General features: G+C 42.2%; 4 protein-coding genes across 12 annotated transcripts; 1 reads left to right on the top strand and 3 right to left on the bottom strand.

Annotated features, from left to right (window-relative positions):
- Nucleotides 1-10,003: 10,003 nt before the first annotated feature.
- REEP2 (receptor accessory protein 2) lies at nucleotides 10,004-34,206 on the bottom strand. 7 transcript variants are annotated; one of them, XM_054079951.1, is made up of 10 exons: nucleotides 34,094-34,157; nucleotides 33,945-34,017; nucleotides 31,734-31,791; nucleotides 29,780-29,856; nucleotides 28,569-28,637; nucleotides 28,236-28,356; nucleotides 27,563-27,676; nucleotides 27,046-27,193; nucleotides 26,582-26,739; nucleotides 10,004-24,620 (listed from the first exon to the last, which is right to left on the bottom strand). In XM_054079951.1, exons 3-10 carry the CDS (start codon nucleotides 31,782-31,784, stop codon nucleotides 24,546-24,548), a joined length of 813 nt encoding a protein of 270 aa, XP_053935926.1. In that variant the 5' UTR covers nucleotides 31,785-31,791; nucleotides 33,945-34,017; nucleotides 34,094-34,157; the 3' UTR covers nucleotides 10,004-24,545. The 7 variants fall into 7 exon arrangements, with proteins under 7 accessions (XP_053935926.1, XP_053935922.1, XP_053935928.1 ...); XM_054079947.1 differs by lacking the exon at nucleotides 31,734-31,791 and having other exon boundaries at nucleotides 34,094-34,206; XM_054079953.1 differs by lacking the exon at nucleotides 28,569-28,637.
- Nucleotides 34,207-37,973: 3,767 nt separating this feature from the next.
- Nucleotides 37,974-84,172, bottom strand: KDM3B (lysine demethylase 3B). 3 transcript variants are annotated; one of them, XM_054079348.1, is made up of 24 exons: nucleotides 83,920-84,169; nucleotides 73,579-73,746; nucleotides 73,043-73,156; nucleotides 72,486-72,591; nucleotides 71,399-71,523; nucleotides 69,887-69,955; nucleotides 68,496-69,074; nucleotides 64,836-66,081; nucleotides 64,271-64,472; nucleotides 62,716-62,930; nucleotides 61,188-61,340; nucleotides 60,474-60,581; nucleotides 58,349-58,476; nucleotides 57,422-57,701; nucleotides 56,154-56,410; nucleotides 54,951-55,217; nucleotides 48,871-49,042; nucleotides 45,690-45,780; nucleotides 45,470-45,600; nucleotides 42,329-42,448; nucleotides 41,688-41,827; nucleotides 41,184-41,360; nucleotides 40,528-40,662; nucleotides 37,974-39,324 (listed from the first exon to the last, which is right to left on the bottom strand). In XM_054079348.1, the coding sequence occupies exons 1-24, from the start codon at nucleotides 84,076-84,078 to the stop codon at nucleotides 39,244-39,246; spliced, it is 5,223 nt and encodes a 1,740-aa protein (XP_053935323.1). In that variant the 5' UTR covers nucleotides 84,079-84,169; the 3' UTR covers nucleotides 37,974-39,243. The 3 variants fall into 3 exon arrangements, 2 of the variants coding, with proteins under 2 accessions (XP_053935323.1, XP_053935324.1); XM_054079349.1 differs by lacking the exon at nucleotides 83,920-84,169 and adding an exon at nucleotides 81,341-81,364 and having other exon boundaries at nucleotides 37,975-39,324; XR_008452190.1 differs by lacking the exons at nucleotides 37,974-39,324; nucleotides 40,528-40,662; nucleotides 41,184-41,360; ... (1 more) ...; nucleotides 42,329-42,448; nucleotides 48,871-49,042 and having other exon boundaries at nucleotides 83,920-84,172.
- Nucleotides 84,173-85,501: 1,329 nt separating this feature from the next.
- LOC104060319 (C-terminal-binding protein 2) lies at nucleotides 85,502-94,230 on the bottom strand. Its single transcript, XM_054079826.1, has 9 exons — nucleotides 94,083-94,230; nucleotides 93,625-93,779; nucleotides 93,388-93,532; nucleotides 91,879-92,085; nucleotides 91,036-91,250; nucleotides 90,133-90,263; nucleotides 89,852-89,979; nucleotides 89,652-89,772; nucleotides 85,502-88,625 (listed from the first exon to the last, which is right to left on the bottom strand). Exons 1-9 carry the CDS (start codon nucleotides 94,129-94,131, stop codon nucleotides 88,454-88,456), a joined length of 1,323 nt encoding a protein of 440 aa, XP_053935801.1. The 5' UTR covers nucleotides 94,132-94,230; the 3' UTR covers nucleotides 85,502-88,453.
- Nucleotides 94,231-100,195: 5,965 nt separating this feature from the next.
- Nucleotides 100,196-111,773, top strand: GFRA3 (GDNF family receptor alpha 3). Its single transcript, XM_054079995.1, has 8 exons — nucleotides 100,196-100,351; nucleotides 103,424-103,699; nucleotides 104,421-104,513; nucleotides 104,951-105,296; nucleotides 105,375-105,484; nucleotides 105,767-105,901; nucleotides 106,867-106,997; nucleotides 107,307-111,773. The coding sequence occupies exons 1-8, from the start codon at nucleotides 100,309-100,311 to the stop codon at nucleotides 107,439-107,441; spliced, it is 1,269 nt and encodes a 422-aa protein (XP_053935970.1). The 5' UTR covers nucleotides 100,196-100,308; the 3' UTR covers nucleotides 107,442-111,773.
- Nucleotides 111,774-119,024: the final 7,251 nt, after the last annotated feature.

Below are 119,024 nucleotides of genomic sequence, written 5' to 3'. Positions count from 1 at the left end.
TCGGCGCGGCCACCTCCCCGCCCCTCCCGGGCGGCCCCGCAGACGCCGCGGGGCTCCCCTGGCGCGGCGCCAGGCGGCCCCGGCAGACGCAGTGCGGGCGTAGTGCGCCTGCGCGGCCCCGGGGGCTTCCCCGCAGTGCGCGGGGCTGCGTGGGCGGTGCCGGGATTTCCGCCGGGTTCCGCGCGGCTCCGTTGTTGCCGCGGCAGTCGCTGGTGGGGGCTCCAGCCCGGTGGCCACGGGCTCAGCCCCGCAGAACTTGAGGGAGAGATAAGGGGGAAGGAAAGGTCGTGGTAGGCGTTCCTTTTTTTTTTTTTTTTTTTTCCCTTCTTTTCCCGTGCTTTTCTTTTATTATTCTTAACAGTCATTTCATTTCTTAAGTGGGGGTTTTCAGCCATAGTGGTCCTTTTATGTAATTGATTACATTTTGGTATCTGGTAACTATTTTTTTAAATAATGTTTCATTTTCGTTCGTTTTTCTTTGTCTAAATTTTGCCTTCCCCTTAATCCTTACAAACTATTTTCTTCAGTGCCAGGAAATTATTCCTGGTTGGTTTTTTTTGAGGCTCCAGTTCATATTGCTGAATATATCCGATTTCTGCTTGTTCATACCAGCTGTGATTAAATCATGATCCTTAAGTAACCACAGAAGTGCAGCTCCTGCAGGGAAATTACGTCTCCTCCCTTTGAAGAGACAACAAGGCCATTCACCTATGCAGTACATAATCTTTTATCTTAAAAAAAACCAAAAAAACCAACTAACCACCCTGAAATCCCCCAGTTCTCAGTACTAGCTGCATGGGATCTCTTGAGCTGGGCTCAATTATAATACCAGATGCAGATTTAGCAGAGAGACCAAATGAGCTGTGACCTTTATAAAAAGTGCTACCTCAAGCAAAATGCCCATTGCAATGTGATGCACTGCACCTACATGACTGCACAGCCCTGTGTGCAGATCGGAGCTGTACCTGATTACACACATTTCCATTCACTACAGACATGAGATTAACTTCCTTTTTGTTTGTTTGACATAGTTGCTTGTAGTAGACCTTGCATACTGTTGTTACCTTTCCCTGGTCTTTACTACATGCCACACTGATCTGCAGGCGTTCAAGATCACACATCAGTTAGCAATCATGCTACAGCAAGTAACCAGTAGCACTTATTTTCTTTGATAGGCTGAACACTTTGGGATCCAGCTGTTTTATCTACATTGCTCTTCCTAAATGAATGGTACTTGTGAGCTTAGCATTTTTAAGATGTAGGAAGAACATTTCCACAGGAAATGCATGGGGCCATTGGATGATTTGAGTTTATCTGGCAGAAAGTTTGACAATCTTGAGCAAGTCAGTATTTGAGGTTCTCACTAATGTCAGTGGAGCAAGGCAGGATCTATACATGTACCTGTCCTGAGTGAGCTGGATCCCTCTGTAGACTTGTCTCACAGATGACTACAGAAAGATTCTGCATCTATATGTAATCTTTTTGACGGTTAAAAATTAGCTGAGATTAGCTGAACATCATGGTGCCTTTACAAAATACGTTTCCATACAATTACAGGTTTGTCTCTCAGCTATTTTCCATAACTACTGCTTTCAGGACTGCAGCTTACTTCCAGGTCTTTCCAACCTGCACTGTGACTAAAAGGAAAGTGGTTGCTGTTCCTGTTGGTATTGGAGATAACCGAGTTCAATACTAAATGCAAGAAAAGTTAACCGACTTTCCCATCTTTGTAATTTGTCTAGTGTTCTGATATAAATTTTGTTTTAATTAGATGCACTTTCCACTTACCCCACAAACTTAGTTTCCATGTGTCTGGAATGCCCATTGATTTTTGGCAAAATTTAGTCATTTTCTTTCAGAGATGTTGGGTTTGCCTGGATATGTAATAAAAACAGCAGCAATCATAATTTCTCTAGGTCTCTCAGCAGTTGTTCACATATACATGCTTTTGATTGTCTTTATCCCAAACCACCAATTACCTCATTCTCTTCCCTCCTCTATTTCCCTTGGGTACTGTTTTTAATATTGTAGACAGTAAAACAAGTTTACATAGATATCCCTTTTAAAAGTTTTACTGTTCTCCAATTCTGTCAGTCATTCTCTGTTTATTATGTTGTATTATTCTATAAGCCTGAAGTTAGAAACAAGAGGGGTGTATTCCAGCTTTTTAAAGAAATGCTGTAGAGTTGCTTCTTCCCTCTCACTCCTGCCTAGAACTAAAAGCCATTCGATTTAAAAAGCTGTGACGTTTTTGTGTGTTGTGCTGTAGGACATTCTACAGATATTTTAAACTTATTTATCATTAATTTTGCTCTCTGTGCCGTTAGATTCATCACAATAGAAGTCTGTCACTTTTAGATGGGGGCACAGAGGGAATGAATAAAATGCACTCATAATTTAAAATGGAAAAAAAACCCCAACGACTTAAATTTAAGCAGCCTTTTCAGTCCTATGAAGAGTGAGAAACAGATTTTTATCAGTACTTTTTGAATGCACAGCTTTGTTCTGACTGAGATAGTCGTTCCTGTATTTGCTGCAAAATTCTTAACGCATTCTGGTCCATTACTCTGTTCTGTAAACAGGCCTGAAATGCGTTCCTCATTCATAGCAGTATTATCTAACCACATGAGGGAACTCTTCCCTGTGATTACTTCAGGAGGTTGGCATGGTCTACAAAAATTAAATAGAGCATGGAGGGGGTGTATTTTTCCATTTTTGTTTTGTTTTTTCCTTGATGTCTGATCTTATAGATGAGCAGAAAGGTGATTTTCCACAGAAATATAAGGCAGCTGAGGGTTTTCCCATCAGGCTTTTGTTTTCTGATATAAACAAATCCTTCAAAAATTGCTCATTTGGGATGCATGACTTAGTAGACTTCAAAAGTCTGTAAAGGCTGTGTCATGGCAAAAAAAAGAGTTGCTATATTCAAGCATTTCCCCTAGTGCCTAAGAGTAGCCCTGCTCTGGTGAACTTGAATCTCTGGTTTAGGTAATTTGGCTGAGGTTACTAAGAGGTAGTGCTTACCTTAGTTCATTTTTGGCTCTGTGACAAAGGGTATTAGGTCTCCTATGGTATTAGGATGAGTAAGACAATTAATCACATATAAGGCTGTCTTCTATTGTCCCTGCAGAATTATTATGTGGGACCTATTTGAAAGGTAGAGATAAGTAGTGGGAGAAAGGCAAAGCAGGTAATAATTGTGAGCATTCAGTGATCAAAGATGACTGATGCCTCTGCCAGTGCTCACTGTTGCTGTGACAAAAGCACTCACTTTCCTCCTGCAGTAGTAATAATTTCATAATTTCATTCTTCTTCAGGACAAAAATAATTGATACCATCTACTGTATGTGAACGTGTCTTTAGAGATGAAGTGTTGTTTAAGCTGCCAGGCAGACTCAATATACTAAAGCTAAGGAAAGGTTTCTGACATTAGATTAGCATTTCATTTGTGTGTGTGTAAATATAAATTATAAGCAGATATTGTCTTGCCAAAGAAGACTCAGGCCTAGAAAGACCATCCATGGTCTTCAATACTCCAGCTGGCAAATTTAGTGATTTGACAATGCAGTTTTAAATGACATTTCCTACTTTCTGTAGCACAAACAGTGCTACAAGCTGTGCTTATTTACAAGATATCACAAGAACACAGAGGCAAAAGGCTTGGGAGTTAATCAGCAAAACATTAGCAATTCATCATGGAAATAACTGTGAGCTCTCAACTACAATTCTTTTCTACTTAACCTGGAATATCTGCTCAGACACCCCTCTTGCTATGATGGTTCACTAACAGAACAAAAGCAATCCTGCCTATCCAGGATGTTATAGCAAGGACAACAGCTTATTGTTCTGCCTATTTGTCTTGCAACTCTCAAACCCCATGGGTTTTTCTTTCCACTCTCATTGCAGTGCTGGATATGAAGTAGCTTGAAAAAAATGATTGTGTCATTACAGCAATCTATCTCATATTTTCTCCAGCCTGTAGAATTCAGGAGGTGAGTGTTTCTTCTTGGGTGACATTGGCTGATAATGAAATCATAGTACCAACAGGAGATTCTACCTCCTTCTGCAGAGGTAGTTAATTGGCTTCCACATCACAACAGCGATACCCTCCAAGCCACAGCCACAGTTCCCTCCCACATACGTTTGTGTTTGAAAATGTTCTTCTGCTTGTGCTTGTGCACAGGTAGCTTTTCTTTTCTATTAGTCAGCTTCCTATCTAGTGCTAGCAGATGCTCAAGTATGGTAGGTGTAATGATGCAAACACGTTACCTACACGACAGTATATCACACTATATATATATTATATATGTAATTGACTGAACATGGCCAAAGCACATGAACAAGTCAAAAGCAGCTCTCTAACCTGCCCAGCCTGTGGTGGCAAAGGGCAGCAGAGACTGCAACAGCCACAGTCACCCTGGCAAATAAAGTAGGCCAAGGCCCCTCCTCTCTCTCTGGGAAGAGGTGGCATGGCACCTGGTGCATGTACCTGCTTGTTCCACCATCACCCTCTATTCTGCCTCAAAAGGAAAGCAAGGGGGATTGGTACAGGCTGTTACGGAGACCAGTCCTTGGGCTGCTTGACTCACCTGAACCATGCCTGGGCCCACAGGAACACTCTGAGGAGCAAGCGAACAACTCAGTGTGGTCAGCCATGGAGCTGTGCCAGGCACATGACACATCTCATAATTGTCTTAATCATACTGGAATACTATGTCTTTTTTGTAATATTTGAAAAGTGAAGAAGAGGAATAATTTTTGTAATCCATTTAAAGTTCCTGGATGCATTTCCTAAGAGATAAATTTTGTCACTTAGAAAACAGTACCTTTAAATTCCTAAAATTAACACTTTCTTCTTCATTTTTGACTCTTCCCAAAACAAATATGTTTTTTATTTTGCTGTGTGGAGATGGTGAGGATGTATAAATACTATATTAAATAAATCAGTATGAGAGGTTAAAGTTTAAATTAAGATTGATAAGAATATGCATTTTACGTATTTCTTGATTAGAACAACAGGTCACAGATCAAGTATTGAGGACTATGTTGTTCAGAAACATTCCCAGGTATACTGCCTTTCTTTGTAGATGTTCAGAGAATCACAGAATGGTTTGGGTCAGAAGGGACCTCAAAGTCCATCCAGTTCCAACCTCCTACCATGGGCAGGGACACCTCCCACTGGATCAAGGGCTCCAAGCCCCATCCAACCTGGCCTGGAACCCCTCCAGGGATGGGGCAGCCACCACTGCTCTGGGCACCCTGGGCCAGGGCCTCCCCACCCTCACAGGAAAACATTTCTTCCTAAGATCTCATCTCAATCTCCCCTCCTTCAGCTGAAAACCGCTCCCCCTTGTCCCATCCCCACACTACCTGATAAAAAGCCCCTCCCCAGCTTTCCTGTAGCTCTCTTGCAGTACTGGAAGGCTGATACAAGGTCTTCCTCAGAGCCTTCTCCGGGCTCAACAAGCCCAAATCTCTCAGCCTGTCCTCTTACAGGACAGTGCGCCAGCCCTCAGATCATCTGGACTTGCTCCAACAGATCCGTGTCCCTCCTGTGCTAATGGCTCCAGGTGGGTCTCACAAGAGCGGAGTAAAGGGGCAGAATCACCTCCCTCGCCCTGCTGGTCCCACAGCTTTGGATGTGGCCCAGGATATGGTTGTCTTTCTGGGCCGCAAGCACACACTGCCAGCTCATGTTTAGTTTCTCTTCCACCAGCACCCCCAATGCAGTCCATGCTAATAATGTTATCACTGTTCATCTGCATTTGATAGACTGGTACATGAAGTAGATAAGGTGGTGAGTTTTCCCAAATTTCTATTTTATAGCCATTAAAAATACGGTGCTAGATACTACTTAAAATGCACATAATTGCCAAATATTTTTTTCCTATCACTTGTCTTGTATGTTTTAATACGAGTCTATGTCTAGGAGTTAACTTCTAAGTAAGGAGCCTTTTTTTAATATCAGCTTTTCTGTATTATATTTTTAATTGGCAGATATAACATTTTTCCATTTTCATTTAATGAGCACTAATAGACACATTGCTGCAATAAGCTGGATGAACAGCAGCTATGTTGAAACCACCTACAGCCTTGTACTAGAAAAGGTATTCTGCACTTGCTACATCCTCGGTTGTAAGCCTGTCCTTCCAGAAGCCATACTGTCACCCTCAGTGATTGTCAGAAACTCAATAGGCTACAGCCTATTTCTTCTCCTGGCTTTAATGCAATGTTTCATTCGTAATTGTAGCTTAAATGGTGCAAATCCCTTGCATTTCTTGTACACAATTTTTCAGATAAGAGGACAGCATTTGTTTTCTCCACTCATTCCTCAAATGTCTGTTTGCCTCTACGTTTAAAAATACAGAATAGAGGGTGTTGAGGTGTGAGGAGCGGGATGCTACTTAGGAAGCCAGCTGCAGTGAAACTAAGCCTCCATTTCCTGTGAATGCCAGTGCTGCTTCTGGCTCGGTATCCATGGAAACCTGATTTCCCATCCTGCTGCTGGAATTAATTGAAGATCCCAACTCACTTCCTGAGGGAATCACTATGACATTAATTCATATCAGGCTATCAGGCTCACTTTATTATCTCAGATACACTTTTCATTATTTTTTATCAGAACAAAAGGTTGAATTAGCTTTCACCAACTTGACAAAAAAAAGGCCATCTTAATCTATGCCTCCTCAAAACTAGGGCAAAGCACATAGAGGCTACATCTTGAAAAACGGTGATTTTAAATGGAGCTTGGCAAAAACGTCAGCAACAGGAGATGGCACGCAGTTGGGAGGGCTGTATGCAAATCTCCTTTCCTAAAGGAGTCATCCTAAACTCAGCTCTGTTTTTCACATATACTTCTAGCTGAATTATCCTGGGGGGGAAAGGTCACTGTCCACCCTTCAGTATCATAATATATCCTTGTCTTCCCCACTTCATTCTGTCCTAGGACTTGATGTGCAAAGCTTCAAAGAGAATAAGCCAAAAGGGACTTTTGCTATGGGTTATTTTTTCCAGAGTTCTCTTTGAATGCTTCTCATTAATTACAAACATAAGCATGTCAAATTCCCACGAGGTCTGCTCCTGGATCACCCATCTCTGGATATCTACCTTTGAACTTTTTTCCACTTGCTTTTATATTCTGCTGAATTCCCTAGTTGATCTTCCCATTTCCTTTATTTCTCCCTGACCTCTAAATCATCATATCTACTCTGTGTCTCTTCTGCTTTAACATTGATTTAACATCCATTTCCATCTTTCTCGCACTTTGTATTTAGCAGCTTGTCTTTTTGTAACCATGACAATTATATCATGATGCCAGCAAAGGATCTCACTACTATCTGAGGAACTGGATCTCATTAAATACTAGGGATGCTACTTCAGCCAACATTTAGTGTCCTGTATTGAGGGGGGGAAGTTTTGTTTGAGGTCCTCTATATTTCACCTGTGAGCCAGGAAAGGACAATTTCTTACATTAGCCAGTAACCTTCAGACAATTGCCCTTCTCCATCTCTAGTTTGTTCTACTGAGATACAGTCCCTCCCACGGATGTGAGCTGTTCAAGGAGCATTATTGCAGGAAAGATGGCAGGGATGTTATCATAGACCAGTCACACGGTCTTTGGTTTAGATCCAATAAGTTATGATGTGTTGCTCTGTTATATCTCAAACACTGACAGTTTACAAGAAGAAACTGATTGGTCTCAAGCTTTAATGCCAGGTGCTGCAAAGCTGTATTTGCTTGCTAAATAACTTTTGGATTCACGGACAAAGCTAAACATTAGTGTTCTCTCCCACTGCTAAATGCTCGCAGAGGAAAAGCGAAACTTACATTTTGAACTGATTTAGTAGCAACTCGAGACATGTTAGACAAATACTTAGGAGAATGAGGAAACATCATAGACCAGTGGAAGACTGCACTGGAGTACAAGAATATCAGTATTCTTAAGGGAAATAATTTACCCTTCTAGCTGAATTTACAAATTACCTTTTGTGTTACACTGTTGCTCACCATCAAGACTGCGAACCCCATCCCTGACTAACCACTCCTCAGTCTCAAGGTGTAACTTCCCAGCATCAGATTCTTTAGGCACCTAGGGATTCAAATGCTGTCAGAGATATGAGTTAGCCCAATGCAGACTCCCAAGGAGAAGAGAAATTTGTAGAGAAGCCCCTACTTCCCCCCAAAAGCAAAGATAGATGTTATCTGTGTTTCTCTTCTCCCATTGTAAAAACACCAATTCCCTTGTACTTCTTCCTTTCTCTTCACATTAATAAAAAACATCAAGTGCTGTGACTCTAAAGTCCTGGGATAAAGTAACCTATCAGTGAAAATAACTACTTTCTGTTCAGCTGCAGTAAGAATACCAGCGGTTTTACTCAAAGAAAGCACTGTCAGAAACCATAATTAAAGTAATACAAATTCATTATACAACCTCTTCTGTCTTTCTTCACTCAGTTCAGGCTTCTTAGACTCCAGAAAGAACGTTAAAAAAAAAAGGTGAAGCTAGCAAATACTATTTGATGTGGGCTTAGAATGAAAGGGTGAACACAACAAAGCAATGAGGGAGCAAGTCCACAACAAATAAGCAAAAGTACTTTCCTGTAGTAGTACACAATGGAACTCAGTGATGAGTGACACTGTCCAGGCCATATGTAACAACAACTACAAAATAGACTATATAAGCGAACAAAGGACAGATCTATCAGTGGCTATTAAACATAATGTTGAGATGTAGCCTTTGGCCTGGGAATCACCTAATGGTATGTCAGACAGTGGGGGCAGGAGAAATAAAAATCACTCTGTGCTTGCTTTGTTTGCTGTATATTATCAGCGCCCACTATTGGAACCTCACAGCCAAGAATTAGGTGCATTAAGGAGACCTGATCTGTCAGGTTTTCCAAAGGCAAACCTCAATAAAGTACAGAAAAATTCTTAAAAAGTTCAAAGCTCTTGCATTTACAAAAGGAACAATTACAATGCAAAAATGAGGGCTAAATATATAATCTTTCACAATATAAGAACAGGATTCTAGCATATTCCAAATTTTTTACAGATATTTTACTTCATAAAAAATTAATTTACTTAATATTCCCAAAAGCTGTTCCTTGCTAATCAGATATGTCTCACTTTACATTCAGTATGGTTGAATGAAATTAAGCCTAAGAGATTAACATATAAGCTTTCATATAAGTTTTCTTGTCTCTTCTGATAGCAACATACTACTCTTGGATAGCACATGACTTTTAGATTCGCTAACTGCTTTGGGGGGAGGGGATGAGAGACCATTAGTTGTTTTTCGCTAGGGTGGTTTTTTTATCAATCACCGTAATATGTTAACTTTGAATTATCATGTATGCTACAGAACAAATAAAATACTTCAATTGAAATGTGCTCAACCTCTTAATTTAAGATGTGTTGCAGCAATGAATTCCACAAGTTAGCAACTATAATGTTAAAAAAATCCATGTCTTAGAGACAAACCTTAGACTGTTGCAAAGAAAGGAACTAAATTCACTTTTTCTTATTCCCAGAGTAAGCCCAAGGAATGAATTTTCATATTATTTATGAGTTTAACAATACTTCCTCTTGTACTTTTTAAGTAGCAAAACAGGAGGAAATACAATGTAGCTGTATTGCACCCACTCTGGTAATCTTTCCATTTGCATTTCCTGACTTTTATTTTTAGTTGTTCAACTTCAATGGTACATGAACAGGAGGGGTTTTTGCATTGCATTCAAAAACATTTTTAAGTATTTTGACAAACAAATGTTAGACATTTTAGCTAGCTAATCTCCTGCACTACTTCTCAGCAGGTTATTGTTTCTGGATATATATTATTTACCTTTTGTTTGTTTCCCATGGTGGATCTGTGCCAAAAAATCCAAAATAAAATTCAAGTATTGCTTCAAAGAAAACTCAAAGGCAAAAGTGACTTTAGAATATCAGAAGGTAAACCAACACTTAAGTATGCAATAAGTTAAAAAAATCACTGCCTCCCGATAGGAAAAGTCTTATAGCAGTTTATTTAGTGGTAGACTTACAGGTTTTACTAAGTCCAGCTTGCAAACGCTAACGCAAGAAGTGTGACTGTAATAAAACTAAACCACAATACAAACATGGCAGTAGAGGCAAGGCTCCCCTCCACCTCAGGGCTGAAATATCCCATTTGGATTGTACTATTATCTTGATCTTAGGCTTGCCTGAACTGTTCCATCGCTGGATGCTATGAGTTTTTATCCCAAGCTATGCAAGAACTAGAAAATCAACCTGACTGAAGGTTCATTGCTGCTTCCCAATTAATATGCCAGAAGGTCTGTGTGACATTTCTATGGAATGTCTCCATGCTCTTGGGACTGATGATTCAGTGCAGAGCTGCCTGGAATTTCTACAAAACTTCAGCTCTCCTCACTTCTCAAATAGCTTCCTTTTACCAGCCTGTCAAACTAAACTAAAAATAATTGCTTTGTGTGCAGTAGCAAGGGAAAGGATGGAAATTTCACAGCACAATGTATTAGACAGATGACTAGAGAGAAGGAAGCTGCATTTTCAAGAGCAGCATGAAATATATCTCCCAATATATCTCCCATGTTTAATTTTCTTCTTTTCTGCAACTAGAAAAAAATAATGCCAAATTTTAAGGTGCATAGTGAGTAACACTGTAGCTAAAGGAGTATGCAATTAAGATCTCTGCAAGGTCAAGCTGATAAAATTTGTTCAGTGTTTGTCATAGTTTCACGAAAGAGATCAAGGAAAAAGCTGTATTTAGAACAGGGCTAGTAATAGGCAAAACAGACGTGAAAGTACTGGAAGTCTCAAACCAAATGTAAGACCACAGACTAATTTTGGTTTTCACAACACTGCAGAGTCTCAAGATTTGCCTCACCGTATTTAAGGGAAAAGACTCATGTAAAGAAAATGAATGCCTCATCACACCTCTCAAAATCCAGCAACTCTTCTCACAGGCCCACAGATAGGAAGGTACTCACCTATCTGCGTCCCGTGTGCAAGCAATTCTGCTACAAGTAATCCTCCACAGGGACAAAGACAAGTGAAATCCTGGTAAGAAGCAGTCAAGGACCTTGCAAACATTCTCCCCACGTGAGCTATTTCTTTGTAAACCTATTTTAAACATTTATTTATGACAGTAACTAGAAAGAGGGAGTCTGCATTCAATATAGGCAAACAGAACAAATGGACAGAATTTACTGCGTGAGAGAAGCCACTAGCACACTCAGACACTGAGGAAGACATGGTATTGACTTCTAAGCTCTATTCACGTTGTAAGAACCCACTGCATTAAAGAAAATTATTTTGGGGAATGCTGGGTAAATGCATTGTACACATATTATATGTGACATGAAATTATATACTTTAAGTTCCCTCACAGGCAATTTCAGGTGGAAAGAAACAGAACAATTTTATTAATAACTTGTACCACATTTAATTATATATCCAGATTTTTAACTTTCCAAGATAACAACTATGCTGAGAAGGACCTGCAAAGATAACAGAAGCGTTGTTGAAAAGGAACCGAGTGGAATACTTTACAACCTGATACACTTCAGAGTCATTAGTGAATGATACATTAAATCCACTAATAACACAAGATGCATTGTAAAGCTGCTGAACATAGATATAAAAACCAAAAGAATCTACAATATCTCACACCTAAATTCCTTTTAATTTCAGGTATACAGGATGATATAATCAGAGGGTCAAAAGAAAATTATGGCAATAAATGAATCTAAACAAAAAAAAAAAAAAAAAAGAGGGACAAGGGAAAGTAACAAAAAGCAACTCAAAAGGAGTATCTTCCAAGAAGAAATTATGTCTTTAATCATCTGGAAAGAACTATAGACAAGTTTCACTGAATAGTAAGAAATTCTTGGGTCAATATTTGATATATATTATGGCAGCAAGAAAAGATCAATGTATATGATTTTCATTTGCATAACCTCACGTGGGGAGAAGGTCATTCTACTTTTAAGGAGTCTGTGTTCATTACTGAACACAAAAAAGGATTCAGGAAAAACACACTAAATTTAGATCAGAGTGTATTTTAGAAGATGACATTTAAAGGTTTAGGTATGTAAAGTTTAGTAAAATACCATCTTGTCCACAAAACCATCCAAGATGCATAGTTGAGATGCACGCACTATAGGAATGTCAGTATCAAATTAGGATCAAATGAATAATTTAAAACTAAACAATGTTTTCAACTACATCTTTCTTCCTCTATTTTGAGGAGTTCTAAACAGGCCAGAATATTCCAAACTTCATAGTTCTAATTGTCTGTGTTTAACATCTTCCTTTGAGTTAGTTCTTCAGGGTGGGTGTTTCCTTCTACCACAGATGTGTAACCTCTGTGTACAGTGACTTCATTCACCCTCTTAGTCACTGGCTTTGCTGTCCCTACCTGTGGATTGATAAAGTCTTCTTTCTCTGCTTCTGTCTTATGCTTTCTTGTTGCATGGAAATTTACCATAAATCCTGGCACATTGAGTTAGCTTATTTTCTGAAAAGAATCCAAACTAATTTGGTGGTTTCTATTCCACTGCTAGAACATACAATATTAAATTCTGTAAAAATCAGTTAGGGTTATGACTGCTTTTTCTGCCAGCCAAGTATGGCAGCATTTGCACTCTTTTACTATGATGATGGCAGAAGTGCTATAGCACCAGCAAGTCTGCATTCCTACCGGAACTGCATTGCTCCTGTATTGTCTATCAAGAAAACTGGTACAATGCGTATAATCAGCTATTTAGTTTGTGTGCTAAAGAATTTTTTCTGATTATGTAAACAAAGTTTTAACTAAAAAGTCGTGTTTGTTCAGTCATTGTTAGCATATGTTTTACTGTTCCAGCTTTCTTGGCACTTAAGAGTGACAATATTTTTTGGTGCTAAGGAGCTGGAAGTTTTGGCTTCCTTCACCTGTACCTTGCTAATACACAAACATGTACAAAAGCTGTTTGGAGTGTATAAACAGACATTCCCTGAAATAACTCTTCATCTCTCATCCTTTTCTTTACATGTACCCATTTCAAAAGGGTCTTTTCAGCCACGTAGCATCGTCCAAGGAAAGTGTCTCATAAAGAACATATGAGCAAACCAAACCAGATTAGAAAAAAAACAGCCAATATCTGGGCACAATTACATGAAATATAACAATTAAAACACAATTTCAAGGCTAAAACCAGAACACCATGGATATGCTGTTGTAATCCAATACTACCACTTATAGTCACCAGAATAAGAGGCTCTAAAATGAAATAGTGTTTCGCTGTTCATTGTCTGTAGCATGGCCCATTAGAAAGAACATGAAGCCTGGTTTCACATGCCAAATCAAAGGCAGAAGCACAAATACAAATACATCATATGCTTGAGACACTTAATTGCTTTGTATCCTTGTTTTCATTTTGATCCCTGTCTTATGTAGCCAAATGGCATCTATGATTTAGAAACAATTCTAATGGTTCCTATATACCAGGAAGAACACAATCTTCTCTTCAGCTGGCAGAAAAAAAGCCCGCCAGCTCAAGACAGGTAATTGTACTCATTCCATGGGAAGTCATGCTGATGAGAACTGCATAGATCTCCTACTGAATGCATAGGATGGTTCCAAAACCTCATGGTTATCCACACAATTAAATAGTGACAGCTCTAGCAAGTCAACATCATAAAACAGGACAAATGCTCCTGACTAGATAATAATCTCTGCGATCCAAAAGGATTATTTCCATCGTCATACTAGCAGACTAAGCTGCTTCCCAGTCATCTCTAACCTATTACCTTACAACTCACAAATTCAGTGGTACTTTATACTCAAGCCTGCTAGCCTAAGAGAAGAGGTTGAAACTCAAGAGCTGCCAGTGCAAACTCCAAGTCCTAACCTGTGCAACTCATTAACTGCTCCTGTAATCATTCTGTATAGGTCAAGTGCTGTTGTACTGTATTTGAGTGTACAACAAACACATGAATATATACTTGTCCTCTGGTAAAAGTGGGAATATGAAATGTCACAGACACATACAGAGAGCAAAATAACCGCATAATATTTTTTGTATATGCCCAGAAATGTAGACAAACGCCTTCTATTTGCTACATAAACATTTCAGCTTCTGACTGCTGGGGATGGTAACGCCAACTGTGAGCTGGCTGAAACAGAAGCAGCAGCAAATCTGCCTCCTTCATCTTGGCATTCATGGAGGTGGAAGGCTGGCAGGTTTGCCATTCATAGCATTGGCAGGAAAACTTGACAGTAAGGAGCAGGAAAAGAGAAAGGCTCCACCTACATGAGAATCCCAAAGGACAACTACACTCAGGGAGAATAAAAAAAAAAACCCAAAAAAGCTATGCTGAATTTCATAGTTGACAAGGCTTTCACCTCAATAAAAATTAGAGACTTAGTGGATCACTGTTGTTACCAATTTCCATTTGGAGACCACAGTCCCTCAACTCAAGACTTCAGTACTATTCAAAACACCAAATAGAAAGATGCCAGTAGAACCCTGCTACCTTAATTCCTCTCTTACTCCAGTCACTACAACTACTAGCCCTGACTACCCACGTTACTCATCAGCAGAGCCTGTCAAGGACCTACTGTTGATTATAACTGCAGAAAATCCTTCTCATGGCTCATTTTTTTTTTTTGTAATTTCACACCCTCTCTGCATCTGTTGTCTACACCACAGGCTTTCCAGTAAACAAGCTGAGTTCTTGCTACCTGCCTAACAAGACTACAATGATTTCCTCACCTATCTAGTGTTCTGTGCCCATGTATAGCAGTTATGTACTATTTACTACTTCATGCCTCTACACATGCACCCAGAAACAGATATTCACGATTCTCTAACTTTGCACAAATAAATTCTTCCCCTCTCCCCATCTTCCCTATAATTAGTCTGCAGTTGTGAGTGTGGTAGGTCTCCTAGAGCTGTAACAGTAATAGTAACTGATTCTATGGTGACTCGTGTCTGCAGGAGCAAAACTGCCACTTAATAAATACACTTGTGATACGAATCCAAGTTCTCAGTTAACAGCCAGGAAGTGAACACAACCTAATTGTGAGGCAACACCTAAGTGAGGAAACAAAGCCAGGACAAATCAGGTTCGCAAAACTTGCCTTGATTTTGACCTGGCAGAAATAGCAGGACTCTGTATCAATTTTCATATCTTTATTCAACAGTGGAAAGGGGAAAGGCAGAAGACTAAACACATAAGACAGACATGGAGAAAAATTAGAACAATTTAGGAATACAGTTTGAGAAGATAAAACAGCGGCTTTTTAAAGAAAAATATTCACAGGCTTCAATAATTGCAAACGGGGGTACAGTGTGGGACGAAACTATGCAAACTCAATAGCAAAGAACCAAAACCTATAGCTGCAACTCATAAACCTATAAACCTATTCTAATGACACATGGATATTTCAACTCAATTTATCAGAGACACTTATCTCTCAAAATAAACTAGAAGTAAAAACTGAATAAATTACTTCCAGAACCTCTCTACCCCACCCACATCAATAACTAAGCCTCTATCAAAGCAACTTTTATCTAGAGGTGCCACCGTATACTTGCATTATGCTTGGAGCACCATTTAGAAGAGAGACACACATAAAAGAGTAGCAATATGCAACATTAAAAACCTCGTCCTTGAATGACTACAATCTCAGCAGGTTGATACAGCCTGAACAGACACAATACAGTAAGTTTTCCAAATACTCTTTAACCCCAACAGAAGGGCTGTATTTACAGGTTCATGACCCTTACGCCTCGAGGGAAGCTTGGCCAGGAAGGCTCCTTCTAGCAGAAATGTCAAAATAACCAAGAAAGGAAATAAGGATTAGCTGCCACTCTGTGGAATGAAAGCACATCTGCATTGACAAAACCTTTTGTATCATACTCTGGAGAGAAATGGAAGAAAAACAAGGGGTTCTTTGAAATACAAAAAAATAAACGAGAGCAAAAGAACAATATATCAAAGTGATAACACAGTTTTCTTTAGTGGTCTTCAGAAAAGAGAATGTAAAAAGATACCTAGAAAAAGTCTGGGTAACAAAGCAAGCACAACATGAGATCAGGATGCCTTAGGGTATCTACATTTAAGTCACTATGCTGAAGCAAGCAGCCAAACTTTTCAAGACTACAAAAAAACTAGTGAAAGAATTCAAACAACTTGCTCTCCCTCAAAGCCCCCAGCAACCCGCTCATTTAACATCACTGTGCTTCAGAGCATGGGTAAAAAGGTGACAGTGTCAGGCTGTTCCAATGCATGTGTTAATTCCAGATTGCACACTGGTCATCAAACAGACTGAGCAGCAGGGACAGGGGACTGGACTAGCTGAACCAGTTTTGGTTGGGCAGACCTTTTCCCTGTTTCTCTCTTCTGAGGTAATCACCTCTGAGCACCACAAGTGGTTCCACTATCAGTTACTATGTTCTTGTAGCAAATACAGAATGGTTACAACAGCTGGCTTTTACAAAAACTGGCTTTTCAGTGCAGTTATGATTCTGTTTAATTCAAACTATCCATTGCCTCAAATTAGCAAGCGATTGTGGCAACACTGTGATTTCCATTCAGTTGCTAGATTCCCCAACAGGGCCTAGGAAAAACTGAAAGTTTGGAAAACTCTGTGATTTGGCTTTGACTAAACTTATATCCAGCGCATTTCCTTAAAAACTGACACTGAATGTTGCTAGTAGAGGGCCTTTACATCAGCTCCATGGTGGTAGAGATGGCCATTCGCCAAATACAGGCTTAGTCATGAGAGCCCATTCCTACATCCCTTAATAATATATTATTTTCTTACAAATGAAACACCTTAAATCATTACTGCTTCCTATAATACAATAGATGCTCTTAGGGTCTCAACTATGCCAGGGCAATCCACAACTTGTAGCTGAGATTCAGCATGTGCCCGAAAGTATCACGTTCTTCAACTAACTCTGATCATATGATGGGAAAAGTAGAACAGAAACACAGCTTTCTTTTTTTTTTTTTTTTTTTTTTTTTTTTTTAAGAAAGCCTGACAATAAACTCTATTCTAAATTCTATTTCTCTTTCCTACAGTAACCTCCTGGTACATCCTGGACCCTTCTTTAGTCTGCAAGTCTCCACCTGTGATCTTGCATATAAAACCTCCATTCTCAACATCAGAAAGAATCTCGGACTGTCGCATTATGTTCCTATTAGGATTCTCAGGTATTTTTGAGAAGCAAGGTGAGATACTCTATATACCTCTTTCTGCTTCCTGCACAGCCTTCTGGCACATCAGCCACTCCTCCCAGTTTTGTGTTACCAGCAAACTTACTTGAGGGTATGCTCTGCCCCATCATCCAGCTCATTAATAAAGGTGTTAAACAGGACTAGACCCAGTGCTGAGCCCTGGGATATGCTGCTAGCTGCTGGCCTCCACTGCTAGTTGCTGGCCTCCAACTAGACATCCTGGGGCTGACCAATGTGCTCTGGGCCTGGCCATTCAACCACTTTTTAATGTGCCTCACTGTCTGCTTATATCCAGCCCATACTTCATCAGCTTTTCTATAAGAATCTTACGTAAGACAATGTCAAAATCACCATATGATCCTGTATGGTTAACAAAAAAAACCAAACCTCCAAACAGTCTGTTTTTCAGACTGCTAACTCTGTTGCCATGGTCACAAATTACCATAGTAACCATTAAATACATCTGTATTTTTACATTAAAATTGCTTCTATTTCCACAGAATACAGATCCAATTAAAAGAAACTACTAATTCTTACCAAGAAATACTATAAAAATCAGAATATAAATTAGGACAATCCTATGGAAGTACACAAACATGCAGAAACTGATTAATTGTTAAAGGGCCGTGGAGAAATAAATCACAAACATTGCCATTTAGACCTGCTTCCTGCAGCTAGAAAATGTTTTGAATGAATGATGGAAAGATTTGAGGACAATTATTCTCTAACTCTAATGTCTCAGCAAGCCATACTGGAAAGTGGCTTGACTAGAAAGCCCAGCAAATTTATATATCCTTTTAGTCAGGGGTTAACTGCAGTATTACTTCATATTTCTCCATTAGAGCTCCAGTTTGTTCCCTCCCTGCCTTTCAAAGCAGGACTTTCATACATAGGAAATATTGATGTTCAACCTGTCATAATCCAGCTGTTGTCAGAGAAGTCTCTGCTTACTCACTTTCATCAACTGTATGTTATGCTTATACCCTCTGGTGGACAAAAAGGAATTCACAACCCTCCCTATGCCTTACCGTGCTAACAGGAACTTTGTCATGAAAACCTTGAATCTAAACCAAACATTGCTATGCAGCCTCAAATTTCTGCACTTCAACGAAGGTCCCCAGTCTTCTTCACCTGGCTAGATCTGTCTCCAGCTTCTCCATTTTCTTAATGGGCTTTCACTGAACCAGCACCATCTCATACGTAGTTCAGCATGCCTGAATTTAGACATGAATTCATGGTCACACGTCAAAATGAAAATTTAATTCATCTCTATATGCCGTCCACAACATCTCAGAAATAACCTAACAGAGGAATCAAAAGTGAGGAGGCCATCAAATCAGTGCTTTCCCCAAAAAGGTGGCAGCATGAATACAAAAGGTTTGTATTCAATACTAGGTTTGACAATCAGGATAATTTACCTCCTAATTTTATAAAGTCTCAAAAAAATTCAACTTGCTTTCTCTTTGGTAAGTTACTAAGTATTAGTTACAATAAAAACTTAGTTCCCTTCCATGCAAAAAAATTAAAAGCTTGCTTTGCTGCCTGACTCTCCTCCCTGACCCGCTGCAAAGAACACGACTGAATCCTCTATCTTCGATAAGGCAGCATAGCAATGCATTTCTGCTGCTGCCACAAATATTTCAGGTAGCCTCAGGCAGTTTTATATTACAGAAGACTTAGAACTTCTGCTCCCTTAGAATTCACTCACTTTTGCAGTCTTCCCACAAACGTTACTTCTAACATCATTTGGCTAAAAGCAGACAGAACGCTCTTGTCCAAAGCATCTGCATAAAGAATATTCCCGATAGAATCCACGGCAACAAAAGGGAAATATGTCAAACTACATTATTGGCAATTATTGGCAAAGATTCAGCCTGGGACTCCAGTCTTAGGCCTTGTTATGTAAATCATTTTACGACTCTAGGTCATAGGATTAAATATTGGAAACAGGCTAAATTTCATCTCTAGAATACAGTAAAATTTTCATGCTACCAAAGTCAGCAAAACGGAAACAGTCCCTTGCTTTATAAGAGAAAAAATAAGAAACATAATTGGGTCAGGAAAAGATACGAACGGAGAAACACAGCACGAAAGTAACAGGTTTTTTGGCAAGGGGTTCATGGAAAGGTTATAAGCAAAAAAGCAGCAAAGACCTAAATCTACCTGCAAAACTGCAGGAAAAAACCCACCAATTTGCCACTGTTTCTTTTCACTTCATATTGTTTTGATTCCAGTTTTCACCAGAAATAGAACACTGGCAATTCTGACATAGAATTCTACAGATAGCTACACTCTTATACACAGCTAAGTCCAGCATTTGGTTCATCCAAAAATGTGGGCTTTGGGAGGATGGGCAATTTCACAGATGAAGGAATCCTCTGCAGCTTCCTGCTGGTGCTTCCCCAGCATAACACGTTTACTATAAGGTGATGTGAGATACTTGATATTCATCTAGTCCTCCCTGCAGATTAGCTGCCTGCTGAGGTAAAATTCAAATGTTATTGTTCTGAAGTGATGAAAGGTTCAAGAATCTCTAGGCATGTAGCTCAAGCCTGACTTAGAAAGATAAGACACAGAAAGCGGCGCTGTAAGAAAAAAATCAAGCTCTGATCTGTAGGGAGCAGAGTTTAAGTATTGCTTGAGGACCAGAAAGTCAGCAGTGTTTCCTGCACAACTCTGTATTGTACACAGCCCATTTTCCACTTAATTCTATCTCACAAGACAGGTTCTCAGCTGCTATAACAGTTCATATACTGTTCAAACAAACTGTTCTCACAAGTTACTACTCTGCACACCTCAAGATCTCTTCTGAAGTCTCTAGGCTTCTTAACACCACCTATAAATAACATAAGACTGAGTTATGTTTGCAGTGTCTTGTAATAGTGCCAAATTCCAGATTAAAGGTGACCAAGAATCCTTTCTTTTGCTAACACTAAAGCACACCCCCACACAACATATGCATTTCTGCCCATATAGGCTCTTAAACATCGAATTCAGCAGGCTCCAGACCACACACTGCACAGAGGAACTCTTGGGCAACTGGCTCTAGGTGGCCCTGCTTGAACAGGGAGGTTGAACCAGATCACCTCCAGAGGTCTCTTCCAACTCCAACAACTAAGATCCCACGGGCTTGTAAAGCTTTGCAATACTTTGCTGGTTTTCCACATATCTGACTTTACAGGTCAACTCACCAAACAGCACCACAAGATGCTTCAGCCAAGTGGCACATGACATTCTTAGAGGGTAAGGCCAGAAAAGCTGCAGTACTAACCAGTTACACAGAGAAATGTGATTCAGCATCTCCCCAGCAAGTAGCAGAGTAACGTGACAATACACTGTCCCCATCAGAAAGAAGGGTAAAGAATACTTATTTTTTTACCCCCCCTAGATTTCTCTCTTAGGCAATAAGCCACTTTCCAGCATTACATGCAAGTTTGGAAGACACATAGGAAAACTCTGCTCAATTCCACATCTGCCCTCAAGCAAACAGTGACACTTCACAGTTAATACATAAGCCTCCTCAATGCAATGCTATGTGCAGATCAGAGAACCAGCAGAGTATTCCACAGTTACTCCATGTTCCTCCTAAGGCACTATATTTCCTGCTGATTAAGATGGCAAAGAATAAACAATTTCTGGGAAGTCAAGGTTCTCTAGAAATCTTGCTCTTCAAGGCAGAAATGACCTGGCTGTATATTGTGAGGGAGTTGTACTTTCAAGAGGGACATAAAAAAAGAAAACCCATCACTGCAAAATGATAATGAATTGAAGTCGACTCACCAAACTGGGGAAGTCATAGCTTACCCAGAACAAGCTTTGCAATTTTAAGAACACCAGTATCTCTCTCTCTTAATGCAACCTCTACCTAAAAAGGAAGTTAACATAGTCTAAAAGAAATCAGTCCTGCAGACTCTGAAATGTAAGGCTGGAGAATCAGAAACTCAATAAAGAAAAGTAAGAAATTAAGATATTTAGTTGAAGTGTAGTGTTTAAAACCTAACAGTATATTTTCTATATTTTCCCATTTCTTATGCTCTATGGAGGATTCTGCCAAGCAAAAGAAATTTCTCCCTTATATGCAGCAAATCATTACGTTTCTCAGAAGGGAAACCTCATTTCACCATTTTCCTTTCTAACAGCAGAACACTGACTCTCAGTATTTTAAAACATGGAGGTACATTTCTTTCCAAAGGCAGTCATGGCTTCACTTTGTATCCTGTGGTACTAGTATTTTAGGACAATTTTTAGGCACAGGTCAACATATATGAACCACTCTACCCCATCAACTTCAGGTACCATTTTATCTTACTGTGTTTCTCTTTGTGCTCAGGCATATTAGGAAAGCGGTATGAACACATACTGAACACAATGAGTTCTACTGCTAGGTGAAGATTTAACAGTTTGCTTAATTGCACAATGAAGCCCACAGATGATACAGAGGAGAAACTACATCCCAGCATTTCCTGCCGAAAACACTAAACAACAGCTGATAAAAGCATTTTATCAAAACGGCACATTCAGCTTTCTCATTAACAAGAGAATTTCTATGCAAGACCATGCCACCCAATGCAGAGCTCGATCCAGAAACTCCGTAAGAGGTCAGGTGAGTGGCAGTAGATCTGCAGAGGCTCTGATCAAGCAAAGCACAAATCTAGCAGCCACATTTGTACTGGGAGAAGGAAATAGCATCCCTGCTAAGACATTGTTCTCGCTCTGGTTAAGTTCAGCTGCATAAAGTCATCATCTTCAAATCACACACTAGATGATAGCCCCTAACTCAGAATCTGTTACAACTAGAAGTCACTTAATCCCCCTGTACAAAAAAAGTCAGAGTAAGACTGATCCATACTTACTCATAGGCTAATGATACGGAGCATCAATGCTAAGTAAAAGATACTCAGCACAGGACCTAGCTCAGGAAGACAAAGTTAAATCCAAACGCCAAACCTGAGTCTTGAGAAATCCTTCCTCTGCTTCAAAGCAGGAAGAGTTACAACAAATGAACCAATTTTAGAAAACATTTGGGAAAGCCACTGTATGAAAACCCAAGTAATCCGAGACTGTCTAAATGCATGCACAAGGAAATGGCATGCAGATCAACATAAGAGGAGACTAACTAATCCTTGGTTTCCAAACCAAGTGCCTCACAATGTTTTACATAAATAATTCACTAGGAAATTTTTAGCTATAAAAGAAAAATAAAAATTCAAGAAATGTGGTCACGGAAATGACATACTTGATATTTTGAGAATAATGCTTGTATCTTGTTCAGTACAGTAAAAACTAGGATAGCAACTCCTCACAGCAGTACAGATTTTTATCCCTTGTATGGGGAGAGGAATTTCCTTTGGAAACAGAAAGAATTCCTGCTCCAGGACACACCTTTGCACATACTCATGAGACACATATACAATATTTGCTAACAAACTAAAAAGAACAGAATATTTTGGTGGGGTTTTTTTTTGTGAAACTAAAACCTGAATAAAAAAAATTCCACTGGCTTCTGGAAAAGGTCTTTTGGATAATTTAGGGCAAGTATTTCTGAGAAGATGTAAGTTTCTTTAGTTAATTCGTAACAATTTGCCATCAAGACAACAGGAAACAAGAAAAAAATCAGTCCTGATCTTCAGCTTTACAAACTTCTGAAGGACTATGCTTTACGACAGAAATACTTGTGGAATGTTATTTGCAGAAGTGCTTCTATACACTGCCAAGAGCAAATACTGGGCTCCCTGATGAATCCACTGTAATTTCCAAAATATGACAGCAACAGACACGAGCAAACACAAATGTCTGCACCTGGCGCTAAGAATGGTCTTGAGCAGGGAAAGAGGAGACAAGTTCCTTTGATGACCAGTTTCAGTAAAGAGTAGGACTATCAGGTATTCATTCAGACAACCATGTGCTCCTCCATCATAGATCTCAACAACGGGAAATCTACTTAAATTCCCACTGACTGTTGGTGTGTGTACAGGGATTCTCCCCTTAATGTTCAAACGATTAGAATCCACTATGGCTTGGCATGATGCAAATTTTCTCTGCAGAGCTGCAATTTCATTCCCACTATACATATTCTACATTCAGTGTAGTTTTGTCCCAAGTGTTCCATATTGCTCACGTCTCAGGACATTGACAAACATGTCATGTGGTCAGACAGAAAATTTGTGCAAGGACTGCAGCAGGATGAAGCAAGAGGACATTAATCACAGTATTGTGTCCTATTCCCTGCTTTTTATCCCATGTAAATGGAATCCTGGTATTTATGAAATTCACACATCAGCTATTTATCAGTTCTCATGCCCTGAGGACTGGATCTCCTAAAGATGAAAGGTAAGGGCTTCTGAAATTCTCAAGTATGCTCACAGACTATATTGAGCCAGATTCTCCCCAGTCATCTGCTAGAACGAAAGAATTTGTCTTAGTAACAAGCATCAGGATGACATGGGAGTCCAACCACTAAATGTCAAAGCAACAGTCTCCCTGCCAACTTCTCTCACTACATGGGATTTGCCTCACTCTGATGCTCTCACAGGAATCAAAGCGAACAACAGAACCTGAAATAAAATTCAAGCAGCTTCAAAAAGAGCAAAAGTCTTATGGATGCCCAACCTTCCTTCTCAATAACTCTTACACATCTGTACCTACTCCACCACATGTGCATATACATATTTTCTTCAATACTCAGCTTCTCAATTACCTCTCTTCACCTTCCACAAAGAAAATAAAATAAACCAAAACCCAATCTTCATCTTCTAGCACCAGTAACGTAAATCTAGCACACTCCTCCCACAAGCTGGTCCTCTATGTTCAAAAGCACTTGGCATACATCATCTCAGTCACCTTCTCAAAGGGGATGGACATGACAGGTATGGTCCATTCTTAAGGAGGATGAATCGCGGTGGGCACTTCTTAACAACACACAGCTGCAAAAGAATACCCAGAGCAAGACATGACATTTTAGGGTGCCATCCACCCCTGAGGTACCCCAGTGTCTAACAGTTTTCCAACTTCTGTGCAATGGATGTCTCTAACCCTAGTCAGTTCAAAGATTCTTCCCAACTAGGGCTATACAGTAGGAATTCCAAAGCAACAGGCTATGTACAGACATATCAGCATTCCCTCCAAAAGAGCGATGAAAAGGATGCATATCCTCTACTCCATTTTCTGAATCCCAGACTCCCCATTGCCTTGGAATGAGCTCTACAAAGCAGTATCTGTTATGTACATGAATCTCGGCTCCCTTCTATTGGGGAGCTTCCCCTCAAAAGTGACAGGCAAATCCCAGGACAGAGACAGGTGCTGGGGAGGGGGAGGTCTCCTTAGGATGACTCGCCAGAAGCAAGAGAGCCTACAGCTTTCTTCTTAGGGCGGGTTTTCACACTTCTTACTGGAAGCTGAGAAGAAAGAAGAGAATGCATCATAGGTTAGTTTAACACGTGAACATCTAACAAAGACAGACAAGAATGCAGAGTTGAAAATACGACAAAACAACTTCAACACAGTAACCCCATTCACATCACCTGTTGTTTCAAAAAGGCTATTTGACCATTCCATTTGGTTTTGGTTAGTAAACAAATCACTCTGAGTATATCCATCAAACAGCAACCAGGAAAGGGAGACATTCTAATACAGGACAAGTGTGATATTAAAATTGAAGTCGGCTGTCTTGACAAAAGATTAGAGGTAGCAATATTTCTAGCTGGCAACATTCACGTAACACTTCACTGCCATAACTGTTCTGCTTCTTGACTCCAATCCAAATGCTGTTCTTTGAAAGACAGAGAAACACCTTGAAATAGTTTGCATACTTTACCCCCCGCCCCGTGTCTTTCATTCCAAACAATGGCAAGAAGAATGCATCTATGATCTATGATGTATTCAGCCCTTCTGGGCAACCTCAGAGATCTCAAAGACCTCCTGCGTCAGAACCAAAGATCCAAACAGACTGAGCACAAAACCCAACACGCCTACAAAGGGCATTATCCAAATTTCTGTATTCACAGTAAACAGCTTAGAGGAGTCGTCACTGCCTTTTCACAATTTCGCTTTAAAAAATTCTAGCTAGGAAGCTTGGAATCAAATTTTGTTCCTCTTGTTTCCCTCCTACAGAAGAAAGCGGAAGGGTCAACTCGGAAGTAAGCCTTGGGAATTTAAAAAAGATCCAGGCTGATTTAAAATGCATCTCTGGACATACGTGTCCATTCTTGGAGATATTTAAAAGCCATCTGGATGTGGTGCTGGGAAACTGGCTCTAAATGGCCTTGCCTGGGCAGTGTAGTTGGACCAGATGATCTCCAGAAGTCCCCTCCAACCTCAACTATTCTGTGATTTTGTTACAAGGAGTACTTAATTACATGCAAATGTGTCCTGTTCACTGTAAAATCAGGTTAACAGTAAGACTTAAAATGATGCTCTAGACAACTGTTTTCCCCCAAATTATTTAATATTTAGCCTAAGAAGCTTGACAATGTAAACCAGTCATATAGCACTCTATCTTAAATAAAAACAAAAAATAAAATTAGGACACCAAGTGGAAGCACACTATTAGGACCCCAACTTCACAAAAAGGGAGAAGCATCTTATCACATATAAATCAAACCACAAGAAACATTCAATAAGAGTCAAAACCTGGAATGCAGCACCTGAAAAAGCATAATCTACAAAACACATCAACTGCTGAAAAAGAGACTGCTAAGCTAAAATGGCTCTTGGACACAATTGCATGTAATTTTGTGCATGGTTTTTGTTTTTATAATAAGAATATATGCAATTCGTGTCCCATCTGAACGGCTGTAAATATCCTGGATCATCAGTCATATGGAGGGGACATGACTAGTGACCCAAATCTGAAGGCAAAACGCTAAGGTGAGAGGCTGCAAGAGGGATGCAGAGTGGTGTGGAGGCGAAATTACATTTTCCCCGTATCTAATATGTAGAAGTTCAGGAAGGCTCTTAAGAGGGCACAGAACCATTGGATTTCAGATGAGAAGAAAGTGTCTGACAGGGATAAGTGTCACAGTAGTATTACATATTCAAACTGTAATGGACAGGAGAGAGAATTTAGTCAACAACACGTGTTAAACATGTCTAATGCCCCACCCTTCAACACAAAACTCGAATGCAAAACGGGGCCCTGGCTTATGACAGAGGTTTATAGGCATGATAAAAATACAAAAGCCTGAGACTAGTACAGCAAGTAGATGGCAAGATCTCTGATGCTCAGCTAGCAAAGACTTAGTCCAAAACATGTTTTATACAAACAGCTCCTAAATGTACTGAGACTATGAAGCCAGAGCTTTCCAACAAAGCTCACAAATCAATGTCCGTGCTTGAAATAACTTACACGCCAGCTCACCTCAGCTTTCGCTATCTTCTTAGGAGTTTTAAGACTCTGGCTACGTTTAGGAAGTTTATCTCCTACATCTTCATCTGATGGGTCTGTTCTAGTCTCTGATGGAGTTCCATTAGACCTCTGTGCCACACTGCTCTCCTCTCCTGAAGAGTAACAGGAAGCTAAGGAATAAGACAGCAAGTTTTAGCAAACACTTTCGAAAAAATCACATGAAGTCTAAAATGGCCCATCCTGAAGGACCACATGAAAGGGAGATGTCAGCAATGCTCAAGAAAGATAAAACAAAAAGTACAGAGATATGTTAGCAGGTAGGAAAGGACCTGGGAAGACACGGCACATTCTTCCAGATAATCTGGAATCTTGTAGTCCTCCTAAGACCTAACGCACGAAAATCCCAGGGAACTCCTCCTCCCCTCCTGGATCACCATATGAAGCCTCACACAATGGCCAGCAGCAGTGTTCCGTACCTGAATCCTCAATGGTTTCTAGAAGACACCCACCAGAGGGGTGCAGCTGCGGCTCATGGCTTCGCATATGCACAGCATCTTCATCCCGGATCAGAGTGAGATCCTGCATGCTGAAACTTCGCAGCTTCTCGGACAAAACTCCCTGGCCCTGAGAGGATATAAAAATTAAGGTCAAGGGCACTTCACCTTCACCAAAGTCATCTCACATGGGATGACTCAGAAGAAGAGGAAAGGTACCCTATTCCCCACTAGGCTACTCTGAAAAAATCATAAAAGGGCAAAAGAAAAGCATGCTCCCTAGACCAACGCGGAAGAGGTCACAGCAAAATCCATTCCATTCTCCCTACATTTTTCATGAGTCAAAGGATGGGATTAACTGCAAGGCAAACTGGGGGAAAGGAAACAGAGACTGTTGCCAACAAGCCTCAGGACCCCTAGCAGAGGAATAGCAGTAATCGCTGGCACACAAAACTAAAATGATGGAAATTCCCTGAATGTTAAAGAAGGTGTTGCTTACCTTTGCAGCTGCAGTAACTGCTGCATTGGCAGCAAGGTTTAACCCTCTCTTGCCAACTCGCATCATGGTTTCATAGCTCTTGTCACGAGCCTGAGTAATGTACTCATCAATTTCCTAGGAAGGCAATGTGGAACACGGCATTTATCTCCTCCTTACAAACATGACCAAAGTCTCCCTACTATAACCCTTAAAAACCCAAAGCTCATCTGGACGCTTTTTTCCATGCTACCTGCATCAGCTGTCGTTGATCACAGAACTGCAGTTTCTCTGTTACTTACAGAAAGCCTGTAAATGCAACTTTTTCCTAAATTACACTATCTCCAATTTGTAACAACTGAAACAAAGCAGTCATTTATATTGACCATGTGAAAAAAACCAACACTGCTACAGAACATGCTGCTCCCATCATGATTCAAAAAGCTTAACTACTGGCAGTGACAATAAGGGCTCAGGACAATGGGTTAGCCAAACACACTAAGCATTAGGCAAACTACTGGCTACATTACACTCTCCAATAAGCCACAATATGACGTTGTCAGAGACAGAACCATTCTACATCCACTAACATCAGCATAAGCATGATTCACATGTTTCAGCTTTTACTGTGGCATAACCAAACCAGAAGCCAGTCAGCTCCCAGACAGGTCAGTATTTGCTAAGAACAAGCAAGTACCTTCTCCTTATTGGAGAGCGTTGGGTGCACAAACTTCCTGTAGAGGACACTGGAGCCCTTGGTGTAAGGGGATAGCAGCCAAATCACAAATGCGATTTTCAGCTCAAAATAAAAGGGAAACCTAAGAGAAAAAGGGAAGAAAAAAAAAAAAGAGAGAGAGAGAGAGAGAGAGATATGGAGAACTAGAATCAAGATCAGCACAGAGACAGATGGAGATATATGGTAGAGAGCAGCATAGGCAAAAAGAGCAAAGGCAAGATAAAGGCTCAGAAACAAAAGAACTGATGTATCAGGTCAGAATAGCAAAACCCTCTTTGGAATCCTATGACATACCTTTTTCGAGTCTCATTTAGTCTTTCATCCATAGCCATGAAAACTCCATAAACAGGGCATCTCTCAGCCCTGCAAACACACCAAATTAAAATCTGATAGCTACTCTCATCATTCTGACGTTTTCTCAGAGTATCCACTAGATGTTAATATCACATTAGCTTCCCTCTTATTTTCCAAAGTCTTCAACTATATATCTCAATAAGCCTCAAGTTCCTGCTAAGGCTGATGGCTCACTTTCTGAAACTTCCAGTAAGGACTTCTCAGATGAGACACAAACGGAGAGTCAGTGCAAATGACAAAGAGGAGGCAGCAAGTCAAGTCTTTCACCCCCAAGCCTTACTCAATAAAGTCTCTGGGAAGATACAGAAGCAGAGATTGAAACGAATGAAAACTTTTCTACAGTCTCTATTAGCAGCACGACACTTCTGTTTTCAGTGTTCATTTCAAGTATGTGAACAAGCCAAAGCTCTCCTACTTTTTAGATCTTTGTCTGCTTTTCAAAGTTCACGGAGGAAAAGGCAAAACTTGTGAGTGCTTTTGTAAGGCATGTGTAGCCTTTTCATGCTCCTTTGAAAGACTGCAACTCTTTACTATTATTCCTACAGAAAACTATACAAAGGTCCAGCACTAAAACAATAAAGAAACTGAAGATATCCTGCTCCAAAGTCTGGATGTAACATTGTTACAATGATTTGTCATTTTTTGAGGCCTCCATATTGCCTAGCATGACACAGCACAGGAAGGATTAAAAACCCGCTTCCCTCGACTCCGTTCCACCACAGCCTCACCAGTAGAAGTCAATTTCAACCGGCGAACCACCACTCAGAGCACAACATACATCTGATCTGCTTTTCCAGACAAGAGGCTTGCAAAGCAAAAGAAGCCCCTTCCTGCTACCATGGGGTTTCCTGTGTGCCTTCTAGACCACCATTTCCCAGAAGTTTAGCAGTTCGCATTAACAGCTTCTCAAAAATATGTTATATTACAAATGGATGAAGATCCTCTTACAGATATGGTACATTTATCCTAACTGTCTGCAAGTGCAGGAGATGAAACAGCTAATATGGCAACTACTACCCACAATATCTACAAACCCGCAGACTCTTCATAGGGATTGAAAACTCCTAAAGGAGAGACAGTTTATTCTTAGCGTTCTAACACTCCTCCTCTCTTCTCTACATAAAAAAATAAAAACAAAAAAAGGAACTCACCAAGAAAGAATAATGTCTGTGAGTGTTTCTGCAGTGGTGAAAAAGGCAAACACAATCCAATACATCATCCACTTCACCTGAAAAAGAGCGGTCACTCAGAAGACATACATCAGAACCCAGAAAAAAGTGAAATGTCTTGTCAGTAAAAATGGCTCATCATCTCCACACATTAAGATGACAACAACAACAAGGGATTTATAATCAGTAATGGAGAGGATCACATACCAAATGGTTCATTACTAAATAGATAAATGCATACAGATACACTGCTACACTGCCCTGTAGCAATATCATGATAAAATAGCAAGAAGTTCAAAATAAGCTATCCAAAAAGAGTAAGCAGTTCACTTTACAGTCTTACACATTTTATAAGTTATAATCTTTCGCACATCATGATTACTGTAATAAAATATATATGTACACACTCATTAAGTTTAGTTTCAACTCTAACCCTATATTTTCTTGATTTAAAGTTTTTTTCTTGGGAATAAAAAACCCAAAAGCAATAAATATAGAATTTTGGTCTAACTCATTGATAAACATTCTTCACCTCGATCATTACTCCCAGAAATTACACGAGCATTTCCCTTTTCTTTTAAAATAAACACTCAGTAGGAGAGCTAAGAAAGCAAAGATCCACTTTATCTTCTCATTTAAGGCCCTGAGTAGTTTACAAATGGTACTTTGTGTTATTATGGCACATCTGTACACCTATCATCTATCTCCCTTCTGCCTCATGCCCTTCTCTGAAAAAAGAAATTTGTTCCAAAGCAAACATAAAATAATCCCCCCAAAGCACACACACTCATACTTTGCTGGTTTTGAAACAATTCTGTCAGCTACAGACAATTATTCCTAAAGAGGAATGAGCTGAATTACAAAAATTGCTACCCAAAAATTCCCAACAGGAAAAGAGTTGATAGGAGGGAAATTGCCAATTTTCTGTGCTGTCAAGAAGTAAAAATAAATATAAGCAGCAGGTAAATGGAAAGAAGAAGTCATCTCTGCTAAAGGCAACTTAACACTCCTAGAGTCATCAAGAATGAGAAAGCAGAACTAAACCGAATTAAGAAAATTCCACATTTAAAACCCACACATTAATCCATATATTAAAATTGCATTAACAGATTAGTGACAGTCTTTGTTACAGCAAATGGGGTTATAAAATCAGATGTCTCCCCAGACTTGCACGTGTTAGAAAATTTGATGATCTGTTCTTGTAAGACCCTCCAAAACTTCCTAAAAAAAACCCAACAAATTTATGCTGTCTCCAACCCCTCTAACGCAGTGGATGGTTCTGAAGATACTGGTTAGTAGCCTAGACTATTTCCACTTTGTGCAATCTTTTTCACAGCAGAAAGTAGTAAAACTTGTATTTTGTGTCTCTCTCTTGCCTTTCCCTCCCCTCCTGCCCTTTTATCACCAGTTTGGACAGGACCAGGTGTCATTCCTCCAACTTTTAAAGCAATTCTATTAAAAGAATGGTTAACTCTTCAATGCAGTAAGTCAGCTCTTGCATGAAAAAGTGTGAGAGTAATGACAAATCAAACATGGCCAACACGGATCTTAATGGGCAAGAGATTTCTAAGACGCTATATACTAGTAAATCTTCCTTCAGTGTTAGGCAAAATGAAGGCTATAGCAATAAAAGCAGCTAGCAGACACATGGAGATAGGTAGATATATATATATATATATAACATAATGAGGAATATGCTTTCTGCAAAAAAAAAAAATTAATCTCACAAATGCAGCAGAATTCTCAGAAGGCTTCCATCAGCTCTTGCTATCGCGCTTTCATTAGGGTGCATGGAGTTACTACAAGGCCTAAACACTCAAAGAAACTAAATTGTCAAGGATAAAAAGGAAGGAACTCTTGAGGATTAACAATTGGTTAAAAGAGAGGAAACAAAGGATAAAAATGAATGGCCATTTTTCACAATGAGGAAAGTTACCAGTGGCATCCCACAGGAATCGGTGTTGAGATCTGTGCTGCTCATCTTCATGGAAGATCTGGAAAAGGTTGTGAATAGTAAGATGACAAAATGTGTAGAAGATACTTTTCTATCCAGGGGATTAAGCATGAGTCAATTAAAGAATCCAAAAAGGATCTATACTGACTGATCTCCGGTTCACAATTTGTCACTACATGTCATTAAATACAAAGTGATGAACCTGCACTGCCTGTTTTTTCTTAGCAAAAATTTTCTGGTTGCATAAATTAGCTGTGCCACTCGGTAGTGGTCACTGCAGACTCCCTGATGAAACCATAAACTCTGTGCTCACTAGACATTTTCATTCTGCTAACAGAATGCTCAGGAGTATTAGAAGAGGAACTGAGAAGAACAGAAAACATTGTGTTGTTACTGTTTAAAGAAACTGTGTGTTCACACCTTTCATACTGGACACAGGCCTCTTCACCTCTCTCTCCTCTTGCCACCCTTCACCCTATGCTCTACAGCCAAAGATAAAAAGAAATACAGCTCTTAAATAAACTAGAGGGATCCAACATCTAAAAGTACCTTAAGTACAAATGACGGTAAACTAGAAGAGCAGAAAGTGGAGAGGAAGAATCACTAATTTTTTTTCTTATGATGTTTGCAATCCATAGATTACAAACGCCTTCAAAAATTGAGGGTCAAACTGGGCAGTATTTTTTCCTTCAGTCCTTTAAAAAGGAGTCAAAGTCTTTGCTGCTGAAGCTGATGATCACCAACAAAAGCTAACTGCACATATGCAGTCTCTCCAGCTTGCGCCAAGAACCTAAATAAACTAAGTAAACGCAAAAGCATAATTGGAATGTAGATGAAGATGACATGTAAAAAGAAAGAAATCACTTTTAAAACTGTCTGAGCTACTAGAAGCTGTTTGTCACAGCTGCTCAAGGACTTACTGTACATTTGTATCACAGTGGGGGAGAAGCGTAAGTTTGCACTGTACATTCATGCTGCTGACAGACTGCTGTGGTAGCTTGGTCTGTGTCAACTCAGTCTTCAATACACCACGTTCTCCAGCACAGACGCTATTGCATGATCTTTCTGCCCCACCAACGTTGGTTCTTAAGCACTATGACTGCAGTAACACAGACACCACTGGCTTTGAAAATGTGCGGTGCAGCATTCAAGTTTTCATGACTTTTTGCATGAAGAACAGTTTGAACAGACATTGACCTACTCTATGTTTAACAAAATTGAGTTTTCCCCATCTTTCCACTTATGGTGAGAGGGAAGAAGCCCTCCAAGACAAGTGAGTTAGACAGACAGCAGTCTGTTTTTTCTTTCCCCCTCAAGTTCTAAACAAAACAATTTATAACACTGAAATCTGAGTACGGTTTAGGGTGCAAAACACTGCATCGGTTATGAACACCTCCTGATTGTTCCCATTTTGACTTCTCTGATGAGACCAAAATTTAAAAAAAAAAAAAACAAAAAAAACCAAAACCAGAACGAAGGCGCTCAGCCAGACGTTGAGGTCTGCAGAGCTGCCCACTATGAGCTAGAGTCTCTCCTTGACTGGCATATCAAAAAAACAGTGGCCTGGATTTTAAGCCAATACACAGGAAAAGACTAGGCAGCTCTAGAGAAGGAAGCAGCATGACAGAAATAAAGGACTATATCCTGCAACATTTATCGTTGGCGTGTCATTTTGTAGAGAGCAAACAGAGCAAGCTAGGCGAAGAGTCTCTTGACTGCACCACAAAACAGCAGTGACAAACAATATCCTATTCACCCAGGTTACCACTCTTCTCCATCAGATAAACACGAACTCATCCCATCCATAAGCCAAAGAGCTCCATTGCTCGGCCCCTCTGTAAGATGACGACACACTACGTCACTAAGAAGCATTTTGCGTTTTAAATACAGTAATTGTAATGACGGCGTCAACAGAGATGGAGAAAACGATTCCAGAAAGAAAAGCAGATGAAGCCTTGACCAACGGGAAACGCTGATCACGAACGAGGTCGATAGGAAGACACAAACCAAGGAGAATTACTCAGCCTTTTGGAAGAAAACAAAAAAAAGTCCTGAAAAGCAGTAAAGGACAGGAAAAGCAAGGATAAAATCAGAGGACAGAACTCGTCCCGGACATTCAGAGGCTTCCAGACTGCACCGCTCCCCTCGCTCCCCCTCCCCTCGCAGCCCCAGCACAAGGCGACCCCCACTCACATATTCCTTCACGTTCTTCGTCTTCACGGCCTTGTAGGAGGAGTACGCGGGGTATAGGGTGCCGAAGAGCAGCCTGCGGGGAGACGAAACCGCTCAGCGTCCGCAGCACGCCCCGCACCGCCCCCAGCCCCGCCGCGCCCCGCACTCACACCACGAGCCGCGAGATGATCCAGGAGACCATGGCGGCTGCTCCGCGGCTCCTGCGGCGGCCGCGGCCCCGCCCGGGGGGAGGAGCCGCCGCCCCGGGCCGCAGCGCGCGCCCCGCCCGGGAGAGGCGCGGCCGCAGCGCGGGGCGGGGACTGCGGAGGCCGAGGGGGCTGCGGGGGGCGGAGCGCGGGGCCGTGGGTCCGCGGGGTCACGGCGATGCGACCTCCTCAAATTAGGAAAACCAGAAGAGCGAATTCGCTTGACAGTGGCTGCGGTCCTTGAGCCGAGTGGAAACCCCGGAGGGAGGCACCGGGGCAGCCCCGTTCCTCGCCGAGGAGCCGTCGTGAGAAGAGCGCAAAGAGCCGCTGGAGAGGGATTCTCTCGTGAACGCGTGAACCGAACCGGAATGAGCGACGGCGAAAACCGCCAAACGTTGCCAACTTGGCATCACGCGCTAAAGCTGGAAACGCAAATGCCTCCACAGACGATGACAAAGAAGCTTTTGTCATAGTCTGTCTTTGGATACGAATAGCCACAAAGCGATTACATAAGGGACTGCACAGTTCACACCGCTGATGGCGGAACTGCCGACAAACAGGGTAAAAGGAATCTGGGCTCACACATCCAAGTCATGCAACCACGTAAAACCACCGAAATAATTCTGTTGTAGAAAGCAGTTTTATATCAGGGAGCAGCACAGCAACAACTCTGGTACTTGAATAATGCGTTCATACAATAAAGTGAGTGGAAAGTACAAAGAGAAGAGAGAAAATCCAGAGACCTGGTGAGTGGAATGTACTCACCAGAGTACATTGTGTGTGGGAGTGCTAAGTAACTGCAGGATGGCACTTAAATAAAATGTGCCTTGGTGCACGTTGTGCCAAGGAGCAGTATGAAGACGTACAGCACATTAGAATTAAGCAGTGGTAAGACCAACAGAATATGAACACCAGCATCTGTAGAGCAGGTGGTCTTGTGAATGTCAAGTGGCACGTCAATGGTCATGTGAAAGGGGCAGCTCATTGTTCAACACCACACTGAGCTGTAGAGCAACTTCAGGAAAGGTATTTTAAGCTAGCAATGTACAGCTAGCAATAAGTAGCTTGGTTTTTTTCCATATCCTAAAGAAGAATGAGAAAATCGTTAACTTACCTTTCCACAAGGAGAAACTACTAGTACCGAAGGGCTATTTTTGTAACAAAAGCCAGCAGGTCAAATTAAAATAGATTTATTAGTAGTATTCTTTTTATTAAGTTATGAGCAATACTGTATAGCGCTGTGTAACTAAGATCTTAAGACCTACCCAGGAAAGCAGTTTGGTGAGTCTTGTCAAATTAAGGCTGTATATTTTTCTAGCAGATGAGCTACTGCTGAAATAGCTCATGAAAAATTTGTGTTCTACAAATGGTTAATACAGGTGACCCTATATCTATCAACATGTGATATGAACATACGTATACACACACCTATCAACACGCCTAAACAATAAGGCATGGGAATCAAATGAATGGCTCCTTGAGTAGAGCAGTTTAAGCAAAGCTACATTTAGAACAATGCTAGGTCAGATCCAGAGATCCTACAGAAGCTGAGATTCAGGCAAAAGCTGCTGTAATTCTGTGATTCTAATGAAGAGGAATAGCACTTGGTCAGGGCTTAAGAACACAAGAGTGCCTCTGGAAAAGTTTACCAGAATAAATAACGGTCTTAGGAAGAAAGGTGAAGTGGAAGAAATCTCAGAACCCTCTCTGAAGCTTAAAGGTGCAGATTTTAATGGAAGAGTATCAAACACTGAAAGGGATATGGAAAACAGAAACAATATGAGCTGGCAGCATAAACTGACACTGTGGAAGGTAGGGCCCTAGAACTGGAAATTACTCTGAGAACGTTTCCCTCCTTCATCCATTTTGCTTTGTGACTGAAAGCTGCAAAGTTAGCATCATCTTAGAGGAAAGTGGCTGTATTTTTTTATATCTAGCTCTTGAAAAACTCACTTAACCATTTTCATATTAGCCTACATAAAGGCAGCAAGAAAATAAAAAGCTCTTGTAAGTCAGGTGAACGATAGCAATAAGAGAGAAATGAGATAAGTTCTGCCTGGTTATTTTTTAAATGCCTCATGGGAGCATGCAGGTCTATTGAAAAAGATGGGAATAGGGATCTTAAAGACCCTGCCAATTAAGAGGAAAGGAAACTGTAGGCTTATTTCATATCCTGAGATGCACTGGGAGGGAGTGGCCACAAACACGTTTGTGCATCCCAGATACAAGGGGGATAAGTTTGGGGAGACAATGAGGTTGACAATCAGAAGATGATTCACCAGAAACCAGGACCTGCAAGATGCATTGTCCACAGGTGCTTCTCTGCTATGCTTCACTCACGTGCTGTGTAGTTTCACACTCCTTTTCCTCCCAAGGCAATACTTACAATATACGCTGGATGCACAAATAAGTCTGTAGTATGTGTCATACTGCCCAATGAATACCTCAGCTGCAGAAAGTCTGAGAGCTATCAAAGGGCTATGAGAATGGAGGAAGGAGAGGAAGTCACATTTACAGAGGAGCAGTGATTTTTAAAGAATACTCATGCCTGGTATTTGTATTGCAGGTAAATTCAAGTTACTGCTTAACTCCTCTGCTCTGATTCTGATTCCACATCCTCAGGTTCTACAGAAGGCTGTCTCAGAATCTTTCAAAGGAACAGCAGATGAACTACAACCTTTGATGTATTAAGTTCTTAATTTTTCCTGTATTTATATTGCCTCCTTCAGTTGCCTCAGAGTACAGTTTATAAACAGCAAAAAAGATTAAGTGTTACAAAATTAACCCCTGCAGACTGTTGGTGGAAAATAAGCAGGAATTGATAAGTGGGTTCTGAATCTACATAAATGCAAAGTCATGCCCCATATAAAAAAAATTACCTGCTTTCACATATGAGTTACTGGAACTGATTTCGCCAGATCAGTTTACAATTTTTTCCTGTCCTCATCTGGTCTAAAATTGGATTGATGCATATTTCTTAATGTTAGTCAACTAAAATTTTTGCGCAAATCACTCCTCTGATTTTGGTTCAATATTGCATTAGGTTGATAGTACTCTATGATTAATAAAATAGGAAATTCAAGAGACAGAAATAACATTTTCATAGACTCTACAGGAGATGCAGAACTCTTGGTGCAATTTCTTCATTGGAAATGACCAGAGCTGTTGTATTACCCATAGCCAAGTCTTTGTCTTTTTGATCTTGAATTGCTCATATAAACACACGCAAACGAGGGAGACATCTACAATTTCCCATTCAGAAGAATTTGTTTACACAGTGCAACAGAAATGCACAAGAAATTCTGCACAACAGCAATATGGTGGTGTTGAATGGGTCTGGATAATCCTTTTCATCCTTAGTGCACTACATTAGCCCACATCCACAGGACAGCTGCAAGGGTATAAAGGCAGCAAAAGCCCAGGAAGGAACCACATGCCCACAGTAACCAACCCAAGAAGCTGCCAGCACACAGCACACTGATGAACAGAACTGCTGCTGCTATCACAGCCTCCAAGGTCAGAAACTAGGGAACCTTCACCACTCCACCCACAACTCCAACGGAGAGGGCAGCACTGAATCCCAGCCTGTTAGGAAGAGGTGAGGAGCACAACACAAGAGATGATGTTTATGACAAGACAGATCCTCTACCCAAACTGCCTCCGGGAATCAAGACTCTGCAGATAGCTTGGTGTGCTCCCAGCATGCACTCAGAACACCAGGCAGAAACCACTCCAGCCTGCTGGTCTGACTCTGGACAAGACATTAATGGGTAGCCTGCACTGCCAGAAGCAAGGCCTGAGACACATCCAACGCAGGAAGACCATCATGCAGGTCAAAGAAACAGCCCAGGCTGTTACAGTAAATGACTTTTATTTTTTAAAAAATGAAATAACCGTGAACATATTAACAGGCCTGCAGGCGGCACTACAGTACAGCTGGATATAAGGTAGATACATTTCCCCATGTACCCAGACAATGAAATCCATTGCATCAATGCTGACATTAGTAAATCCTGAATACAGTTCTATCAAGCAGGAACATTTTACTTAAAATAGTTCTGGACAAAGTTGACACTGAAAATTAGTTTTTCCTTCACTTTGGAAAGGATAGATGTTTTCAGCTAGCACTGGCATTGGGTGAACTATTGCCTGCAGTCACCAGTGCAGGGAGAGATGTACAACATCTCCACCTGAGAACAGAGTTTACGCTCCTTTTTACTTCTCATTCTGAGGAAGTAGGGTGGTGTAGGGAGGGGGAGGAAGATGGGTAAAGAATATGGGCAAGGGAGGTGGGGTGTTGATTTCTATTCACTCTCCTTTGGCTGTTTTTGTGCTATTTTGGACTGCTTTCTAAAAATCACTTATTGATTTTATTGAAAGGAAGACTAAATGTAATGCGCCTTTCCTTGAAAATCCAGGAACAGTTGTGGTACTTCAAAAATACTAAAAATATCTACTTTCATGAAATAGTAACTGTTTCACTACAAACCTAGTTTTTCACTAAATACACAACTCTCCTATTTCTGGAGTCTCCCAGGGAAAAAAAGTGGGTTCTCCCTTTTTCTGCAACTCTACAGTGTATAGAGAAATGGCTACGAGAAGGGGAGTGCAGAGAATAGTTTTATTATTTTCCTTGGCCTGTATCTCACATGAGAAGTTTGCTTAAATTTCTGCAGTTGGGCTACTGTTTGTCCTGCTCCTTCAGCAGCCACCAACCAAGTCTGCAGCAGGACAACCCACCTCCAGCACATTCCTTCGACCTTCGTGGAGACTAACTAGGCGTGAGGAAAAAAAAAATCCACGCTCTTTATACCATTTCTAATCATAATATGCAGGAACACCACATGTTTTCCATGTTCTTCCAATTTTCAAAAGGCCACAGGAAAGGGACATGGCACCTTTTGTTAGAATCTGGAATTCTGCATGTAACAGTGCGACCTTCCATTAGACCTTCAGTGTTGAGGCAGCGTAGAAAACAGTGGCTGAAGAGTGTGTGTAATACTGACCACACCAGCTCTTAGTGAGAAGCCTCTGCTCCTGCAGAGGCAGTTGTGCAGTCCCTGTACGCTGTGAGCAAAAGGCTTACTTCACAGGGCATTTGGAATTAGCAGTTCCTACGATCTAGCTAGTTTGGATTCATGAGCTTTCAGTGTGCCAACAGCATCTTTCACTGCATGGTAGATAATGTTCTTCACCTGTAACAGGAAAAAAAAAGAATCAACCTCTACAGACTAAGCAGAAGAGTCTTGCATTTCTGTGCAATCGGCTGACAGCTGAACTTGTAACAGTTGGCAAGCATATACAAAGTCTATTCCATCACTGCTTCAGGGTATCAGCAGCACAAATTTTAACAGTTAGAAAACAAATATTGTAGACCTGCACTGATTTATTAACTCATTTTCTGGTCACCCAGCAACATATATTTAGTTACGTTATTTTAAGATAGTCTCTCTTTCATGAGAGCTAGGAGGAAGGACACTGTGAAATCACGCATATGCGTTTATGTGATCACAAAATTCTTTGTAATCCGAGTCTCAGATTTACATGAATCAGACACAAAAGGAGCAAGAAAATAGTATGGTTTTACCCTATGTAAATTAAGATGATGCAAAACCCTATCCTGTTGTCTTTGTATGGAGGCTAGAGATTCTTCTAAATTGTCCACCTTCCAGAAAGGCAAGTAAGATCAGAGTGGAAAAATCTCGTACTCACAGCAATCTGTGCCACGCTTTGACTTTCAACAATCAAAGCTCTACCTTGTTTCTGATTTTTCTGACCTAAGTTTGCAGTTTCTAGGTATTAAATGCAGCAGTTGAAACCCTTCCAATATTCTCATACACGATGTGCTACTTCAGTGTACAAAGTAATTATTAGTTTAAGCAGTAACATTTCTTCAAAGCAAAACACATTTAATTTTCCTGTTTGGGACTAATTTAGAATTATAGAATCACAGAAGCATTTAGGTTGGAAAAAACCTTTAAGATCACAGAGTCCAACCATAAACCTAACCCTGCCAAATCTGCCACTAAACCATGTTGCTGATTTAAATAAGCAAGCCTTCACTTTCAGAACAATTTTCCTTTAGGCAATGAACAAACAAATACAAATGTCCTTAGTCAAATAAACATCTCTCTTCAAAACAAAGCACTGCTCTTTCCTTTTTAATATTTTTTTTCCTGCTATACTTCACTGTCATTCAGGATTCAGCCATTTAGTAACTTAGCAATATCAACACATGCACTAGTCCAACACTGGGAAAGTTCTTTGGATATCCAAAACTTTATTACTAGTTTTTGTTTACATAATACTGTAGGCATAGGTGCCTTAATTATTCTAGTACTGAACAAAGCTGGAAAAACACAGGATATACTTAGTGACAATAGTCATACAATGGTTACCTGCAGTTTGTCCTCATGGTTTGTGTGAGTATTAGATAGGTGCCTGAACTCCTGGGTCAGACGGAAGCAGTGCTTCACATGTTCTGGAGATACAAAATCTTCTGCCACTTTAATGCAGCTGTACAGATTATGAACCTAAAAATCCACATGAAATGATAGATGCATCAGGATGGAGTGAACCCGACAAAACCCTAAACCCCAGACCCACCACCACGACGTATGTTTGGCCCTTCCCCATTTACTTATCAGAGACAGGAACTGAAGCCTATTTGATCTCACACAGAACAAAATACATACCTCACATGCTCCCTACTCTCCACATACAGCAGTGTCCCCGCTAAAGCAAGTTCTCTATTGTTCTTCATGCTTCTTAGGAATTCTGTTCCTTGGCTGAAGTTTCACTACACAGAATTGTTTTCCCATCATTCACCTTAATATTTTTTTCTTAATTCCATCACAGTACTGCACACATTGCTCAGGTCTTTACATAATTTTTACTAATATAACAACTAAGATCCAAGTCAATTCCTGTAAGAACTGCATACATAGAAAAACGAATCTAAGGCCGCAATACTAACTAACAGCTACTTTGAATCGCAGTTTTGTTGTGCCCCGAATTCCGTTCTATGTCAATAGGGCCTAGAGCTGGCACTTACCTGATGGGGAGCACCTGCAGGAATGAACACAGCATCTCCAAGGAACTGCACTATCGCCCAGCCTTGTACACCATATTCATCATAGAGGCGCTTACGTAAGGTCTGGTCCAAGTACCAGCTTTGGTCATGAATGGGGTCATGATCTGGGGGATTTTCTTGGCCTTGTTCTTCTCCAACCTACAGCCAAGATATGGGGTGGGAGTGAGGAGGAAACCGTTACACAGCACCTTGATGTTGTCGGCTCACAAAAAGCTCGAAACCAAGAAACCATAACAAACCGACCATTTCAAGGTAGGACATTATTTTCATTAAGCTCATTTAGGTCTTAATTAATGACATGCATTACTATGAATACTTTAGACCAGTATGAAAAACCGGGAACATAGTATCTATTAATGTCCTCAAAGACAGCATAAGAACACCTATGCACTTGATGTTGATAGCAATTTGCATCGTGCAGCCAAGGAATCCTGTAAGCTCCAGCCTCCTTTGTGACCAACATACCTTCCGGAGAAGTTCTCGTATCTTTTCAGCATCCTTGGCAGCATAGATGTGCCACAATGCTCCGGGTTTCTCTCGTCCTTCATGGATTCGCTGCTTTGTTACGTCATCAGCATCTCCCTCATCAATTGTTTTCAGAACCTCTGAAAGAGGAACCCACATAAAAGCGATGTGATCACAAAGCTTGTGGGTTTTGGCACATAGAAAAGGAAAGAGCACTTTGAGCCACTAAAGCCAGCTGCACTGCTTCTGCAAGTGCTGCATCACACAGTGCCCTTCTAAGCACATGAAGCTTCATCATAACAAAATTCAGGAAATGTGTCAACTGACAGCTAATCACAAAGCTCAGTCATTAATTCAAACTGAACTAACTACAATTATTCAAATACAAGAAGAAAGAGTAACTTATCACCCTTCTCCAGGGAGACATCTAGGTTTTAGCAAAACTCTGCTGCTTCTGCAGATGGGAACCAATGAAGTTTACTGCGCTTTTAAATATGTGCTGCAGACATAGCAAACTGCCATGCGTATTTGAGTTATATCTCATAGATATGAAAAGCTTCAAACAACAAAAGGTACGGTCTTCTTTCTCACACACACAACTGATTTTTAATGGACAGAAAACAGCTTTCCTCAAACATTACCATCATCATGGGTCCCTTCCCCAATGGGAATCCCAACATACACCATGACATTAACAGCATCAGACACATCCAAGTGCAGGTTTGTGGTACCAACTCGTCTGTCTTCTGCAGTAATTAAGCCTATAATAGAGAGGAAAATAAAATCAAATTCTCTTTAAGTTCGTATAGAAATAACCTGCCTAAAAGTTCTTTCTAGAATGCTAACTTTACTCAGCAATAAGGGCAGATACAAACGTCAAAGGGCAGCTGAAGTATTTATTTGCCTGTCACGTGTGGCATAACTAAAATTTTACTGATAACCAGAATTTTTATTTTACAGGAAATAGAAGTAGCAAATATAGTCGACGCAAGTCATGAGAACACAAACATTTTAAAAACAAAGCCTGAACTAGCATTTTACGATTTTGTCTTGTCTGTATTAGGGGACTTGGATTTGATAATACAAAGTTAGTATGCATTCTTTGGCACTGCTTTCCTTTGCTTGGAGGTACAAGAACGCCGATTGCTGTAAGCGGCAATAGCACCGTGCTGTGAGCAGCAAGTCACAGGACTGATACAAGTACAAGCCTCCAGTGGTTCGTTATTTTTTTTCTCATGCTCAGCTGTAAAATCCATGTGATCCACTGAATTCATAGCAGTTATTGCCCAGCTCATTCAGATTAGAATGGAGCACGGAAAAGCAGCTGTAGACTCTCAAGTGCTTATACCTTTATACTTTGGATGATCTTACCCCTCTCAAGTAGCTACGAGTAATGGAGAAAGATTTCAAGTGTTTGCTGCTTAATTCTTTCACCTTTTCACAGAACACATTCTTCTCTCTTCCTCTGACCCTTCAATAGCTCGCTCTCTCCCTCTCTCTCTACTTTTGCTTTACCATCTCCTCTAGCAAGTGACATGGGGAAAAAATTAAAAGATTAAAAAGTCTTTGTATCAGCAAACACTAACATAAGCATGATTGCAGGGCTACTGGTTATGTTTTAGGATCAGCATTGTATTTCTCTCTTTTCTATTTAAAACATAAGCTTCTGGGGACAGGAAGGCAACTCTCTGTACAGCACCTACCATAACAGACCAGAAACAGCAACTAAATTAAGACAGTCTGTAACATGAACTTTAAGAAAGCAAAACTGAAATACAAACAGGGGTAAACATAATATATAGATTCAAAAAACAGGCCAGACAACTTCACAAGAGATATGTTGATTATCAACCTCAAGTAAGGGCCTCTTCATCCTCCACCCCAAAACTGTGCTTTGCCAGATACAGCTGGATACAACTTAAGATGAGTCATTCTTTCCTTTATTATTATATTTGCTAGTGGTCCAAGTCACAAAGACTACGCTGGGAAATACAAATACAGCAACAATGGCAAGTCTTGGATGGTTCAGGTGTTTGTATATAAAAATTAGTCAATATTTAAGGGTTGGTGACACACAAAACCTGTTGAGGGAATAAAATTCCTTTACGGTTAACTTCTGTAAATAGTGCTTTTATTTAGGTAACACAGTATCATTTTTTATCAATTAGGTAACCCAGTACCTACATTTTTTCTTTTTAACTTGAAAGTAAACAAAGGATAATAGCTGCTCTCTTCGGAGCAAGGCCTTCAACATCTAAGGCAGATCAAAGAGTAGAGGGTTATACTGTATGCTAAAATAAATACTGTCAACACTCCCTCCACAACTCTAACACAACAGAAAAGAAAACTTTGACATTCAAGAACAACTCAACAAAATGGATCCACTCCTTCCATTGCAAGCAATTAGCAATGTACAAAGACAGGTCATGCATCACTGATTACCTTGCTTCTTGCTGCACTAGTATATCTCATTTGATTACGTTGTAAGCTGTTTGGCGTACAGCCTTCTTACTCAGCTTATATGTCAAGTAATACATAAACCAAAGCATTGAACGCTGTTAAAATACTGAAAAAGCTCAATCTGCCTAAGATCACAACCCCTTCCTTTTCTTTTAACTCTTTTTTGTGATGTCATACTGCTAAAAATGCCAAATAGCCCCACAAGCACTCTCTCAGAACAGCAATATATTGGTTTACAGCTTAAGTCTAATCCACATTTACTTGTTGAGTGAAAACATTTTTTAAAAAAGACTAAATAACCTTTCATGTCTTTCATGTCCTCCGGTGAGTTGTTACTGTAGGTTCATCAATAACTGGAATGCAAAACCTTAGAACGACCTGCACTCCTGTCTCATAAATATTCAAGGCGAACTACATAAGTTAATTAGGGTGAGGCTGGTTTCACACAATTTCTTTGCAAGATAGCTGCAACTTTCTGTTATCAGCATCACTTGACATTTTTCAGTACATATGAAGAACAACTACTTTAAATGATATTTATCCTACTCTACTGTTGCAAAAGTACGTACTTCTGAGTCATCCAGATATTTAAAAGTATCCTGAACATTAACAATCCTTTATTTTAAATCAAAAGTCTCCAAAACCTGCTTCTGGCCACCACCTCCAAGTTAGTACGTTCAGGAACTGAAATAATTCAAGTTGATATTACTTGAATTAAAGGTTCATGCATCCTCCACGCTCCACTGTATTGATAATCATGTGAAATTTAATGCTTCACAGACCCATGCAGGGTACATATTCAGACAAAGGTTTCCCTGATTTGTCTGCTATTTACCTACTATAGAACTACTGTCTTAAGATCATAAAGCAATCTGATTCCGCTAGCTGGATATGGTGCCATTTTTGTCTTGCATGTTGTCTGTGGTCTGTGTTGTTAGACATGAAGAAAGTTACAGCCCTGGCTAGAAACATGAATGCAGAGATCAAAGTGCCCAGAAGCTGGCTAATTTTCCTCTCAATGTATCAACTGGTCTCAAAAAGATACTAACTTCTCTTTGAACCCTGTATCAGTATTATGCTTATTAATATGTATTAAATAATGATTGTTAGCAAGCTTATCGTATGTACATCTCTTGGAAACCACACGACAAGAAGTGGCACAGCTGACAGGACCAGCACAGGAATAGACTGCAGAACCAATTTAAAAACATGACAGTAGGCTCTTGGGTAAGCACTGAGTTTTGATTTACACCAGAGACTTGCATATGCCCCAAGTATAATAAAGAGTATAATAGAGTCTCACGAGAACTATTCTCACATACCATAGGCATTGTACATTTTGGGACCCAAGTCAGGACGGACAAAGTAGCTTGGCAGCCTAGAAGCCAAATTCAGTCTGCCATCCCTCTTGGTATATTCAGGAAGAGGAAGATTTTCCATCAAGTCCTCAAATCTAGAGATCAAAAAGAGAATAAAGGCATGTTTTCCTCCTGTACTGCCTATGATACAGTCCTGTAGGCACTGATACTAAGGTTTACTTACCTTGTAGGCATCATGTCTCTGAAGTCCTCCCCTGGAGGCCAGTCCTTTAACTTTAGTACCATTGGCTGACCATCCTCTGACCTGAGCCGTTCTGCAAGAAACAAATTAAGATTTCTCCATGTAATCTCTTTTTACCACAGCCAATTACTGTGTTTAAGTTGTGAGTCTTTTGTACCAAGACCTCTTATGCTGCACAGCAAAATGGATTTTGGTTTTTCATTTGGCTTCCAAGCGTTATCATAATACAAGCAAATAGCAGTTTAACAATTATATATATATATATATATAAGATATATCTTTCATTACCTACAGCAGAACTCTGACAGGTCTTGCACAGCTGCTAAGTTTTAGAATAGTTTTCATTCAACTCTGAAAATAAGCCTCTCCAAAGCACTCTGCCTTACTATTTTTACCAAATTCTGAAGGAGTTTTTTTTATCTTTCATTTCAAGAGGAGTGGTGCTTCTATAAAATTAAAGCTATCGGCTCATGCCCTGAAATCAACCCTCAGTTTAAAGTAAGAAACATGGTACACCACACTCAAAAAAAGCTAAATGGCAGGTGGTAACTGAGGAAAACAGACTTTAGTTTTTCAAATTTCTCTTTCCTAGAGGCACTCAAATTAGCAGGGTGCCAAATTCAAACGTCTGTCCTTTACTTCAAGAGTATGGGAGTCCTGACTGGCAACAGAGAAAGCTTGTAGCACAAAAAGATGACACTGCGCATGTGACAGTGGATGTATGATATGACAGCACTGACCACATCTAGTGCTGTTTTGCCTCAGATGTGACAACGGTTAAGTGGTACAAGCAGCAGCTTAGAAGACTCAGTGTACGCATTTATAGAGAAACAAAGTTCACTCTCCTACCCTATTCTTCACAGTTCCACATGAAGCCATCAGCTGGAAAGCAGGATGTGCTGCAGCTTGACACCTTCACATCCCCTCTTCCCCAGAAAGTAACGTCCTTTACTATGTCCTACCTTACCAAGGATTGTCAGCCAAACAAAAAGCAACTGATCTTACCCAGAGCAGAGCTGGCAGCATCAAAAGAGAAAGGATACCTAAGAACTTAGGGCTTGAAGACCTGTGAATCACACCTGTGTTACGTATTAACAGGCTACAGAAAGCAGCCTTAGTTTGCAATATAAAAAGTGATTTAATTGAAATTAAAAGGAATTAAGAACTGCAGGTATGTAAACCAAAGCGACTGATTTGACAAATCAAATTTTGATATGCTATGGATTTTAGAGAGGCAAGTGAACTGAAAAGCTCAAGGACTTGAATATAAAGATGTTTTGGAACTTTCCATATTCAAGATTTTGAACTCAATGATCTTTGTTCCATACAAGAAGAAACTTTGTGGGAAGGCTAGTCAGAAAGGACAGTGGAAGAGCTATCTGGGGGAAAACACACAGATCTGACAAATTACACAAAACTGGACAAAATGCAGAAAAAATCTGATCAGCAAAGAAAAGCAGGGCTAAAAAGGATCAAACCAGAAAGTAAGACATCACAAAAGTCCACTTAGAACTCCAATATATTAAAAGTAAACAGTACAAGTTTAAAATTAACTAAAATAAAGTATTACATAGAACAATTAAGTGATTAAATACCACCTCAAAATTCAGTGGCTTTTCCACATCTCTTCCATAACTTAATGTGAGTCGGGGGCAGGGGGGGAGAGAACTAGCCACATATTTGAGGAATCTAAAATTTGTGTAATGCAGAATAGTCAAAGTCATCATATAATTTACAAGCAGTTTCCATATGAGTTAGTGTGTGACCTCTGGACTAGTAGCAAATAATACTCTTCTAACTTTTGAGATTGCACATGGCTGAAAAACATTAAATAAAATGTATTTAAAAGAAACTTGAAAAAGTGATCAGGTTTTCTAACCTACATGTGAAAATGTTAGTGATCTAAAGTGTGGTAACAGTATTCTCTAAAAGAAAGGCAGCAGCTGATTTTGCTGAAATGAACAGATCTGTCTGAAGACAACTGCAAATCGTATTTCTCTAAGATAATTTGACTCACACAAAATAACTAATTTCATAAATTACCCTAGCACAAAAGTGAAGAGTTATTGTTAATCACTGTTAAGACACAGAAAGACCACACTGTTCTATCCTTCTGGGCCATTTATTTCTGAGTAATAACAGATATGGTACGAAGTTTAATAGTAAAAAGCACGAGGCTCTGTACTTAGAACCATATAAAAACCAGTCAAAACTTGGGAACTGTTTGACTGGAAGATGACTAGGGAAGAGAATATTCCTGGCCTACAAATCTATCACTTTGTTCACTGCAGAACAAACATTCCATCAAGCCATCCAATTCGTCACCATTTCTGCTATGTGCACACAGCTATAAATACAGAAAATGTTTTACACACCCCACTAAAATCAGCAACATTGCAATGAACCATTACAACTCTAACATCTCTAAATATAAGACCTCTCTGATTGAGATACGTACAACCTAAAAAAGCGCACTTTGATTTGTAGAAGCTCTTTAACCTGACCAGTTGTATCTCCAGGTATTTTAACTGGGTAGCTTCCACGGTTGGCAGTTTTCTCAAAGAATAACTCGAGCATTAAGCTATGTGCTATCATGGGAGGTATGCATACAGCACTGCTATTCGTAATACACATACACACATATTTGTACTTGCAGATGATCAACTATAAAAATAATTTGCAATGTCAAGTTTAGTTGGTTCATATATTCCACCAAATCTGAGTTTTAGCATCAAAAGCCTCAGTCTGGTTTAGTTCTGCAGATTCCCTTCAGTTTTACACTAAACATTGAGGTTGGAAAGAGTAAGGGTGGTCAAATCACTTACTGGTTTAGTAAGGCTAACGGATGATTAATTTCACTGAGAAAAGTTCAAGAAAAGGTAGTTTCTCATGAAACAGAACATCTTTCAACACATGAAAGTAACACACATGAATAGGCTGTAGTACAGATAAAGTTTTCTTGTGCTGCCCTGCCCTAATCTTCACCGATAATGTATTTTCTAGGGTGTGCTACATCTAAGGAGCAATGGCTTCTTTGTGTGAGACTGGTGGCTATTGGGTTTTTTTTTAATTTTTTTTTTTGAGAAAATAGGTGGAAAAGGAGAAGTTGAAGGTAGCAAGACAGACTGCTCAATTAAACTAGTCAGCCATAGATATTACTTACTAGATATTATCTCAAAGCCATCCCAGAAGTCACGCACTTTCACGTCTGAAATTATGGCACAGTTCCTGCAGTTCACCAAATCTACATCTTGATCTCCAAATTCCAGGCTGAAAGCTTCTGGTTTCCAAAGCTCTGACTTCAACTTCTTATGGACACCAGATACCAGCACGGGCTGAGAATACAAAGATGAATGCTTACTCCACCATAACCAAATTTCTTACACATGCAGCCAAACTTCCTCAAGAGCTGAGACTCCTGGCTACTACCATACAACAAACACCACAGCTCTATTTTCATCTGTGTCTGGTTTTTGTGCATCAAACAAATAACCAGAATCAAGGCAAACCTCAATTCCAGGGACGTGCAGTTGCCTTAGAAGTGGTATGGTATTAGACTTACTAAGGCAAGTATATTAGGTCTACATGGCGATGGGTTGGCAGCAGGGGTGGGCTCTGTGAGAGGAGGCTGAGAGCTTTCCCATGCTGGACACAGATGGTTTCACCTGGCTCCAAAAGACCCATCACTGCCCAAAGCTGAGCCCATAACAGATGCTGGTGGCGCCTCTGTGATAATAAGAAAGGGTAAAAAGTGCTCTGCAGCTGCTGACAAGTTGTGGGGAGGGAGGAAGGGGAGAAGGAAGAGAAAGAAACAGGTCTGCAGACACCAAGGTCAGTGAAGGAGTGGGAGAAGATGTTCCAGCAATCCCCCTGCAGCTGGTGAAAGAATCCACGGTGGAAGCAGGTTGCCTCCCTGCAGCCTGTAGAGGACCACAGTGGAGCAGATATCCACACTGCAGCCCATGGACAGCCCACGCTGGAAGAGGCTCTTGGCAGAAGCTGCGGCCCTTGGAGAGCAGACTTTCTGTCAGGAGCAAGTTTTCTTGCAGAAACTGTTGTCTGCTGGGCACCCATGCTGGAGCAGTTCAGGAAGGATGGCATCCTGTGTGAAGGACTCCACAGTGGAGCACAGAAAAGTGTGAGGAAGATGGAGCAGCAGAGATGAAGTGTTATGAATCGACAGCAATCCTCATTATTCTCCACCCCCCCGTGCTGCTTCAGGAAGTGAAGAGGTGGAAGAGTCAGGGATGAAGGAATAAAGTTGAGCCTTTAGGGAGAAGGAGGTGTAGGTGGGGGTAAGGTGTTTTTGGCTTTGTCTTTGTTCCCCACTATTCCACTCTATTTGTAATTGACAATACATTAAATTACTTTTTCACAAGTTGAATCTGTTTTGCCCCTTACAGCAATTGCTAAGTGATCTCTGTTACTACCGTGACCCACAAACTTTTTCACCTTCTTTTCTCTGTCTGTCCTGTTGAGAAGGGGGAAAGAGCATAGCTGGGTATGGGTCTGGCAGCCAGCCAAGGTCAATCCACCTGTGGAAGCACAGTGGGTGCCAAGTCCCATCATCTCTCCTTTTTCTAAGCACAAAACGCAACTACCACTAGAAACAGCATTTGTAGTAAGGCCTTCTCATTGGAAATTTTCATACACTGACATGAATTTTTTAACTATATTTCACTCCTTCTCTATATGTAATCATGGATCATCATTAACTCCTCAGCATAAAACCAAGCAGTGGAAAAGGGGCTGTTCACTTACAAAAAGGGTTTTAGGATGTTTAGGTTAACACATTCCACACCGAGATTTGAGTACCCTCTCCCCATAAATGCTCAAGGCATTTGCTAAACTAACAATACAATGAAAAGGTACACCAGGCCTCCAACACTGGCCAAGACCTTGTCAGCTCCTCTCACCTTGCAATCTCTATAGTTACAAGACTTGAGAAAAAAGCAACAGGTCATGAATCATGGAATCATAGCATAGTTCGGGTTAAAGATCATCTAGTTCCAAACTCCCTGCAATAGGCAGGGACACGTCCCACTAGATCAGGCTGCCCAAGTGAAGTGAACCTGCACAGGGACTATCCACCTGAAGAACTCTAGGTTTATTAACTGCTGCGTACATTCAAATGACAGTTCATGTCTGTGCAAGTTTGAATCAATTCCAAGCTGTGCCCTGTACATTAACAATGATCTGAAGGTGGATCTTGGGTTTATTCACACGAATTGCTGAGGAGCACTGATGCCTCATGATGTTCCAGTGGTATAAGTGCACTATGCAGATACCCACAGACAAGCAACTCCAATGCTAAATTCCTTAAAACCACTCCCGTAATGAGCCACTGTTCCACCTGGATTACCCCATGGACTCTCACAGGACTAGTATCCATTTCAGCTTCTAAGCAAGTACAACTGTTCATTCGGAAATGCAGAAAAAACCGCTGGAGATAACAGAAATGTCCTTGGTTTTAAAATATAACGCAATATAGCCCTAAATTCTAGAAGGCAGCAATGAAACCCCAGCTGCAGAAGAGTGAGGTTTAAGAAGAAAACAAGAAGGGGTAACTTTACTCCTGTCAACTGCAGGGAAAAAAAAGCAAAGAACCCCCACAGAATCACAGAAATATTTAAGCTGGAAGGGACCACCCTCACAGTAAAAAAAGTGTTTTCTTGTGTTCAGGTGAAACCTGCTGTTTTTTAATTTGTGCCCGTTGTCTCTTGTCCTTTCCATGGGCACTGCTGAGAAAAGCCTGGCTTTCTCTTCTTCATTCCCCCTCATCAGGTATTTATACACATTGATCAGATTTCCTTCCCATGCTCTCCCGAGCCTTCTCTTCTCCAGGCTGAATGGTCCCAGCTCTCTCAGCCTCTGTCACACAAAAGATGGTGCAGTCCCTTAATCATCTTTGCAACCCTTTGCTAGGCTTGCTCCAGTAAGTGCAAGTCTATCTTGTACTGGGGAGCCCAGAACTGGACACTGTTACCCAAGTGTGGCCTCTACCAGTGACAAGTAGAGGGAACGTATCACTTCCCTTCACCTGCTGACAAGGCTCATTCTAATGCAGCCCAAGATACCACTGACTTCTTTGTCATGAGAATGCATTCTTGGCTCACAGTCACCTCCTTGTCCACTGGGACACCAGGGTCTCTCCAGGCAAAACTACTTTCCAGATGATCAGCCTCCAGCATGTACTGCGGCAGGGTGTTATTCCTCCTGAGCTGTAGGAAATCACACTTTCCCTTGCTGAACATCATGAGGCTCCTCTCAGTCCAACTCTCCAGTGCAGGTGCCCCCTGAGTAGCAGCACAATCACCTTATGTATCAGCCACTCCTCCCAGCTTCTTAATTAATTTGTCTGCAAACTTGCAAAAGGTTTATTAACTCTGTCCCGTCCAGGTCATTAATTAGGATGCTAAATAGTTCTCAATGCAAAACTGATCCCCTAGTGGACACTGCTAGCAACTGGCCTTCTGCTGGACTTTGTGCTAGTGATCACAACCCTCTGAGGATGGCATTTCAGCCAGTGCTATTAAAGCAGATAATTTCTCAAGGAAGAACACAGCTAGGGTTGCAAGATAAAAAGATAGCAGACTTGGTAGACATTTCCTGCCGGATTTGCTCTCAGACTACAAGGAGAAAACAAAAAAAACCCAAACACTCAAAATCTTCAGTAACTAAAAAAAAGGAAGTCTAGCACAAAAAAATCAGAAAAACAACAGGTTGCTGCAGAATGAGAATCCTGACAGTATCCCTAGATGAGCAACAGCCATGTTCAGGAGAATAAAACTGCTCTAGAACAGCAGCTCCAGAAAGAAATAATCCTATGGTCTCCCAGTGAATTTCTGTCAACTCCCAAAACAAAGGAGTTGAAAAATGTTGCTCTTTCTGCATGACACTAAAAGAGTGCCATTTGTTATCCATTCTTTAAATGGAAAAGAATTCCTTCTTTTAACAATCCAGCATGTTATCACAGCTAAAATCTCCATGTGGCTCAGATCTAGTGTCCCGTACGCATCTGTTGTGCTGGTGAGGGTAACTGAGACTTTTTTCCAACTAACTTTTCCAGCCCACAAAATGGGAAGGGGGAGACGATCTGGGAGATGGTGATGGAATTAATGTTCTTTGACTTCATTTTTAGAGGTACATCAAGATGTACAGAAGGACGTTGGCCAAGAGAGAGCTGTGTCAGAGCAGGGTTGTTTGAAAGAATCTCTGCTTGAAGAAATTCTGTTTAGAATAGCTTTGCAAGACAGCAATGCCTGCCTGGGTCACTTGCTCTCTCTTGTGTAGGAATGAGAAAGGTTCAGTCAGATTGTTTTGCACATTTCAGCAGGAAACTCAAGTGAGTCCAATACCACTGGAGAACCCTTGAACGAGCAAGGGGCTCGCCTAGTCTGTTGGTACACAAGGAGTCCTCTGAATAATAAAGCCATCCAAAAGCACCAATAGCTCATCTTGAGGCAAAGCCTAAACCAGAGGGTCACAAACAGTACACGATCACAACAGTTGTGGCCAGAGCCTTGGAGAGTGCACCACCTTGGAAGGTGATGTGCATTGCAAGCTATGCAACTGACAGAAGACCAGCAACCACATCTCTGCACTCCATAAGGATTCTCTCAGGATTCATTAACAGTCAAGAACCCCAGGGCCAAGTGCAGCATTTTGTACTTGGTGATTAGCCAGTCACATTTGCAGAGACACTGACAAGCACATCTTTCATAAGAAGCTGCCATAGTATTTAGGATCCTCCTCAGAGAGACAGTATTATTTGCTGACAGAGAGGTGTGAGAAAATTATCAGAGGATACTGACTACAAACCAAGCTCTTGGCCAAGTCAGGCAGATGACTGAACACAAAACTGCAAAAAGAATGATCTGAAATGCTTCATGAATCAGAAAGTTGCAACAGGCTAAAAAAAAAAAAGCAAACCAAAGCAATATCAGCAGCAAACTAAGAGTCTTGTCAGACAAGTGAAGGTGTGCTGCACAGCAGCCTCAACCACCTGTTAGGAGCTGGCTAGGGGAGTAAGAATCAGAAAGCGGTAACTCCATGGCTGGTGGTGCCACACTCCCCTCTGCAGTTCCCATGGCTACGTGCTAGTTAAGCTTGTGCCCAGGGGACCATGAGAATGTGCAGTCCCACAGGACACACTAAACATAACTGAAAAGTACTTTACATCCATCAGGAATGGACCCTGAATACCAGAAGAGGAACATGAAGCCTGATCTGTTCCTCTGCCACAGCTCAGTGGTTAACAGGTCCTGTAAACAACCACAAATAAGTACAAAATGTGAGTGCCAAGAGCACCAGCACAATAAGAACAGAACAGCTGACAACAAGGACTTCTCCAGAATAGATCATGAGGGCTCTGACTGTCTAGCACCAATGGTCTCAATTCTGAGTAGTCAGTGAAGTTAATGGAGTCAGAGGTAGCTGCAGAACCAAGTGCCAAGAACACTGATGGACATCATATTCTGTAAGAGCTATGTGTGCACTTCCTCTGCAGCACCTACTCATCCATTTTTTAAGATTCAGCTTGTCTGTCTAGGTCAATCTTTATGACTCTCTGAAAAGCCTAAGCTGTAGTGCTACAGACTGAGATCTGAAAAAGCGGCTACGCTGGCAGAAGGCCTAAGGTCCTGTCTCTTGATTGAAGGCCTCACTGGCTGATGACCCCATAGACCATCCCAGGAGAGTGTTCAATACAGGAGATGTTGAGTTCAGAACAACGCTTGGGGTCACACAGGCTGTAGGCTCAGGATGAGTAGCTGCATCAAGGACACCCAACATTTCAGCAGAAATTCCGGAAAGATTACTGCATGCAGCACCTTTACTCTTGTACGTGCTGCAGCTGGAAGGAATGGAGCTTTCCCTGAGGTTAGAAGCATCGAGTATGGGGTAGATGTTAAGATGTATGCAGGAAATGACAGTGGATTCACTACCAGGCTGTAGTAGAACATGTTCAGCACAAACCACACCACAACTAAAAAGACTGTCACAACAAACACTCTCATACTGGTAAGCTGAGAAAAGCTCAGTGTGCAAGGGCACATGGGCTTCAGCATGGAGCAGAGGGCAGATGTATTCCCTGTTTATAACTCTACAGCTGAAACCTTCATTCATACTATTCACCCAGGAGCAACTGGCCAAGGGTTGAACGGACTTGTCAGTAACCAAGGTATAGGTTAAAATTTCAGGATACTTATAAGCAGTAAGGGTTGGCTATTTGTCATCACCCACCTGGCCTTGTTTCCAGCACTCCCTGAAGATCTTCCAGTTGTTTTTGTTGCTAGGATCATGAAGGCAAAGAAGTCTACCATCACACAGCCAAGAGTGGGAAGTGTGTGGATCCAGCACATTTAAACCCATTACCATTTCCTTCACCTCTCTCTGTGCATCAGCTAAATTACTAGCTCGTTTTGCAGTATCAGATGTCTTCTTGTTTTCCACCACAGAAGCAATGATATGGTCTAAAAAGTTAGGCAGGCTGGCTTTACCTTTGGCTCCCTAGAAGATACAAATCCAGAGGTAAGTTGTCTTGCAGCAGCAAGCGTATTAACATGTATCTGTTCTCATGATTGTAGTGATGGATATCTTGTTACTAAAAAAACATGCAACAATAAACAAATCAGCTCAGATTCAGTATCCAGTGCAAACAGAAAGGGTCACATTCCTGTTTTATAACAGAAAAACTTAAAATAATCTGCTACAGGCTACCTAGAAAAATATTGCAGACTGACATGGAAAAAAAAATAATCTGCCATGAGATGAGCCACTTCATCATCTCCCTCATTCCACCTGCATACGCTTTTGGAGAAAGTACTCTCCAAGAAGAGCTAAGCCTTGATAAATTCCACAGAATGCATCCTTCCCTTAAACCAAATGCTTTTAACCATTTCAAATATCATTGACTTGTTCAGGTTTTTTTTTTTTTTATTTCCTCCAAAAGGGATGAAAGAGAAACAAACTATCATCACCCAGAATCACTATCCAGAAACAGCAACTACCCCTTAAACCCTTAAATTCATTGTAAGTTCATTTTCCATTTCAAATGCCTTTTGAGTATACATAAGTTTTTTTAAGGAACTGTTTTGCCCATAGGTTGTTGTCTTTTTCTGTGGTACTGCTCTTGCAATATTTATAAAGATATGTGCTTTTATAGGGGTGCCAATCATCAATTAAACAATTTAAAGATTATAATTTCCTCACTTTCTAGATCTTTTGTAAGGAACAGTTTCTCTATAGCAGTAGTAAACCAGACCACAAACTAAAATTTAGCATCAAAATTCTCTAAAACTTTTTGGGGTGTTAAGCTTCAGGGAGATACTACATTTGTTTTAAGATCTAAAAATAAGATACTAGAGAAGATTTAGATGAAAACTGCACATACTAATGAAATTCTTCCCTAGAATAGATATTGTTGAAGGAATAAAAATTATTTACCGTAGAAGCTGCAGAAAAGACTGGAGGAAAGGGGACTCCTGTGTCCAATGGGACCTGAGGAAGCTTTCCTGGTCCCGTGTGCAGCAGATCTCTGAGGCTAGAGCCTTCAGCTTTGTTGCTAGAGGTCACTGGGCCCAACAAGAGGCTATTAAACAGCTTTGGGGTTAGTGGGGAAACCTTTGTACTGAAGTTGAAGGAATCCAATCCAAAGGGTGAATGGGATTCCTTATTAAGCACCGACCTCAGTGATCCTGATTCTGCAAGACAAATATCAACATTGGAAAAAAGGGGAAAAAAAAGAAAAAACGCAAAATGTAAATGATGACAAAGTTCTCTGCAATTATTTGTTCTTGAATTAAATATGATATTGACAGAATCTTGTGATAAACGTAAATTATCACTGCAACAGTGAGTGAGGCACCTCAAAGAGAATCAAAGAAACCATGTACTTCAGATAGCTTTTACGCTTAGTATGCTGTTCATTAAGGTTTTGAGTAGCACAGTAGATCTGATCTGAAAGTGTCTCATGCACAAGAAACTACAATTTTATAATAGGCTCGATTAAAAAAAACATTCCCTTGGCTTTCTGAATGATTAATTCAATATGAAATATTTCCAGTTTTAACTGTAGTCAAAACATTACAGCAGCAAAGGCCTGCAAAACTAGTGAGAGTCATGAACATTTCACACTGACAAATACAGTAGCTCCTGCTAGACACATGGACAGGAATAAATCCTGCATTAGTAATGCTACCTTTGGCAACTGCGAGGTCTATTCTGTAAACAGTTATTTCATATTGAGCATCGCACTCAGACTGTTGAGTATTAAAGGAGAACAAAGACTTCATACGATCTTCCAAGTAGACTACTCTCTCAATTCTGTGGAAATGCGCTTTCCATAGCACACAAAACAGTTTTATTTACTTCATAGTTACAGTGACAAAACTTCCTATGAAGTTAATTACTATCACTTTATGTCAGGATATCAGTTGCTTATTATTTAGAAAATAAATACAAGAACTGGCACTGAAATTAACTGGGAGTGATAAGGCAGCATTTTCATCTTCAGCTCTATGATCTTTCCAGCTTTGTGTATTACTAAGCTTGTAAAAGAACACTGTTTCTAAGAGGCAAAGGAAGAAAAATGACCTTGTTCTTTTCTATTCAGGACCAGGCACAAAGAATTCACACACACAAAGAATAAAAACCAAGAAGTATGTTATCATTAACTTTTAATTCCAATCCCAGAGGGCATGTCTTCCACTCACCTTTTGTTTCTTCTTTTGCTTTCTGCGTTGCTAAATCTGCAAGCCAGTGTAATGCTGATGATGGAGCTGTTTCTGGACAAAGTGGTCTGTTAGTCTTTATTTCACCAGTGTTATTGGTTGACAACGTCTCTGGTTTTGCAGATTCTTCTATCCTACTATCAGTTGCTTCAGATTTTGGAACAGTGTCCATTTCAAGTTGCCCCACTCCTGCTGTCCCTCCTCCAGTGGAAAAGGTGCTCTCATTTCCAGAGACCGATGCACTAGGATTTACACTCGGAAGCTAAACCAAAAATATAAACAACTGCTAAATGTTGGATAAAGAGAGGAGTTCAACTCAAAAGACATTTTAGTTATTCAGTGCATTGGGGTTTGTTTGTTGTTTCTGTTCGTTTGCTTTAAGTGTGCAGCTGAGGTCCTCTATGCTTATGCAGCTGCAGAGTGCATGAGCTGCTTCTCTGTGTGCAGCAGACCTTGCATTGTGTTGTGAATTCTTACATCTTTCAGTCATTTTGTAAGACAAGGCCGAGCTTTCTGATGTCTTTGTTTGTTTGGGGGTTTTTTTGTTGTTTTTTTGTTGAGTTTTTTTTCAGAAGGACTTCAACAAAATATTCAGGAACCACAATAAAATAAACGCACATGTTACAAGGTGCTCACAGTGGTTTGTTTTAAGATAAAGCATCATTATGAACAGCTTCCTACTCAACTTCTACACAGAGTATTAGCCCAAATATCCACGTGGTAAATAACAGTTGCAGCACACATCCCCGAAAAATGTCCCAGAAGATTTCTGCTAAGCTAAAACACTTGAAACACATATAGAGAAAATAAAGTTTGTGTTTCACAATAGATCAGTTTAGAAGATCTAATTTTTTAACAGATCTTAAAAATGTCATGTCAAACAAGCAGTTTCAGCCTAAAATTACATACCTGTGATATTCCATTAGTTACAGCTGGTCTCAACACAGATTTGTTCTGCCGGCTAATACATGGACAATTGGCTTTAATACCCCATTTGCCTCGAGCTGCATGGACCATATCTCCAATATTGTAAAGCGCTGGAAATGAGAGTTAAAATCACATGTGAAGAAATCTAAAAACCAAGGCCATTAGCTATCGTGTATATTCAGAGGGGTAGAGTTTTTTTAGTATAACTGCCAATCACCTTTAAGATCACATACTCTAACAAGACACTTCTCTCTGAACAGTGTGGAGATCTGAGTGCACAGTAGCTTTGCGACATCACCGAAAGGCTGTCAAGCCTGGCAATCCTACATATTGCCACCTGCTCCTACTATTCCATATAGGATCCCATGCTACTCTAATGAGGCAACTTCAAACCATCAAAAGAGATGACGGAGAGAGAGAGCAAAAAGACTGCTCCCTTGGAGCAATGTTAAAAGGATTCAGGCCACAGGCAGTGTTCTGCATCCTCCCAGTAAGAGAAAGGAGGTGACAAAACAAACGCATGCTGATGGCCCTACTGAAGGTTTTGGCTTCCATTATCACAAACCTATCTGAGAAGCTGGGTCTCTTGGAAGCTGATGGAATTCACCTGCCCAAGCAAGACAAGAGAGTCTTTGCCACCAACCTGGCCAGATGCATGGAGAACTTTAATAGACTTAGTGAGGGAAGGAAATTTGGGCAACATAAAAGAGGCAGGGACTGCTTATGTTTAGGAACCAACAGGGAAACACCTGTGAAATGAATCTGGGCATGTTTCTCTCAAGAAGCGACAAGGCTGACAGCTCAGCTGAAGTACCCCTACGCACCAATGCATGCAGCATGGGTAACAAGTGGGAGGAGCTGGAAGTCGCTGTGCAACCAGAAAGCTAAGATCTGACTGCTATCATTGAAACATGATGGGATGAATCACATGTGTGGAACACTGCAGGGGAGTTGCTCTCTATGTGTAACAAAAGAACGGATTGGCTGCACAGAACTGTCTTTGAAAAACAGTGATGAACAGGTTGAGACACTGGGTGTTTTCTGCACACCACCCAACCAAGGAGTACTTGCTGACAAACTGCTCTTACTTCAACTACAGGAAGCATAATGCTCTCAGGCTCTGACCCTGGTGGTAAAATTTAATCACCATGACACCTGCTGGAAGGGCAGCCAAGGAGACTTTTGGAGTGCATTGAGAGTAATTTCTTAATTGAGCAAACAGACTGCCTGACCAGAGGAGAAACATTAGTGGAGCTGTTGCTCACTAGCATGGAAGAACTAGAGATGCCAAGGATGTGGCAACCTGTGCTGCAATGATCATGCCATGGGGGAATCCACAACCTTGAGGAACAGAGGCCAGATGAAGAGTAGAGTCAGGATGCTGAAGTTTATGAGAGCAAAATTCCAGTTGCTTAAGGAATTAGTGTGTGGGATCCCCTGGGAAACTGCCCTCGGGACAAAGGAATTGAAAAGAGCTTGCTCTTTAAGAACGTTTTTCGTAGAGTGCATGACATCTCAATTCCCACATGTACAAAATCAGGCAAGGAAGGCAGGAGAACGGCATGGGTCAGTAAGGGCCTCCTGGTCAAACTAAAATGTAAGAAGGAAATGTACAGGCAGTGGAACCAGGGACACCAATCTGGGAAGAGTACAAGGACACTGCCTGGATGTGTAGGGATGGAGTCAGGAAAGGCAAGGCACAGCTGGAAATGAATTTGGCAAAGGATGCAGAGAATATAAAGGGATTTGACAGGTATGCTGGCCAGAAAAGGACAATTAAAGAAAACGTACATGCACATCCCCCAACACCACCTAAATAAAACAGAAGAGCAGGTTACAGCTGCCATGGAGAAAGCTAAGGTGCTTAACTACTTTTTTCCTCAGTTTTCAATGGTATTCTCTTTTCCCACCTCTCAAGGGTGTTCGCTTCAAACCCACAGCTTGATTTTACTTGGGTTACCTCCCCTTCAACTCTTCCACTGTAGCAAGCAGAAGTCACTAGAAAAGGTAACAGCTAGAACACCAACCATGTTAGTATTATTTCCACTTTCTTGCTCAAAATTGAGAAAATAAAATGGCATTTTCCCTTTCAGTTTTCAAGCATTACCTGTGCCAGGAATGATCTGTGTCGGCATAAGATTCTCTGGTTCATGAGACTGACCCTTTGCACACTTCAGCCATGAGAAAACTTCCTCATCACCAATCTCCTCTGTCTCTGGAACAAAGACACAAAAAAAGTAAGGTTTTGTACAAAAGTTACTATAACTTTACAATACAGAATGTTTCTGCATCAATATTTCTTCAGAATCTTTACTATGCAGGAAATTAACATGGTGATCTCAGAAATAAACTATAAATAGAGATCATTAGAACAGGTTCTACAGCAACTTCTTTGCCTTTTCAGATTATAAAACTACCAGTCATTTCCCCTTCATTTTAGTAGCTTGTTATTTTTAATCACCTAAAAATCTTGACTTTGAGCCTTCATTTTTTAATACCTTCCTCTTGTCCTCACTATGCATCCCTAAGTTAGGGTAATTCTATCTTTTCTTGTCATCCTCCTCCAAGCTTTTCCAACAAAAAGTATCTTCAGATCAGTTCCAGAAAGAGGAAACTAAGCTTTCCTGTCCACATATCTGCTTACAAAGCTAACAAGTAGCATATTAATAGTTTGAAAAGTAGTCTGACAAATTAATAATTCTTCAGAATTTGAAGATCCAATAGAACTCTCCCACAAAACCTGCAGCAGCCCCCCAGAAATCATCCCCAGTGAGAGCCAGCCAGTTCAAAGATTACAGTGGGGGAAAAATGCAGTACTCACCGCTACGTGGACGATTCTTTCTCAGCCGGTAACAGTCCAGACAGACCCCAAAACCACACTTGCGACAAACCCAATGAATATTGAAGAGTGTTGTCTCACATACATCACACATTTCCCTCACACCACGCACTGCTCGCTTCCATGCCACTTTCTCTATAAAGAGAAGTAACATTAGGAATCGTTGCTTTGACACTTCGCATTTCTCCCACCTAATCTGAGAATATCACAGCAACGTTGATAAAGAAACAATCCACAGAGATGTGACTTGAGGGCAGAGCATAGAAACACATAATTTATGTATCCAGAAGCAAATACTTTTGAGTTGCTATTTTTGTGACATTATTAAAATCCCCATTTCTAAGACCGAGTAAAGACAAGTCCCAAAAAGCACACACTACCGTAGGAACTGAATTTCAAGGAGCGCTTACGAAAATTACAACAAAATTATAAAACTTCTGCTAGTTTTATGAACAATGTGAACTTATAAAACTATAAAGAATGTGTATTTAGTTTTACTAATGGGATGCCTGTCAACTCTTTGGATTCTAAACCAACACATTTGCTGAGCAGTGGGAAGTCTTCTCCAAACAGCTGCCTTTGAAGATTCCAGAAGCTGAAGGGAAAAATCAGACAGTCAGAGCTATCCATGTGATAGGCTAAATTCGTTACCTTTAGGAAACGCTTTCTAAATCCCCTTCCCTTGTAGCAGCAACGCTGTCAGCCAGCTGCTCGGCTGAGCCCTTGCAGGCTGAACACAGGTGCTAGAAACTCCTAAGCTTTAAAGTGATGTCCCTGGAGCACAGCAGCATATGGACATATAAGAAAAGCTGCTCATTAAAGCATAACTGGTCAGTGTGATAAGTGGTTTTGACTTATTTCTAGTTTCTTAGGAGCATGGGTCAGCTCATTTCATAGGATCATAGAATGGTTTGGGTTGGAAAGGACCTTAAAGACCATCTAATTCCAACCCCCCGCCCCTGCCATGGGCAGGGACACCTCTCGCTAGATCAGGCTGCCCAAGGCCCAATCCAACCTGGCCTTGAACACTTCCAGGGAAGGGGCATCTACAGCTTCCCAGGGCAATCTGTTCCAGTGCCTCATCACCCTCACTGTGAAGAAATTCTTCCTTATGTCTAGTCTAAACTGGCCTCTCTCTAATTTAAAGCCATTCCCCCTAGTCCTATCACTACATGCTTTTGTAAAAACTCCTTCCCCAGCTTTCTTGTAGGCCCCCTTTAGGTACTGGAACTTCTGCATCTATTTATTGAAAAATAATTTAATGATGTCTGGGAAAGTTACCATTAGCTTCCTTGGAGGTAATGTTGCATTGATCCAAAAAAACCAAAAATCCCAAATGCTGGTCCCACATTTAGACACACTCCAGAGAATTGAATACAGCCTCCTCTTCAGACGAAAAGGAGCAGCATTTCAACAAGAAATTATACTACGCTTTCAACTCTATTCCACTGCATCGTACACACATTATACAGAGAAGATGGACAAAAAACATGTCAAAAGCCCAGCTTACGATGTGGCTCCACCATCATCATTGCCTCCTTTTCCGACATAACAAGCTGGCAGAACTGGTCGCCAACATTGGCCAGGATATATTTGGAAGTTTCCAGGTCGATGCCCTCTGCAGGGGAGGAGGAAGGAATCCATAGGCTCATGGCATCAGGGTCACTCTGCTGTGGGTTCAAAAAGCCTTCTACTCGCAGAATACCTTTCCGGGTAAATATCAGCCTGCACAAAACAGGACAGAGTAATTGAGAAGCTTCTCAACCACCTTTGGTTAACTTATAATGCCATCTATGTCATAACAAACTCATAAAGGGGAGAAAAGGCTTGACATAAAGGCTGTACTTTACAGACAGTACAATTATTATGCAAATCCAAGTAACAGAGAGAATAAGGTACATGAAGACAATGGCCACAACACCCACTGGAACAAATCCCCAGGTCCCAGTAAGTGCTGGTGGGAAATTCCACATGGAGGAAATTGCTACAGCCTAGTAAGTTACATTTCTCTACACTATTAATAGAAAGAGATTATAAAATTCAATTTATTTGGGCTGCTGCATGATGTTGCTTGTAAAATTGTGCATGGTTCTCACTGCCTATTTTAACTTAGAAGAAAGTAATTTCCCAACTTCTGTGAAAATAGTATTTTAGCTCTGGCTAGGGCCACTAGCACTTCGCAACTGTTTTAACAGTTCACATTACGAGACATACAAAATCCTTACCATACCTGCTACTCTTGACATTGCTCTCCACAGAGACAAGTCACAGCTCTTTTATCAGTAGCTGTTGACCCTCCTAGTCTTTGTATGGGAAGAGGTATAACAACATAAGTCACAGATCCCTGAAAGTCTCCTGCCAATATTGAAGGTAACTTCATTTTCAAGCAAAATCAATCTTGCCTTTAATCTCAATGCTAGATTAGTTGTTAACAAGTTCAGTAAGAGAAGCAGCTATAATACTTGCTGGATGGATGGCACACACTAAAAATTCACTTCATCCTTTACCTCCCAGAGAGCGAACAAGCATATTTTTGGAGAAGGATGCACAGCACTTGCTGGAACAGGCAGTTAAAGAAGATGAAGAGAAGCATGACAGGCCAAAGAACCTTAAGACGTGTGCACAACATAGAGAAAGCACTACTTCTAAAAATCGGTTCTGTGCTCAACACAACCCAGACAAACATTAGCCTTATGCTGGCAAGGTTCTGTTACTTGCTGACCAAATTAAAATTCTAGCTCTCTTCTGAACTCCTAAAAAGGGAGAGAGAACAGTTATTACATACAAACTGCTAACCAATAGTAAAATTCTACCCATTAAAGCAAATTCAATCTCCTGAGGCTGGACCCGGAGCCTCACTTGGTACGATACAGCTGCATCCTCCATCAGTAGCTCTTCCCACCCCAGTGAAGGAATTCCAGTCAGGTGATACAGGGAAACACAAGACATTCAATCTTCATTATAGCACCAAACACATTAAGTAAGAAACGATAGTTACTTCGTGCTCGGACAAGGTCCAAGCTCTGCACACAGACTACATATGAAGGAAGGAAGAGTTTGAGCACCTCCGGAAATGGAAGAAGCGACATGCCACAGTTGAGTCATCCTGCTCTTGCTCCTTAAATTTGCGGTACCGCTCCAGACGGCACTCCCGACACTTGTGCAGATGTGGAGCTACATTGATACAGGAGCCATCCTGGAGAAAAGGCTCACCTGACTGCTTCAACTTCCTCACCTTACTCATATCTTTCAGCACAGACTGGCCAACTGTGTGAGGCAAAGAAGTAAAACTCCATTAGTTAACTGTAACAGCAAAAGGATACTAGCCCCAACAAACATATTTTCAGAAATCTGTATGCTCAGACCCATGCAAAACCAACAAGACCGTTCAAGTATTCAGCTTACCACACTGTTGTCCTGACAAATATACGCTTAAGCACTTCTCCAAGTGAACAAATTAATTCATATTAAAGAAGCATTAAGCTTTAGCCTTGTGAATATCCTGTGGACTGCCTACTGAGCACAAACGAGGTTTACAACCTTGGTTAGTTCACACAGTTCATCACACAGGAATTATCGCAGTATCCCATCTCCTTGTGTTTCCAAGACACCCTGCATTCAGGTAATCACCTTTTAGGGGAGCTGTACGAGGCCGGCCCTTTGGAGCTTGCTTCCCTTTTCCCTTCCCCAGCAGCAATTCAGCATTACGCTCTGCATTGGGGCCCAGCTTTGCCATCAAGTGGTCCGGGATTCCCTTCATACAAGCCTTGGCCTGCAGCTGGTCTTCAGAGTCACTCAAATCTGACAGGTCACTATTAGTACTGGAGTCCGAGTCCTGTTTAGATGTCAAGCTCCGCTCGTCTAGACAGAACCTTTTCACAGCTTCAAAAGGGGCTTTGTTTTCCTGTGGAAACTCTGCCTGTGAAGAGAAAAACCCAGGTGGATGTCTGCCAAACATGTTAGAAAAGGTTTTCAGAAGAGGATTGTCCTGCTGCCCAGGCCCAACAGCTGGTTTTTCTTCTGTGGGGCTGGAGGAGAGCGTGGGCATCTCAATAGGCTGCGTCAGGCTACCGGTTGGTGAGCTGGAGCGACCATTCCCTACAGTGGAAGGGCTCTGAACACCAGCAGCAACTGCTGCACCAGGGGTACAGGAGATCATCTTTGAAGAGTCAGTTGTTATGAACAAAGTTTTCTTCTTAGCTAGAGAAGAGTCTGTAGAAGCGAGTGATTCCGGCCAGCCAGAAGCGGCCTTGTGACACACGGGAGTAGAGGGAGTAGAAACCCCTGTCTGAGATGAAGATGCAAAGCCACTGAAAGGACTGAGTTCTGCTTTCTCAGCAAATGCCAGGAAGGGGTTTGAGGGTTCCTCTCTTGATAGCTTTGGGGGCTGTAAAAACAGGTTTTCATGACTATCTGGGGGGCGAGTATTCAACAGACTTCGTGAAAAGGCTGGAGTAAGGGTAGGCATCGATTCCACGGGCAGCTTCCGCTCCACAGAACTGCCAGATGGAGCTCCTGGCTTAGTGTCCGCTGAAAGAGTTTTACCTTTACAGATCCCAGCACCCACACTCTCTGTACACTGCTTGAATGAGTCCCGACTAGAGGTATCTTCAGTCAAGCTCTCTGAAATGACCGTGAAGTAGCTACTGGAAGGTAGGTTTTGGGACATGCATTGAAAAAACAAGTTCTTGGACAGATCAGAATCTTTCTGAGCCTCCTGCCCAATACTGCAGCCAAAAGGAAATCCAGAAGGCTTTCCTTCTGGAGTCACCACTCCATTCGATTGGCTCCTTCCACCCCCAAATACCAAGGACTGCGAAGCACTTGGGAGAGAGACTCCAAATCCAGAAGCTGCCAAAAGTGAATTTCGGGAATTCTGAAACAAAATTAAAAAGCATTAGCCTATTAAAGAATTCTTGTTTGATTCAGCAATACCTCGATCCATCTAACTGTACAATTAGCATTCTACTTATCCAACTGTAACAGAAACTTCCAGAAGAATTATTTACAACAAATAAACTTCTTTAAAGATTCTGCTAGACTAATCTTTCCTGCCTACAAGCTATTGAAACTAAATACACATGGAGAAAATGACCACTTAATGTCTTATTGCACTAGAACCAAAGTGAGACACAAGGCAAGGTGAATTACTTCATAGAAAAGCAACTTATTTAAGCTGCTGTTTGTTTTGATTCAAATCAGCAAGAACGGAACCTTAACTATAAGTGCTTTTCAGTAATCTCCCTTCTTTCACCCTCCCCTACACAGCACCCTTGAAATAATGAACTTTGCAGAGTTACAAAAAGCAAGCCCTCTAGTAGCTAGGGAACAAACCGTTCCTGGCCACAGCAAGCCACATCTGCTGTCAGGTAGAAAGAACCCTATCCTATTAAGCGGTGCCTTCCAGGCTACTGCTCAATACAAGTTAAGCTTAATTTTTATGATCTTCAAACACTGGAAAGTTTTCTGAGCTGCAGATTTCTACCAGACCCATAACTGTGATAAGGAATATTCACTTGCTCTCTTCTCAATTTATACTTACTCAGATTTTCCAGTTCTCATAGTCCTACTGTAACTGATTATATTCTGTGTCTAAGTCATCAGTTCTAGCCCTTTTCTTCAAGTTTCTATTTTAAATCTTCTCGTGAGGAACACTTTCATTCTAAGGCCATGCTAACCACAGCCTCTGTGCAACACTTCTTACTGGTCATCAGTATCACTGCACACCCACTACACTGCAAACTGATGTTTAGCTGGTTCCTCTAACAACTTTAATAACATATTAATGTCCCCCATTACAGCTCTTCCAGATATTAGAATTTCAGCTATTTCTTCTTAGATGGAAAGTAATCTTCACAAACTGAGTTCTAACAGCTTTAAAAAGCATACAAATATGAATGCAAATCGAGGTTATTAAGTAATCTCAAGGTCCAAATCACACTGTGATACAGTGCACAACCTGAAACAATAACACGTGAACTATCTGCAACACTGACTGATTCACATCGGGTTCCCTCCCTCAAGGAAAATAAATACAGTTTGAAATGGATTGGTGGTCTCCCTGCAAATTCTGAAACCAGATTATTAATGATTTTAAAAAAGGGATTTGGGGCTGAGGAGACAGAGGGAATGAGAGGCAGTACCAAAAATTCTCAGTACAATTAAAGTTCTTCCTTAATAACACTGATGATAGATAGAATTTTGACCATTCACCCCACACTTTGTAATTGTTCCTAACTCTGATCTTCCTCTGTTTTCCCTTCTTTCGGGACGGTACAGGAGGCAGGTGGTGGAAGGGAAAGTACATCATATTGTCATACAACAACTTAATTCTGTAACACTCCTGTCTACCACAATTCTTTTTCCTTTAAACCTTACCTCTAGGAACCCTTATCCCAAGGTAAACATCTTGCCTTTCCCCTATTCCATTAGCTAAAGACAGGGATGGACACAATCCATTTAACCTCCCAGCAATTACCTTGGACTTTCTGATGCATCTCCCATTTTCTTCACTTTTTACATAAGTTCCTCAGTTTTGCCTGTACTTACTGAAGTGGGAGTTGGTTTTGTTTTGTTTCCACAAGCTTTCACTTGATTACTTAAATTCTTCTATTTTGTTCTTAAGGTTTCCCTTCTACTTTTCCAACTTTCCCCATGTAAACAAAGATACAACTTCAAAGTCTCCAGCTGCTTCCAGACTGAGCTCTTTATTGCAACTTATTCCAAAGGCACTCATCTTGAATGTTGTAATTATTTTTTTGTTTTCAGCCCTAGATAGTGTACGATACGACTGGCTCATTTTTCTCCTATGGAGATATCATAGGTGCAACAGACAAACTGGGCATCTACAAAAGGTCCTCTAAACGTAGCCTCATTGTTTTCCTGGGTTTGAGGCTTTTTTTTTTTTTAACTTAAATGTTCAGTGCAGATTCTTGTGCATATTCATTTATACAAAGGCAAGAGGTATTAATTAGGTTATCTTCCACAGGACACAACAGAACTAATGATATTAAGTGCAGTACTTAAAGCGACTCTAAGGCTGCATTTGTCAGATTAAAGCTGAATAAAGACAAGAGTGCTAAAAAGTTGCTTCTTACAATTCCTCCAACAAATACCTTAATTTTCTTTTGAGTCCTTTCTTAGATCAGATAACAGAAAGGTTTTCTTTGGGAGGAAAAGGATTCACCAGAGAAAAAGGAGTTTTCTCAAGTCCATGGACACACATGTTGCAAAACATCTGTTGCAAACAAGTGTGTATGTCTTGAATATGCTGGATCATGAGCTACTCACCTCCCCCTGGGCTTGCGATCGGCCTGTTTTCAGCTTCTCCTGTCCAGTAACAGCTTGTAGACAGGTATCCGAGATTCTCACAGTCGTTGGTGTCAAGGCAGTTGTAGAAACTGCAGTGGCAGAAGTCAGCATGCCTTGCCCAACCTGTTCCAGTGATTTTCCTGCCTCTTTACATCCAGATCCAACCAGTAACCCTTGTCCAGCCACAGAGGAAAATGTAGTGAAGGGCAACTGTGTGTCACCACCAACTGGCTCATCTTGGACTACCAGTGTTCGGCCATTCTCTTTGGTGTAAGTGGCAAAGCGAATATTGCGATTAATCTGAGGAATGAATGAAGGCAACTGTTTGGCCCTTGGATCCAGTCCTGGCTCACTACTGGAGCCTCCTTTCCAAGGACCTCTGCTTGCCTCACCTCCATCACTACCATTGCCATCCACCTCACCCCTCTCCTTTAGTTTCTTTGTTGCAGGATCACACCCGGAATCTGAAGCATTTTTCCTCCTCCGTCCATCCTTTCCCTCCAGACTTTCTTTCTTCTTTTTCCCTTTAGATGATTTAGTCGCTTTTAGCCCCGCTCCCTACAACAGACAAAACCATGCAATGACTAAATAGAACACTAAGGAATTCCTGTTCAAACAACATATTTCTGTTACAATAAAGAACACATTATGCTGCTCTCAAACTCAGAAAAAGTTCTTTCAGTCACAAATTGAGACATCCAAAGAAAGATACTTCGTAATCACGTAACACAGCAGAAGTGCAGCCTTGTCTTTTTTAGTACTAGGATAGCACAGAAAGATTTTTCAGCTGAGATACTGTGCTGCAGCACATACCACATCATAGAAGCTTTGGGGAAAAGCCCAACACAGCCATACTTCAACACAATTCTTGCTGATGTATGAGAACTATTTGCACGCTGATTTTTGCTATAGGTCTAATCCCCTCACTTCTTTTGAAGGGCATGCTGTCTGTTGACCACTCAAAGCCTACAATATTTAAACACAGGAGATGGCTTGCCCTTCAGCAAGTGCCTACAAATGTCTGTGAAGAAGCACAGTGATCCTGTTAGAAACAGGCAGTGAGCACAGAGACACTCATTATCAGAGTACTACCCTTCAAAACAGAGCACAACAACCATGGCTGTTGAACCTGCGCCAAGATGCATGCTGAACTTAGCACAACAGGCCTGGATGAAATAGATTGTTTAAAGGAAGCTATGTCCATTTCTCAAAGTGGCAAAGAAAATTTTCCTCTTTCAATTACATTATCAAAAAAAGCTTACAGTGAACACAGCATCAGTTTTCAGTTGATTCCATGCTTTAGATCTTTTTACATCTAACTCTTTAGGAAGTTTCACACTGTATATACAAGACCCGAAATGCTGTAGTACCTCACTTGGAGAAGTGTTATCCATCACCACATGAATCAGTCGAGGATCTACTGACTTTATTTCACCACTCTATTTTTTTATACAGAATGAGAAGGTAGAAAGAAGAAAAGAAGTAGTTAGTTTTTAATTCAGAGTATATAGTGTCAACATAAGAGACCTTAAACACAGGGTTACCCTGCATCCCCTCTCCCTTTTGCCTTTTCTTTCTGTCCCATTGCCTGAGTAGTACTACAGCCTTCCAGATTACCTTCTATCCTTTTGCTCCTTCTCCATTTCAAAAACGTTAAGATTTGATTCCTACGACTATTCCCTTGTATATTTACTCTACTGAGCATCTCTAGAAGCATTTATTGCATTAAACACAGCTCCTTTTAAATTTGATCTACTATTGTTCTAGCCCTCTGCAAATTGACTCTGCTACATGTAGAAAAGACTACTGGAAGGAAGCACGATTTATGCTAACTCTCCTCAACAGTGCCTCCTGAAAATAAGCAGTGAATACCCATCTCTGTAACTGTGCTTGGAGATTACCTTTTTATTTCACAGTAGATACGCAGCAAGTTGGGCGTTTCCTGGCATGTATCTGCCAAAAGCATGTACTCCAACCCTGCAATGCCTCTCCGGAATACTATGATTATATACTGCACATAGTACACTTCTTTCCTGTGCGCCATCAGCAGATCTAGTGTCAGAGTGGTGGATTACTGCATGCGTAATTCCTGGGTATGTTCAGGCAATTCATTCTGCACACATATTTTAGTGCATACAGAAAAGGCCACGGGGGCAGGTGGCAAGGGGCAGGGGATGGGACCCAAGAAACCAACAAGAGTGCTGCTGCTACAGTAACTTGCACGCAGCACCAGAGACCTCATTCTTGCTGCTCCTGGGAGAGGAAGCCATTAGGAACAAGCTGCTGGTAAGACTGAAATACCTGTCAGACCACACAGAAGCATACAATACAACCCAGATAACCCTAGCAGCACACAGATTTTCTGTGCCGTTTACAGCACTTACTAAGTTTACCGATACGAACAGGGCAAAAGTAAACGGCCTAAGCTAAATACATCAGTCAACTTTGTTGAGACTAAGACTTCATCTTCCATGCTACAACTTGCTTGAAACCACTTGTATAGCCTGTCAGAGGGAAGCTGAGAGACGGCATAGCACAGCACACAGGCATCACAGCATAACAGACTAGGAAGCAGCTTTCTGCACATCAGCACGTGCTCCCATCCAGAAAGCCATTTCCAATACTTTTTCCTATAGCACTTCTTTCCAAAGAAATTCTTATAGCTTCTTTCATAGAAGTGGGCCGTGTATCACAACTTACTGTGGGAAAGCTGATATAACAAGAAAAAAAAAAAATCTGCAAATTGCAACATGGATAATTACTCATCTTTTAAAGCAAAACACAAAGAACCAAAAGTACAAGTTTTGGTGAAGCTGTCATTCCCCACAAGATATTGAGGAATGGTATTTTTGGAACACCAAAGCAGTGCATCGTATTTTTACCTGGGTCACAGACACCTCCATAAGACGAGTTATTGGGTCTTGATGGCTCACAACACCGCAGAGCCAGCTATTTTCATCTTCTGGTTGATAAACCTTAACTCTTTGGCCTTGGACACTATAAGGACCTGCAAAAGAAGGGCTCTGAGTACATTTTCCAGACAAGCTGTGTGTCACACTAGTCAATATTCAAGCACTAAAAGAAGTGTCATCTTTTAGGTGAAAAGAAATTAAAATGCTAGGGCTTCTGCTGGAAATCCTGCATAAGCCAAGCCTTTTATTGTAAAAAGTCAATAAGTCCTCACTGCTGTAACTCAAAACTATTGTAAAGACAAAATTAATACAGTTCACAAGTAAAAAAAAAAATGCAAAAGATCACTTCTTTGACAAAAATCAAGCTAACTAAATTCTTTTGCTTTCTACCTGCAGCAATCCAGGGCACGGTCCTATCATTCTGACTCAACCCAGATGCATCAAATCCCAGTATAAACCACATGCATTTCAGAGCAGAAACATGTTTGTAAGTGTGGCTGACAACAAAAGCTGCACTCAGGCTTATCCCATCACAGAACACAGACAACAGTTAAGGTAGTAACTCTGTGCTGAGCAGCCACAGCCACACCATATTTTCAGCTTAAACAATTCACGTATTAATTATCAAAATGCCAGAACTTTACATGCTAAAAGACATTTTTTAAAGATCAACAGCTAAAGAGTAACCTCACTTTTAAATTTCCATACTTAGGGAACAAAACCACAGAAAAGGACCAAAACTTCAAAAATTCAAAACTAAAGCTAAAAATAAGACAAGTTATAAATACATGGGCATTATCAATAATATGTTGTCCTACTTGAACTACATCTTCAGTGATCATTCCCAGTAGGTATTCCTGCTTGTATCTCAGCAACTGCTTAACTGTAATCTCTGACAAAATAATGCTTCCTTATAAAGAATTTGCAAAGCAATACAGAAAATTGACCTCACAAATTAAACAGCTGCAGATACTATTACTATTCTCCCTCATAAATCCCCGTATAGTCTAACTGTTCTACAACAAAGTAGCTCTGAGACAGAAAAACACAGTCTCACCTCTACTAAATATCTCCTGAAGCTTCTGGTCGCTGATCAATGCATTAACAGAATCTCTTAGTGAAGGCTGTTCCTGCAGAATCTGATTTTGACTCTCCGTTCCCATCTGCCAACAATACTCAGTTTTAACATAAAAGTATAGTCTTTTAAGGTAACAGAATCATTAGTTTTCAAGAGTCAGCTCCTCTTGGACTGCCCTTGTAGACTGACAAACCACAAAAAAGTAAAATTAAGGAAAACACTGCTGAACATGCCAGGAGGGATAAAAGGACTAGCTATGCAAAAGCTGTTGCAAAATTTCCACTGCAATTATCAGCCACAGGATGCGTGACCGCTCACCCTCCAACCAACCCATACAGAGAGGAATGAGATCTTTTTGAATGCAGATGGAGGTTAGCTAAGCACCTGGAAAAGCAAGGAAACAAACACATATACATGATAGGGCAGCAAAAGGAGGAAGACAAGAATACAGAGGTGGAACAGTAAAAATAAAAAATTAATCTGACAATCACAGCACAAAGTTAAATTTCCACTTTAACTCAACACAGTTCAAGTACCTGAAACAAACGCAATCCACTGGCATCAGAAAGGAAACGCAAATGTCTGTCCAGAAGAAACTCCACTGGGACCACAGAGCCTAAACCCAGCTTATCAACTAGAGGGGTGAAGGTCTGTGATGAACAGGAGAAAAAAAACAACATAGGTTATAGAGATGACTGAGCGCACATACAGGCCAATGATAGTTGTTTCCATGTGCATCACAAATAATAAGCATCACAAAGAAGAAAAAGGTTCATTTCTCAACTTGCACCATCCCAGTGCCTGAGTTTTAATGTAAATTAATACTTATTATGTCTAAGCTAATAATTCTTGCAAATGTAGCATATTACAAGGAGGAATTCCAGAAAATTAGCTCCACTTCTTCATTAGAATCTAAATCAGAACTGAAAGCACCTTTTATGGCATTTGTTTTTTCATAGGTAAGCACCTTCCAATGCATAATGGTGCCCTGTACAATACTTCAAGCCTTGTGCTTCACAACAGCGTTGATGCAAACCTCTGCGGATACGAGAGCTTTTGGGCAAATACTCACCAGTGCAGGCCACTGTGCCAGTGAGAGTAGAGTTCCCTGAAGCATAACTGGATCGTTTCGGGGTGCCCAAACTAATGATCCTTCCAGCAACAACACTATAACTTCTTCAGCATGGACTTTCACCCAAGCATGTTGCTTCCAGCTACAGCCATCAAATTCCACAAAGATCTGATTAAAAAAAAAAAAAAAAAAGCAGAAATCTCAGCTCTTTTCAGACATTGAATAGAAAAAATAGGTTCCTACAATCCCCATGGACAAGTGGATGGCAGCTTTAGCCAGAAACATCAGGATAAGTATTGTAATGATAGCACTGAGAATATCACATCTACCAAACTACCACAGCTACCAAACTACCACAGCTACCAAACTACCACAGCTATCAAACAGAAATGGGAATAGAAATCACTAACCTACAAAAATTTACTTATCCCCAAACACACATCACTGGCTCCAAATGCTGCTTTTCCCCACACAAAATTAAAGATGTGAAAATTGTTCATCCCCAAACACAGCCGATGGCCCAACACAAGCCTCTTTCACATCAGAATTTCTTTGAGAGTTCAGACACTCTCACTTTGCACTTTCACTGATGGCCCGAATCAGCACGGTTAACTGACATTGACAGCACTATATCTGTCACCCAGGAAAGTTTGTTTGTGAAATCCACTCTAAAACAGAAGTCTTGCGTTGCCTTGCACATTATTAAGCTCCTGAACCAAATGTAAATATTCTGAATGGCACAAGATTCTCCAGAAATTCCTTCTCACTAGATTTTTACCTTATTTATAAGCGTGATCATACAAACCAAACCTCAATTCTAAATCACTATTCCGAGAGGTTGTCCTCTTTTTTCTACCATAAAGGATAAATATTAAAAATTACATGGCAAGAATGCTAAGATCAGGGTTACATGGGTTACAAGTCTGGTGCCACATCCTAACAACTAGGCCTATTAAATGTTAAAACACAGTCACATTCCAATCTTTCATCTATAGAACGCACATATTACACAAATATAATCAAATATTTCAGAAGAACAGCAAGGAATTCCTAATCCGTTAACACACACACCTTAAACTGGACAGTCAAATGGAGCTTTGCAGTTAACTACAGATTACTGGCGTAACAGCACTACCCACAGACAGCAGTCTGCTTCAGCAGCAGCCCTCAAGGTCTTAAGAGGTCACACAGATGCTATGCTTCCCCACTCACCACAGACTCAAAACATCAGACTCCAAGGGGAGAGAATATAAAGCAACGCTGCTGATGAATTCCTGAACTTCAATATTGCTTGAGCTTAGCCTGCCCTGCAGGGAAAGATAACTGGACCTTCCCATACAGCCTTCCTGCAACGCAAACTTCAGCAATATCATGGAAATGCGACTGAACTTTTCAGTTTGAGCAGGCCTGTACCTTTCTCACTATTGTATTTGTGCTGCTATGGCAGTAGAATGTGACATAAAGCGAGGACTTACCACTTAAGAAGAGCAGAACTATTTGTTTATACCTAACAGTAACAGTGAGGTAATCATGTTATGATTCTCTTATCGTAAAGGTTATATCAAAAAAAAAGTTGTCTAAAAGAATTATTAAAAGAATGATGACTTTGGAGCATATGCCTTTTTACAAGGTATTTAAGAATTTGATGAAGGGGAGCAGAGATTTTACAAGTAACTTCATAGACAGGACATCTCACTAGTACGTCCCCTTAAACTGGATAGCAAGGATCACTAAAGGCAGATGAACTGAAACAAGCAATGAAGTGCAGTTTTGTCACTCTGCCCCAAATAAATAATTATACCTACTAGGTTTATTTTTAATTTATTACTTCACAGAAGATTGAAACAAGTCAATTTACCTTGTGACACACATGAAATAAGACTATAGACTTCCTCCAGTCTTAACCTATAATACACCTCACAGATCTATGAATCATTCTAAACCAACGAAGTGGAATGGCTGTTCTTCCAGCTGCAAACTTCACATGTTACTTCCTGGTTTTAAAAAAAAAAAAAAGAAAAGAAAAATACTACAAGAAATAGCCTGTGACGAAGCTCAAGATGGGTTTGTTTGTTTGTCTATCCAATGTTTGTTCAAGAGGCTCACTAAATATTCTGACAAGTACCGCGTACCCATCACACAAAGCAGCAGCCATGCCACCTGTAACAACCCAGCAGACCTTAGGCAAGACCCCTCTTAACGGTCTGCCAATGGTCTTGGGAGCCTGAGAAGTGTGTTACTAATCCCAAGCCCATACCCAACAGTGTTTTCCAGCACACAGATATGCAGGGCAGCTGTTCCAGATCCACGCAGCACCACACATGATGTTGTCAATAGTCTCCAACAAATCACACAGCAACAAAAAGGATGAAAGATGAAAGGCTCAATATAAACAACTATGTTCTCCGTTTTCATTTCCAGAATCTGCAATAGAAATCACTCTGTGTACTGGGTGTGCAAGAAGCAGAAGCTGACTTGCACAGCACACCGTTTGTTTTTTGTGTTACTACATAAATAACTACATCATATTCACAAACTGAAGCAAAGTATGCTTGGATTCCATGAAAAAAACACTAAGGGAATCCTGGAAGAGATGCCTAAAGCAAGGAAAAGGCGAGATGAGACAGACTTGAGAGTGAATAGACATATATCCTTTTGACGTTCAAAGTGGTAAAACAGTAATATTCTACCTTTATTAAAAAAAAAAGAAGCCTTATGCAAAGTGGCTGCACTACAGCTGAGAATTTCCTGTTTGGTTCTCATCTTAATTTGAAAATTGTGTAGTTCTGAGTCAAGAGGGAAAGGTCTGTATGCTAAAGCCCTGGCTACATCAGAATAAACTACCTCTCACATGTATCAATGGCCCTTCAATTCAGAGTCACATCTACTGTCAACACCTTCTGCTGACCCTCCTGTCTGCTCATAACCAGTTCAGACAAGTTGCTGGCAAGAACTGCAGTGGTGCAGCAGGTGCTCTGCTAATACCAATGCTTTTGAACAGTGGTATTAATGATGGCAACCAGACACGCAATTAGTGCAGATATGTCTGTATCACACAATAACAAAGATGCTGCTTAGACAAAAATGCACCTGCAGGATTTCCCCAAGTTTTCCTACAGTGAAAAGCATCTTTCCTAAGCAATATCTAATTGCAACCAATAAAGACGTCTAGGTTTTGGTGGCTTGGTTGGGTTTTTTTTTTAACCTACAAACCCAGTTTTTTTTCCAGTACAAGAAACACAGAGTGGATACACATCTGTAATCCTACCATCTCTCTGCATTTTTTTTTTTTTTGCCTGTCCTATTAAAAAATTATGCTGGAAAGCAGATCTGCTGCTCTGATTTATTTGATGGACAAAGACAACCCGAAGTGGCTTTTCCAGAAAATACATTTTTGTCTAGCTATGACCCTGACATTCCAGCCTTAACACACTATGGAAAGCTACAGTCTGGTTCAAACGGATCCTGAATTCCTCCAGCATCCATTCCACTACAGCAGTAGGACCATAGCAGGAAGACCATAGCATTGATAAGACAGATACCTTGGTCTCTTTCATCACACAACACACAGGCTCTAAGCGTGATTTATAATAGAAAAAACAGTGCTGCTTTATTGCATTAGAATTTGCACAAAGGTCTGAAGTAGAGGAAATCTATGAAAAGTAAAATCTTCAGATTTTAGGGGCTTATAGACTATAAAAAGATGGAAAAAATCCAAGTTCCAAAATATCCCTTAAAATGGTCTTAAAATTTACCTAGTTTTGAAAGGAAGAGTGGTCCATCAGTTGCTAGCAAGTGGCCAGAGACCCAGGTTCAATCCCCTGCTTCACCAGAGGCTTTCTGCACGACCTTGGCTAAGCCTTTTAGTCTCAATGGCCGAGTTCCCTCATCTGTAAACTGGGATAATAGTATTTCATGCCCGGAAAGGAGGCACTAGTAGGAATCTGTTGCAGACTACCAAGTAAAACTGCGTAACGGGTTGGTCTGTGACTTCTGAATCACAATGCAGAGAGAACTACATGGTTAACACACGGGAGAGGAAAGAGGGGAAGATGCCAAGACTGCAACTTCGAAGACAGACCTGAGATCTCACGCGATGAGAATTGCCATTAAATGCGATTTAAAAAATTAAACCACAGCAGTTTTCTAATGCAATCAAAGTGTTATTTCGGAATCCATTACGTGAGACAAAGATGATGAACACACCGATGCTTAGGAAAATTCTGGCTTCTGACCCAGAATCATGCTTCAAACTATTTCTTAAAAGCAGAGGCAAAAAAAATCTGATCTGAAATACACACATACACACAAGGTGTTTTACTGCAGCTGATTCCTAAAGCCAGGAAAATTACAGGAAAAAAATAGGGAGAAAAATCCTCCTCTGAAATAATTTGCAGCAAGACATATTTCATCATATAACCAAGAAAACAGAGTTATTAGACAACAATTATGCTTAAAAGGCTGCTACCAATTAAGATGTTACACAAAACTAGAAAATGCACACAGTTTTTCCATTTCCTTGGCACTTTCCTATCCTTGTAATGCATAATGATAATCAAGCAAACCAATCAAAATGCTTTTGACAGGATCTAGTGCAGAAGTAGTATTAAAACCGTAGGAGGTGAAGAAACCATAACTCTACTAAAGCCATTACCTTATGGGGTAGCAAGCTGCCAATAAATGGCCAGAAATCTTTGTCATAGGCATTTCAGGCTTGCGACACAAGAGCAGCACCGGTACCCTGTGAGTCAACACCTAACATGCACAATCATCTGCAACAGTACTTAGCAATTTCTAATAAAGATGTGTTTATCAGTCAATGGGTTCCAGGTAACAGTAAATTTATTTTGCAAAAGCTTAACAAAATACCTGCCTTCATGTACCACAGGCTTTTTAAATAAAACCCTTTTTTTCAACAATTGCAACAGTTAAGCAGACAGTTATAAAGAAGGACAAGAAAAGAATATGATTAGGAGCCTCAGTGTGGTTCTGGCCAAAATAGAGCAGATAGAATGGAAATGAAAACAAAACTATAAAAATGACAAGTCTATCTCAAATCTGATTTGATAAAATTATCATTTTACTGAATAATCTAACTTTTGGGTTTTTTTACTTCTGTAAAAAGTTAATGCCATACTGTACTGAATATAAACAAGAGTATGAGTTAAAACACACAAACCCCATGAACCTAATGGATCCCAAACACTGAAAAGGAGTATAGCATGCGAACTTTAAAACATGCCCGTACCTGGTTCAACCTTACTTAGTTTTGATGCATTGATGACCAGGAAACATGTCACCAACAGTAAAGCTGGCAGCCTATTTAAAAATTTCCAAAGGGAACAACAAGGATGACAATGCAGCCCTACCTCTCTTTTTCTGGTAGGCTGATGGCATCACAAAATACATTTTTAGCACTGACAAACAGGAATTAACAGCCAATTTCTTTGATAGAGGATGTTGGACATAGAAGCAGAACAAAGCATCCCATCCCATAAGCCATGCATCTGGAGTATTCAACAGATGCGACCAATTTGCTTTCTTTTTCAAACAAACAGCTTTTTTTGCAAAATACAGTTTTTACCATCTTTAGTTGCATACAACACAAATAACAGTTCATTTCACCACTGAAGCTTCCCCAAAAAATATGAAACAAAGCTTTGTTAATCCACTGCTACAAAGAAAGAGCAGTAACTTTCCCATACAAAAGTTATTTCTAAGCATTCAGGGGTAGAGAGGGTAGATACTTAAAGGCCCTGTCATTCTCTGCTTGAAGAAAGGTTACCAGGTCTTCCAAGCAGAGAAACAGGTCTCACTCCTTGAATTCAGGCTTTGGAACACTTCTGTATAACGCTTCACACCAGGAAAAGATGGTCAAGAAAAAAAGAGCACAAAACCCAGCTGTTTTCTGATGAAATGGAAGCATTTGACTGAGGGTCTTCCCAGGAATCTGTCCTAGTTTTGAAAAATGGAGTGTTTGAGAACAGTCATGGAACACTTTAATGGCACCAGGACTTCAAGGCTCAGCAGAGATCCCACACTGAAGTGCTCTGCAAGCATGCCTGAAGACAAAATGATCTTGACAAACCTGACCTGCCTCCAATCAGAGCACAACACAATCAAGGACACGAGTATGAGGTGCTGAACAACAGCAGAAACAGCCACCGGCGGGAGAAGTGTCTGTTGTACACAAAAGAAGTGAGCAGACCACAACGGATTGCAGGGCATATGCCATTCAGCTGCCTCAGGAAGGATGGGTGCAGACCTAAGGAGCTGTACAGAGCACAGCGCATCTGAAGTGACTGTCCCTGTTCGGCCTCAGCAACACCGGGCTAAAATACTTCAGAGCAGTTTGGGTCAGAGCAAAAGGAGACAGCAGAAGAGAGCGAGCAACAACAGTCAAAGGTCTACAAAACGCAACCTTCCTCCATGCTGTTTGCTGAATGGCTCCATGAAGCATTACGCACAATAAACAGAAGGGCCAGTGACTTTTTCTTACAGTAGCTAGCTACTATATGGATTTAATAACATCAGACCAAGCTCTTCCACTGAGGTCATCATCGACATGCGTTTTCTTACATGTTAAGGGCAGAAACACAAAGCACTGGACTGCTGTCTCTCTCTCATGCTGCACTGCTTTCTTCCACTTTATCAAGTCAGACTCACAACTGCCAGGCAGCTGAACACTTCCAGGCAGGAGCTCGTTTGGACAGTTTTGGTTTCAAACAAAAAAGTGATTGTGCCAGGTCCCTCTCTTGGATAACAAATGCTATCCAAGTCTAGCTTGGGATCTAACAGTAACCTCATGGCCCCGTGGCTGCATGGTCAACACGAGTCTATCAAACCAACTGAATCCAAGCCCACAATACCACGCACATCAGACACAGGACCGCTTCATGAGAGCAGTATATCAAGCCAGTTACGTAACATCCCTCCCACTCTGAAATGAATCCAGCAACTGTCGTGTGTTTTACAGCAGGCTGAGCCAAATATGTTAATTGCTGCACTTCGCTTTTTAAGAGGAACCTTATTTCAGAAAATGTTTGCATTCCTGCAGAAACTGCCTGCCTCAGAGCGCTCCTTGCTGCACAGCCAGGACAGACTGCCTTTTGGAGCAGTACCAGCCCATTTTGTACACTGAGAACCCATTCACCACTCTCTACTTCAGGTCTGTCCTTAAAAATTGGCACCTTTTTTCCTTGTTTTGTACCAAAATTAACAGTTCTGAATTTTCTGTGCTATTTGTAACTTGAAATACTTGAGATATTGCAAAGTGTGAGTTTCACAGAATAAATTTGTTTTGGAAACTTGTAGACGTTTTTGTCAAATACTGTGCTTTTTTTTTTTTTTTTTGCCATTTCTTCTAAAATGCCTGACGTCTGCCTGCATCCAATCAAAGTATCATAAAAACTCACTTCAGTGAATTAAGAGGAAGACAATCTCTTTTCATCACTGTTTCTTTCTGCAGCTACTTGGACTGTAGAGATGATAGTATCTTCTGTTCCACAATGCAAATCACACAGAGATCCAAGTAGTCTGTTCCTAATCCCAGACACTCTACAACTGAAATTATTAGCAAGAAAAGAATGAAGATCTCCAATTCAGAACTCTGAAGGAAATGCAAGACCTGAAGTCGCAGTTCAACTCCCAGACTTTTAAAATTGATACCTGCATAACCAGCAAGACCTTACCAATACCTTAAGAATTCAGAACTACAAAATGGGCTTCTTGAAGTGGTTGCTCAGTTAAAACACCACTCTACCTTTTTCATCCAAAGTGTTTAGGAAATGAACTGCCATCCAAGCATTGAGCTGTAACATAGGAATAACTTCAGACAGCTTCGTCATAATCACTTGCATTTCAAGTAAAGTTGCTCCATATCCACAAGTTCATGCATTTTCACCCCCTAAGAAATCATCAGTCTCCCATTTGAAATCTGACTGAAAAAAATGTGCAGCTGCTAGTACTGCACAGAATTCCTCCATTAGGCAGTGCTTGTAGTCACACCTAGAAGCACAAACAAAATAAAGAAACATTTCAAACCTCCGGTATCTCCACTGAGAACTGTGGAACCATCTTAGTACGGATGCTACAGAAACCTGGCTGACACCATGGGAATCACAGAATGCCAACCTGCAGCTCAAAAACCTCACCAGTTACAGTGCTCAACTACTGCTGCTACAAACGCACAATTCAGTCTTCTGTTTTCACTTGAAGTGTGTCACAAAACACCTACCAACAAATGTGGCAAGGGAGGGGCCTAAACTATGATTATATGCTAAATTCTACTCTACTTGCACAGCTCTTACTGAGTCAAACGCTTTCTGCAGCCATAACTTAAAATTCACCTAAATGAAGTGACTGTATAACATTCACCAAAAAGATCATAAAATATACCGTTTCTATTTTAACAGCTTATAGCATTTTATTGGGTAAAAAGCAAGCCCTGTACTTAGTACGTCAACACTGTCCAGTCAAGAAAATGAACTGCCAAAGGAAAAGTAACGCTGCCTTGACAATGATGGGAAAATAAACTAAAGTCTTCGCAAACTCTATTTTATTTTTCTAGCCTTTTTTCCTTGTTTCTGTTGTTAAACTTCAACACCACAAAATAATATTCAAACAGGTCAAAACAAATAATTTTGATGAAAACAAGCACCGCCGGCCTCTGCAGGTTCTCCCTCCAAGAGCTGTGTCTGTCTTGCAAAGCAAGTAAACATTTACTTGAAAAATATGTTCAGAATCCCGTTTGTTCTTAAACATCTCTCGTGCAATAAGAAGCATTAAAGATGCACCTATTGGTCTCGCCAACATCCACCCAGCCCAGTATTCTACCTCCAACAGCAGTGACAGGAGCCACAAGTCAAGCAGCAAGACAAAATGCAGGCCACTTTCAGTGGCCATTCCCCTTGTATGCCCTTTCAGTACACAAACACATGCAAGTGTCCTGCTGACAGGAAGAATGATCCAGGAATACGTTCCCCTCTGCAGAACAGAAAGAAATTAAGATGAGTATAGTGGCAAAGAAAGCAGTCTGGATACCCCAGACTCACGCAACTCCAGCTTATTATGAAGTTCCCCACCACTTCAGAGTCCTAGCTTCAACTCCCTGTCTGGAAACTCTTCTTCCTCTTTCCATACCTACCGCAGTTCAAAAGCCTACACAAACTCCTCGCTCAGTCCCAACCAGAGAGAACTGCAATCCTGCAGCAGATACAGGCACAGCTGGCAAGGGCCTCCGCACATCTGCCTCCAACGACCACATTCCCACGTGCCCACATTCTTCTCCACTGCCAAGATGACTTCCAAGAAGCCCCGGAAATCTGCCTGAGAGAACATACATCTAAATACAGCCTTGTTGGGTTCCAGTGTCCCTCATCCACTGCACACAGTCTCCACCCAGGAAGACACTCTTTTCCAGTGTGACCTAGTTAGAAAAACTAGTTGAAACACCCCGATGTTTACGGTTAACCCAAACAGTTCTGATACCCGAAGAGTAAATTAAGCCCATTCCACAATTCGGACAATTTCTAAATATCAACTTTATTCAATGAAATCCCTTATAAATAAGATACTTCAGATTACTACATTTTTGTTAAGCTGTGTAATCTACATATCACGTAGAAGTGAAAATGTCTTCAGATGAGGTGCACAGCAAAACTTCACATCATACTCATATTAGGGATTGACATGCAAGAGTACCAAGAACACTGATGCCAAAGGCATCTGCCACAAGAGCAGTGCTCCATGCCAGGTCTTGGCTCACCCCAATACATTTTCACATTTCAGACAGTCTCATTCGCTTGTCCCAATTTCCTTTCGAAGATTCCCCTTCTGCATGGTTTTGTAGGGGTTTTTTTGCCCCTCCTCCTTATATAAGCAGGGGAGCAGCTAGAGCACATCAGCTCCGTTCTGCGCCACAGACACCGAGGCCACCCAAAGCTGCAGTCGGCACAGCGCTGCCCTGGCAGCACCGGGGGAAGTCACCGGAACTTTGCAAAGTTGGAACTCTGCGAAGCCCAAAGAACCGACAGTAACAACCACTAATTTTAAAAAAAGCTAACCATAAGGAGAACCAACGAAGCTTCACTGACTCGGAACGTCGCTCCCCCTAACACAGGCCATTTTAACACCTCCGGCGCCCCAAAACGCCCCCCGCAGCACCGACACCCGCAAGAGAAGCGGCGCGGGCGCCTTTCTGGACCTTGTTTTTAAGATCCCAACCCAAGCGCCTCGCGAAATGCGCTGGAAATAAAACCAAACACGGGCTGCGGTGCTGGGAACGCATCCCACGCAGACTCCCGCGCAGCCCCCGCGCCGGGACCCCCCGCCGGGCCTCACCGCCAGGTCCTGCGGCACGGCCCCGCTCATGGCCCGCACAGTGCCGCTGCGCCAGGCCCGGGAAGGCAGCGCGGGCCCCGGCTCCGGCGCCTCGCCAGGCGCCGCCGCCAGCAGCAGCAGGAGCCGCTTCCCCACGGGGGAGGCCGCCGCGTCCGCCATCCGCCACGGCCGCCACCCAAGACGCCGAGGAACGGGGTGCCCCGCGCAGGGCCTCCGACCGACACCCGCCCCAATCCCGGCATGCACCACGCTCGCCCCCCCCCGTCCCACAACGCCCCGCGCTCGCGCCCCCCTCCCCGTCCCACAATGCCCCGCGCGACACCGCCCCGCAGCGCCCCCTGTGGGACGGAGCGCGGCGCAGCGGGAGGGGCCGGACCGTCCTCGGGCAAACCCTGAAGCGAAACACTTGGAATGGCTAAAGGGGTGTGATTTACCCTGCTAGGAAATGGGTTCTAATTCTCTTGCAGTGTTTTTTATCGTACGTTTAGAAAAAATAGTTTAATGGGCTAAGTTTTGCGTATTAATTGCCACATTGATTAATTGCCACAAAAGCCAAACTTGATAATCAATGCCAATTTTGATTATTAAGCAGGTGTTCATTTGAATGTGACGCCGGACACGCAGGGAATCCTTTCAGCTAATCTGTGTCTATTGAGGCTGGTTACATGATTTTTATACTGGTTAAAGTTATGTATTCATATAGATTCCAGGAAATATTGGTTAAATTCTGGGAAATATTGGTTAAAAATACATACCCATATAATTCCCAGAAGCATGCTAGATATCTGTCTTTTCTGGGAACTCACTACCATAGTTTACCACCCACTGTTGTATGCACATCAGTTTCTTTGTGTCTTCAGAAGCCTCCAATGGTCTTTACCTTACCTACTTCCTCACTGTGTCCTTTTGGTGAGCTCAGGTCCGGCCTGATCCAGGGGGAGGTGTCCCTGCCCATCACAGGGGCACTGGAACTTAAGATGATCTTTAAGGTCCCTTCCAACTCAAACCATTCTGTGACTCTGTGTTTGTGCTGTGGGACTGTCCTTTCAATATTTGATTTGTTCCTTATTTCAACTAGTAAACAAGCTAAACTCCTGTTACAATCACATTTTTTGTAACTGCAAGCTGGCCAAGATTTGATTCTTATTATTATTGCTCAAGCTAATTCATTCCCTTAACATAATGATTTATTTATTCCTTACTTCAAATTGAAATACAATTTTACTGTAAAAGGTGAAGGCTGCTACTGCTGTTTACACACATGTATTTTAAACTGCACACAGAAAAGGCTCCAAAACCAGGTACCACAATTTCAGCTTGGCAGAAGACACCAGAGTTCCATCAGCAAACATGCTATGCTATGCTAGGCTATGTCAAAACTGTCTCCTGCCCACCAAAGATGGCTGCTTCTTTGGCCTGCCACCTTCACAATCTTGATTGAGGGTCAGTGCTCCAGAATCCAAAGTCATTTCCCTGATCAAGGGAGCAATTCCATGGAAGGTCCCACTTACCTGAGGAGAGTGGAACGCTCAAGTGTGCTGGTTTTCAGCCCTCCCCTTCAATAGTGTATTTAAGGACATCCTTTCCACAGACAGCAGCCGTGTTCTTTGGAGAACTTTATTAAAATATATCCAAGAAGTAATCAAACATTTTGTAATGAGTCAGGAGAGAACTGAAGTGAGGAAATCACCTGTACAGAGGACAGTGCTGTAAGTTTTTGTTTACATGCTTTATTTCAATGTTTCACAGTTTAGTCATTGTCTACAAAAATATATTTCTGAAACTCTGAGTCCTCTATAAAAAAGCTGGTCAGCAGCAGTGACCCTGACAAACAGAATGACAAACCTTGGGACAGTGTGAGCACCTCCCATCAGCAAATGAGTGCCGCTAGGGCACTCCTGACTCGCCCTGGGAGACTTCAGCTCTTTGGGATTAAAGCTCTGCACTAGTTCTGAAGGAAGGCATGAAAAATTAGAAAATCCTTCCACTTCTGCGTAGTGCACTCAGCTTGGGAGGGGAGCTGCAGGTCAGCGTGTCCCATGGGAGAGTGCTAACACAGGCCCTGGCACTCAGGGAGGGAAAAGACCACAGGGTGCTCAGTACTGGTCAATTTTTTCTCAAGCTGCCTTGTTCAGAACAGCCTTCACCTGGTGACAGCAGGTTTGGTCTGTGCGCAGAGGTACAAATGGCACGAGCAGAGTAATCCTATAAGCACAACAGGAGTCCTTCTTTGTGGCCATGATAAAGGTTCTGTTCATTTTCACCTCAACATTTCCCGTTCTACCTTTAATCAAGGGGGAAAGTTGCCTTCATATCCAGTCACAAGCCTACACAGTACTGGATAGAATGGAGCCACTGTCAATGCTGCGAGCTTCAATTCCTTCGTACCCATAAATGGAGGCATTTCTTATGACGCCAGTTATTTAGTTTCTACCCTCACTGATCATTATATCTAGGCAACAAAAGTAAGAATTGAGAAACTCAAGTGTGCCACAAATGAGACTTCCACACTCCTCCTCTGCTCAGTTATTCAACTGGCCAATGGAAACACTTGCAGTTAAAAAAAAAAAAAAGGCTGTCTCTTTAAAAAAATAAATATCTTGCATTGTGCTCTAGAAGACGCCAGGTCTGTGTACTCTGATCCTCTGCATTCACAAAGCTCATAACTAGAAGCCTCTTACCACAAAGTAACCTCAGACCCAAACTTCTAATCAGGGCAGGAATTTTCAGACGCAAATAAGCAAAGAGACATAGACAGCGATACGCTCCCAGCCCCTGAACACTTTTCCCCATTTGCCTGTCAGAAGAACAGCTTTCTGAGCTAGCAGCATGTACAGTTTAGGTTTCACTGAGATTAGGGAACTTGTCGAAGTGCTGCTGGTTATTTTAGGTACAGCTGCAATTGAACTGCTTCTGAGCTCTAGCCCTCTATTCAGAAAAAGCTCCCCTGTAACTTGTGCCTTCCCCAGTCCCAGCCCAATCTGCCAAACCTGAGCAGCCAAGGAGGTATGTGAATCTGAAGTAGAATCAGCATCATTCTTGAAAACACACCAGCCAAGAAGCTTCACTGAGACTAATACCTTATTAGAAAAGACACTCAACACTAGAGAGCTAGTATCACCTCACTAATGTTAAACAGTTGGAAGTGTAAAATTTGTAAGAAAATGCCTGAAATTTGCTTCTTGACTGTTTTCCTTTCCTGAACTGCTGGGGGCAAGTGGAGGAGAAAGGAAGGAAGATGAAATTACAGGAAGATTTAGAATTAAAGCAAAATCATCTCCTGTGGAACCTTTTTTGCTGAAGATTACTTGCCCTTCAAAGGAGCAATTTGGGAAATGGGAAAAGACTTGAGAGCAACAATCCTGCCTTGGCTTCAGGAGAGAAGCTAAGAGTGTTCTTTCTTATTCATTATCACAAAGCTTATTCATGGGAAAACCTGCTGCTGGGCCCTGCCCACCGTTGGAGATGCAGTATACACTAGCAGAGCCAAAGAGTCATTTGCTCAGCTGCTGGAAGCTGCCTTCTCCACCAGCATGGAGACAAATGCCACTGCCACTGGTATGTTACTTCTAGTTGAAGTAGTTATGCCAGAAGAAAAATAATCTGTAACACAAAGCTTAGAACTCTAACCTGATAGATGCCATGTGGATAAACACTGCTGCTAGACTGTGAGGTATGTGTGTGTGAGAAACCAGCGGCTGCAACAGCAAGTTATTGCTGCTTGCTGTCTCTCAGCGCAAGTTTATCCCATTTCTGCATCCTCTTGCCTTCTCCGAGTTACCCAGACTCCAGGGCAAACTGCTTTGAAGCCTAACGAACACAATGGCCATCAGAATGAATTTGATGACAATCCTGTCCCAATTATTTGCAAGGCTGGCTTTGAGACAGTTACTTTTAACTTCAAGGCTCGTACTGCATAGACAAAACTTGGTATGGTCAGGAATAGCAGCGCCTGTGCTCTGTCTGGTCTCACAGGAAAGCTTAATAAAAACAAGCAAACGAATATACAGAGCCGAGCCCAGGCTGCATTCTACCAAGGGCATAACAAAGGCAATAGCCACAACTTCTCCAATTCACTAATTTGTCTAATATTTCCCATGGCTACACATAGAAAGGTTCAGCTGAATTAAATTTAAGCTACAAGTCACAAGTGAAAAGTGTGCACTGGCATTTGGTGTTCAGAACACCAAGGGCCATCCCTGATCTGGCAGCTCCACTTCTGTTTTCAAGTGCACAAGGACAGTTCCCAATCACAGCCAACCAAGGCAGAAACATGGGAAACATCACTAGATAAATCAGATATTTCCGAGGGGAGGCAAGGTCACTGCTGCCCTACCCCAGAGAAGGAGAAAGATTCATTGAGAGATTAAAACTAAAGAGTTACAAACAAAGGCAAGAGCTAAAGTTTGCCGGTAATGAAATGCATTCTCCCATCCTGTATGAACAGGAAATAGTCTCTGTCAGGTGTTAACGAAGTTCCTAGGAGGAGATGCCCTCCTACTTTTTTCTGCTGCCAGAGGAGAGAAAGATGCTGCTACTGGTCAGCAGGAATCTCTCTGTCTGCATCCAGTTTGCTTGTCTCTCCTGGGGAAGGGGTACGCGGCGCAGGGTGAGAAACAGAAGGGATCCCATGAGCTACAATGCCTTCCACTACTGGCGGTTCTGGCAGCCCAGAGGTGGCTACTCCCACTACTCCTGGAGGAAACCTAAAACCAACAGAAACACAGAAATTACAGGCTTGTCCAACCGAGTCCTGCAAGAGGAAAGGAGCCTTATCCTCAAGGAACCTGCCGCATACAGAAATGCTCCAAGATAGGACACAGCAGAAGTCTCCAGATTCGATGAGGAGCAGTTATATCCAAATACCAAATGACATATGTTCCCAGACAGGCAGAGACAAGTCTCGGGTCACATACCAACCATTTGGGAAACAGGTACAAAGTTTACGTCCAGTAGAAAACAGTGCAAGGCACTGTACGGAGGCACCCTGGAGGACTGGTAATTCCCTCCCCATCAACAGCAGGAGTGCAGGCTGTCACTTATCCTTCATTGAGCTCTAAGACAGAAAAAGTAAGGAGCTGAACTAATAAAACAGCTAAACAAGGCGAAAAATAGGAGAATACTACTCATGAATTGCTAGTGAACCATTCTTCCCTTTTGCCTCCTCCATAAACACATCTGAACATCTGTAGATTTCTCAGAGAAGAGAAGAGAACATATTTTCCACTTTGCAGATGGGAGGAAAACAGAAGGGAAGCAACCCATCTGCAATCAGTTGGCAGGTGTTTAACAGACAAATAAACAGAAATACACCATAAACAGAAATATCCCAAAATGCCCAAATCCACTGGACAATGTGGTTTTAACAGTCCATATTGGGGCTACAGATCAGAACTGTGTTTTGTTTATACAGCCCTAATGATATGCACAACTTCTAAATGTTAAGATCCAGATCTCTTATCAGGCACCCAGCAAGCCTTCTTGTATTAAGAGACCTGGGCAGGTCTTGCACGGATTTGTAAAAATGCAACTGGAACCAAATATGACCAAGTGAACATTAAATCCTAGTACAGCTTCAGGAGCACCACTTTTAAGTTTCTGTAAAGAACTAATATATAGAGTATACAGAAATAGAAACACCTGCTTGCAGGTAGAAGCAGTCCGCAAACCCAAGGAGGGACATTGGCCTACTTCAGTTGGAAGCAGTGACTTGGACAACCCACATATGTCACCTGTAAGCTGCAGCTCCATTGAGTTCCGGGTGGACAGCTGCAGGATCAATACTGGACCACTGGGCTGCCAACAGCAAATACTCCTTATTAACACAGTTCCTCAAAGCATCAGGTATGTGACCTGCAGGAGCGCGAAGAATGACAGTGAGCTAACTAAAGAACACTAATTCAGCTGCAGAGCACACAGTCTTCCTCTTTACCTGTAATAGCTCTGCGGATCTCTTTAGCTGCATCTTCTCTGGATTCAATGGAAGCCTGTTCACTGTACCAGGCAGTGTGAGGTGTGCAGATCACATTGGGTGCATCTTTTAAGGGCCCCTGAGCAAAGCTGTGGGGAAAAAAGAAACAAGCGGTTTCTCTCCAGAAGCAATAACCCCCTCTGTCCTCTTGGGTAGCACTAACTGCAGTAACAAAACACTGAAAGGATCACTCGGTGCAGGCGAGCTGCAGGATAGAAGCAGGCATGCAGGTGCAATGTTACCTGAAAGGCTCAGACTCATGCACGTCCAATGCTGTTCCTCTGATTCTCCCCTCTTTCAAGGCTTGTGCTAGGGCTTTCTCATCTACCAGCCCTCCCCGGGCTGTGTTCACTAAGAAGCAGCCCTGGCGCATCTGGAAGAAGAAAAATATTAAGTGGGTTGAGAATGAGACTTTTCCAGCCAGCTAAGTGAGTCTTGGGAAGTCTACTGGAAATGAGCAGCAGCCTGCAGTGATTGGATGAGCCTGGACGAACTAGGAGTGCTCTCACTGCAGAGCTGCAGGGGCCACAGGGGAAATGCCTGCAAGCAATGCTTGAGAAATTTGTTTTAAATATGAACAAAAAAAGCACAAGAAAACAAGGGCAAAAGTGGAACTCTCAAGTTCTGCACTCCAGTCATCCTACTGCATTAAAAAAGAAGAGGACACAAATCAAACACCCAGCTATATGAAACTGGACCACAGTATCCAGATGTCTGTCATGAAAGCTCTGAAAAGCACCCACAGGCAGTGGAGTATAGCCCGAGACTGACTTTGCAGTGGGCTTGGGCAGAGAGGCTTTGGCAGAGCCATGTAAAAGAACTTATACAGTGCCAGCCCATCTGGCTCTGACCAGCAGAGTCAACTATGCATTCTAAAGGTAGTTTGAAATTATCCAATCACCTTAAACATTCTTTATAACATGAAATTACTTTGCAAAAAAAAGCCAATCCTATTCTTAACATGGAATCCTATACAGCATCAAGCACAGGCACCCGGATTCACACGCTCCCAGCCTCCAAGGGCACCAGAAGGTACGCGACAGAGGCAGCAGGATTCACACGCTCTCAGCTTCTGTGAAAGCAGTAGTTTCTGTTCGCATTCATTTCCACGGTGCTCTGTGGGGGAAATCAAGCTCCTGCTGCACCTGTTTAATAGTGAAGTCATTGATGAGGTGATGGTTATGTTCATTCAGGCTGCAGTGCAATGTGATGCAATCGCTGTGCATTAGTAGATCCTGCAGGGTTCCTACTCGTTGTAAACCCAAGGATCGCTCCACTCCATCCGGCAGATAGGGATCATAGAAAATCACGTTGAAGCCAAAGGACTTGGCTCGCAGAGCCACTGCCTGTCCAACTCGGCCTTCACAAAAGAAAACCCACAATCATCAAGGAAAGGTAAAACAAACTTTAAAGGCAAGATACTGTGGTAGACTGCGAGCCTACACTGGAGTTTACTGCCAGGGCCCAAGGTAGCGCAGCCCTGGAAACCCCTAGGATTGACACAGGGATCCACAAGAGGTTATTCAGTGCTGATCCTACATGGCTTATTCTAGTTCTTCCCCATGCAATAGCCAGAGCTTAGCCTAGACAGAGCTCTGGTTTTCGAATTGAGTCTGGACCCTGGGTCAGAGGCAGTAATGAACTCGTAAGAACTTGGAGAAGGAAGTTCTCCAAGGAAGTTCTCTGGCAGCTTTCAGGTGGCTCTGTTACCAATACAGAGCCTAGCACACAGGGGAACAGGCATCGAGAAGAGCTGTCTGAGTGTTCTAATCTAGCCATTTGGATATGAAAAACATCCCAAATCCCATGACATACATCCAACTCTTGAAGATAATCCAGCACCACAGAATAGGGTGCTAGCACTGCTTATGAGTCAGTGTGTTTCACAACTAACAGAGGTAAAATTATCACTTTTTTCAGTCTGTGACTCTTAGGTTCCCAAAAACTTTCAGAGTTCACTTTTCAGTCTAAGGATTCCCATCACTTACCTAGTCCAATGATGCCCAAAGTCTCCCCACGGATACGCACAGCGCCTCCAGCCACCTCTCGAATCTGTTCTACACTTGAGGCTCGATTCCCTTCCCGCATAGCCTGATGTAGCCAAGTAACACGGCGATAGAGGTTCAAGATGTGGCAGAGGGTGGAGTCGGCAGTCTCCTCTACTGAGGAGGAAGGGATGTTGCAAACTGCAATGCCTACAAAGCCACAGAGGTGATATAAGATTTTTAGCATCACAACATTAAACCAGCATAGAGCTCTTCAGGCATAAATGCTGGAAGATAATTCACTGCTCCAGAACTCCTGCCAAGAAACACAGCAATCATTTCAGAAGCTCATTCTATGGCAACTCAGATGTGACCAGTCAGCTTGTCAACCCTACAGAAATGCCATTCCTTACGTATAAATATCTATTTGATTGGCACACTCACCAGAAAAAAAAAAACAGGCTGAAATGAGAAAACTGGGTCATACAAGTGATGCAAGAAACTGACTGTTTCAGAGATCTGCACCCAAAACCACGAACCCGTTCCAGAGATGTTCCTGACAGATTAACTGGCAGGCTGTAGAAGAATTAAGACAGGTGGTTGAGCACTTTAACGCCTTGCAGTCTAGATGCTCACTGCAAGGATCAGCTTCCCCAGGAGCAACAGTAAGCAACTGACTTGTTAAAGGCTGAGAGAAGCCATAGAAGCCTCTCTAAATCCACATGAAGTTACATTTAAGTCTAACAACACCTAACACTCCAATTCTACAAAAACATACAACCACAAGAGACTGTAAACCCCATGGCTACAACTATCAGGTAAGTTACTGATGCAAACAGTTACAGTCCTGAATCAGTCATGGTGTGGCCAGCATGAGCAGGGAAGAGATCGTCCCCCGTACTTGGCACTGTTAAGGCCACACCTTGAACCCTGGGTTCAGTTCTGGGCCCCTCACTCCAAAAAAAGACACTGAGGGGCTGCAGCGCATCCGGAGAAAGAGAATGGATTTGGGGAATGGTCTGGAGCACAGGGGTTCTGCGAGTGGCTGAGGGCCCTGGGGCTTTTTAGTCTGGAGGAGGCTGAGGGCAGACCTCACTGCTCTCTGCTACCCCCAGAAAGGAGGTTGGAGCAGGCAGGGGTCAAGCTCCCAATTAACAAGGGGTGGGATGAGAGGGAATGGACTCAAGATATCGGTTTGCTCAATTCTTTCCCCACAAACAACACAAAAATGCCTCACCAAAAGTTATCTCAACACCACTTTCAGGTTTCTGATTCCCAAAAAATAGCAAAGATAGCAACATCTATAGCAGAGTAATCTAAGAACTGAGAATCTTTCTTTCAAGCACCTACCAGCTCCGATATTGGCTTCCTAAAGATGCCTGATGCTAAGCAGCTCCACATCTTTTTACATAAGAGGTTTTAAATGCACTCGGCTATAAAACAAAAACACGTGCAGCGTTCCACGTCACATTCAGTTCTGATCGCAACAGAGCCGTGCTGGTGTCATCATACCTAATTCTGCAGCGGATTTGATGTCAACATTGTCATAGCCGCTGCCAATACGCACAATGACCCTGAGGGCTTTGAATTTCTCCAGATCCTGACGAGAAAGGGTGATGGTGTGATACATCAGTGCTCCCACTGCCTCATTCAGCACCTACAACAAAAAACGGTGCAAATCAATCTTTGCCTTGGCCACTCTCAGTGGCAGAGCTCTACATCCAAATGCTGGCATGTTCTCTTGCCCACCTTTTCATGGATTTCCTGAGTTGACTGAGCATCACAAAATGCCACCGTAGCAACATCCTTCAAGATGGGCATCTCCACAGTGCAGTCTCGTCCATCCAGGAGTGCGACCAGCGGCCGTGCTGGCATCGGGCCATTCACAATTGGAGGACGTATGCCTGCCGAGACAGTCAGCATGAGAGAACGTGAGAGACACGAATTCCAGAGCCCCCACTCGCTAGAACAAGTCACTAGTTCTGGTCAGGTTCTACAGGATTTAAAAAAGTATTAGGCAAAGCAAAGTAAATACACGGGGATCCCTTCCCGATTAACGAGTAACAGGCGCGGCCCGCACTCGCCCTGCTCCCCTTCTCGAGGCTCGCGGCACCGCGCACAAAGCCGCTCCGGGCCCGCGCCCCGCTCTCCCGCCCCGCTTCAGCTGCCTCTGCTCCCCACCCCGGCGACGCCCCGGCCCGCCTCACCCTCGCAGATCCGGTCCAGCCGCTGCCGCTTCACTTTGTGCCGGTCCATGGGCCGCGCCGGTGTTCGGTCACCGCCGCGGCTGCTGGCCGGAAGCGGAAGGGCCGGGCCGCGGCCCCGCCGCGCAACTATCGCTTCCGCTTCCGGCGTAGGGCTCCGGCGCCTCGGGGCCCGGGGAGCAGGAGGGAGGTGGGGGCCGCACGGGGAGAGACAAGGAGACGGGCCAAAGGCGAAGGGCCGGCGACGTTGCCGTATTTTAAAAAGAGGCGGTGCGAATCCGCGCTCTCCCCGTTATCCGTCCTCGTGGGGGGGAGCCGCGAGAGCCGTGTCCCGATCCGAGCCCTCGGCGGCCGCACCGGGTACCGCAGGCAGTCCGGGGAGTCTGAGCGGCTGCCCGGGTCCCCGCCGCCCCCCCACGGCATGGGCTGCCCCGCCCCGCCGAGGAGACAAGAACCTATCCACGGGTGCTGGGAGCGCGCGGAAACCGGGAGCTCGAATAAAAATGTGTGTTGGTGACGGGGGTTTCGGTTTGAGGGAGGGAGCGTCCCGGCTGCTGCCGCTTCTCCGCCGATGCGGATATGGGCCCGAGCGCCAGGGGGCGCAGCAGGTTCAGGGCTGCGGAGAGGAGATGACGGGGGACGCCGCCAGTCCGAGAACCGGCGGCGCGGACCGGCGCTGCCCCCCTGCCTCGCGGCTGAGAACGGCGGCCCGTCAGCGCCCGGCAAAAGCAAGCGCCCCGCCCCTCCCTCTCTTCTGCCCGCACGGCGCCGGGCGGGCCATCGTGGGGCGCTGTCGCCGGTGCGGCGGCAGGTCTCGTGTCGGTGTCGGAGTGGCTGCTGCGCGCGCCGCGCTCCCCGCGGCCGGGCTGTGCGGGTGCTCGGGGAGGGGGGGCCGGGCTGTGCGGGTGCTCGGAGAGGGAGTTTTCAGAGCACAAAGGAAACCCTTTAAACGGAGCCCCTGTAAACCCCGTTGCCAGGGGCAGAACCGGCGGGGAAGCCCCGTCTGCCGGGTGCGGCGGCTCCGCCCGGGTCCAAAGTCCGGTGTGCGGGAGCGGCTCCGCCCGGGGCGCCCCCGCAGCCTCCAGAGATCCCAATGCTGCTGATAAGATAGAGAGAACAGCTCCGTGTCCGTCCTCACTGCCCGCGGGCAGGAGCATCTTGACCTCGGATCCGTCCTCCCTGCCCGCGCGGTGCAGAACCGCCTTGGCTGCCGCACGCTAGGGCGTCAATACATCCCGTACACTGCGGCCACGTCACTACATCCCCGCCACCGCCAGCGGGGTTTGGGGTATGGTCCCTTTGCAACTCGCAGCTGTGGGATGATAAGAGATCCCCTCTGAAACGGCTCCGTGCCAAGCACACAAGCCCGGCTCCGCCAGCCTATCCGCATCCCTCGAACCGCAGGCGTTCGGGACTAAGCACGGCACTCCACGTGAGGCCATATCGCAACTGAGCGGACAGGAATAACCACCTCAGCCTCTGGCCATGCGGTGCCAATGCAGTGTGGTGCGTGGGTTGTCTTTCGGGATCGGAGCTTACTGGTATCCATGGCAACTTTCAGGCCCTTTCGGCGAGGCTGCTCCTCGACAGTCAGTCCCGGCCAGAGCAGATGCACGGAGTCACTCTGCTCTGCTACACAACTCCTCTTTCCTTCCTAAATCCACAATGTGCCCGCTGACCCGCTCCTTTCCTTTATCAAAGTCCCTCTGGAGTGAAGCTCTGTTGCTCCACGTGTCAATTGCTCACCTGAAATGATTATCATCGGCAATTTGTTAGTTCCTTTTTCCCATTGGATGAGGCACAGACGGTGATTCTCACCAAAGACACAGTCTATCCATTAAGCTGTATGACTGTGTACCTATTCAGACAGATGCCTGCACGCCTCTGATCTTCCTGCTGCGAACTACACTGAGGTTAAAGTACAAGAGCAGTTTTCAATGCTTTATTCCTAGGAGCAAAAGAATAAAACTGGTCCAGAAGTGGCCAAATACCACAGGTACCAAAGCAGAACACTGGGTAACTGCTGTGGATATTAAACCTCCAAACCTTCTTTGGCAATAAGCAGTTAGAGCCACTAACAGCACCCGTGCTCGTGCTAGGAAATGGAAGAGGCTTTTATTTGGTTTTCTCTGAATACAGACATTAACTTCTGCTGGGCTGTTTGCATTAGGTTAATATTTCTGTAGGGTACAGGTGTTGATAGGAGCTGTGAGTGTCTGCTGTCTGTCTCCAGCCCCGTAAAGAGCAGAGTGTGGCGCTGTAAATATTAGCCCAGGCAGAGAAGTGTTTGCACAGCCCTCCTCTGTGCTGCCTCCTGCAGCAGCACTCTGACAGCACTCCGCACAAATAACCCGGGCTCAGCTGTCAGAGACACAGCTTCTTCTGCACTGTGCAGGAACATGCTCTGGTTTTGACTCGAGAAGGGTTGTAGTGATCAAATCCTGAAAAAAAACCCAAACCACCAAAACAAAACACAGCAGAAGCACCAGGGTGTGATAATCTTCACAAAATTTGTCCTACACAAAATAGGGTAGAATTAGTAACTCAGCACATACTGCAAAAAAATACTTGCCTGGTACTAGCCACACTTAGCTGGCTGTGGCAGTCACAGACAGAAGAAATGCCTAGTACATCTCTGGAAGTCCTACTTGCTTTAGCACAGTGCTCATCAGGTAGAACAGCATTTACCTCAGAGAATAAAAGCAGAGGAAAACTGCTTACTCCAGAGTCAGAGTGTAAGTTCTGTCTTCATGGGACTCAGTAGAAAGGAACTGCAGCCCTGCAGTAATATTGGCTGTGGTTCTGTAAGGTCACCGACTGCCATAACAGACTGCTTTACCATTTCCCTCAGCTCTTTTGAAGGGACAGCCCATGACTCTGTGCAGGGACACTCTCCAACCAGTTGCTGAGGAGCAAACTGTCTTTAGAGCAAACTCTCTTCAGAGCCAGGAAAAGACCAATCACATGAATGTGACTGTACTAAAATAATTTGCATGCAAATTGACTTCCTTGATGAGTTTGGGCGACTCTGTGCCTCAAGGTCCCATGTGTAACAGTTCCTGCTTGCCTTTAAGCTTGTGTTTAAGTACTTAAGTAATGATATACTGCCCAGACCCTGTGCAGCCTAGGAACAGAATGGTGCTTACTGCTGTGGGTGTTGACAAGATGCTATGGACAAATCTGCCAGGACAAGAAAAGGAACAAGGTGTCCAATTTTTACACGTTTAATCCCCATGCAACCTTGACATGCAAGGTTAACACCAGTTTTGGGTAAAACAAAATAATGGCAAAGATCCGATGAGAATTTACTTACTGTGAAGCTTAGTCACATATCTATTTCATCACAAGATCTGCCGACACCTAACCCCAAATCAGCCAGGATCTAAATGAACTTGCAAAGAGCAACAAAGATAACATAAACCATGGAACTGGTGTTAAGAGCTGAGGAAATCAGATCAGAGTTGATCCCTGTTTCTGCAGCTGTTTGAGAAGGCCAAAGGCCTGGACCTCACATGGAATTAGAAAAACTGATTCCTGAGCTGTTACACGTTAATCTGGTAGGTGACCCCCACAGGTCAGAGCTGGCCTCTATAATTTTGAATGGAAAGAGTGATAAAAGCTCTGGCCAGAAGAGACTGGTAATTATCTGACTCTCTGAGACCTGTAATGAGGTTACCGTGCTGCTGTGTGTGTGAAGGAAGGGGGGAAATAATCAAACACCCTTGTTATTTCATAAGTCCCAGGCAAAGATGCACGTACGTATACAAGAATGGTTGAAGGGACCCTTCCCCAGTAGTAGCAGACTGTGCTGACCAGCGAAGCGCAGTGACTTGGCAAGCCTTCATCGGGCACTAAGAGAGGGTTCCTCTACTTGTCCACTTGCCCAGGCAACCTGAAAACACTGCAACAGCATTCATCTTTAACATGGAAGGAAGAATTTTCTTTTTTCATTTCGATTTGCTGCAGAGCATAATTCAAAGCTGAGTTAGTGAATTATCCCAGCAGGCTTTGCATGCATGTTTATAATGACAGAATCAGGTAAACAATCTGGAAAGGAACTTGAAGGACCCTCATAACCATTCTCTCGCACCAAGCTGGACTGCCCTATCTAGAGCTGTTCTTAAAGATCCCCAGCAGCCTGTATGATCTCTTCTTTTTCTTCCCTCTCCACCTAAGTTCTTATCCTGTTGTCAATGAAATTGTATTGGTCCTAGACAAATCCATCTGGGAGATAAATAGCAAGCCTGTTAATTTTCCACACCCTAACAGATTGTTTATGTGTTCAAGAATTTTCCTAGATCTTGAAGTTATGATTGTGTTCTTCCCTTTCTCGAGGGGCACACACCATTTCTCTTCTCTAGGCTCTTCTCCTGTAGGATGTTGGCTATCAGTTCATGGAGTTTACTGAAATTTGCCTTTGCTTAGGAGAAACGTAAAAACAGTAAAACAGAAACAACAGACTAAGGATCACAGATGAATAACCACCACCATCCAAATCATCCTTTACACTGAGTATTCTCAAAAAGCTATATGTCAGCTACAGCCAGGTCCAGCAGAGCTTCTCCTCCGGTGGTTGTCATCATCTGCCATACCAAGGAAGTCAGTTAATACGTTCCACAAACTCCCTGGCCCACTGGTACTCCTGCAATGAGGGGCGCTGGGCAGTTGTAACCTCTCACTGCTGTGCACTGAATGATTTGGGTTCACTTCCAGGCAGCCTGGAACATAAGTGGCAGGGCCCAGTTTTATTCCTTTTCAACAGCCACTCAAATTGCTTAGGAAAGACTTACCTACACTCTCAAAGCAAGTACACAATCCCATGACACAGTAAGCAATGCCTCTTCTTTTTCCTGTTACTGCTCACAAGTTGCACACTACTGCATTACTATTCCAGCCACAATAATCATGCAGACAGGTCGCAACTGTGCCACAGTTATAAATGGGTTCACAAGTAAAAACTTTCAGATCCACTTGTTTATTCTTATAGTTTCCCACAAAAAGCATAGAGAAGCTCATAGGACCAAGCCATTTCTTTTTTTTTTTTTTTTTTCATGTCATTGCAAGTAAACTTCTTTCCTCTTAGTTCTTCAGCCTGACTAACTCCATTTCCTCCTCCTCCTGAATGGTAACCACAACAATTCACTACAAGATAAACATGCTCTGTCCCAGCCACCATTTTCCTTAAGCTCCTCCAACTTTGATTTTGATTAGACTTTGAGCCATGGCAAGAATTTTCTCTCCTCCTTAGACATGAAAGAAGAATGTCCAGTGTTTGTGGACAGCTTGTTCACACTCAAAAGAATTCTTTCACGGCAGCTCCCAGCAGTCAGCAGGACTAATATTTTCCAAAACCCAAGAAGAGGAGGGCAGCACTGAACAGGATTGTGAATGCTCGATATGTTTGCACAACTATTGCCCTTGCCGTTGCGCTTTTCAGGCAGTTGGGACAGGTCTCTGCATGTGCAAACAACTGACCTATGAACAATTGCACTGATGCGCGAGGTGTGCATGTTGGACCGTTACTCTTGCACATTGGTTAATGCAGACTAAAGACCAGTGTGTGTTTAAAAAGCTGCCAAAATGCTGTGCAGACCCTCAGCGATGTGGTGAGATACTGGACTCAGGCCCTTCCAAACAAAGCCGAAAGGGAAGAACCAGAGCCAGCTCATTCCTCGCAGACCAAAGGATTCCCCACGTGGGAATTCATTCAAAAGCCGCTCTGCACCGTCCCCTCCAGTATTCCCTGATCACCCCGTGTGTGCTTCCCACCGAGCGGTCACACCGCTCCCCCCACGCTGGGACGCGTCAAGTAACAAACGAGCCAGGGCTCCCACCGCCCCTGCCAGAAGCGCCGCTTTGGGAATGCCGCTGCGAGCCTCGCCGGGGAAGTGCGGCCCTGCCCCGCAGCCCCATAGCCCCGCAGCCCCCAGGCCTGCCTGCCCCAAAGCCCTGCCTGCCCCGTCCCCATCCCCGTTCCGCAGCCCCTACGCCCCGCAGGCACCCCCCGCTTCCGCAGCCCGCCCCGTCCCGCAGCCCCTTTCCTGTCCCTCCGCCCCGCAGCGCCCCCCGGTCCCCCGGCGGCGGGGCGGAGCTCGGGGCGGCGCTCACGCCGCAGCCCGACGGGGCGGTCCGGGCGGTGCGGAGCGAGCGGCGCGGTCGGAGCCGCCGCGGGGCATGTGAGCTGCGGAACCGCGGCTCGGAGCGATCGACGGCCGGCGCGGGCTCCGGCATGGGGCTCGCCCTGCTCCTGCCACTGCTGCTCTCCCGAGCCGGTAACAGCGCGGTCGCGGGGCGGGCGGGGGCGGCGGGGGCACCGGGTGCCCGGGGCCGGGTGCCACCCGCACCGGCTGCGCGTGGCTCATTCCGTGCCCGCCGCGCGCGGGACCCGCGGGAGCGGCGAAGCCCTCGGAGCCGTGGGTTCGTGCATTGTGCTCTGCGCCCGAGTGCAGATATGATTCCTCTTCCCAGCTCCGTTCTTGCCCGGCATTCATGGCTCGTGTGACTAGAAATACCAAAATTCGGGGTGCTCTGAAGCATCCCTCCACCCTGGCTACGGCATGGCAGTGCTTTCCAGTTCAGACAAAGCTGTGGCTGCTGAATATGCCAGCAACCGCTGTAAAAATGAGCTGCTGCACCGGACCTCGGCAGCGTATGCAGCCGCAGGATTTCAATAGATCTCCCACATTTTCTGTGTCCCGATACTAAGGCTTCTTTGATGACTGTACTTAATAAAGGAAAGGTTTCCCTTCTGCAGTTGTTCTCTCTATCGATAGCACGGTGCACGAAAGGCATCAAAATAATGCACGTATATATGACAGGACGCAGAGTGAAATGGGAGAATAAAGAACCTGTATTATGATGGGACAAGGGGAAATGGTTTTAAACTAAACTAAAAGAGGGAAGATTTACAGTATGTATAAGGAAGAAACTTTTTATGCTGAAGGTGGTGAGGCTCTGGCCCAGGTTGCCCGGAGAGGTGGTGGATGTCCCATCCCTGGAAACATTCACAGTCAGGTTGGACGGGGCTCTGAGCAACCTGTTCCAAATGAAGATGTCCCTGTTTACTGCAGGGCAGTTGGACTTTCAGATGGGCTTGAAAGGTCCCTTCCCACTCAAACCATTCTAGAATCTTAACCATCCTTTTTTTTCTAAGATATTAATGGTCACGATCTGTGAATTGATTATTACCTTTTAACTTTTTTTTTCTTTAAACTACAGAAGGGACTCCCCTACACATGCATCTTTAACAGGTTCGGCAGCCTACACCATAGGTCTAAGAAAGAATTAACTTTCTCATTCTTTCATGTTATTATTTGGAATACTAAGACAAGGTTTTAAAAACTGAAATGACATGTCAGGTATTAGGGTTTAAGACCGTACATAGCTACTGCATGATGTCTGTAAAGAGGGACTATTTTAAAACTGGAGGTTTACGGCAGCTTCACCCGAAGCATTTGGTACAGGGCTGGGGTAGAAACACAGTCCATCCACTGACAACTAGCTCTGCTCTCTCCTGGCAATTAATCACTTTAGAGTTTTAAAAATGTCAGTTCAAGCTCAGTTGCTTGCTTAGCTGAAATCTGGATGCCAGGAAAGTGCATCCTGTCCTCCTCTAACTTCTTAGAGCAGGTGCTGCACACCACTGTTGGTGCTGGGATGCTGGGGAGATGGTATTGGGATCTGTCCTGGTGGGGTAGATCAGTTTGCTCCGTTTAGAGTTCCAAAAGCTGCTGGAGAGAACAGACTGATTAGCTCTTGGGAATTTGCACTGACTGCAACCTTGCAGGTTGTAATCAGTTGGAATGTTCATTAAGGTTGTGCCTAGGTGTAATACCCAACCAAAACTCATTGTGCTGGGTACAAGGCTTTTCTGATGAGATATTTGTTTTTCAGGGAGCTTACAAAGTCCTACAGTCTCCACATAACAGCCAGATGAACAGCAAAGTATAATAACTTTATAGAAGTGCCAAGAAATTTGTACAAATGAGACAAGACACCTGGATAGTATTCCTGGGTGATAGGAGAAGTGGAAATCTGAGAAGCAGACAAGCATAGATTTATGCAGCCTACTGCTTACAGCAAGTAAACTTATGAAGCCAGCAAAAGTGAAGGAAGTGAACAAATTAGGTGGTGAACATCAGGCACTAGGAGCTGCTCTAATCTGTAGTGAAGGCAGACTGAACCAGTACTTCTGCATCTGCTAAACAGAGTGATAGGTAAGGTCATGTACCCAAAGAATACTAAAGATATTTGGTTTTCTCAAAACCAACCAAGCAATATTGTCCTGAAGGGAAGAAATGTACTAGCCTATATATATATTTTATTAGCTGTCTTCGATGTACTTGTACTGTAAACACAGATTCATATACTACAGAAATGAAGAAAGATTATAGACTGCATTCACCTACCTGTGACAACATAATGCTATGTATCACGCTAGTATTACCCTTTTGAGACAATAGTCCCTATGAAAAATTCAAAAAGCTGAAAAAAGCCTACTTTTAAAGATTATATTGTTAAATTGAGATTATTTAGTACTTCCACATAAGGTGGTGCATGTGTGTGCATATAGCAATCAATATGAAACACACAGAGATATAGTCTCTATGTGAAATAAACACACTCGGAGATATAGTCACATATAGAGTTCACAATCAACCAACAGATGGAAGCTGGCAGGCCAAGCCTGCATCCCAGTGATTTGGTAGGGATTTCAAGGGCTGGGTCCTATATACTTAAATTGATTGGCTATCAGCACTTCTATATGAAACTACTCCATCTTATGTTAAGGATTTCTACCATGCAGAAAATACGTATTCTTTAGTTTCCAAGCTCAGTTGTTTTTAACACCCTACAAATGGCTTTCTGGGTACACCTCTTAATGAGCAGTATACATTTTAGCAGCGGCAGCAGCACTGACTCACAGTATGGTGTTGCTATGTGCTTATTGCACTGCGGTTTTCATTACTCAGAAGAGCTTCTTCAAAGTGAGCCTCAGCAACACCAAGATTTCCACAGGGATTTACTACTCTGTAAGATACAGCACCATTCCTGGACCTGGCCAAGCTGAAAGAGTTAAGGGTGATAAAAACTGGTCTTGTTAAATAAAAATATTTTTGAGACTTTTAAGCTTTCGTTCCCTCTTTCATACATCAATGCTCATACTTTTGTTTCTAAATGGAGATGGCTTTTGTTCCTTACTACTGCATATGAAGGACCTCAACCAATTCTGCCTTTTGAGAGGAGTCCTTTTTGAATATAGGATACCTACAGAATAGCAACAAGGTGCTTGTGTGGCGTTCATGGAGATTGTGATCCTAACAATCTTTTCCCTACTTGAGCAGGAGATCTCCTCGCTCTGCCGCGGAGTGACTGCCTAGCAGCAGAGGAGCTGTGCCTCTCGGACTCCACCTGCAATGCCACCTACAGGGTCCTGGAAAATTGTGCCCTTGCTAAGACTCGCTTCTCTCCACTGGATCATGATAGCAGGGTCAGATGTCTGAATGCAGAGCTGGACCTTGGAAACAGCTCCTTGCTGCACTGCAGGTGTCACCGGCGCATGAAGAGACAAGAGCATTGCTTACGCATTTTCTGGACCGTCCATTCCAGCATGACAGATGGTGAGATGAAATTATATGAATTTACAAGGTAGCAGTAAAGCTTTCACCTGCTGCCCTCTGAAAACAACTGCAAAAGGCCACTTCCCAGCACCACAGGTATCACTTTGGAACCAGATCTCCTAGCAAAGAGGAGTCACTACTGCTCTGTTTGATAAGCAGAGAAAACTGAAATGGATTTGGTCTGGGACTGGCCCTGCTGGTACACCAGGGACCCTAAGAAACAGAGACAGCTATTCTGAGACAGTTAGAGTTAGTGCTGTGAAGGGAGACAGCTGTGATATCACCTCAAAAATGGTCACATCTGTCTATCACTGAAAATGGAGGTGTGACAATGACACACAATAATGACATCCTTGAGCATGCTGCTTCTTTCCAGCTTTAGTGGGATGCTTCCGCTTGGCCTCCCACTAAAGTCCAACTGTGCTGCCCATCTCGCTAGTACTGATGCAGAAAAACCCAAATGACAACATAGACCAAATTCCAGCCAGTGGAGATCTCATGACAAAATATAATGCTCGTTTTACACAGTAATACCTTCACATCTCCAGCAGAACCATTCTTGGCATTTGGCTTTGAGAAAGATGGAGCATCTCTGAACTCCAGCCCGAAGAAACGACCAGGCACAAATAAGAAAAGAATCAGGTTTAAAAAAAAAAAAAAAAAAAAAAGCTGGTCACAATGCATTTCTTCCACTGCATAAAATGCCTTGTATCTTGCCTAGGTTATTTCAATTTGGAGACGTCTCCCTATGAGAATCCAGCAAATGAAGAACACTGGAAGACAGACTATAATAAACTGGCAGCTCTGTTGTCAGGTAAGAATTGTAATGATTACATGATATAACACTGCCCTGATATAACAGCGTTATCTTTTAAGGGGCTTATTATGATAATTATTAAGGACAATTTGGAGTAATGGCCCCTTTAATCAGAGAAATGCTTGCTCTGGATACTTGCCTACATTTGTCTCCCCACTGAGTGCAAATACAGCCACAGATCCAGGCCCAAGAATGGGGAATCACTGACAAAGATTCATTCTCTGAAAGAATCAGCCTAACATGAACCAATAAAAAATACAAAGCTGTAACTAGTAGAACTGCAGTATCATAATACAGGCAGAAAGTGGGACTAATTGGCTTTGTTCTTTTTGATGTCCCCAATCTGACCATCAAGTAAGGGCTACTCCTTTTTCCACACAGATTCTCTGCTGGAGACTTGCTTCATTGTTTCTGGGTTTCTTTTGGCTTTGTAGGCTCACAGTTAGACAGAGATGCCACAAATCCATGCCTCAAAGCAACTCATGTCTGTAACCTGAGCAAGAAGTGTGTTCGTCTGCGCACAGACTATGCCTCTATCTGCACCAAGGGAGCAGGGAGCGAGGACGCGTGTGACCGTCGCAAATGCCACAGGGGGCTAAGGAATTTCTTTGAGAAAGTTCCTGAGGATTTTACCAAAAGGATCCTATTCTGTCCATGTCAAGATGAATTTTGTGGAGAACGACGTCGGAAAACTATTGTTCCTGATTGTTCCTTCCAGTCTAACACCAAACCCAATTGCCTCTGGCTTCTGGATTCCTGCTTAGAAGACCATATCTGCAAGTAGGTCTGGCAGCAGCAGATGTTAGCCAAGGGAAGAGAACAGCATAAACACTGATAGTCTCATTTTCCTTTCTACAGATCCCGACTGGCTGACTTCCAACAAAATTGTCAACCTACGGACATGTCTCCAGATGGTTGCACTCAGCACAACCATGCTGCATGCCTGCAGGCTTACATGGGGATGATTGGTAAGTGATCACAAGAATATGGACGCTTTCAGGCCACAAACTGGTAGGCACACTCTGATGCTGTAAGGGACCATCTTGCTCTACTGCAGGAGGCACTGGCCAGTATTCCAATGAATATGCCTTAGCCTGATTGATGCTAGTGCTCTACTTCTCCTGGGTACCATATCACAATGGAAGACTTCTGCCTCTAGGGCAGCATTCCCTTTAGTATAGCAGGACTCAAGATGCTTCTTTCATTTGATAAAGTAAATCCTTATTGCAGTTTCTGGGGGTTTGTGACAGGCACGCCCATGACGCCCAACTATGTCAGTAACTCCAGTGTGGAGGTGTCCCTGTGGTGCACATGTGAGAGCAGCGGCAACCAGAAGCAGAAGTGTGACCAGATACTCGGCATGTTTGAGAGCAACAAATGCCTTGGTAAGCATCAATCATATCACAGTATCAGAGAAGCAGCTCCGCACCGGGAGATTCAAATCCCATTGATTTTAAGATCCTACATAGCATTGCTCTTGTGTGTAGTTCTGTCTTCTTTTGCAGCATCTCCCATCCAGCCTATGGGACCAGCCTGTATCTGTTCTCAGAAGTGTTTCTGTACCTTTTGGCAACACTTCTGTTCATCTCAAACACCGTGAAGCTGTTTCCAAACAGCATTCAAATGAAGGGGTTGCAAACAAAATCACAAGGGGAGGTCAGACATGCTGCACCTGTAGGTTCTTGATAACCACATCAGTGCACCAGGACTGTGGAGTTTGAGCTCTTCTAGTCCCACTCCTTTCCTGTGCATGCCCTTGGCCCTCACTGACTTGTTCCAGATAATTAGCACATGAAACAGCCTGGTTATAGATCCAGCAGCAAAGCTGTCACAAAAACCCTGTGACATGCAACTATGTAATCCTAAGTCTGTATTTCTTTTATGTCTGTAGTATTTTAGCAACAGACCTTAATAAGATTTAAATATTTTATGTTTGTAAAAGCTTCCAAAGGATATCAAAGAAACCAGCAGCATTAGATAAACGATTGATATTTAAACCTCCCTCCTGCTGCGTGGAAAAGCCTTATGCTCAGCACTACAGCTACAGCTACACCTACACCTAAACACCCCATCTGAGACACCACATACCTGCCCCTTACAAAACAGACATCTGGGAAAGTAACCAGAGGGACCTAGATGTCCTCAGGTACAGTGCAAACTGGCTTTGCAGTCTGCTCAACCTCACAAACTAACAGGCCATTTACCGAACAGACAATATGTATTCTCTGTATCAAAGCCATACAGCCCATGAGTGCATTTCCTAAACTGCTTCCCTAGACTTCTGCTCACTAGACTTCAAGGTATGCACAAGAAAAACACATTGGGACTCTTGCTTTACTTCTGTTTGCAGAAAATACCATTTGGTCTCAAATGCACCTGAAGCAGACAGCTCTAGAAAGACAGAAAGACTCATTGTATTCATCTTCCCTAAGCTTCCAAGGAGACAGTGCCAGCGCATCTCTTGCTTCAGAAATGTCACAGGTATGGATTGCTTTGTTGCCTTCACAAAGCAGTGAGTCAGGTGGCCTAGAGACAGTAGCTGAAAAACCTTGGATCTGTAAATGTGTGATTTTGGACATCAAAGCAAGGGATGCCGCATGCATGCAGAACCCTGGACCACTTTACCTCGAGGTTTTCCTCCTGCAGACAAGCAGAAATAGGAGGCTGTGCTGCCTGGCCACCAGAGTTTCCTATAGTCTCACATTAGTGCTCTGAACTGGAGGTTCTGCAGCCAGTTGTTTGATCATAAACATAGTTAACTGGGACTCATTCCGCCTTTTCATTTCCTAGGTGTCTGAAGGGAAGACACAACGCGACATCTCTGAACACAGCAATATGCCTATGGCATCCTCTGTTTATTCTGGAGCTTCTATTTCTTGGCCGTCTATGGCTCTATTCCTGCCCCTATTGCTGAGCCCATGTTAAATTGGCATAAATGGCATCTTTCCTTTCCATATTATTAATGGTATTCCATATCCAGACACCTCCCACTGCTGATTTACGTTTGGGAAATGGAAGGCTTCCAGAAAAGAGGACTGGAACAGCCTTAATGCAGAATGGCAGTCACTGAAGACCTCCCTCGAGCTTGCACATCACTTTCCCCCAGTCATTTTGCACTGAGCTCTGTAGATATGGTGCCCTACATCACTTCTAATATTTTAGTGCAGTATTTTAAAACAAAGGCCTGGATTCTGTCAGAACTTGTGCAGGGTTTGTTTCTGCCTGCAAGGAAGGACCTGACATGGTATGTCCTACCACCCCACCGTCCGGAGCTCTTCCTCGGGCGTACAATCATGGAATGGGCTAGGCTGGAAAGAACCTTTAAAGGCCATCTAGTCCAACTGCTCTGCAATGAACAGGGACATCTTCAACCAGATCAGGTTGCCCAAAGCCTCATCCAGCCTTCCCTGCCTCCTCTTCTGTGGAGGGGGCACCGACAACTTCTCTTGGCAATCTGTGCCAGTGCCTCACCACCCTCATTGCAAAAAATTCTCTTCCTCATGTCCAATCTAAATCTGTCCTCTTTCAGTTTGAAACCATTTCCCCTTGTCCTGTCATTACAAGCCCTGGTAAAAAGCCTCTCTCTGTCTTTCTGGTGATCCCCTTTATATATTGAAAGGCTGCAGTAAGGTCTCCCCAGAGCTTTCTCTTCTCCAGGCTGAACCACCCCAACTGTCTCAGCCTGTCTTCAGAGGAGAGCGGTTCCAGCCCTCTGACCAATTTTGTGGCCTCCTCTGGATCCGCTCCAACAGATCTGTTTGTCTTGTAGCAGGCACCCCAGAGCTGAACGCAGGGCTGGGTAGTGTGAGATAGAGTACAGGGGAAGCCTCGCCTGTCTTGACCTGCTGGCCATGCTTCCTTTTGTGCAGCCCAGGATACAACACAGCTTTCTGGGCTGTGAGCACACATTACCAACTCGTATCCAATTTTTCATCCACCAGTATTGTCCAGACCTTTTCTACAGGGCTGCTCTCAATCCATTCATCCTCCAGCCTGTAGTGATATTGGGGATTGTCCTAACCCACATGTGGGACCTGGCCTTCTTGAACTTCATGAGGTTCATGTGGGCCCACTCGTCCAGACTGTCAAGCTGTAGAGTACAACATACTATCCTGAAGACTGGAAATCCATGTTCCAGGTTGCAAGTAAAGCTCAATAAACATATAGTCCCTTGTAAACACCAGTTCTGGATTACTTTCAGTTCCCTTTTCAATTCTATTATTTTAAGTATATGAAAAACACCATCCCAGGTCAAGGACACTATACTACAGTTTATACTCTTGCTCATTTCTGGTTTGCCCCCTGCAATGTAGATACATATAATCATCCATTATCATGACTAGCAACAGACTTGGGTTTTATGGGTTAAGATGGATTTCTGTGCTCACTCCCAGTACATTTAGTCTTACCTAGCAAAGATGACCTTGCGTGACTTCAGGACGGAACTTCTTAGTAATGCTCCGAGAGTATATAGCTCATTGAAGCTGCATTGACCACAAAACCCATGGGACATTGAGACATGAAAATCTTGGAGCTGCATGTACCTTTTACCTCTCCACACACCCAAGTTGTCCTTGTTCTCTTCCATGCTGCCTGTCCAATTTCCTCTGCCAAGCTGTTTCATAACCTGTTTATTCTGAGTGTAAATTTGTGCACTGTATAACTGTTATTTTGTATCGCATTTGTTTGTCGTGTTAAGTGAATATTGATTTCTGAGCATAGGTTAATAGTCCACGATCAGTTGTGTGCAAGAGTTGCCTCATCAGCCAGCCTACACTTCCAGGAGAACATGAAACTCAGCTCAAAGCAAATGTCCACGCACACGTATAGTGCCCCTTGCTCATCCTATGAGATGCAACAGACCCAAACAGTATTGTGTGCCGCAAATGCTATTACAGTCCTGAACAGATGCAAACAGGCAGATATTTTTTACCCTGTCCTTTTATCTGTTGCCAGGAAAACACCAGCTGGGTGCTACACTGTGGTTATCAGTCACTGATTGACACCTTCTTATTACAGAAACTTACACCGTCACATGTATTGGAGTAGTTGTCCTCCTGCAGTACTAATATTTCCATTTCAAATTCCAGCCTTCTCTTTACTTCCTGGGCAGATAGGGTGAGCATATCACTGTGTGGAGCAGAACCATCTCCTCTGGCACGCAGAGAAGCAACATCCTATTTCCATGCACTAGGAACAAACATCATGTCTTCTTAATTAAGAGGAGTACAAATGCTGGTATTTCCAATTATCTAGAGAAATATGGCAGTTTGTATCAAGAGACAGCACTATTTCCACATATTTGCTACCATTCTTTAATAGAAACAAGAGCCCATGTTGCCATATTCTAATGTCCACATTAGACCATTCTCCATATGTTGGGACTAAAACCACTACAGTCAAGAGTCTTGATAAATAAGAGCATCTGTTATCTCCAGAATTTAGTGGAGAATGACAGGGAAGAAGAAAATGTTGTTCTTCCCGATATTGCACAAATTAGTGCGGATATTTCTTAGAATAATGGAGTAGATTTCCCTGAGCCATCTGTACCATACACACACTGTACTGCATTCATCTTCCACTCATCTGCTCTGTGATCTTTCCTCTTTCCCCATGACAGCACTCTAAGACAGGTTGATATGGAGAAACGTATTAGCATTTTGTTGTTCATAGTCAAGGCACTGTGAGCCTTTAGCCCTTTACCCCTGCTAAGAAGGCTGATTGCAATTCCAGACTCCTCCCATGTCCTGGACTACACAGCAAAATGCTTGACACTCAGACAAATCCTGCTCTAGGCTGAAATGAAAGCAAAACATGTCAGTTTTGTTTTTTTCTCCAACTATCCTATGTCCCTTTCACATGTACCTAGGAACCTTTATATGCATGGCTGCCTCTTAAGCTTATTCATCAATACCTGCAAATAAAATTCACCTCTAAATACACCTGCATTCACATGTATCCACACTGCTATGAGTACAAATCCATTTTCACTCAGACTTTTGTAACACCTGATCTCCAAACATCACAGTTATTCAGCTACATAGGATACATGCATGCGCAAGTATAACTGCTACTAAGAAATGTCATGCCAGTATTGGTATCAGTTCAGCTCTGTTAGCACCACCAATGTTCAAAGACTGGCATAGTTACTTAAACCCATTCAGAACAGGCCTTACTAACCATACTGCAGGACATCACAACCCTCCCTCAGCTTCTTTGCCCCAGAAACTGGAATACAACATCCTGTGAGTACCTTTGGTTTAAGTACAAAACTAATCTAATTGAGATTCTCTACCCTGACGGTCTTAATGTTGAGCTCTTAGCAAGCATATAAAAGGAGGGAACCTTCTAATTGTTGCAATGTAGATTATTTTTAAAAGTGTAACATAATGCCAGATCTCACTGATAAAATTTATCTCGCAGCTCTAGAAGTCTCCTGCCTTCCTTCACATTTAATAGAAGCTTCACTCCTTGTGTACTGCTTGCAGCAGTACAGAAAAGAAATTTAAAGAACATAGTTGGACAGAATCTCTTGCAAAGTAATCTTAATAACAGCTTTTACAGAGGTCACTCACTGTAAGGTACAATGGTTTCTGATATAGCTGTAGATCCCTTAACATGGTCTAGTGTAGCATTCTCAAAGGTCATTTGTGTGATCCTTCTCCAGTAGTGAGCTTAGTCACTGTGTTGGGTAAGTTGTTGATACCAAAGATAAGCCTTCGATTTGAAAGTCTGAAACTATTCTGCCCTTGCCTCATTAAAATAATTCCTACTGCCTCCAGAAAATGTGTGTTTCAGTAAGAACCAAGTGACTGCAGTTTTCCTTTTGAGGGGGACGACAATATGGATCACAGATGAGATAAAGCTGAGCTTTACTTCAAACAGTAATTCCTGGCTACAGATCCCTGGCATGACTCTAAAACCTGTTGACAGGAAAAGGTAACCTCGAGCTGACAACACTCATAGCTTCAGCACCTATGAGGAATGAAAGTCTCTTTTCCAATACATCCTAACAATCACCAAGTTGCTCTGTTTGCTAAAATGGTAGCAACTTTACACAGGAGCAAGAAAGAAGACTGTCAAAGTGATCTTTGAGGTGTCCCTGAACGAGATAGAACTCTTGGGGCGACAATGGAGAAGAAGAGAGCCAACCAGCACCACCACAAAGCTCAACAGGAGCGTTTGGCACTGCTATGGAATCAAACCCAGCCTCTGTTCTACAGTTGCTTTCCCCATTGAAACAGAGCCTGGTAAACACAGTCGGAGCATAATCATGTCTACCTCAGGGACTTTATGGCTGAACCTTGTTTCAGATGAGGGAGGGCTGGTTGAGGCTGAGCTTGGCTGTGTCCCTAATGGAAGCTTTTCTTATAGACGATTAGCTCTCCTCCAGGAAGCATCCTGGTGTTTGGTTTTCTTGCAAACCCCAGGGTTAGCAGAGGTCAAGGGATGCAGCACTTTCTCCAAGTGCCTTCATGAAAATAGCCCCACACGCTTTCCATTTACAGCTGATCACCTCCATTACCCCCGGCCAGGAGGGGATGATCAGCAATTGTTAAGTGCTTGAATCAGACTAATAGCTCCCTGCTAATTCCCCCAGTAATGTGAATCTAAATTCCTGGTAAACAAACGGACTGCTTTTCACACACAGGGATGAATGCCAAAAGCCTAATATTAGAGCTATGGAGCTAAAGCTTTTAGAGCAATCCTGTCCACTCAAAGATGTTTAATGACATTATATTATATACTAAATAATTATAAAATGAAGGCCCACTTGGAATCAATGAGTTACTGTCTAATTAAGATGAAAAAGGGGCTCTACCCTGTTTTAAACAAGCTTATACTAAAATGGTGTACCCGATAAATGGTGCTGATAACTACGTCTTTACCTTTGGGCAGAACAAGACAGCCATTAAGCTAGCACAAAATAATTGCGTGAGTTTTGGCTCATCTTTCTTCTCACTGGTCCCACACGTTTTCCTGGAAGCCATGAGATTCATCTGTTCTTCCCCTCCCCCATCAGATGACAAAATTTATTAAGCAACATTCAAATAGCTTAGCCTGATGGAGTGAAAATCATCTTTGCCTTTGTTTTATCCTGTGGCCAGAATCACTGAGATCATACCACTAACTGCTTGAAGAGCTGAGATGAGGACTAGAGCCTCTAGAAGCATACCACAAGACTTGCTAGTGAGTTTGAGAATCCAGGAGAAAATTAGAGTTGTCTCTAGTGAAGATAAAAAGATGGAAAAATGTTCTACTGATTATCTGACTGAATTTAAATTAACTAGTTAATTAATCTTCAACTGAATTATATCTCAGCAACCACTGATCAAAATAAAGAGCAAAATTATAGAAAAACACTAGATAGAGTTAGAACATGTATAACTACAGATCTAAAAATTCTTATTCCACTTCCATTATGTAACCCACACACATATATGCTGTTGCATGCATCATCCCCTTGAAGACAGTGCAAGAATAAAAAGAGTTGCATGAGACTTTTTCCTCCTTCCAGAATATTGCTCTGGTAAGGAAACCACAGGTGTTTTCCTGTAATGATGCTCCTTGATCTAAACTGTGTGCACTCCTACATCTTTGGCATCTGGTCAGAGAGGAACATTACACGGAAACATCTGCATTGCAACACATAGGGAGTGCCAAAATTAAAATTTTGTTTTACAGTGGCATATTCAGCAAGAAAAAGCTGCCAACTGTTTTATAGTATTGGAAGTGCTGTTGCAAATAAATTCCCCTGGTATCCACAAATGCCTAATTTAAACTCCACAGAAATAAAAACATTTATTCCATTATGCCATAAATCGTAACACGTTCTCAGAAAAAAACTATTATGTGACAGATCATATGTATGAATTTGTGACTGTGACAGCAGGAGATTGGACCTGATGACACAGGAGGTTCCTTGCAGCCCTAAGTACCTAAACGAAGCAAATGGAAACTTTTCAAAACTGTTTTCCATAATGTCTATCCTATTTTAGTTATTCTGGCTTTGTTCTCATAATATTGGGCATTCCATTGGACTACAGAAAGGGTGATACTTCCCCTTTCCTCCTCTCAGTTTATCTTAAAACACCAAGCACTTAATTAAAAGCAGAACGTAATAAAATGTGTTTTCTCCTAAGGAAAGGATACCATTAAAACCAAGCTGACTTGAAACCTATGTGCTGGTTTAGAAGCTCGGATCAGAGGTTTCACCATGGGCTTTTAAAAATAAAAAATGTCAAGGACTGTTAAGAACTGTGGTGCCTCCTTTTACCTAGGACTACAGGAAAATGGCTCATGAGTCAGAACAATGGCAATTGTTTCTTCATGATGGGGGCATGTTAATATTCCAGATCACACACGCTGGATAATCCTGTTCGCTCTGCACGTATGATTGCTGTAGTCTCTGCTGTGCTTGCAAATTCATACACAACTCACTCAAGAAGTGCTTTAATAAAGGCTGAGCACAGTGTTGTGGTGCTCTCCCCCTTTCACTTTCCCCCCATCAGTCTAGCACTTAAATAATTTTCCTTCTATTTAAGTTTGCCCACTAGATACTATCATGATAGGTCACTGAGCCCCTCTGCAAGGAGCTGAAAATTCTTTAACCATCCACACGCAGTTATTTTTTCTGCAGCTGTCCAAACCAGCAGCTTTTTTCCTTCTCCCTAAAGAATCTTTTGATTAACTGAAGTCAATTTTGCTAAGTGCTAGTGGCTCTCAGAAGCTGCTTGTGTCAGTGATCCCCAAGGCTCCATTATGTTTTCAGGGATATAAAACAGGAATTGCTCAGTCTTTTTGTAGAAATGTGAGATTAGCAGCTAATTATTCCAGCCTCAGCTCTTTGGATTTCTCTCCCATCATTCCAAAAGAGAGCATATGCAGCTCTTGTGACAATTCTAGCAGAAATCAGTTAAGAGATTTTCTCAATTTCAGTCCAGCCTTGTGCAAAATTTTTAATGCACAACTAATCCAGGTTCTCCAATACACCGCACAACTGACTGCTATTCTACATCCGACTCAAGAGCTGCAGTGGTATCACACCACAAACACATTTTTAGTGCACTGAACACTTCATTCTTAATGTGTAAATACAAATCTCAAGGCATATGGAACTCATATGGAGGTGCAGATCACAGTGCAAATGCAAGTTTTATACTTATATACTTTATACTTTATATATTTTTTTTCTACACAGAAAGGCCTGTAGGCAGGGAGAGATGACTCATCTTGAGGGGATTTACTAAAAAGTTGGGAGTAAAATCTCCGTTGTTTTATTCATACTACACTGGACATACATTCCCTCTACAGGTCTGAAATGCTGAAATGCTAGTACTAGAAGCTCAAGTTGGCCTCTGTTCTCAAATATCACCAAGTTACATCTTCCATCTGGTAAATCAGGGCCAATAAGATGGGAAGGAAAGGGAAAAGATGATAAGACGATCAATTTATTAGATTATTATTAGTTTATTTTTGCTAGATCTCAGCTTAGTTTGCAGATCTCACCAGAAATCATACTATTACTCACGATAGCATAGTATTACTCAGGTATTCACTTGAGACTGTATTTTGATTCAGATTTTCAAGCATAAAAACTTAAATTCAGAATCCAGTTTCCTATGTTAAGGTATGACATTTCCAGGATTTTGTCTAACACCCTGTTTTAAGACCCAAATATTTTCTCTTGGCTTCAGAATTCAGTGCACTGCTCTGCCCAGTATCAGTGAAGAGTGCCAAGAGGGAAACCACAACTCAGACACTTTCTCTGGCCTGTTTGTTTGCAATTTAGTATTGATGTTCAATTTGCTTTTTCTCTTCACCCCCAAACCAAACAATTAATAAGAGAAAGGAAAGCAGACTTCATGAGGCCTTGCTGCTTGGAAGCCCCAGAGATGGGACCATCAGAATAATGTTTTAACCCTAAATCTTAAAATGGATATTTGTCTTCTAACCACTACTATTGCTCACTGAGCAGAAGTCTTTATCGTCTAGGCCATAGTGACACCTGGATATTTTAAAATAGATAAAAGCAATACAGAGCCCCCTAACCATGAGTATTCCAACCGTTCCTTCTTGTATGTATTCTCCAACATCTGCCAACACCAAAGTTCATCTGTAATCATGTTGCCTACTGCTTCAGCTTCATTAGATCTCTTTGATTACCACGGATCTTAAGCACACTGTCTAATTTTGGGTACTGCTCATCTCCTCGCCAATCACCTTTATTTTAAAATTGCTGATATACCCACCTTTCAGGACTCATTCACGTTAACCTTTTGCCACACTGAAAAAGTTGCTTACTACTCCTCTGTTTTCTGGATTGTACTATTTCCTCATTACTCTGTTTGCTGCTCACAGCTACTGCCTGGAAAGAAACCAGATTATGCAAAAAGCAATGCCATGACCTAGCAGAATATATCATTGTTGCTACTATGACATGTACAGACTTTCTATTAACAGAAGGTGACAGCACTAATTGCACATGTAAGTCTCTGGCAAATCAAAAGTGATGGATACAGAATTAAGTCAGGACTGGTTATGTTCCTTTGAGTAAAATTAATTACTCGATATCTGCCAAACAGCATAACTAGGAATCAATAGAACTTAAAAAATAAAAAGAGGTGTAAGCCAGGTGTTAAGTGCTGCTTCCTGAGCTCTACTTGTCAGTGAAACAGAACCAGTCCAGGAAATTCACTACTGCTCTTTCACCGCTACCTAGGTACATATTTTGTTATTAGTATAATTTGAAAGCTGTCCTAGTTGACCCCTCCACCCTGACTAGCAATCAAAAATTTCATCATGTATTTGTTTGTCAGCACTGAAGCACTGTTCCATTAATGCCTCAAAGGGAAAAAAAAACAACTCATCTTGGAAAAGAAAATGTCTGCTTTCTAATTAAAGAATTCCCATCCTCAGACAAGGTGGTGACCTTCAGATCCTCATATCCTCATAAAGTGCAACTCAGCTTCTGTTGAGATTTCTCTGTAATACAATAAGCTTCCAGCACTGAAGTTGGAATGTGATGTTATATCCAGTAATTCTCGATTTGTGTAAAGTGAAAATGCAATAGCAATGCCGATGCATTACATTCTACTTAACCCAAATTTCCTTGGTTTTACATTATCAGTATACTGAACATCAAGTACTGATTGTATTTTTGCTCTACTAACTTTTGTGAAAGGATATGTATATCATGCAGGAAAGCAGCTAATCAGTAAAGAGAAAGGAGGGGAAAGGCTTAGAATCTGTAGTGTACCGAAGGAGAGAAAAAATATTACTTTCATCACTTCGTTATCCCTCTAAGTATGTCCCAAAATACACAGTAGGAAAATAATATAAAAATTATTTTGTTAGTCCTTATTAAATATGATACAATAAGAAAAAAAGGAATTCTGTTGCAGTGAATAAATATTTAAATGAAAGCTGTACATTTTCTTAGCAGAAACTGGAATGAGAACATAATTTCAGTGTAACCAAGCCAGAACTAGAGTTATTTTGTTACACGCAGATTACAGTAAAAAATCAGGAATCTTGAAACAGTTCTTAGCTGCCAAGTGTGGTGGAACTGCCACCACATGAACACTGGGAATGCAGTCATATGTACTTCCATTGTTTAGGAGAGGGTCTAACTCCACAAACACAGAAAAGCAAGTCACTCAAACAGTATTCTAAGAAAAAACCCAATGAGACCAGCTTCCTGCAGTGCCTGTCACTGAGTGTGATGCTTCTACAGAGGTCCAAACATAACAGTGTACGAGCTTCACTGATCTTTATTAATGAGACTCACAACCTGCTCCCAAAGCAAATGTGTAATCACATACATGGCAACAGCATACATAACAAAACAAAATAGCTGCTTGCAATGAATTTCTGCAAACTAGTGGCTTTAAATTCTGAATCTCTGTAAAAACAATACTGAACTAACTACATCCATTTTATTTTTCAGATGCTGAAATAAAAATTTCCCCATGTGAGAAATGGCAGTTTGTAGATCTGGTGATCTGGTTTCACCAGCAGATTACCCCTTCCAGGCTAGCAGCATTTTCAGCTCAATTTAGTAATTTATGGCTGATGGTTCTTTCATGACCCATAACATACAAACCAACCCATTTATCCTCAGGTCTTCATACCCCATCTTTATCTAAATAAACACTTTTCTTGGCAGCTCCAAATCAGTCAAGGGAGCAAATAATCGATTGAGAGGGATTAGAAAAGCATCCAGCCAGTGAACTAGCTCTGGCCAGGCTCACTGGCAACCTAAGCCCTGGACGTTTAGGCAGGAATGTAGACAGCAGAGAGACAAACTTGTTTTACAAGATATTTAAAAGAAGAGGCGATCCTTTGGATGATCTATTTTGCACAGACTGAGATAATCTGAACAAAATTGAACATAAAAGACACAAACCACATTTCATAACACAAACAAGTGGACAACTTCAAGTGGGTGCTCTTGTTCAGCCTAATGCAGATGTCAGTTAATTAGAGTAGAAGGATATATCATTAGCAGCCAAATCGATATAAAAGGAATTAAGAGCTTGGACAGCAAGCTCTGCTGCTTTCCAGCACAGCACCCGGGGCTGTATTTAGCTAAAATTCAATACACATTAGCGGACAATCAATGTAGCCCTGTATAGGGATGTCTTCTTGAAATACTTTAATTGGACTCTCTAGTGTTATCAGTGCTAAACAAGATGTCAGATTAAAGTAGAAGCCTTCCTAAATGGGACTGGCAGCCCACAGTCAGGAGAAGCCACATTTATTTCTATTAAAATCTCTTTGGCTTTCCAACATGTATTAATAGTACTATTTTCACAGTTATCTTAAGAAGGAGTAACCAAAAAGTGTCTTTACATACAGGTGTTTCTTCCGGTAAAACTCAGCTGTCTCCATACCAGCAACAGCAGATCCATCCTGTTTTGCAATTTTGACCCCAGGCTTCATTAATCAAGAACCTATCTGTCACCAGACTGACAGTTTTTACCCTGAATTCACAACCTCTGCAGAGAATACAAATCAATATCGAAATGAGCAAGTGTAAAACACTCAGTTGACAACTCCCATATGAAATTTGGCACGGCAATATTATATGCAGCAGGATATGCTTTTCATTACAAAAATATAAAACACTTCCCATTCTGCATATTCCGAAAGTAAAACTGCAGTACTGTCCTATCACCTAACCAGGAAGGTATTGTTACTGTATTGAATTTTACCTCTGTTTTAAAGGTAGCACACAGAAGCTACAAATTCCCTGCTCAAGGGAGTGGATGCTACAAAACAAGCCTAAATCTTTCCTCTGAAATGCTTTGTCTAACAAGATAAGAAACAAGTGATCTATAACAGGGCAGTACTAAAAGAAACAAGGCTCTTGACAGTTCAGACAGAGGAGAAGCAAACATTAACCATAGCTAAAATGCCACAGAACATGTAGCTTAAATATTTTCTGACAGAAATTTGAATTCGATAACCGGTTATTTAGGCAGTACTGCAGCAAGCGCTTGCTGG

The sequence above is a fragment of the Cuculus canorus genome, chromosome 14 (genome assembly GCF_017976375.1).
Source record: "Cuculus canorus isolate bCucCan1 chromosome 14, bCucCan1.pri, whole genome shotgun sequence".
NCBI classification, from domain to species: domain Eukaryota; kingdom Metazoa; phylum Chordata; class Aves; order Cuculiformes; family Cuculidae; genus Cuculus; species Cuculus canorus.
This window is presented reverse-complemented; position numbering and strand designations above follow the sequence as displayed.

What these genes read in the sequence shown, in the direction of transcription:
- REEP2 (XM_054079947.1), bottom strand. Translation starts at nt 34,125, where the DNA reads ATGGTCTCCTGGATCATCTCGCGGCTCGTGGT. An exon ending in CGAAGAACGTGAAGGAATAT is followed by an intron (nt 29,857 to 33,944) that starts GTGAGTGGGGGT and finishes GCTCTTTTTCAG; the next exon opens with GTGAAGTGGATGATGTATTG. An exon ending in AGAAGATAGCGAAAGCTGAG is followed by an intron (nt 24,621 to 26,581) that starts GTGAGCTGGCGT and finishes CTTTCTTCTCAG; the next exon opens with CTTCCAGTAAGAAGTGTGAA.
- KDM3B (XM_054079348.1), bottom strand. Translation starts at nt 84,078, where the DNA reads ATGGCGGACGCGGCGGCCTCCCCCGTGGGGAAGCGGCTCCTGCTGCTG. An exon ending in TGGAGGTGTCTGTGACCCAG is followed by an intron (nt 69,956 to 71,398) that starts GTAAAAATACGA and finishes ATAAAAAAATAG; the next exon opens with AGTGGTGAAATAAAGTCAGT. An exon ending in ATAACACTTCTCCAAGTGAG is followed by an intron (nt 69,075 to 69,886) that starts GTACTACAGCAT and finishes TGTCTGTTGTAG; the next exon opens with GGAGCGGGGCTAAAAGCGAC.
- LOC104060319 (XM_054079826.1), bottom strand. Translation starts at nt 94,131, where the DNA reads ATGGACCGGCACAAAGTGAAGCGGCAGCGGCTGGACCGGATCTGCGAG. An exon ending in CATGAGTCTGAGCCTTTCAG is followed by an intron (nt 89,980 to 90,132) that starts GTAACATTGCAC and finishes TTTTCCCCACAG; the next exon opens with CTTTGCTCAGGGGCCCTTAA. An exon ending in AATGGAGCTGCAGCTTACAG is followed by an intron (nt 88,626 to 89,651) that starts GTGACATATGTG and finishes TGTTGGTTTTAG; the next exon opens with GTTTCCTCCAGGAGTAGTGG.
- GFRA3 (XM_054079995.1), top strand. Translation starts at nt 100,309, where the DNA reads ATGGGGCTCGCCCTGCTCCTGCCACTGCTGCTCTCCCGAGCCG. An exon ending in ACTGGCAGCTCTGTTGTCAG is followed by an intron (nt 104,514 to 104,950) that starts GTAAGAATTGTA and finishes TTGGCTTTGTAG; the next exon opens with GCTCACAGTTAGACAGAGAT. An exon ending in TTAGAAGACCATATCTGCAA is followed by an intron (nt 105,297 to 105,374) that starts GTAGGTCTGGCA and finishes TCCTTTCTACAG; the next exon opens with ATCCCGACTGGCTGACTTCC.